The sequence below is a fragment of the Nelumbo nucifera genome, chromosome 4, assembly GCF_055504915.1.
Source record: "Nelumbo nucifera cultivar China Antique chromosome 4, China Antique-T2T, whole genome shotgun sequence".
Classification (NCBI taxonomy): domain Eukaryota; kingdom Viridiplantae; phylum Streptophyta; class Magnoliopsida; order Proteales; family Nelumbonaceae; genus Nelumbo; species Nelumbo nucifera.
In genome coordinates, this window is record NC_142652.1 from 54,312,006 (window position 1) to 54,456,184 (window position 144,179).

The 144,179-nt window shown below is 39.0% G+C and overlaps 1 protein-coding gene and 1 pseudogene across 7 annotated transcripts; one reads left to right on the forward strand and one right to left on the reverse strand.

Annotated features, from left to right (window-relative positions):
- The first annotated feature begins 16,610 nt into the window (after positions 1–16,610).
- LOC104610113 (protein transport protein SEC24 A-like) lies at positions 16,611–80,742 on the forward strand. 6 transcript variants are annotated; one of them, XM_088902550.1, is made up of 15 exons: positions 16,812–16,924; positions 17,177–17,290; positions 21,594–22,576; positions 22,696–22,834; positions 23,443–23,633; positions 34,080–34,187; positions 34,692–34,895; positions 35,039–35,270; positions 35,348–35,497; positions 35,621–35,777; positions 36,171–36,298; positions 49,266–49,588; positions 49,676–49,870; positions 57,491–57,731; positions 74,817–75,257. In XM_088902550.1, exons 3-14 carry the CDS (start codon positions 21,647–21,649, stop codon positions 57,722–57,724), a joined length of 2,991 nt encoding a protein of 996 aa, XP_088758676.1. In that variant the 5' UTR covers positions 16,812–16,924; positions 17,177–17,290; positions 21,594–21,646; the 3' UTR covers positions 57,725–57,731; positions 74,817–75,257. The 6 variants fall into 6 exon arrangements, with proteins under 6 accessions (XP_010274890.1, XP_088758677.1, XP_010274894.1 ...); XM_010276588.3 differs by lacking the exons at positions 16,812–16,924; positions 17,177–17,290 and adding an exon at positions 16,611–16,781; XM_088902551.1 differs by lacking the exons at positions 16,812–16,924; positions 17,177–17,290; positions 74,817–75,257 and adding exons at positions 16,614–16,781; positions 69,386–69,858.
- A 1,678-nt stretch (positions 80,743–82,420) lies between these two features.
- On the reverse strand, positions 82,421–85,548 carry LOC104610114 (disease resistance protein RPM1 pseudogene; annotated as a pseudogene). The gene has a single exon (XR_016085197.1). The product of XR_016085197.1 is annotated as a disease resistance protein RPM1 pseudogene (transcript).
- Between the last annotated feature and the right edge of the window lie 58,631 nt (positions 85,549–144,179).

The following is a 144,179-nucleotide window of genomic DNA, read 5'->3' on the forward strand; positions in this document are numbered from 1 at the left end:
GATAGAGCACGATTTGGATGTGAAGGGGGTGTTGTTCGTAGGTGTAGAGTTCTCTCCATGTTAGAATGTGTATCTTTGTGTGTGAGAAAATTGATATTTATACAGTTTTGGGAGGATTTTGTTTGGGTTATGGTTGAGCTGGATTGGAATTTCATGTGGCGGCTTTCGCGGTCATTGTCTCTCACTAGCCACATCAGCACCACACAACAGATAATCATTACCAAGGAGTGTCTTGCACAGACCGGGAACTTAACTCCACTGGGGAAGACGAGTTATCCTAAAGACCTCGGTGGAGGACCTCATCTTCACAACCTCGGAAGCTTCATCTGACTAAAACACAGACGTCCAACTATAAATAGATAATCTCCACTCAAGGTAAAGGACTTTGGGACTTAGTATTCTTGCACCCACCTCTTTTGATCGGACCAACATTGTTCTCACTTGCTCGGCCCGACCATCTACCTTTCCATTCAACCAACTTGAGCATCGGAGTGCCTACCCAGGGAACAACTCCTCGAGCCTCTAACTTTCCCTCTTGGTTGGAGATCCCAATGCGTGGCTTCGTCCTTCCACCTCGGCTTCATCCAATTGGCAAGATTATCTAACTGCTTCCTCGGTTTGAGACACCTCGGAGCGGACAACATCAGATTCACACCATATGTGGGAAACACACAAAAAGCCATTTCCAAAACCTCTTTCCGCGCACTCAAGACAACCATGCCTAGACACACATCTAAGCGCTCTGAAGCCCGCTCCTCATCTCAGGGTTCACGGTCTCACCGTAGCTCTCCACCTTGAGAGCCCCAATAACAGACCACGGTCAATCGAGTGCAATTCCAAGTGATACAATAGAAGGTCGACCACATTCTTGCAATGATGAAGATGATGGGACAACCAACTCAAGCCCCTCAAACCGTTCACCCTACCGCGTAGGCGCTTACAATGGCTAATCCTTGCACCGAGGACCCCAAAAAGCGCCACCCAAATAAGTAGATGGTCCGATCCAACCATGAAAGTCAGCAATCATCCAGAAGACCAGACTCTTTAGTTGGGTCCCGTACACATGATATGTTAGACAGTTGTATGCCCTTAGCTCCAATCAGAATGATGTACATTATAAATTTATTGTAAATGAATAAAGTACATATTTGATTCATGTTCATGTGGTGTGTTTCTATGTAATACCCTTAAACTGGACACTTATGAGACTCGTGTTACTTTAGAATGTTCACAGCCGTTGGATAAGTCTGGGGAGATTTATCCTGCCAATGCTGGCACTGGTGTGCTGCCAAATGTTGGGGTGGCCTGTCTCAGCCGCCAGGGAGAGACCCAAGGCACATTTAGTGTAGGATTAGTTGAATCTTTGAACCGGACCAGATTTCCAGTATTGCCCTGAACCTTGGAGATTGATGGGCAAAACTATAATGTTACACCTGACCCCTAAACTCGATTATGATACTGCACTAGGTGTCGGATTGGGTTGTCTTTGATATGCCAATCAGTGAGATCCTTAGCGGGGTCAAAACCTGGGTATGTTGGGACAGTCTGAGAATTCATCTGAGTGGGTGATCATAGTGACAGGATCAGACCCTTTGTTGGACAAAGGTAATGATCGGGGATGCACTCTCTCTGATGGAAACCAAGACTGCCGGCAGCCGATTTCAATCGTTGAGATTTGTTTTGCAAAATATATTTTATGCGATATAAAGTATATATATTATGGTTTCCAAACGTTTGCAAAAGGTTTTAATTCCCGGGATCCATATGAGTAGAGAGTGCAACACTGTTCCTTGCAGCCGAGGGAGATGTCATCTCTTGTCGGGCAGTGTTTGATCATTATGGGCTAAAAGGTTAAGTGTAAGACCATTAAGGGTAATACCTGATGGGCTAATCTTGCATCTGCCCACAGTCCCTGGGTGTTACAAAGTGGCTTGCCCCAAAGACCACTTAGGGTAAGTGTTGGGCCCATAGAGCCCATGTGATGGGTTTCAGGGGGTGCCTGTCCCTAACAGTGTATTCAACCAGGCCTTATAACAAACGCTGGGCTGAACCCATGTGGCTGATGTATAGATCAATGTTTGGGTCCCACGCTATACAAGGAAGCCCAACTGGGCAACAGTTTGGAAGGCAAAGTGAGCACATAACCTTATTGGGCCTAAAGCCCATTTCGAACTGGGCTGATTTGATCAGTTAAATAAGGGGCGAATTCTGGGATTGGATTAGCAGATAGGATTGGGTCTTAACCCTATCCACTCAGAGAGTCCAGATCTAAATGTGATTCAGATCTGGAAACCTCCTAAAGAGATTAGGAGATGGCTAATCTAATCTACAGATAAGATAAGGGTTTACCCTTATCACTTAAAGGGAATTCTGATCCAAATATGATTCGGATCAGCAAATCCTAATGGGATTAGGATCTGATCCCTTTAAGGTTATAAAAGGAGGAGGGGGCGGCAGCCTTTATACACACTAGTTCACCACCTGTCTTCAGAGCTGAAATCCCAAAAGAGAAAATTCAACACATCTGCGAAAATTCTCTCTTGCCGCCTCCTTCCTGTTGTCGCCTCACCTGCCAGTTCGATCTCCAGTTCAGTAGGAGAAATCAAGATTGGATCTTCATATCAGTTCCTTGTGAAGGGACTGATAGGAAGCTGTGTTCACGTGTCGTCCTGCTAATTCTTGCAGGATTAGGTTCTTGGGAAGAACAATGTTGATTCTGCTCCATCCTACACTGCGCCATGTTCAGTGGGAGCAGTCTTTGGATCTTTCCTTGGGCGTGAACACCTTCGTTGGGAGATTTTATTTCTCCGTATCAGGTATAACCCTCTCCTACTGCTTTTGTTCAGATCTGGTTCGATTTATGGTTCAAGATTGATCTTTGAAAAATATGATTTTTCTAAAATAGGGAATATGATTCCTAATAAGATGGAGAGAAATTTTTGAAATTCACCCATTCTATTCTGCAAGATTCGGGCATCCATACGATGGATATTCATCCCTTCAGTGGTATCAGAGCCAGGTTCAACTCTTGAACCAAATTGAATCAAATCTGAACCTGCGCAAACGGGCAAAAGTCGTTCTACCCGATTTGCGCAGATATAAAGTTTTTTTCTGGAAAATTTGTATCCAGTTGATGAGCGATTAATCTAAAATTAAATTTTATAAGTCTGATTATTATTTAGAATTGTTCTTTATAATTTTCTTGATTTTTTGGTTGTTCGTAGACATGGAGATCGAAATCTTGATTGGCGCAGGAAACCTGCAATTTTGTAGATTCTTGATTATTTTATTACATTTGGTCTGTAAAATAATTTTTTTTAGACTGAATGTATAGGCATTCGATCTGATGTAATTATAATAGAAATTTGGTTTTCTATTTATTTTATTGTTGGATCGAAGATGGCGGTGCAAGGAAGGAGATTTCGCAGATGGGAGAATCGCTATCTGCGATTTACAGTTTATGAAATTGCAAACTGTGATCTAACCTTTGTTTTGCAGGATGGATAGTGCGAACAGCCCTATCTGACTGATTCTTGAATTTCTTTTATCAGTATTTAATTTCAGATTAATTTCTTGAATTAAATCTTTAATTAAAAATCAAACCCTAGACCCATTCGAACCAAAATGGTCCAAACTGCTTGAACCGAATCTAGGGTTCGATCAAGACTGAATGTCAGCCCTAATTCTCCCTCTAATGGGCATAAGGATTGATAATTAATTGAATATTTAATTCGGCCCAACCTATAAAGGCCCAGTTTTAAGTTGTTAAAACTGCTAAAAACCCACTTTGTTGATAAAGCTATATGGACCAAATTGATCAACCCTAATTTCGGCCCATATACCTAGATAACATTAATGGTTAATATTATGGGCATTAAAATGGGCTTTACAGATATTAATTGATTGGATCAATTCTCCCCTACATGTGATGTATGGATGTGTGATGTGCTTCGTTCATGGGCCATAAGTGCTTGGCCCATGTTGATTCGATAGTGGCTCTTGCGCACACCATGGCTGAATGCACATCATTGCCATGGTATCCCTACTGGTCATTGGATGACCTCCCTCAGTGGTGGGCCCCACACCTCCTGAAGAGGATACGTGGTTGAGCAGTGTTTGATCATTATGGGCTGAGAGGTTAAGTGTAAGATCATTGAGATTAATACCCAATGGGCTAATCTTGCATCTGCCCACAGTCCTTGGGTTTTATAAAGTGGTTGGACCCAATGACCATTTAGTGTAAATGTTGGCCCATTAAGAGCCCATGGTGACGGACTCAGGGGTTCACTATCTCCTATAGTGAATTCAGCCAAGCCTTGTAACAAAGGCTGGGCTGAACCTTATCTGATAGAGGCCAAAGGGAAAGCTCATAAGATGAGTGGATGAGATCCTTCACAAAAGGTGGTGGGGTTTTACAGCTGAAAAAGTTGGCTCCATGCACCCCATGTGATTTCCCACATTTCTAGAGACACAACTGTCTCCGTCACTGAAATTGAGGGAAACTCTGAGATGCCCAAAATTGAAATAGAACATAGATTAAAAGCCTTTTCTATGTGATGACATGAATCAATTAGATAGTGGACTAATAAATCTGCTTTGCCTTTACCAGAAATGGCAAACGAAAACTTCACCAAGTTGTTGGATGATAACACACTCAAGGGCCCTAATTATGCTGATTGGTTCCGAAACCTTATGATAGTTCTGGTGTCCGAGAAATTGGATAAAATTGCTAAAAACCCTGCTCTGAATCATCCAGGTGACAGGGCTTCTGAGGCCTGAAGAAAAGAGTATCAAGAATGGGAAGAGAAAAATTCTCTTGCACGGGGTTATATTATAGCCTCTTTAGACAATCAGATACAACGACAATTTGATAAGATCGAAGTGTCCAACGATATATTGGATACTCTGAGGACTATGTATGAAGAGCAAAACCGTTCTACTCGACAAAAGGTCTTAAAATTGTTTATGACCGCATAGATGACCGAGAACCAAAAGGTACATGACCATTGTCTAAAGACGATGGGTTATATCAATGAACTGGAGGATCTCGGGTTAGGGCTACATCATGACACCAAAATTGATGTTGTCCTCAGTTCCTTGCCTCCATCATTCAATTAGTTTATCATAAATTACAACATGAATAAATAAACGTTAGCCTTCAGGAACTCAACAATATATTGTAGAGAGTTGAAAAACTAATTAAGAACGATAAGCCGATACCCATGCTTGTTGAAGGTGGCAAATCGGGCAAGAAAAAACGGAGGCTAAAAGGAAGGCTTAGAAGAAGGGTAGCAAAACTAAAAAGCAGAAAAAGGATAAGGCATCGGATGCCAATGCCTGTCACTTCTGCAAACAGACCGGCTATTCGAAGAGGAATTGTCCTCAATACCTGGAGACTAAGAAAATAGGTACGTTCGATTCTTTCATCATAGAGACCAATCTGTTAGTCACTTCTGCTTCCTGGTGTATTGACTCTGATGCTTCGACTCATGCGTGTAACTCACTACAGGGGTTCAAGATAAGCAGAAAACTAAGTAATGGAGAAGTGACACTTTACTTGGGGACTTCTGTAACTGTTGCAGATACAACCATAGGAACTGTAGAACTAGTTTTCAAAAAGGAACAATTGTACTGAAAGATTGTCTTTTCGTACCTAATTTAAAAAGATATTTGATTTCTGCCTCAAAATTTTGCGTGGATGGTTATTCTATTTTGTTTAGTAATGTGATTACTATTAAATGGAATAACAAACTCATAGCATATGGGGAACTTAAGAATGGTCTCTATGTTCTCAATCCCTCTCTACAAACCAACAATACCGAAACTATGTCGGAAATAATCCCCAAGAAAAGAATTTGTGATACAGTTAGTTTGCTGAGAATAAAAATTATCATTTCTTTATCCCTTAAGATTCAGTCTTTTATACTTATTTAGTGCCTAATTGGACTCACTATTCTTATATTTTGATTTAGGGCGCGAAAGGAGGTATTAGGTGAAAAACAAGGCCAATCGGGTAATTTTGCATAGTTTCGGCACCACGTGGTAATTTGGGCATAACTCTCCTATCCATACTCCGATTGAGATGATTTAAGATGCATTGGAAAGAAAAGGCAAAGTTCTACAACTTTCATGTTTTGAGTTTTGATAGATTCGGACTGCATCAAGGTCAAAATCGGGCCTGCAGTCTCTGCAAATTCGTAGAGAAGCCCAATTCGCAGAGAGCCCCAGATTGCAGCAAAGCCCAATTCGCAGAGAAACCCCAGTTCACTGGAGAAGACCAGCCCAATTCAGCATTCAATAGTAGGGTCCATTCATCATTCCTAATAGAATTCGGCTAAGAGTCTTAATCAGATCTAATTTTTATTGTAATCTTAAAAAAAGAAAAGAGTTAGAGTCCAACTTAGTTAAGAGTTTCTATTTACAAATAATGATAAGATTAGATCTGAATTAGGAAATAAGACTTTCTATTTTTTTGAGAAAAAGAACTCCTAAGAGGAGCTGAAAACTGCTCCCTCCTAAGCACCCAAGGATCATCAAATCTTGGAAACAAGAATTCAGCAAGAAAGGAGAAAAGAAGCGGAATACGCCCTCCTCATTTGTAAGTTGCGATTTCCCCAAGAAGTGTGTGTAAGCTTTTATTTTTTGGTTCAAGGTTAGGGAAGCTTGATTCTATAAACATTGTGAGATCTAATTGATTTTTATTTCAGTTCATTGTTTATGAGTATTCATATGTTTTCTGTGATTTCCTGTCAGGATTATTTTTATTGATTAAGAAAGAAGGATCCTTTGCTCATTCTATAAGAATAATCTATGGCCGATTGAACCTCCAATTTAGTATATGATTGGTAGGTTTAATCATGGTGATAACTAACATAAATTGATTATAGACAAGTTTTCGATTTATGTTAGGAGGACATATGATCTGGTTTAAACGGTCTGAGCTTGTGAGATCGCTGAACAGAATTGGGTCTCTCCCCACTTAATGCTATTAATAGGTTAAATCCTAAGAGCTTGTTTAGGATTGTCTATTAATAAGAGAAGTAATCAAAGAGCTTGTTTTGGTTGCTAAGAAATACAAGTAGAGCCTGATTGTTAGAGCTTGTTAATGGCTATAACCAATTTATTCATATACATATGAATTTATCCTTGCATCGATGATCAATGATAAGAATCTAAGCTGAACTTGTCCCTTCAACCAAAAGCTATCTCCCATCGATTTAATCCTTGCTTTATTTTATTTTATTTTATTTTCCTTGCTTTTATAACAACCCCTCTATTTTCTTTTCTCTTGGAAGTAAATCCATCCAATCCCTGTGGAGACGACATTGCTCATCACTATCTACAAAAATATTTAATTTGAGCAGGACATTTATCTTTGGTTGGATTCAACACCCACCATAGCCCCACGTGCCTGTGGCATTACCGACTCGGCCACAATATCATAGATTATATCACAGGGTTAGTAAAAGATGGATATTTGGATTTTCTAACCATAGAAGATCTTCTAACCTGTGAACCTTGCCTTCAGGGTAAGATGACGAATCAGCCATTTAACAGTAAGCTTGAAAGATCTACAAGCACACACTTGACCTTATACATACTGATGTGTGTGGTCCCCTAAATGTTAGGGCACGTAATTAACACGTTTACTTTGTAACCTTTGCCAATGATTATTCTCGATATGGTTACGTGTACCTAATGAGACATAAGTCTGAATCATTTGACAAGTTCAAGGAGTTCAGGCAATAGGTCGAGAAATAGTTAGGGAGAGAAATTAAAGCCCTTCGATCAGATCAAGGTGGGATAGTATCACAATTAACGAGGTGGGATAGTCTCTAACGAATTCAAGGACTACTTAAAGGACAATGGGATAGTATCACAATTAACCCCTCCCGCTACACCATAGTTAAACGGTGTGTCAGAGAGGAGGAACCAGACCCTATTGGATATGGTCCGATCACTTCTCATCCACTCAGAATTACCTACATCCTTTTGGGGATACGCATTGGAGACTGCAATTTACATGCTGAACTGAGTTCCAACCAAATCCGTTCCAAAGACTTTGTATGAGCTTTGGACTGGTAAAAACCAAGTGTGAGACAATTGAAGATTTGGAGTTGTCTAACACATGTTAAAAGAACTAGTGCTGACAAATTGGAATCTAAGACCAGTCATTGCCTGTTTGTAGGTTACCCCAAACGCTTTATAGGTTACCTATTGTATGATCCAAAAGAACAAAATGTGTTTTGCAGTCGAAATGCCTGTTTCTTAGAAGAAGATTACATCCTAGAGAATCTTCAACAAGAAGTTGTTCTTGATGAGGAGAGCCCAGGAGTAGTGAGAGATGTCCCACAAGCACCAGATACTCAACCTAGAAGGTCTACCTGAGTATCTAGGCCTCCAGTTCGTTACAGCTATGACCAAGAAAGTTACTTGGTGGAAGCCACGACAAGTTAGGAGGATCCCACGACTTATCCGGAAGCTATGTTGGACATAGATTCCCTGAAATGAGTAGATGCCATGAAAGCCACGATGAACTCGAAGGAGACCAATAAGGTTAAACTCTTGTGGACCCACCCTCTAGGGTGAAAGCAATTGTTTGCAAGTGGATTTACAAGAGGAAGAAGGGCCCAAATGGTAACATTGAGTCCTATAAAGCTCGTCTTGTGGTTAAAGGGTACACTCAGAAAGAGGGTTTTGGTATTCTCCTTGGGTGTGAACACCTTCATTAGGAGTTACTGCTACTTCGTATTATGTATATCCCTCTCCTCTTCTTTTGGTTTTAGATCTGGTTCGGCTTTGGATTCAAGAACGATCCTTGAAAATGCAGTTTTTTAAAATAGGGAATGCGATTCCCAAATGAGAGAGAGATAAATTTTTGATATTTCGCCCAATCTTCCTGCAGGGTTTGGCCATCCATATGATGGATCTCTCATCCCTTCAAGAACATCTGTCGCTTTTGCATCCCTCATATCCTCATTACCGACAATGACTCCTAGTTCATCGATTGGAAGTTTGAGGTCTTTTGTGCATTTCTCAAAATAGATCACCGGACCACAACCATTCACCGACCACTTTGCAACGGACAGACCGAGGTGGCCAACCGAACTCTACTCTATGGCTTGAATACTATGCTTGATAGGGCCAAGGGCAGATGGGTCGAGGAACTGCCAAGCATCCTCTAGGCCTACAAAACCACACAACGGATAGCCATCAGAGATACTCTTTTCAACCTAGCATGTGGAGTCGAGGCAATGATCCCCATGGGAATTGGTTCTCCTACTCTCCAGGCTGAGCTCTACAATGGCAAGATGAACAATGAAGATCCCTGTGTAGAGCTCGACCTAGTAGAGGACTCCCGCGGCCGAGCACACCTCAGGATGGCAGTGTAGCAAAACAAGATGGCCAAGTACTATAGTTCTAAAGTTTGAAGGAGGGAGTTCAAGACAGAGGACCTCATCCTCTCTAAAGTCATAGTACTCGCACCAAGAGAATGGAACATGACTAGCCCAGTCATAGTACTCGCACCAGGTGTACTCTGCACACCTAGCCGACAAACCGTTAGAGCAAAGCCAACCAAGGAACACGACTAGCCCAGTCAGAGCACAAGGCTCCCCCGAGACCACGCACTACCGAGCTCCCCAAAGATATCGAGAGCTTAGAAGCACTCGGCCAATGCAATATCTAGGTCACGGAACTCATGACCTCGGCCAACACAAGACCAAGATCCATAATCAATTGTTTCCAAAGGATAACAATAAAAAAAGGGAAAGACGTTGAAAAGAATGCTCAGCAAAAATTTGAGTCTTTCATTAATTGCAACGTTATTTCTATGGATCAAAGCTTAGCATATCGAGTTGCATACATTATAAAAAAGAGAGAGAGAAGTGGGGCACTTTAGTTGTCATCTGGGGGCTCCTTGGCTCGATCCTAGACATCGGAAATGGCATCTTCCACGTCGGCCTAGGAGGGTCAAATGGGTCTAGCCCTTGAACAACCTCAGCCACCTCCAGGAAGCAGTGCACGACCCTTGTGGACAATGCCGTCTCTCTCCTTGATACCGCGCTTCAACTCACCCAGCTCGGACTTCAGCTCAGGAGCCTCTGCCTTCAGCTGCTTGTACTCGACCACCCACAACTCATAGAGGCATCGTTGTACGCGAAGATGGTCGACAAGACCGACGATCGAGCAAACAAATTACAAAACACCAAGTCATCAGTATGGGGAAACAAAGGCAATAAAACGACAACAAAAGAAGTAAAACTCATTGCAATGGCCTGCTGCATGGTTGCTATTTCCAAGAAGCCGCTAGTATAATTGCCAACCTCCTACCTAATGTCGGGGAGCATCAGACACCGAGCAAGTTGCTCGGACACCCCTTTTGACTCAAGGGTGTCTTGCGGTCGAATAGACCATCGCGACACATATGCTTCGGTTGAACTCTCCACCACGGCATGTTCCGACGGCGAAGAACGATTAAACTAAGTCGCGGCCTACTCAGTTCCATGGCACTCGCCATGTTTGTTCCTGCACAAGTCGTTACAAAGTTAGTACTAAGTAAAGAGTTCAAAAATGAAGGTAAGGAAGACCACATAACCTATCGACTGGGTTGGTAGTGCTCAGTCATGCCGCTCATCATCCTGGCACGGATCAACATCGTGAATGACATGTATTCTTGCATGTCAATCCTCTCTACTCTCATTATCGTCGTTAACTCCTCCCTAGAAAGCTCAGCCTCAGTTGACGCTTTCACCTTGGTCCTCGGAACAAGTAGCTCGACAAGGAAGGGCCAATCTCCCGAGAAGCACACGAAAAAGATGAAGGGATGAGAGATCCATCATATGGATGGCCGAACCCTGCAGGAAGGTTGGGCGAAATTTCAAAAATTTTTCTCTCTCCCATGTAGAAATCGCATTCCCTATTTTAGAAAATTGCATTTTTAAGGATTAATTTTGAAACCAAACCGAACCAGATCTGAAACCAAAAAGGAGTAGAGGGATATACCTGATATGGAGTAATAGTAACTCCCAATGAAGGTATTCACGCCTAAGGAGTTTACTAATCCAAACCTTATATTTGGATCTGGACTCTCTTTAAGAGATAAGGATAATCACTTATCTTATCTTCAGATAAACATCGGCCTTCCTAATCTAATTAAGAGTTTCCTGATCCAAATCTTTATATGGATCTGCACTCTTTGAGTGAATAGGGATAATCCCTTATCCTATCTGCTGATCCAAATCCCAGAACCGCCCCTCATTTAATTAATCTTATTAAGCCAGTTCAAATTGGGCTTTAGGCTCATTAAGTCTATGCGCTCACTAACCCTCTTAATCTACTGCCCAGTTGGCTATCCTTGTATGGCGTGGGACCCAAACATTGATTTACACATCAACCACATGGGTTCATCCCAGCCTCTATTACAAGGCCTGGCCGAATTCGTTGTAGGAGACAGTGAACCCCTGAGTCAATCACCAAGGGCTCTTAATGGGCCCAACATTTACACTAAATGGTCCTTGGGTCAAGCCACCTTATAAAAACCCAATGACTATGGGCAGATGCAAGATTAGCCCATCAGGCATTACCCTCAATGGTTTTGCACTTAACCTCTCAGCCCATAATGATCAAACACTGCCCAACAAGAGAGGACCTCTCCCTCGGCTGCAAGGTACAGTACTACACTCTTTACTCACATGGATCCTGGGAATTAAGACCTTTTGCAAACATTTTGAAACCATAATATATATATATATATATTTTGCAAAACAAATTTCAACGGTTGAAATCGATTGCCGGCAGTTTTGGTTTTCATTAGAGAGAGTGCATCCCCAATCATTCACTTTGTCTGACAAAGGGGCTGATCCTGTCACTATGATCACCCACTCAGATGAATTCTCGGACTGCCCCAACATACCCAGGTTTTGACCCTTTCTAAGGATCTCACTGATTGGCATATCAAACACAGCCTAATCCGACACCTAGTGTAGTATCATAATCGAGTCTATGGATCAGGTGTAATATTCCAGTTTTGCCCATCTATTTCCAATGTTTAGGACAATACTAGAATTTTGGTCCGGTTCAGAGTTTCATGAAAACCCACACTGCATGTACTTCAGGTCTCACCCTAGCAGTTGAGACAAGCCACCCCAACCAACTTGGTGGCACATCAGTGTCAGCCTTGGCAGGATAAATCTCCCCAGATCTGTCCAATGACTGTGAAGATTCTAAACTAACACGAGTCTTATATGTTTCTAGTTTAAGGGTATTACATAGAAACACACCATAATAACATGAATCAAATATATAATTTATTCATTTACATTAAATGTCATAGTGTACATCATTCTGATTGGAGCTAAGGGCATACACTGTCTAACAAAAAAATCTCTCCTTCCAGTGCTTCACCGAGGCGAGAGCCCTGATAAGCACTTTGTTATGTTGCCAAGTAGAGAAATAGTAATAACCCCGTCGGTGCTTCTTCCAGTGCAAGAAATAAGCGAACATCGACAGGGTAATGTCTATGTCGTGGACCGATCAATAGAAAAGAAGGCCGAGGAAGTACCTAAAAGAGTTGGGCATTAGCTGGACCGACTAGATGTGGTACTGCCTCAGCACCATGGTGATAGCCTCGCTCAAAGGAAATCGTAACCCGACTATCAAGCTGTGCTTATAGGCGTAGTGCTCACCAAGTTGAGCCAAGGTAGCACGCTCACCAGCGATTAGGCACCTCAGCTTGTACTCTATAGGAATACAATACAGGGCCTTGATTCGAGCCAAGTCCCCTAGAGTCAAACAACAAGGAGTGGATGCAAAGCAGCTGTTGAGCTGTGCAGGGGTGTTGGGCCCCTCACATGACATAATCTCTACTTTGGCATCATCGACCTCAGTCCTCCAGATCACAGCCTTCTCCATCGCTGCAACCTCACCACCGAGCCTGTCGACCTCGACACCGTGGCCATCGGTCTCATGGACCATGAGCGCGACAACCTCGACATGAGACCCCGGCTCGGACTCACTACTCGACAAACTAGATGAAGAGGAGGAATTGTTAGAACAAGATGACGAAGAAGATGAAGACATCTTATCAGGAAGAATGAAGGGATTACACCGCAGAATTATCAAAGCACCAGCCAAGGACTATTTATCGCCGAACTCCAGAGAGTTGATTCTTTGCAAATGACAAAGTGAAATGGCTCTTCACCCCCTTTTATAAGGCCAACCAATGGCCCAGATCAAGTTAATCCGATGGCGTCGATTCAGCGCCGCACTCCACACATGCGTGACCTTGGGAAGACGAAACGATGCATCTTCCGACCCGCCTTGGAAATGTTATAAGCATTGAACCAGCTGGTCCAACAAATGGATCGACCATGCTCTGAACCACTCAACCCAAGGAGAAATTTTTAAGTTTCTCATCCGAAAATTGCAAAGCTCTTCCACGCCTAGTCGAGGCCGTGCACTATAGTCATCAACTTCAGAACTGGGGGAGTGTTGTTTGGGTTATGGTCGAGCTAGATCAAAATTCCATGTGGTGGCCTCTGTGGCCATCGTCTCTCTCTAGCCATGTCAACGCCATGCACAACAAATAATCATAGCCAATAAAGAGTGTCCTGCACAGATCGGGAACTTAACTCCGTTAGGGAAGAGTTATCCCAAAGACCTCGGTGGAGGACCTCATCTTGACAATCTCGGAAGCCTCATTTGACTAAAACACGAACATCTAGCTATAAATAGGTAATTTTCGCTCAAGGTAAAGGACTTTGGGACTTAGTATTCTTGCACCCACCTCTTTTGCTCAGACCACCACCATTCTCACTTTCTCGCCCGACCATCTACCTTTCCATTCAACTAACTTGAGTGTTGGAGTGCCTACTTGGGGAACAACTCCTCGGGCTTCTGACTTTCCCTCTTGGTTGCATATCCCAGTGCACAACTTTGTCCTTCCACCTCAACCTCGTTCAGATGGCAAGATTATCTTACTGCTTCCTCGATTCAGGACACCTTGGATCAGACAACATCAGATTCTAAAAGGGAATGGAGAGCTAAGGTTTGAGTTTAGGGAGATCAATGGATAATGTTTAATATAGTTTTGGAGGAAGATTAAATGTGAGAAAAAGGCTGACATGACAACTATGTGAGAGATCTTCTCAATTAATCAATACAGCAAGTGGAATGTTTTACAAATTTGCTTAAATTGAAAATTCCAAGTTTAGGTGATTGGCTTGATTGATTGGAGACTCCTTAGCTAGTTAAATTTTCAATTTTAAGATGGTTATAGAGTATAGGAGAAGTATTTGGTCATATGAGTCCCTAGGTTCGAAGTTGTAGTGAAGAAGATTCTAAATGGATGATCTAGATTGAATTTAGTTTCGGCTGTCAAGATGAAGGGGTTAACGGTGTTACAATTTGACGATTTTAGGATCAAAATGACCCTGATCGGACAATCAAAATTGGTTCTGGCTTTGGGTCTTAGGACGGGGAGTATACAATATCGAATTTGGGTGATTTTGGTATCATTGGACTTGGAATTTTTGGGCTCTATGCACCAATGGTATTGGATCTTAGAGGTCCAAACTTTTATAAAATTCCAAAAATGCCTCATATTTGATTGAGAGGTTAGCTGAAGAATGTTTGAAGTTTGAAGTGTTGTAGAAATACTAAAGGGCACAAAAATGAGGTATCTACACTCCTTTTCTTTGAGGAGTGGTGCACATTGCTGGTAGGACGTGAATTGGAGGATTGTTGCCTAATGGGTGATGTGGCCCTCATTGCGATGCAGTGAAGATGGATCTTCCTTAAGCTACTTTCATTCCTGCAACCTTATTGAGAGATCTTACACCATATTCATTAAAGTATCAAATTGCTCATCAGTAACCCCTTTTGGTTGTGATGTGGATGTTGGGAGGGGTGGTTGCCTCCATGGGGAAGAGGCATAATGAGATCTGTATGGAGGGATTTTGGGTTGTTTATAGTTCGACATTCTCATGAAAGAGAGGGAAATTGACATTTCATTCAAACTTTCCTTAAAAGGACGCCAATTGATGATGTTCTAAAGGGTCACCACTAAGAAGGAATATGATTTGGTGCACACATTGGACCTCGTATGCTCTTGTAATCGTAGTCATCTAGTTGGACGGCCGGGGGTAATATTCCAGGGTGAGGACTCCGACAGTCAAGTCAAATGAATTGGAGATGAGATGAGGTGAGCAAGTATGAGGTTGTGTGAGGTGAAAAGTGTGATTGATGCCTTGGCTAAAAGAATAAATGCATACCTATTTATAGGGGAATACTTTCTAGTTGGCTTGCAACTTGAGTCTGAGATCTCTGTACCATGGTTTTCAAAATCAGATGGGATCGGACAGTCGGACCGAAAAACCGGTGACTGGTTCCATTTTACTCCAAAACCGTTAATTTGCCTCAAAACATTAACTTGGTCAGCAAACCATTGACTCAGGCGTTCGAACCGTTTAGAGATTTTGGCTGTTTTTATTTTTTTTAATTTTTTATTTTTTATCAGACCAAGAACCGGACCTTTAACCGGTTCATTGTCCAGTTTGATTTTAAAAACCTTGCTCTAAACACTTATTTTACTGTGCCATAGCGCCAATAGGTGGTTCATTGATCATTGCCATTTGTTTTCTATGGTTCAACTCTGTCACCGAGTTGTACTTAAAAGTGCTAACGTGGTCAGATACGAGGAGATTGTTAAGTTTGAGGTAGACGAGGTGGTTCTTGAGGTGACATGTTAAGTGTATGCATGTCAAGAACCGACGACTCGTGTATTGTCACGATAGGTGCTTAGTTAGCACCAATGTCTTTTTTTACCTTATCCTTATAGTCCCATCTCCTATGTTATATTTTTAATAAAAAAACATTTAATAAGGATGATTGACCATTTAGGGGTTGTTTGGTTATAAACTTTTGTTAATGATTCCTAAGGTGAATTTTCATAAGGTTCGGAATTGAATAGGGATGCAAATGAATTGGATCGGATTTGAATTAAGATATATTTGAATCTGATTCGATACTTTTCATGTTAGATTCGATTTAATCCGAAGATTCAATTAAATATAATAGGACTAGATTTGAATTCGAATCATTGGGTAAGTTAGATCTTTGGACCTAATCCGATTCAATTTGTTATTTTAAATTAATAAATTATTAAAAATAAATAAATATACTAATTTAAATAAAATAAAAAACAAAAAAATATATGTATTTTTAAATTATTTTCATAACATGTTTTATATAAAAAAATAATATAACAAATTTATAAAATATAATATAAAAATGGGGGAATCTGAATTATCTGATCGAATCCTGTTATCCGATCCAAAGAATTGAACAAGGTGATTCAAATTCGATCAAACAGGACTGGATCTCGAATCGGATCATCATCTGATCCATTTGCACTCCGGATTATGGGCCAAATTTCATTCCATCTACCTCTTTTAATCCGGTCAGACCCGATTGTCCCGACCAACAGCTCCGACAGTTCTGGGTCTATCATATGAAACCAATTAAAACCGAGTCGGACTTAACACACCATGTCTCCGACATGACCCGACCCATGAACAACTATATGGATCTCGGGCTTCGGGTACCGATGACAGCCCTACTTCTTCCTTTTTTTTTTTTTCTCTTCTCTCTACCATGCGCAAAAGAGAGCGAACGACTAAAAGAAAGGGAGAGGGAGAGGTGGAGGATCAGCAAAGAGTGCAAAACAAAGCTTGAGCGAGAGGCTCACGATATGCAATTGGGGAGAAGGAAAAAAACTCTGAGTAAGTTTATTCTTAAGCATTGCTCTGTTGGATTTATGGGCGTGAACAAGTTGGATTAAAACTTTAGGTTTTAGTTCTATTTCCTCTCTGGTTGTGGTTGCAATTGGAGTCAAGGAGAATTGGATATTGGTCTCTTGCTTTTGGTAATTCCTTCCCTACTTAACTCCTACTTTTGTTGTTTATTTAGGGTTTAGCAGGAAACTTAGTATGCTTATGTTGGTATTTACTTAGATTTTTCGATAGTTAAAAGTGTATAGCGAAGATCATGAAGGATTTTTGGTTTAGGTTTAGCTTTTTTGGTTGTATTTGTTTTGGTGGTGGTTGTTTTGGCTGTTGTGCGCTTGAAATCAAGGTGTCAACCACTATTCACTGATTGCATTCTGTTCTGGCATCAGATTTTGGTTGTATTTGTTTTTGGTGGTTCCATCTGTTCTGGGTTTCAATTAGTTAAACCTGTTGGCTTACAAGACCTAACCAAGGTGTCAACGGTGATTCATTCATGATGCATGGTAATGCCTACCATCCTTCGAAATATATTTTCAAATTTGATGTGCTGTCATGCTTGCAGAAAACCTTTTAATGTAAAAATATTTATTATTAAAGTGCTATTTTATTTTTTTTGATCAATTAAAGTGCTATTTTATTTTTTTTGATCAATTAAAGTGCTATTTTATTACATTAAATGAAACAGCATAACCACTTAATTAAGCTCTTTAATTATTATGGGTATAAAACAACCCAAAAAAACTTATAATCTTCTTTTTAATATAAGATATATATGAAAACTCAAATATAATTTTGATAAAAAAACTCAAATCTAATTTATATTTTTCATACTTTTAAGTTATAAATTATAAAAATTAATTTTTATTATATTAAAGCATTACAAGATACCCATGGAGAGGCACGGGCTGTTACCTCTCCTATCAAAGTATTACATCAAGCTAAAACAGAAATAAAAATTATAGTGCAGCCCAAAATAAATGTTCCCTTGAGGCTCCTTTCTTAGCCAACCCATCCACTAAGGTATTTGCTGTCCTTCCCACCCAAAGAGAGGTAATAGTCATGCTTCTTGTGAACCAATTAACTCTCCTCAATAAGTCTCTCTATCGCCATATAGCTGAGCCTGGACCTGTCAACCATCCCCCAACAACTTTGGAGTTTCCTTCAATTACCATGTTCTGAACTCCTAATTGGTTTGCAATCTGAATACCTTGTACAACCGCTAATATCTCAGTTCTATTAGAGTCTCCTATTCCCGTGGGGACTGAAAACAAGTCTAAGATGTTACTGTCCTTATCTCTTAGCACCCCTCCTATCCCCATTGGGCCTGGATTTCCTTGGCTGCTACCATCAAAATTCAGCTTTACCCAACCTTCAGACAGAGGCACCCACACTGTAGATATCCTGTGCTTCCTCGTATGACTATTGGCCACAACTATCCAGTTTCTCCAAATTTCATCAAAAGAAAAGGTGTGAAAGGAGTCTAGAGTTTTCAACCAATGAATGGCCCTGGTCAAAATATATTCCTCTACAGCCTGAATGCTTCTTTCCTTTTCTTTGAATAACCTTGCATTTCTTTCTTCCCAAATTGTCCACAAGGCAACTGCTCTAATACATCTCCACATAGTTCTACCTTTTTTTGTGGGCCACACAAAAAAGGAAGGATCAAATAGTTGACACATCTGTTGTCAGATTCCACCTGCACCCAAACAAAGCAAAAATCCAACTCCAAATAGCAATAGAAAAAGAACAAGATAATAGTAAGTGGAAACAATCCTCACCACTAGCCCTGCAAAGTACACACTAGTTAGGGGACAAACACATGAAAGGCCTTTTCTTCTGCAAGCAGTCCAAGGTATTGATCTTTCTATAAAACACCTCCCAGCAGAAAATAATAATTTTAGGTGGAACAGGTCTATACCATATCTCCTCAGTCGAAAAACCCAACTGTACCGGGGAAGAGCAAAGAACCTTAGAAAAGGAAGCACATGTGAAGTAACCTTTTGGATGAGGGGACCACAATCTCACATCCAATCTAAGAGGGTCCAAAAAAACACTGCCAAGAAGAGACAATAGGTCTGAAACGCTAATAAGTTCATCATCCCTCAAGGCCTCAAGCCCCTACGAAAACCAAAGTCCCAGCTTAAGGAGGGTGAGATAGGTGTTGGAAGAAAATGACAGATAGCTTTTTCCTTGTAGAGGGAAAGGGAATAGAGAGAAGGAAACTGATCCTTAAGGGCAAAGCTACCCACCCAAATGTCTTCCCAAAATAAAATAGAGTTAACAGAGTTGACATCATACCTGACAAAATTGAGAAATTGAGGGAGGATACTCTGGATTGCTTTCCAAGGAGTTGCCAACGTAGCTCGATGCGATACACCAGCATCCCATCCATTTTCCAACCTACCATGTATACTAGCTGTCATTTCATGTCACATCCTCTCCCTTTCTATGGGCCACCTCTACAACCATTTTCCTAAGAGAGCTTTATTCTTGAGAACTCTTCCTAATCCCAATCCACCCTCCTCTTTACTCCTACAAACTATTTCCCAGTTAATTAAATGATCTTTCTTTTCCTTCCCTAGCTCCCAAAGAAAATTTCTCGTTGATCTCTCCATTTTCTTAGCCTCCCTAATAGGAATCCTAAAGATAGAGAAATAATAGACCGGTAGGTCTGCTAGGGTTGCTCTCAATAAGGTCACTCTGCCCCTTAGAGAGGTATGGTTCTTTTTCCAGGAAGCTAATCTTTTCTCAAACTTTTTCGAAACTGGGGTCCAAAAACTACTCTCCTTTGGATTGGCTCCTAGAGGGAGACCTAGGTACTGCAAGGGCCAAGAAGAAATGGGACAACCTAAACAATCTGCCACAGACTCAAGATCCCCCTCATTCATATTAACATCCACCACACAACTCTTGTCCATGTTTATCTTCAAATTGGGACAACCTAAACAATCTGCCACAGACTCAAGATCCCTCTCATTCATATTAACATCCACCACACAACTCTTGTCCATGTTTATCTTCAAATTGGAGACATTCTCAAAGTGCTATAACAGAGCTTTGAAATTCCTCACATTTTGCCTATCACCCCCTTCACAGAAAATTATGATTTCATCGACAAACTATAGGTGGGTCACTCGGACATTGTTCCTTCCTACCCTCCAACCTCTCACTTCCTCTTCCCTATCTGCCTTATAAATTAATCTATTGAAGACATCTACAACTAAGGTGAATAGAAAAGGGGAGAGGGGGTCACCTTATTTAAGGCCTCTACGTGCTGGGAAAAAATCCTTGACCACACCCCATTAATCAAAATTAAGTAATGGCAGGAACTAATACAATCCTTTACCCAATTGCACCATCTATCTCCAAACCCACAACATGCAAGGACCTCTAGTAAAAAGCTCCAATCCACAAGATCATAGGCCTTTTCTAAATCCAGCTTACAAACAAAATCTTGATTGCCCGACTTTCTCATGTCCTTCACACACTCATTTGCTATTAGGATCTGATCCGTTATTTGCCTTCCCTGCACGAAGGCACCTTGTACTTGACTAATGATGGAGGGCAACACTACTCAAATCCTCAAAGATAACACTTTAGCTAGGATTTTATAGGTGCTTGTCACCAAGCTAATTGGCCTAGTATCCTTTGGATCCTTTGCATCTATCTTCTTTGGGATTAGGTTTAAGAAGGTAGCATTAACTCCAGGGCTTACCTTATTATTGTTTGCAAATTCATGAAACTCCTCAACAAGGTCTTCTTTAACCACATCCCAACAGTCCTAATAGAAAGTCATGGTGCAGCCATTTGGACCAGGTGCTTTGGATCTATCCATTGAAAACACCGTCTGTCTGATCTCCTCTTCACTAAAATCTATTTCTAACCAATTTACTTGTTCTTCAAACAGCCTGGTCTAATCCATTCCTTCCAATCTTGGCCTATTATTCAACGGTTTTTACTAATACTCTTTTTGTAAACAGCATTGCTAGTTAAGATATACTCTTATATATTCTGAATATACAGTGCCTTAGTGTTTATTGGGTATGTAAGTTTTCGGATAGATAATTTTGAATTCAATACCTAGCATTTTCAAGAAAAGAAAAAAAAAAAATCTCAAATGAAAACCTAGTGCAAAGACTTCCAATACATTACATTGATGTGGGTTCTGTTCTTTTTTTTTTATATTAATAATTGTGGGTTTCATTTTTTTAGATAAAGTGAGTTGTTTAACACCTAGATGGTGGGTCCAAACAAAATAGATAGGCATGGTTGACACATAAATAGTACAGGTCAGTGTTTTAAAAGCACAAGTCGCAAGCCAACACACCTTTAACAGCTAAAATTGTGTGTTTAGACCATAAATATTGGTTGTTTCTCACAACCCATGATCTCTCACCCCCCTTGTGTAACAATCGAAGTGGTGTTTTTTTCTCATGAAAACTTTGGTATTTCTGATTTCTATGCTTTCAAATTTCTCTTACAAGAGAAGTTCTATAACTACAGTTCTGTGGAGTGATTTTGAAAAGTAAAAAGAAGGAACAAAAGAGAAAAATCCGCGAAGCATTTAAGGGCTTGCATCTATTATAAGCACCTTAATGGATGAAGCTAAGTTGGTTGATCATTATACCCTCAGATATTTAATTATTTAATTATTTTATCCACTAAAACACAAAACAATAAAACATACAGTTCAAAAAGTCATTATAAACAGAGTCTTAAGAATTTTATTATGTATATATATTTCTGTTCTTTATGAATTATGATCAAGTGCAGACATTTTATTGAGATGTTTATTTTTGTTGTCAGGTTCCAGATGTGGCCTATAACAAGCAAAAGGACAAGTAAGTGAAATACAACCAATGGCGAGTGAAAGGCCTGGACCATCCACTTACCCAGGAAGACCTGCCATCTCACCGTTTACAGCTGCTCCACAGACAACGATGCCCTTTCTATCCTCTGGGCTTGTGGTGGGATCAGAGGGCTCTGGTTATAGAGCTAACACACCTGCTGGATTTAATGGTCCTTCTATGTCTTCTCCACCATCAGCTTATGCCTCACCAAATTTAGGCACTTATCAACGTTTTCCTGGTCCTGCATCAACTCAACTGATATCCAGCGCAAATGGTCCACCTACTGGGCAGCCTGTTTTACTCCCACCAGTTCTTCCTTCTACAGGGCAGCATGTTCTAGCTCCACCTGGTTCCTTCCACCCACAACCTCAGATTCCATCAGTGCCTATGGGACAACCACCTCAAAGTTTGAATCTTCAACCACCAAGAGGGAGTTTTCCCAGTTCTCCTTTAGAGTCATCATTTATTGCTCCCAGGCCAGCTTCACAGTCATCTTTACATGGATATCCCACTAGACAAGCTAACCTGGTTTCACAAGTTCCACCAGTGCAGTCTCCTCCCTTTCTTGCTCACCAAGGAGGTTATGTATCACCCCCACCCCTGGCAGCTCCTGTGGGTCTAAGTTCAAGGGAACAAATGCAGCATACTGGTGGGGGGCCTCCTGTTGGTGGCATACAAAATTTGGTAGAGGAGTTTCAGTCACTATCAGTTGGGTCGGCTCCAGGATCAATTGATCCTGGACTTGATTTCAAAGCATTGCCTAGGCCTTTGGATGGTGATGTGGCGCCAAGTTCCTTAGCCAATATGTATCCCTTAAATTGTCATTTAAGATATTTACGGCTTACAACAAGTGCAATACCAAACTCCCAATCATTGCTTTCGAGATGGCATTTTCCTCTTGGAGTGGTTATTCATCCTCTTGCCAAAGCACCTGATGGGGTCAGTATTGCTGCTGCTCAGTATGGCTAGTTCTATTGGTTTAGAACTTTAAATGTCCTATAAATTGCTGTTATTTCTACATTGATATACTTGTCAACTGTTTCTTTATCTTTGTGCAGGAGGAAGTACCTATAGTTAATTTTGGACCAACTGGCATTATTCGGTGTAGAAGATGTCGCACTTATGTTAATCCCTATGTTACGTTTACAGATGGAGGAAGAAAATGGCGCTGCAACATCTGTTCTCTGCTTAATGATGGTAATTTTGAACTAATTTTCTATCTTTTATGTGCAAGAAAGATTTAAAATATCAATGATATTTGGACAAGCGAATGGCATAGAAACATAATACATCCATTTCTGAACAAGGTATACCCTATGTTAGTTTATGGCACAATCATCTGGTTATGAAGCTAAAAATAAAAGAAATCTGGTTTGAAGCTGGCATAAAAATACTGCTATGTAGAAATATGAATGGCACCAATAACTCTACATGGTTTAAAGTTAGCCTTTTTCTGGTAGCACCTCATGTCCGCTTATGATCTTGCATTCTTGCTATCCTACATTACACATCGTGTAATGCAAAATAAGTTGGTGATTCCAACAAATAGAACTAGTGACCTGAATTTATTTAAGTCATTTTTTAGTCAATAGAGTTTAATAATGCCTCTCCTTTTTATATCAAAGAAGAAATCCTCCTTTATCTCTCTCTTTTTTTTTTGAAAAAGTAAAGAAGAAATCTTCCTGTCGGAATTTTCTAATGCGATCTAGGTAGGCATTTTTAACCCTAGAGGATCAGATGCCAATTTGTTAGGTTCCCTACTTTTTCCAACATAAAAGCTAATCAATTTTGGCTACCATTTTCAGTTCCTGGTGAATATTTTGCACACTTGGATGCGACTGGTAGACGAATTGATATTGATCAACGACCTGAACTTACAAAGGGTAGTGTGGAATTTGTTGCTCCGACAGAATATATGGTGCGGCCTCCAATGCCGCCACTATATTTTTTTCTCATTGATGTATCAATATCTGCTGTTAGAAGTGGTATGCTTGAGGTAAGCCACTTGAACATGGAAATAATATCTGGATTTGTTTGAAACCTTATTTTTATTGTTATTGCTGACTATGCACTTGTGTAATTTTTGATCAATGTTGTTTTGTTTATGAATGTGTTATTTCGTTAATAAGCAATCTTTGCATTGTTTTGCATGTACTTTATTTGTGTTGGAAGTAATATTGTTATTTATTTATCTTTCTTAGTCCCAAATTTGACCATATTGTTTGGGATTTAGTTGGTCAGAAAAGGGGTATAATTTTCTTCCCATTTTATTTACTTAAGTGGGGTATTATCGTCAATTTTATTTTGTTTCTTAAGTGGGGGCATTATTTCTTTTTGAAAGTGTTGAGATTGCTTGGGCAAGGGTGTTTTTGGTCTTTCCATTGCCCTTTTGTATTTAGGTGCCCAAGTAAGGGCTTTCTTGTAATTTTCTCATCAGGGTATAAATATTAAGTTTGGAGGTGTGAACAATAACACACACCTCTCATTTGAAACTCTCTTCTTCTTCTTCTCAACCTCTCTCTCTATAAACCCTAGATTAACAACTTGGTATTAGAGCCAGGTAGAGGCTCTTGGGAAGCCTTTTTTCTACTGATCTTCTTTTGTAGGATGACCTACTAATGCCAGACCGCCACTGGGTGATGTCAGCTGTCCGTACAGGTGATGGTGGCAGTCTATGAATCCTACCTGGTTTGGTTCCCCTTGATTTTAAAAGATTTTTGGTATGACTTTTGCAACTGTTTGATGCTTTTTTGATATATTATGGAATTGTCAAGAGAAAGTTTCCAGAAATTCTAGATCTGATGTTGAGCCTTGTCTAGCATGTTTAATGGAGTATTCTGCTGCAAAACCTAGAGCATTTGGGTTGGTTTACATTTTGGGAATGACGGGAAGTGGTCCCATACTTTTCTAAGCCCTAAAGAGTTTTTTGGAGATTTTCTTCTCCCTCTATTTTGTCACCAACCAAGTGGTGGGACAGATGGGTTCTTTTGGTTGAGTGTTGCTTGAGTGTTGTGGGTCCTTTTGGTTGGTGGGAAGGTGTTTTCCTAAAGCATGGAATCATCAAATGAGGTGCAGATGGGTTCTAGTATGCTCTTGGGTTTTGCAAATATTTCCAGTGGAATGATAACCATGGTCAAACTTGATGGGACTAACTTTTTGGAGTGGTCCTAATCAGCCAAGTTTACCATCACAGGGAGAGGTAAACTGGGGTTCATTACAAGCAAGAAGGTAGAGCCAAAACCTGAGGACCTGAAATTTGCAAACTAGGAGTAGGATAGCTCACTTGTAATGTCATGGCTGATTTGTTCAATGCAACCTCTTATTGCCTGTAATCATGCTCCTTCCAATCGTTAAAGATATTTAGGATAGGGTTGTTGCACGTACTCCCAGGTTAACAATACTGCTAGAGTTTACCAACTTAGGAGGGAGGCTTGCAGTATGCATCAGGGGGAGAGATCAGTGGCCATATATTTTTCTTCTCTACAGTCTATTTGGGAATAAATGGATCACTTAAAAGCTCTAATTGGAAGGGCCTTGAAGATGGTGAACAGTATTGGAAGTACATTGAAGAGAATAGAGTTTTTGATTTCTTGGCTGGTTTGAATCCGGAGTTTGACTTCACTAGGCAACATATTCTCAGTGCTGACATTGTCACTCTTGCTTTTGCTTTCTCACTTGTACAAGGGGAGGAAGAGTAGAAGGACCGCCATGATGCAACGTCTTGTGATTGATCACACTATCTTTATGTCATCTCGACCCAAAGTACTAGCAAGCATCTTGGTACTGAGAAGACTGAGGATAGGCTGGATATGGCGAGATTACTAGTGGTGGTGAAGGAGGTATCAGGTATCCCAAGCAATGTCGATTTGCAATTTGTGGGTGAGGTCTATGAGCTGAGAATATTAGTGGAAGGGGGGATAATCCATTTCCTAAGTTCAGTGGGAATAGTGCTAACATTGAATCGACAATGGAGCTGGAGAGGAGGAAGAAGAATCGAATGGAATAGGGGAGGGGAGTAGAGGGGGAGACGAACAGTCCGTCGAGAAAAGAAGAAGGTGAGGAGGTGGAGAATGTGGAGGGTAAAAGTGGGAATCCACAAGATGAGGGGATAAAAGATGGACACGTGGCGAGTGAAGAGATGTGGAGGAAGGCAAATGAAGGGTTAGAATGGAAAGAGGAGGAAGTTGAAGAGGAAAGGTTAGGAGGGGGAGAAGGGCGGGTGGAGAAGAATGGGTTTGGGTAGTAACCAAGTTCAAGAAAGGCAGCAAGGTTATGACAGTGGAAAGAAGAGGGAGCAGGGATAAGGGAGATGCCAATGATTCCACCCAGATCATAGAGAAAGGAATAAGGAAGGAGGTGTGACCAAAACAAGGAGGCTGCTTGAAGAGTAGTGAAGAAGGGTGGGATAGTAGTTGGGGAGAAAACATTAGAAAGGGTTAGGGAGAAATGAAAAGAAGGGGAAGTGGCGGGGGAAGGTGAGAGAGGAAGCAATGGCACAATTAAAAAAGGGGAGATAGAACTAAACAAAATGGTGGACTGAGAGGTTGCAGTAGGAAAGGCACTCAGTTTGTTTTTTTGGGGAGGTGAAGGATTCACTAAGATTGCTTCCAACCAATTTGAAAGAAATAAAAGTGAAGAAAGTAAAAAGAAAAGAGCTGGAACGAAGAAGGGGGTGAGGAGGATTGCTTTGCAGAGGAAGAGTGATGGGTGCTGTGCTGAGGCATTGAGGAGACAGGAGGTGGGGGGAGGGGTTTGAGAGAAGGGGGGCTTTGGTGAGTGATTTGATTAGAAAGCATAGTCCTGAAGTGGTCCTATTGTAGGAAACAAAGTTAGAAACTTTTGACATAAGAATGGGGAATGAAATCTGGGGTAGGGTAGGGGAAGTGGAGAATGGTTGGAGTTGAATGAAATTGGGTTGGCAAGGGGCATTTAGGAATGTTGGGAAAATGGTTGGGGTTTATTCGGTGTCAGTATACCTGCAAGAGGTTAATGGGGATTGGACTTGGGGCGTGACGAATGTACACGGGCTAAACGAGGAAGGGGAGAGAGTAGAGTTCTAGTAGGAATTGGGAAGGGTAAGACAGAGAATGAGGAGGCTTGAGGAATTTATCAAAGGCCATGAGCTTATCGACCTTCGCTGAATGGTGGGAGGTTCACTTGGTCAAATGGCCAGTGTCTAGCTATTCTTAGAAGGCTGGATAGGTTTCTGCTCTCTGGGGATTGTATTGAACATGTGGGAGATGAGGAGATCTGGTGCAAGAATCCCTAGCTATGTATATGTCAAACCATAAACCAATTCTACTAAGAAAGTTTGTTGAGGTATTGAGCTTGAAGCCATTTTGGTTTGAAAATGTCAGGCTGCTTCAACCAAACTTTTTGGAGTGGGTTGAGGAAAAATGGAGAGCATTACAAGTGGAGGGTTCAGCTGGGTTTAGGGTGGTGATGAAGCTACAGTTGATCAAAGAATAACTTAAGGAGATTTGGAGACGTTGCGAACAATGAAGGCAGAAAGAAAGAGATTTTGGAGAAGCTTGTTAGACTGAGAGATTGAAGGAAGAACAAGACTTTTCGAGAGAAGCTAAGGTGGAGAAGGAGGCGCTAGAAAGAGAATTAGAAAGGTTGTTAGTGAAAGAGGAGGTGAGATGGAGGCAAAAGTCAAGGGCAATCTGGTTAAAAGAGGGAGATAAAAATATAGCTTTCTTCCACACAATGCAAGTGGGAGGAGAAGGAATTTGATCACAAGAGTTCAGGTAGGGGAGGAAGTGACTGAGAACTGGGAAGAAATTCAATGGTTAGTGGTGGACTTTTAAAAGAAGCTCTTCTCTCCAAGGCTATTGTGTTGGTTATCTTTGGGAGATGTTGAAACAAAAAAATTGAATGAGATTTCAACTGGATGGTAGGAGAGGGAGGTTGAGGTGGACGAAGTTAAGGAGGCCCTAAAGAGGATTAATGGGGATAAAGCTCTGGGGCCTGATGGGTTTAACTTTAATTTTATAAAACAGTATTGACCTTTTTTAGAGGATGATTTTATGCAGGTGATTAAGGAATTTTGTGAAAATAAAGCTTTGGAGAGAAGAGCTAATGCAACATTTATCTCACTAGTACAAAAAAAGATTGGGGCTGTGAATATTAATGATTTTAGGCCAATTAGTCTGATAGGTATCCCTTACAAGATATTGGCTAAGGTCTTATCAATGAGATTGAAGAAGGTGCTACATGAGGTGGTGGGTGAAACCCAAATGGCATTTGTGGAATGAAGACAAATTGTGGATGAGGTGATGGTGTCTTGCAAATGCATAGACTCGAGATTAAGAAATGGGAGACCTGGTATGGTGTGTAAACTAGACACCGGGAAAGCTTATGACCATGTGGAGTGGGGTTTTTTTGGGAGAGGTTCAAAAGGCTGATGGGTTTTGGAGGAATATTTGGGGCTGGATGTTCGGATGTATTTCATCTGTTTCCTTCTCAGTCCTTGGAGTTTTTTCAAATGTCTAGGGAGCTGATAAAAGGGGACCCAATATCCCCTTTGCTGTTTGTTTTGGTCATGGAGGTGCTAAACTTGCTGCTGAATAAGGGGGTTTCAACAGGGCTGGATTGAAGGCTTTTAAGTAGGTCAGAGGGACCATGCATTTATCATTTACAATTTGCTGATGACACTCTTATCTTCCTTGGTGCAGATGTGGATCAGGTGTTAAATCTAAGCTTTGTTGGCCAAAGTTGAGATACTAACAGGTTTGAAAGTGAACTTGGAAAAAAGTGTCTTGATTGCAATTGGAGAGATCAGCAAGGAAGAGATGGTGCAGTTTGCTGCAGCTTTGGAGTGTTAGATAGGGGAGATACCTTTTTCCTATTTAGGCTTCCCAGTTGGGACTAAATCTGTATCAGTTAGCACTTGGGGACCCCTTATAGAGAGGGTGGAGAGGAGGTTCGATCAGTGATTTAAAAGGCATGTCTGAGGTGTGCCTAGACGCACAAGCGAGGCGCATTTTGGGGTATGCGCCTTGCCTAGGTCCTAGGCACACCCCTTTCAAAAGGCGCACACCTGGTGCGCCTGATGCGCCTTGCACCTCAGCCCAGGCATGCACCTTTTTAAAATTTTGTGCTTTTTGCTTTTTTTTTAGTCTAATGGCTAGGCTGGGGGCTCCGCCCCCGAACCCCCGACCACGTCCCTCGAGGCAAGCCCGAACAAGTCTATGTTAGGGTCTGAAATTCTTATTTCTCACATAAAAAATAATGATTTTATAACTTTCATTGCCTTTTAAGAAGATATTTTATTGCAATGAATGAATGAACAACTCCGCTTTGGTTCGCTCACTCATTGAAGCTCCGAGAACCCCCTATTTGCTAATGTTGTTCATACATTCATTGCAATAAAATATCTTCTTAAAAGGCAATGAAAGTTATAAAATCATTATTTTTTATGTGAGAAATAAGAATTTCAGACCCTAACATAGACTTGTTCGGCTTGCCTCGAGGGGCATGGTACAAAGGTGACTCATAGAATCAAGAATGCAATGTGTTTTACATCACATTAGCTACTTGAAGCAATGCAATTAAGGAAAAAAAGAGATTGTGGGTTTTACATGCTTGAAAATGCTGCATATGTTTGCTTTTATTTTTAAATTTTCATTTGAATACACTTTACATGTTATGTTTATGTATTTTAATTTTAGATAATAGGTTTTTTAAAACATTTATTATAAAACTTAAGTTTATATTTTTTATTAAGATTATGTTTAATATTTTTTGAAGTTTTTGCATTTTTTCAAAGTTTTTGGCATTTTTTTTTGAATTCTTAGATTTTTTTTTTGATTTTTAGCTTTTTTTTTTGGTAATTTTGCACCTTGCTTAAAAAGGCGCGTGCCTCGCCTTGCGCCTTGTGCCTCGGGCGCAAATTGGCTCTTGCGCTTTTAAAACACTGGGTTGGAAAGGTGGAAGGCAAGATACCTCTCACTAGGGGGTAGAATTGCTCTCATCAGAAGTGTGCTATTACCTTTCACTGCTGAAGATCTCAACAGAAGTGGCCAACAAGATAGAGAAATTTCAGAGGGACTTCTCTGGGAAGGGGCAAAGGGAAAGTGGGAAAAGGTATGCAGGCCGAAAGAGATGGGGGTGGTTTTGGTTTAGAAGAGTAAAAACCTTTAATAAAGCCTTATTGGGTAAATGGCTATGGAGGTTTGGGTTGGAGAGGGAGAGGGAGTCGTTATGGAGAAGAGTGGTGGTAAGGAAGTATGGGGTTGGAACCGAGAGAGGTATCAAACTCCTAGGGGGTGAGTGTATGGAAAGGTATAATGAAATTTAACCAGGACTTCAGGGGCTTGGTTAGGTTTCTTGTGGGAGCTAGAGCTAGAGTGAGGTTTTGGGAAGACGATTGGAGTGGGGTTGGGAAGCTGTGTGACTTACGCCCAAGACTGTATAGGTTGGCTGAACAACAGGTGTCAATTGGCCACTGTTATGAAGTTAGAGATGATCAGGTGGTATGGAGTCCCAATTTCAGAAGACCATTGCTTGATCAAGAGGTGGACTGCATATTACTACTGCAGGACAAATTAGAGATTTGGAGCAGACCAAAATCTGCATTATCTGAAGATGGTTTGTGTTGGAAGGAGTATAGGAATGGAAAATTCTTGGTGAAATCCTTCTACCTGGCTCTGATCAAAGAAGATATGGCTGCTGATCAAATAAGTGGAGGTTGGGGGAATCCAGTCTCACCAAGAGTCGAAGCATTTGCTTGGTTGGTTGCGTTGGACAGTGTTCTCACAATAGATCATTTGAAGTGTGGAGGTTTCAGCATGGCTAGTTACTGTTGCTTATGCAAGACAGACGAGGAAACTGCTCTTCACTTGTTCTCTTGCAAAGTGGCAAACTTCATTTGGAAGTTATACTATTTCCTCTTTGGGGTTCCTGTATTCCATCCTTTCTCAACAGTAGAGATCTTCTCTTCTTGGCCAAGGTTTAAAGGAAGTAAGAAAGCTAGAATCATCTGGAGCTGCATCCCATTGCAATTTGTAGGACATTATAGTGTGAAAGGAATAGAAGGCTCTTTGAGGATAAGGAAAAGGGCATTGAAATGGTAGTGGCTTTGGTTGGAAAGCTTGTCACAAGCTGGTGGAAACATTTTGGATATTTATGAGATTCAAGCTTGTAATGTGAATCTTTTTCATTTAGACTAAGTGTACTGGTATGTCATCTTGACACCCAATCAGATTGTACTCTCTTTTTAATTTTAATAAAGTTTTATCTTTAGTCTTCAGAAAAAATCTAAAGTCTCACCTACTGTGTTCTAAAATTGGTTTTTCTCCCTCATACATACCCTTAATTAGATTGTACTCTCTTTTTCATTTTGAACCCCTTTCTTTTCCAAGACCCACCATATTATCTCTCTAGGAACTCTATCATATGCCTTTTCTAGATTAATGAACACCATGTGAAAATCTTTCTCCTTCTTTTTGAACATTTCTATCAATTGTCTCAAAAGAAATTTAGCTTCCATGGTTGATCTCCCGGGCATAAAGCCCAATTGGTTCTCTTATACATTTGTTTCAAGTTGTAATCTTTGTTCAATTTTTCTCTCCCAAAGTTTCATAGTGTGGTTCATAAGTTTAATCTCTTGATAATTGTTACAACTTTGTATATCACTTTTGGTTCTTAAATATAGGCACCATACCATTGTTTCTCCAATCATTAGGCATTTTCTTTTCTTTCACTATCTTATTAAATAGCTTGGTAAGCCATAACAAGCCTACCTCTTCCATGCCTTTCCATACTTATATTGGAATTGCATCAATTCCTAATGCATTTCCCTTCATCTTATTTGGTGCCTCTTTTACTTTAGTAGGCCTAACTCTATGAAAGTACGTATCATTTTTAACACTATTAGTATTACTAGTTTCTTCTTCATTAGCACCCTCTCCCTGTTGTTCATTTAATATTTTTTTCAAAATAGTTTTTCTATCCTTGTTTGATTTCCTCATCTTTTAGCAAGACTCTTTATTCATCTTTAATGCACCTAATATGGTTTAAATTTCTATCTTTCCATTCTCTTAGCTTTGCTATTTATATCCTTTTTCTCCATTTTTGATGCCTAATTTATGGTAAAACTCATCATAAACCTTATATTTAACTTCATTCACTTTCTTTTTAACTTTCTTTCTTATGGTTTTATGTTTTTTTCCAATTTTCTACATTTTTAGTTTTTTGCCATTCTTTGTAGTATGCTCGTTTTAATCTAATTATATTTTGAACTTCTTCATTCAACCACCAAGTTTCTTTAGTACCTTGCCACTTGCCTTTATATTCCACTAAGACATCTTTTGCTACTTTTGTTATATTGTTTGCTATTTCAAGCCAAATATCACTAATCTTTTCATCTAAATTCCAATTCCCTTCTATTATCAATCTGTTTCTAAATTGATCTAGCCTTTTCCCTTTCATTTTTCCCACCTAGTTCTTGAACACCTATTTTCTTCCCTATTTCTCTTTCATTTTTCCCATCTCTTTCATTTTCTAAGTTTTTCCTGAAATAACTTTGCAATCTTTACACATCATTTGTTTTGTTCTCCTTGTAAGAAAAAAAATCTATTTGGCTTATGTTTGACTCACTTTTAAATGTTATTAAGTGTTCATTCTTCTGGAAAAAGGTGTTTGAAATTGCCTTATCATAAGCTACTCAAAATCTAATATTGTACCTCCTGATTCATTCCTCTCCCCAAACCCAAATCCTCCATGCATCATATCATATTCTACAGTTCTTTTCCCTACATGCCCATTTAAGTATCATCCTATAAAAATCTTCTCTTCATTTGTAATTTCTTGGATTAGTCCTTCTAAGTTTTCCCAAAATTATGTTTTAATGTTTTCTTCTAGACGTACATGAGGTGCATAAGCACTAATTATGTTAATAATTTCCTCACCTAAAACAAGTCTAGTTAAAATTATTCTATCCCCAAATATTTTGACATTTACAATTTTTTTTTTAAATCCTTTTCTACTATTCTCACTACACCTTTTCTATTATTTACCTCTTAGGTATACCATAATCTGTAGCCATCAATTTCTTTAGCTTTTTTACCATTTCATTTAGTTTCTTGTAGGCATGCAATATTAACCCTTCTCCTCTTCATAGTTTCTACTAATTTCATATTTTTTCCCCTGTTAATGTTTCTACATTCCAAGTGGTTAAATGAAGTTGTGTTTACCCACTCTTGTCTAGAACGATGCTGGAACCCTTGCCTATTTGACACCACAACTAGGTTTTGCTGTGGCGGGTCACTTACGGGGACCATCCTAGCAAACCCTTGTCCACTTAACAGTTAACCTGCACTCGGGTTAGGGTGCAACGTGTTGTTTTTGGAGAACACCCTTGTATGAGCATGGAAAGACAAATTAGGATCCATATCATCAGAGTTTGGCAAGACTTTTAGTGTTGGCTGCCAACTTGGCACAACCTCCTCCATTATCTGGGCTTGGAACCAGCAGTGTAAGACAAGATCACATTGGTGGAGTTAATTGGGTTCAGATGAAACACACACTACAAAATGAGCCCTGCCTTTGAGACTAGGTGCACCCTTTGAAGATACTGTATTTGGGTCTGTCTCCTATAACTTGCTACCTGTCCCATGCATCGTGAATTGGGACCCACCATTGAATGGGTTTCAAGTAAAATAATGTCTATTCTGAAAATCAGCCTAATCAGATGAATTTTGATCATCTGATTTGAGCATTATTTGCAAAGCTGTTTTTTTTTTTTCTTTCTTTCCTTCTTACTTGAGGAGGGTGGGTCTTGGTGCAACGGTTGGGTTGCTCCATTGCAACCTGGGTGACTAGGGTTGGAAACAACCTCTCTGTATGTGCAGGGGTAAGGCTGCGTACATCTGTCTCTCTCCAGACCCTGCATTGGCGGGGGCCTCTTGCACTGGGCTGCCCTTTTTTCTTTCTTTCTTGAATTTGATCCTTGTCCTTTTTATGGGTCTATAATGGAGCTCTCGTCAAGGTGGTTGTAGAACATTCTGTATAGGTCCCAAATCCTGCTTAGGCTATTTCTGCTCCCTGCCAAAAAAATTGTTGTAATCATGATTTTTGGTTCAGCACCTCATGTACAGTGGTGGTATGTTTTTTCTCTTTCATTCCATGCTTGGCTTTTGTTTGGGCACTTCATGCATCTGTATACTTGTTGTATACAGTCTATTTTTCCCTTTAATGAATTTCACACTGCAAGCATGTTTCTCATTCTAACAAGGCCCTGCAGTTGGCCATGATGCTAGTCCAATGTTGTGCGTGGCCTCCTGAGTCAGAAGGCTAACACTTAACCTATCCATTTAGGCTTGCTTTTAGATAATGTCTCGGCATATTTATTGGTAAATAAACAAGTAATTGTCATGATCTCATTACTGTGCCATTGGGTATTGGAAACAATTTTTGACTTTCAACTTTCCTTTTTCAGATTGTGGCAAAAACCATCAAGTCTTCTTTGGATGAACTGCCTGGTTTCCCCAGAACACAGATTGGATTCTTGACTTTTGACAGCATGCTGCATTTTTATAATTTGAAGGCAAGTGATCTTTCTGGAACTGATTACTTTGGATCATTCTTGATCATATACATGCTCAGGTGTATGATTTGGCAGATCATTCAACTACAGAAATGTTTTGGTGGAAGGTGACTCAAATGTAGTGGTGTGATGGTTTAAAAGCAAGGCATTAGGAGCTTGGAAATACAGGTTACCACGAGGGAAGTTAGAAATTGGTTACTGAACTAATGACATTGATTTGAGCACTTAGATCTGCCAAAAACATGACTGATGCACTGGTAGCCAAGGCAGGGGATGAATAGGGAACAACTGTTTTGGTGGATGGCCCCTCCGGGACCTAATTATAGCAAAGACAGTGTATCTTGTGGGGATTGGTATCTAGGGCTAGTCTATCAGAAGGGGTGCTTGAAACAATCATTCTTGTACATAATTCTTTTTAACATATTAATTAATTTCTTGATTGTTACCAATAGAAAAAAAGTCTCAGGTGTAGCCCACATTAATCTTTAATTTTGCTTGCTCCAGTCATCTTTGTCACAGCCTCAAATGATGGTGGTGTCAGATTTGGATGATATATTCGTACCATTGCCAGATGATCTCCTTGTCAATTTATCAGAGTCAAGAAATGTGGTGGATGTATTCCTAGATAGCTTGCCATCAATGTTTCAGGAAAATTTAAATGTGGAATCTGCTTTTGGTCCAGCTCTTAAAGCAGCCTTCATGGTTATGGTACGTTGCCTTGTGAATGCCTGTTAAATGTTTTCTTTTCAATGTTTTATTTTCTCTCTATGACTAGTATCTATCGTGATGCTAGGAGGACATTATGATCATTTAATGACTTAACATCAGTTTGTACTGCACTTGCACAACAGAGTCAACTTGGAGGAAAATTGTTGATATTCCAGAGTACACTGCCATCTCTTGGTATTGGCCGCTTAAAGTTACGTGGTGACGATCCTCGTGCATATGGAACAGATAAAGAATATGCAATAAGAATACCAGAAGATCCGCTTTATAAGCAAATGGCTGCTGACTTTTCCAAGTTCCAGATAGGAGTGAATGTCTATGCTTTCAGTGACAATTACACTGATATAGCTTCCCTAGGTGCATATTATATTGATATTGACTATTAAAGTGCATCTGTATTCATATTTTCAAGATATATATTATTTTGGCGACAGGAACACTAGCAAAATATACTGGTGGCCAGGTGTACTACTACCCAGGTTTCCAATCAAGCATTCATGGTGAGAAGTTGAAATATGAGCTCACAAGGGACCTTACAAGGGAGACTGCCTGGGAAGCTGTAATGCGCATAAGATGTGGGAAAGGTATTCTGCTGCTATTCTGTTTCTTGTGAGCTTGTGATCCTAGCTCTATTGGTTACTTAGCAGATGAATTTGTAGGTTAGTATTTTAAAAATGCAATGCACATTCTTGTTTCTTGTTTGCCAGGGGTGCGGTTTACTACTTATCATGGACACTTCATGCTAAGGTCCACAGATTTATTGGCACTTCCAGCTGTAGACTGTGATAAAGCCTTTGCAATGCAGTTGTCTTTGGAAGATACATTACTGACAACTCAGACTCTGTATTTCCAAGTTGCTCTTCTGTATCCTTCAATTCTTGAATTGTCTGGCTACCACTATATACAGGGATGCATGTATTAGATATAATGTGTTGCCTTTCCACACAACTAAGGTACTTGTATCTTGAAAAAAATAGAATGTAATTTCTGGCCATTTATTTGATCTATTATCTGCATCTCATGTTGTAATTAAATGTTATGCATCTAGAATATTCATGAAGGTGGTACTTGGTTTCTTATTTGGTTATCCACTGTTGGAAATATTTTTCTGGCTGTGAATCTAGCTCTATTTATTCCACTGTTATTCTTGGGTTTGAATATGGTTAGTGATCAAGTCCAAGATGGTACTGTTAGAGATGTGAAAATATGCTATTGACTTTTTATACTAGTGGTTGGAGCTTCCTTAATTTGCAACAGATACACTTCATCTTCTGGTGAAAGGCGTATCAGAGTTCATACAGCAGCAGCACCTGTGGTAACAGATCTTGGAGAGATGTACCGCCAGGCTGATACTGGTGCCATTATTTCCTTGTTTAGTAGGCTTGGTAAGATTAAAATTAGCAATTCTGTTGTTTTTTTCATTTGTTGATTTGCAACATGTCAAAGAAACTGACATGATTAAAAGGACAATAATAACCCTTTGTTAATTGAGTAAAATACCTATCATGTGCTTTCTCTACCCATTTGCATCATAACTGAAGGGGAAGAGAGTTGCCATTGATGGAGAAGACATTGATTCCATAATAGGGAAGTAGGATGATTTCTTGTCCTAAATGCTTCAAGAACTTCCAGAATTCAAGGATTTTTTTTGTAATAAAATAAAATTTATTAAAGGAAAAAGAAAAATACGAGGAAGGTGACCAGAAAGGACCCAAGTATAACAAAGTTCATCAACAACTCCATCCCAGAAACACAAGTATGGCAGAAAAAAAAAACCAAAAGCAATCTTGATTGGATCAACCCCAAATAAACCACCTTTCAATCTAGCAAATACTCTTGAGACCTGAATATTTCTGAGTTTTCTTTGAGTTCTAAGTCGTCTCAGTTCTGAAGGAATCTTCTTGAGATCATTTGGAAATCCAGAATGCTTGTTGATCCTTTCTATCTCCAAAATCACGTTTTTTTTTTATCAGCAAAAGATTTAACTTTTGGCTCATCTAGGTGAAAGTCTATGATATTGGACCATTTTGCTTTGGTAACTGAGGCATGGCGATGAGGAAAAGATGAGGATGGAGGAAAGGATGAGGGGGAGAAGAGAGATTCGGTTTTAAGAGTTGACATTGGGGAATTCATAAAAAAAAGAGTTGACATTGGGAAGGTTGGGAAGATGGAGAAAAGGATGAGGATACTGAACGCTAGTCTGGTAGGAAGATTTGTTGGACTGGATCTGGATGTAGACAAGGTGGAAGCGTGGGTGAGTATTGAATGGGGATGTGACAAGGTTATGGGGGTTTGGAAGTTGGACACAGGACTAAACTCTTCATGTTCCACTGTAGAGATTGGGCTGAGAAGGTGCTGGAAGCAGAACCAAAGATGGAGAGGGACCTCGACCTCAGACAAGGTGGAAGCGTGGGTGAGTATTGAATGGGGATGTGACAAGGTTATGGGGGTTTGGAAGTTGGACACAGGACTAAACTCTTCATGTTCCACTGTAGAGATTGGGCTGAGAAGGTGCTGGAAGCAAAACCAAAGATGGAGAGGGACCTCGACCTCAGACTGGGGTGGTGGTTTCCTGCAGCAGGTGCCTTGAATGAAGGATGAAAGAGTAAGAGAAGGGCTATTCGGATTGCTGTGGTTGGAATACCATTACATGCTTGGAGTATCTTTACATTTGAAGAGATAGGGAAGTACTGCAGGAGGTTTTTGAAATTTGACGATGATAATAGGAGCTGGGATAGATTGGATATATCTGGACTACTAGTAGAAGTAGAGGATGTTGCAGACATTCTGAATAGAATGAAGTTGCTATTTGCAGTGGAAAGCTACGAATTAAGGATAGTTGTGGAAGGAGAAGATTGTACATCTTTGATCTGGGCTTAAAAGAATAGTGGGAAAGGCGAAGTTTCATGTGAGGGGGAGGAAGGTTTTGATAGTAGGGACATAAATCACAGTGCAGACAGTGAGAAGATGAAGAGTTGTTCAGAGGAAGATGGAGATGAGGTGGGGGGAAAGAAGGGCAATTGTGATATTTTGGATAAATTGAGTGAGGGGGACTTAATAAGGAAGGACATGTGGAAGGGAGACGGGGAGTATAGAAAACCAAGGGACACATGAAAATGGTGGAGGTAAAGAAACAACATGGGGGGCTGAGGGTCCTAATGAGATATTAAGGTCGCATGGGGCCCACAGGCTAAGAAGAGATTTTAACAATTTTCGAAGGAGCCATGTCTCAAGAAGGAAAGGGGGAGGATTTGAGAAAATAGGGTGAAGATTGGGTGTGGGTGATAGGGAGGTTTGGGGAGGCGAGAAGAAGTTGGAGGTTTGGCCAGGGAGAGGTATCTTTTCAGCGGAAGGAAAGTTAAAACATCACAAGGAAGGAGACCTACAAGGAAAGAAAATGCCAAGGAAGGTTGTTGCTACTCAGGGAGGATGCTGCAGCCACTCATAGGTAGTGTTTAGTGGGTTCTACACCACTATTGTCCAGCTCTTCTCTTCTGGCAGAGGGAGTACTGGTGTTCTTGGTAAAAACACAGTCAATAGATGAAGGCATATAATCAGTGAATGATGAAGAAGATGTGATGAGCACGAAAAGGCCTGATGATGAAACAGCCTGAGAAAGAGTTAACTGCTCCTAAACACTCTTAGGCTCTCGGCCAAGGTGGTGGTGGAGGAGAGACATTCGGTGGAGCACCATTGGAATGAGTCTAGAGAAGAAGGGGATGTTGGTAGGAAGAGGGAGACCACGGAAGAAGTTGGAAGGGGGGACTAGAAGGTAATAATGTTTAATAGGAGAAGAAAAGTTGGGAGCCTGATGCAGGATCGGAAGGAGAGAAGGGAGGAGAGGAAGAGGTTAGGAAAGGGTGCCCAGCGAAAAAAGAGGGGGGAGAAAGAAGAAACAGTGAAGGGGAAAGAAGGGCCTTGGAAGGGCTCCCTAAAGGTAGTTTGGAAATTAGTACTTTAGTTTATTTATCAAAAAAAAAAAAATAATACTTTAGTTGAGGAGGTAACAATGGGAAATATCTTTGGATTTGTTTTTCTGGGGAGGGGAAGACTTTTCAAGGAGGGCTTTCGAACAGTTCAAGAAAGCCGAGGAGGACGAGAAGAATAAGAGAGGAAAGCCTGGTAAAGAACAAAGGCTGGGACGAAGGAGGAGAGGGGGAGGAATTAGGAGAGGAGGATATGTAAGGAGGCAGAGCTCAATTGCGTCAGGGGTCAGGTAGGTGGTTAAGGATGAGGGTGTATGAGTTGGAAACTTGGAATACTAGGGGTTGGAGGGAGAAAGAGGGAGAAAAAAGAATAGTGGTTAGGAATGGAATCAGGCAAGAACCAGAGGCAGCTCTGTTTTAGGAAACACATTTGGATTCCTTCAATATGAATCTGAAGTAGGAGATTTGGGGGAGGGACAGTGGGGATTGGCTGGAATTGGATGCTGAGGGGGAGTGGCCATATTTTGGGAACCAGGGGTAGGGGTCTACAGGAAGATAGGTGAAAGGCTGGCGGGTTTTTGGTTTCAGTATGTTTGTCGGAAGCGAAAGGAGACCGGTGTTGGGTTTTAACAAATGTCTGGAGTTGTATCTCCTTGTTGTGTGCTGGTTTAAATGGAATGAGAGGAACAGGAGATAGATGGAGGATAAGCCCAAAAGTATCGAATTGCTGGCGGCTTAGTTTGGGCATCTTGACTCGGTTGGATTTTGATGATCCCTGAATTTGAACAAGATGAACAGTTCAGATTTGGGGGAGAACTTTTGGAATGTTCCAGATATTCTGAATTGTAGCTGTGATCAGTTTGCATTTTTGGTTATTAGATGTTTTGTTTTGGTGAGGTGCCCTCTTGTCACTTCTTAACCTGTAACCTTTTTTCTTTTTAATAAAATTTATTTTTCTTACCCTTCAAAAAAAAAAAAGAGATCATTGAGATTCATTAGATTAAGATATGAACCGAGTTTGGTACAACGTTGGAACACTCCAACCAACCCAGATATACAGCTTTACACTTTTTCCCAAAACGAAGTATGTCTGTTAAGCCCCTGCTCTGCTAATACATCTGCCATCCCATTTGCATTTCTTCTAATCCAGCTAATGTTGGTGTTCAGTTCTCTTGATTGGTTATCTTCCTGAATACATGCCTGTAACTCCAAGTTGCTGAAATTGATTGACTTGTCCAAGATATGACCAGTTGTGAGTCCCCTTCCACTTCCAAATCTTTGACAAGGTGTTTTGCTTGCCTTAGTCCTTGTAGAAATGCCAAAGTTTCAGTTCTAACCGAATCACCAAAACCAATTCATCCTGAATAAATGGCCACCACCATATGATTTCTAAAACTCCTACGCCTGCCCTTACCGGGTTTCCTATGGAACTACAATCAAAATTCAGTTTCAACTTCTTTTCAGCCAGGGCTACTTCTGACCAAGATCATACCATGTCGTTCACTGAGAAACAATGAAATAGTTGCAAAGTTTTTACCCAATGTGCAACTCTTACTTTTATACCTTCTATAAGCTCCTCAGACCTGTTCTTGTCGTTTGTCAATTCTTTGGTTTCTTTCTTCCCAGAAGGTCCACACTAAAATCACATTCTTCTCAAAAGTCTGATATGCTTATGATTTTTTGTCTTCTCTGGCTACATCCTTTGCACTTCTAACAGGCCTCAATCTTTCTTGAACATCTTCTTTGATAAGATTATTATTTTCTTCAGATCCTACTCCATTCTTAATCCCAGGCTTCCAATTTCTCTTTCAGTTCCTTTAACATTTTCTTATCAAATTCCTCCCCACCCAAGAAGATCAAACCCAAAGATTTGTTTACCTCTACCTCTGTTTTCACCGGTCTCCAAATCAATTGAACTTTCAATTACATGAATTTCAATGGTAAGAACATCTTCCTCGTTACATTTTCTTCGGCATCTTCATCATCTTCACTTTCAATGTCAACTTTGTCCTGTAGCGCTTTAATTCTGTACTCTCTCTTTCTTGGATAAGTTTTTGAGCAAGATGCTATGCCATTATCTTCTTAATGGTCCATTTGCATCTTAGTTGAAGAAGAGAGCTGCCATGAATGGATAAGAGATTGATTTCATAATAGAGTAGTAGTATGATACTATGATTTCCTGTCTTAAATGCTTAAAGAACTACCAAAATTCAAAGAATGTGACATCCATATGAACAAATCTTGTCCTAGTAGAAAGACCAAGGCATTACACTTTCTAAGCATATCCCAAAAAGACACACTAAATTCAAGATCAAACTTAGTTCTATGGGAATGAAAAATTTGGACAAAACAAGTCATCCAAGCAGTTGTAAGCAATGTTTTGAAAATCATAATCGTATCGTAAATCGTAGAGAAAATTGAATCAAATCGAATCGAATCGAATCGTGAATCGTAAGATTATTTTTTTTTACAAACTTGTCAAAAAATTAAAATAATAGAAGTTACCACTTATACAATAGAAGCCTAAGATGATTTAATCAAGTTTGACTTGAAAATCAAACAAATCTACATACAATGGCCCTTTAACTTACATCTCTAATATATATATATATATTTCAGGCTACAACCCCCACCATTCAGACACATGGCTTTTTATGGCATTTTCTGAGAAGTTGCTGTTAAAGCCTACAGCCCACTACCACCATTCAGACAAGTGGCCTTCTCATTTTCTAGAAATCTAGACATGTGGCAATTTTTGAGAAATTCCTGTTAAAACCCACAACCCACTACCAGGCTACAACTCCTTACCATTCAGACACATGGCCTTCTCATTTTTCTGGAAAGCTAGACATGTGGCATTTTCTGAGAAGTTGCTGCTAAAACCTACAACCCACTACCACCATTTTCAATCCATTCCTAAAAAATTGCAGAAAATGCAAAGGTGGTTATCCACAATCACTTCTGCCTATATTCTATCAATTTCACTTGATCATTAACCCTCTACGTATTATAACAAAAGAAAATTATCCGTATTCTAATAATTATTGAAAAGCTATTTTTTGAAATTTTAATAATTATTTAAAATATTAATAAATATAAATTTAACAGTATTGATTCCATAATGTAAATTTAACATTATTGATTCCCCGTACTTAATACGGGGTCATTCACTAGTAGTAAAACTTAAAAAATAAACTCAATTTCTAGTCTTGAATAATGTACATAAGTCATTTTCTAGTCAGAGCTTTAAAAAAAGTCTCCCATGGCAAAACTAAACATAACAAAAAAAAAAAAAAGTAGAGATCTAATTCTTAATTGAATTTATTTGAATCATAAAAATCGTAAGATTTATGAATCAAATCATAGGATTCAAACAAAAATCATAAGATTTATGAATCAAATCATAGGATTCAAACAAAAATCATAAGATTTATGAATCAAATCATAGGATTCAAACAAAAATCATAAGATTTTTGCAGAAAAAAGGATTCAGACATAAGATTCGAATTGAAAGCTTTGGGATTCATGATTCAAACTGTGAATCATATTGTAAATTGTAAGATTTTGACAACATTGGTTGTAAGTGGACTGGAAGAGACATCATCACTAGAATAAAGTAGACTGGAAAGTGTTTTGAAACCAAGGACTTGGGTAGAATACTGTCGCACCATTTTCAAACTTTCTCTGTGAATGTTATAGTAAGAACTTGGGTAGAAGTGGCACAGTCTGCTAACGAGAAGGATAGGGTAACTGTGGAATTGAAACCTCCATCAATTGACTTTGTAAAATTGAATTTTGAAGGGAGTGCTTTGGGCATTCAAGGGATGGCTGGTATAAGGGGAGTTTTCTGAGACTCATATGGAAAAGTTTTGGATTTGTTTCAGGTCCTATAGGAGGAGGTGAGTCATATGGAAAAGTGCTGGCCTTGTTTTGGGCTCTATATGATGGCATTGCTATCTCCACTATGACCATCAGGAGACCTTACCAACCAGATGGTTGGCACCTTGCTGCAAGGACACTGATTGGTAAAGCAATCTGGTTTTTCAGCAATTAGAAGTGGAGGGGGACTTGAAAGTGGTCATTTCTTGGACAAGATGCAATTGTCAAGTTCCTTGGATCTACAAGCATGCTTTTAGAGAAATTGTAAGCCTATCAAGGGAATTAAATGTAGCTTTTAAGTGGCTGAGAAGAACTGCAAATGGGATGGTGGATGCTCTAGAAAAACAAGGGGTTAATGGGCAGCAAATGTTTTGGCAAAAGTGTAATTCATTTTGTATTTTGAGATGGCTGATGCCTTCCAATCTATTGTACTCATTTGTATTTTTTGTAAATTTCTCTTTGCTGATCAAACAAGGAAAAATCGTTTTATGAAATCAATGAACCAAGTGAGAAACCTCATCTCTGGAGCACATCAAATATATCCATGAAAATGAGAAAAACCATCTACAAATAATAAGAATTATGATATCTACCTGTACAAGCAACATGTTATGGTCTCCACACATCTGTAAGAACAAGATCAAAAGTACTAGAGCATCTTTTATTATTTGAAAAATAAGACTGTCTTCAGTGCTTTGAAATTTGACAACTTTCACATTGGAGACTGGAAGGAAACAAAAGATACCAAAGAAATGTAGGACAAATGCGAGCCAAGATGAAGAAAAGGCTTAAAGCAATCTGTTCCTTTTCTTAATTTTATTTTTTATTTATCTCCAAAAAAATGATGAAGAAAAGGACTCCTGGTCATAGCAAATGTGGTCCCAACATCTAGAATGTAGACACCATCTACTTCATGGCCACTCCTAATCATCCTTCTTGAAGTAATTTCCTTAGAGATACAACAACTATAAAAAACTAACTGAATGGTGTAAAGGTTTAGTAATGCTGCTAACACAAAGTAGATTATCACTTATGAACATGTAAAATTGTGGAGAAATTCAAAGCACTAGAAATCCTAACATGACCCTACCTGGAAATAGGTGCAAGTGACCCATTAGCATTAGACACATTATCCCTACCTGAGGTCAGACAATAAGAATGAAACAAAGATGAAATGCTGGTCATATGGTCGGATGCACTGGAATCTATAATCTATGGGATGGACTTATGGTATAGCAACATGAGCAGTAACATGTATGATTGTATCCTCGAATTAGCACATGCAGTGGGACTAGTGGAAGCGGATGTAGAAGCAGGGATAGAATTGGTGAAAGCATTCTCCAACTGTAGTAAATATCTGTTGTACCTCTTAGTATATGCTCCATCTGCATCTAATGACTCCATAGAAGAGAAAGGAGGGGGGACAGTAGGACCAGTAGCCACTAAGTCTGACTTTGTAGTAGATGAAGCCACATTGGCACTACTCTTCTTGCTATTAGTCTTCTTGAAACTAGATGCAAAGAATTGTTGGTGAAGCTCCTAGCATGTCTCACATGTATGTTTTGGCTTAATTACATACACCATCCTCCTTCGCATTAGAACCACTACCCTTACTCTGAGGAGCCTTAACTCTATATATAGCTAGAGCAGAATGTTTAGGAGTAGGTGCTTTGATCATGACTTCTATGCTCCTCACTATGAACTAGAGAGTAGTTTGGGAAAGAGACAAATCACCATGCCTGAGAATATGCTGCCTAGTAATATTGTACTCTTGATTCAAGTTGGCCAGGGATTGAAAAGTCATGTTCCTTTCCACCAACTTCCTGTGTGTTTGCATCTTCCTTACATTTCCATTGTGGCTAATCAATTTGTAGAAGAATGGTTTAGATTAATGTCTCATACATTTAGTAATGGGGTTGTTTCTATCATTGTATCTCTCAATACACAGACACACACATACACTAGTAAAGTAGCACTTGTATTACACCAGGGAAATATTTCATTTCGTTTCATTCTTTATTTCATTTTGTTTAAGTTGTCATGACAATGTTTTCATTTGTTGTTTGATCATTAGACGTGATTATGAGAAGCTTTGCACTTCTCTTCCTATAATGTTGAGTTTGATTATGGATCTGTGGGTGGGTGAAACTCCATCCTTTTCTACTATTCATTGGAACTGGGGCTTTTGAAGGAATTTGAGAGTTTTAGAGGTGAGATTTGTGTCACAATTGTTATAATTGCTGGACGGGGTTTATATTGATAACAGTAAAGTGGATAGCCAATTATGGACTGGTCATCCTTCTGGGGCTTTCTCTATTGTTCCTTTTTTAATGTGTTGGTTTCTTCTTCTCAGTCTCCTTGCATTTCTCAGTCAGAGAAGTTTGGTGTTGTCCAATCCCCCCTAGGGTGAGTGCTTTTTGTTGGGAGATTTTCCCATGGTGCAATTAACACATGTGACTTATTACAGAGAAAGAGATCTGGCTGGTGTCTATCCCCAAATTGGTGTTCTGTGTGAATCACCTTTGATTTAAAAAGGAAATTAGGGAGTGGTGGGAAGAAAGCAGTCAAAGGGTTAATTGGGAGGACATGAAGTTCCATTAAAAGCTAAAGGGTTTGAATGGTAAAATAGCAGATTGGAATATTCGACAATTTGGGAGATTAGAGGAGAGAAAGCAAGAGGTGATCAATCAAATCGAGGTTTGGATGCTAAAGAAGCTGAGGGCACTTTTGGAGAAAGTGATAAGGAGAAGAGATGGACCTCATGGAAACAATTGGAGGATATTTTATTGAAAGAAGAAATAAGTGGAGCCAAAATTCTAGACACAAGTGGGTAAAGGAAGGGGGTAGAAACACAAAATTCTTCCAAGCTCTAGTGAATAGTAGGAGGAAAAATTTCATCTCAAAGCTAGAATTGGATGGAATAATAGTTACCCAATAAAGTGAAATTGCTGAGCTTTTGTGGACCATTTTGAATCCATTTTTAGAAGACACCTGAATGAGAGATTAAGATTAGAAGGATTAGATTGTCCAAGGTTGTTGGCAGATCACAAGGATTGGTTGGAAAGAAGGTTCTATATGGAAGAAATAAAGGAAGTTGTGTTTTCAATGGATAGAGCTAAAGCATCGGGGCTGGATGGGTTTACAATGGCTTTTTATCAAGATTGTTGGGACATTTTAAAAGATATGATGTACTGAGTTTTTTAATGAGTTTTTTTTGGAAGAGGGATATTAAATCCTGGACTGAATTCCACTTTCAATGCTTTGGTCCCAAAGAGACTGGATGCAAATCAACCAAGACAGTTTAGACCCATCAACTTGGTTAATAGCTTCTATAAAATTGTTGCAAAGGTGCTTCCTTGAGGATTAGATCTGTGCTTTCCTTATATGGTCTACTCAAATCAAGGGGTGTTTGTTAAAGATACACAGATTATTAATCAGATCTTAGTTGCTAAGGAGAGTGTTGAGGAGCTTAAAAGAATTGGAAAAATGGGCATAGTCTGTAAGCTTGATCTTGAAAAGTCCTATGATTTGGTGGACTAGTCCTTTGTATTAGAAGTGATGAGAAATTATGGATTTGGAGTTAAGTGGTGCAAATGGGTTCAAGGATGTATTAGAACTTGCCACTATTCAGTTTTGGTGAATGGGACTATAGTGGATCACTTTCCAGCTAGTAGAGGAATTAGACAGAGAGACCCTCTTCTCTTTTTCTATTTACCTTGGTTGCTGATGTCTTAGAGAGATTAATATATAGAGCACACTTGAGAGAGTTGGTGACAGGGTAGAGAGTGGGAAGGAATGGAGTGTCTATCATCCTTTTGCAGTTTGCTGATGATATAGTATATATTCTGTGAGGGAGATGATCTCAAATTGGTAAGAAACATGAAATTGGTGGTTCAACTATTTGAGCAAATGTCAAATTTGAAAATCAATTTTAATGTGAGTTGTGTAGTGGGAATTAATATGGATGAAAGGGAGATGTCAAAATGTTCAACTATTTTGGGAAGTGAAGTTTCACATTGGCCTATGAATTTCTTAGGCCTTCCATTGGGAGATAATCTGAGAAATGGAAGCTTTTGGAACCTTGTGGTGGATAGATTTACAAAGAGATTAGCCTCCTGGAAAAGGAATTATTTATCTTTGGGAGAAAGAATTACTTTGATCAAGTCGACTTTGGCCAATCTGCTTGTCTGTTTTTTATTGGTTTCCAAAATTCTAGTAGGGGTTTCCAGAAGGTTGTAGCATGAATTTAACATGGTCTCGTGGGTGGTATATCTACATTTTTTTTTATGAATGAATAAGATTTTATTAAAGAATTATTTATCAAAAAAAGTTTTTATTAAAGAATGATCAAGAGGTTAAGTCATTACAGGCTACCCATGGAGGGGGGCACAAGCTGCTACCTCTCCTAAAAAACAAGAATGGAGTATTACTTCAGACTAAAACAAAAAGTTACAGAGCTGCCCAAAAAAATTGTTCCCTTGAGGCCCCTTGCTTAGCTAACCCATCCGCTAAGGTATTTGCTGTTCTGCCCACCCATTGTGAGGTAATAGTCATGCTCCTTGAAAACCAATTAACTTTCCTCAAAAGGTCCCTGTAGCACCATATAACTGAGCCTGGATTTGTCAGCCATCCCACAACAACTTTGGAGTCTCCTTCAATTACCAGGTTATGTTGGTATATCTACCATAATGCCATAGATTATCCCACATTTGTTGCAAGCTGATATGTAGAGGGGAACTATATAGATATATAGATCATGGTGAAAACATGGTTGCTTAGAATCATACCAGTGAGACCAGTGGGAGGTACTCAGCTGCAAGTGCATGTAGTTCTGGGTTTAAGAGTTCTCCCAATTAAGCTTTTCCTTTGTTATGTATGCATCTATATTTGGTCAGTAAAAATAATTAGAATGATGAACTTGTTGTAAAAGTGATTGTAATGTAAGGGTTAAGGTGTCCACTGAGATTGGTCCAACAAAGATATTATAACAATTACTGATAAACACATTTAGCTGTGTGTTTTAATAGACCCATATTACCTTTTGCCAACACTTTGCCTGCTATGATACAACAGATGCAGAACATCAAAATGAAGGTTCCTATCATCTCCATTAAAACTTGTGAACCCATAAGCTCCATTTAACACAGGGATAGAGAGGTATGTGCTAGGAACAAAAATAGTCTTTGTACATTTAATCTTGTTTTACAATGCAAATGGAACTTAGAGTGATTTGACATGAGAAGCAATGACCAGTTGTGCTCTCTGTAGTTACATCTCAATTACTACTTATGATAGTATGGGCTCCTTTACTCATCCCATATTAGCTTCTACACTGGAAACTCAGTGTTCTACACAATGGCAACCACCAGACTTGTTCTAAATATTAACTTTATTAATAACTTAGAATAAAACATGAAAACACATTACTTTTGGGCTCAAATATTCACATATAAACATTAGAAATGAAGGTTACTAAATTCTGTGCAAAATTTGCGTGTAAAATATACCACAATAAGTAATTGATCAAAAAAAAAAAACCACAATAAGTAGGACAAAAATTAAACCAACAATTAAACATTGCTCTTATGATGTAAAAGGAAATGGGAACCATAACAAAAGCAGGCAGAAGAACAAAAAAATATCACAACAAATAAATAAAAAATTGAACCAACAATTAAACATAAGTCTTATAAAAGATTAATTTGTAAGAAAGGTGTTCATGGAGCTAGAGGAAAGAGACTGAAATAGAGATGTTGAAATATCATAGTTAAATTGAGCAAGAATGGAGGGAGAACTTCTATTAAATTTGGGGAAGTTGATGTTATAGCTGCTAATACCAAGTAGGCATGATCTTGGTTAAGGAGTTGGTGAGTAGATAATCCTGAGCATAGAAAGGTAGAGTCTGATTAGGGTGCTGCTGCTGTTGGAATACAAATGATTTCAGTTCTGTCCTATTAATTTTGTGAGGGTTTTGTTGAAATCATAGGGGTTACAATCTTTTGTTGAGAAGTCATTGTTTCCATGTTTCTTCTATCTCTATTGGTGATATTTTATTCACCTATCATTGTACCTTACTATTTTAGTAATTGTTTTTTTTTTTCTTTTGCTATAATAAAAAGGAGTAATACTGTGTTATTGCCCCAGCCACCTAAAGTGCTGTGCAAGTCATCCTAGAGTGTACTCTCTGGGGTAGTAACTGTTTATAGGTCAACCTTGTTAATCCCTTCTTCCACCAGGGAAATTTCTAGCTCATTAACTGACATGGAGAAGCTAAAGTGCAATCCTTTTGGAAGCTTCGACAGCTCATCTCGTGTTAAGTTCCTATTTCCTATTGGTCCAGAATTGGTCATTAAGATTTCTCCAGATTGATTTTAAAGATCTCCTATCCCCTATCTCCCCGATCTCCCATCTATGTTACCTGGATACCTGTAGAATGGTGCTGTATTGTGTTGGGTGCTTCAATTATGTTGTTTCCCCCCTCTTGGTAATTATACTACTTGATCTTGAGTTGGTTTCAGCTTCTAATATGAACCAATCGAATCTACAGCAATTGAGAAAACTTTGTCTTATAAGCTGGAAGATGCACGCAACTTTATTCAGCAGAGGATTGTGAAAGCCCTTAGAGAATATCGAAATCTCTATGCTGTGCAGCATCGCTTGGGTGGCAGGATGATATACCCGGAGTCATTGCAATTCTTGCTTTTGTATGGATTAGCACTATACAAATCCGTACCACTCCGTGGGGGATATGCTGATGCTCAGCTTGATGAACGCTGTGCAGCTGGTTACACTATGATGACTCTACCTGTTGCAGCACTATTGAAGCTTCTCTATCCTAGGTTGATTCGGATTGATGAATACCTTCAAAATGTAAGGAAGTAAGACTTGTTTTATTTTCTCTTACAATTATTTTAAATGCTAAATTCTGTGGACTATAACTATGTTTCTTATTTGCAGGCGTCCATGAAGATTGATGATTTTGGAAAATTTTCAAAATCATTACCATTAGCCATGCAAAGCTTAGATTCCAGGGGTCTATATATTTATGATGATGGGTTTCGCTTCATTTTGTGGTTTGGGAAAATGCTTTCTTCTGATATTGCTGTTAATTTACTTGGAATGGACTTGTCTACTTTTCCTGACCCATCCAAGGTTTGATTTTTGATTTCTGAGTTTTAGTGCTTCAAGATTATTGATTTCATATAAGGTCATTGGTTTACTTATATTGTTTTTAAGTTCTTATTCATTATCTATGCTGAATGTTGAGAATGAATTTTGTGGTCCCCCAGCATGCTAGACTTTCCCCTAATTGGATTTGAACAAGAAATAATTGAATTTTTTGATTACTTTTGGAAGGTGTTGATTTGCACATACCCCATGTAAACCAGAACATCTTTAAATTGATTGCTAATAAATTATTCTTTTAAGAAATAAAGCATCACTGTTTTTAACCTATATCACTATTAATAGGGGTATCTTTTTGTTTTCACCTAGAATTTGCCCAATTTATGGAAAATAAGGTTTTCCTGCTGCTAATGCTTCTGCTAGAACTTTGATTGCTTGGCCAATGGCATCTGCCTAGTCCTAATCTAATTAAATTAAATTTGGATGGCTGCAGTTTGGGAAACCAAGTTCCTTGTCCATCATTTTAGCTTTGTACTCAGGACCTATAGGTCATGAAAGCTCATTAAGGGTTGAACTGCTTGTGGTGGTTCAAGGGCTGTAATTGGTGAGATCTCCCAACATTTGCTCTTTGATGGTGAAAGGGGACTTGAGTAATAGTGGGTTGGCTAAAGGAAAATAGTAGAGGTCCATGTTGATGCAAATATCAAAGCAAGGAAAGAATCCATGGAGAAACAAATCAGTTTTTCCATTCCCATACCAATTTTAGAATTGTTGGTTTATGGATATTGATATCGTTTCAGTTTTTTCTTTTCCTAGTCACGTGCCTTGAGAAGATGATATTGAGTTTTCCTGAAATTTACTATTATTTTGAAATTACTGTGGCGACTTTTTAACTTACTTTTTATAGTAAATCTCTGTCTTTGCTTTAAGCTAGTCTTAGTAGGATTAGTAATGAAATTTACTATTATTTTGAAATTACTGTGGTGACTTTTTAACTTACTTTTTATAGTAAATCTCTGCCTTTGCTTTAAGCTAGTCTTAGTAGGATTAGTAATGAGATATTAAAGTTGTTTTAGGGATTAGAGTTCTTATTGGAGTGTCCCCATCATTACCTTTGGATTTGTCTTAGTTTTAAAACAATTATAAGTTGTTTTGGGTCAATTTCTGATGTGACACCTGTTTTTTTTTTTGATAAATGAGTGAAGTTTTATTAAACCCGCAAATAAGAGTTACATGCAACCCGTGGAAAGGCACGAGATGTGACCTTTCCTTTAAAGCTAATTACAGAATTATAAGTACAAAAGAAATTACACTGAAGCCCAAAATAAAGTATCCCGGGAAACCCCTTGTTTTGCAAGTGAATCAGCCAATGAGTTTGCTGATCTGCCTACCCACTGAACTCTGATTGTCATATTCCTTGTTAACCATTTAACCTTTTTGAGAAAATCTCTAAAACCCCAAATAATTAGATGCTCTATGCCTAGCTGATTTGCAAGCTGGATTCCTTGTACATCAGCCAGTAATTTGGCCCTTAAAGAGTCTCCCACACCCGCTGGACCTGAGTACAAAGATATCACGATCTTTGTTTCTCAGCACTCCTATGCCTGAAGGTCCTGGATTTCCTCGGCTACTTCCATCAAAGTTCAGCTTGATAAACTCCTCCCTTGGTGGCATCCATTCAACCCCATGTCTTTCCTTCCTGGTAGAAGTATTAGCCACTGCTAACCAGCTTCTCCACAGGTCATCAATAGAGTATGCATCGAAGATCTTTAGAGTTTTCAGCCATTGAATTGCCCTTGTCAAAATACATTCTTTAACTTCCAAGAAGCTCCTTTCTTTTTCACAAAAGATTCTGGTGTTCCTTTCTTCCCAAACTGTTCACAACAAAGCTGCTCTTATGCACTTCCACATAATTCTCCCTCTCTTTGTGTGCCATTCAAAAATAGACGGACTAAACAACAAACTAGTATTAGATGGCAGGTTCCACCTACACTCAAACAACGTAAGAATCCAATTTCATAAAGCTGTAGCAAAGGAGCAAGAGATCAGTAAGTGGTGACAGTCCTAATTTTGAGATTTACAAGCCTTTCGGGTTAGGGGGTCCAAATAGACTCAAGTGAAGACAATAAATCTGAAACACAAGCACTTTCATCATCACATAACCCTCTACGGAAACCAAAATCCCAGTTGAGGGCCACAGAAGAATCTGAGTAGGAAATAAAACTGGAAACCGGCTCTTCCTTATAAAGGGGAAGAGAGTAAAGAGAGGGAAAAAGGTCTTTAAGAGGTTGGTTTCCCACCCAAATGTCTTCCCAAAAAAGAACATTGTGTCCAGAATTAACATCATACCTGACCAGATTGAGAAAATGGGGTAGAATTCCGTGAATGGCCTACTAGGGTGTTGCAAGAGTCACCTGTCGAGATACCCTGGCATCCCAACCGTCCTGCAAACAGCCATGAATACTATTCACCACCTTGTGCTACAACCTATCCCTCTAACGGCCATCTCCAAAGCCACTTCCCTAGTAAAGCTTCATTCTTAAGAACTAAATTTCCCAATCCTAATCCCCCTTCTTCCTTACTCCTACTGACTATCTCCCACCTAATCAATTGATCCATCTTTTCTTTCCCTGGCTCTCACAAGAAATCCCTCATCACCTTTTCTAGCTTCTTGGCATCCCTTGAGAGTATCTTGAATACAAAAAGAAAATAAACCGGAAGACTAGCAAGTGTCGCCCTAATCAAGGTCACTCTACCCCCTTTCTGATGCGGAACCTGTTAGAAGAAGAGAAAGAGAGACAGGAGAGAATTGTGTCTTTCCTCCCATGGCTGTTTATTGGTTGTGAACAAAAGTTGATTTTACAGACTTATCTATTGATGACATGATCTGTTTTTGGTCCAATGTTTATAGTCATCCCATCTACACTGAGACAGTTTAGAAACCAGAATTGTGTCCTTCCTCCCATGGTTTGCAATTTTGATATCCATGGACATTTCACCTTGTAGAGATGGAGAAATTTCAGAAATATTTCACTAAGATATTTGGAAAATCTAAAAAATTTGAAAGGAATTCTAGAAACATGGAATTTGTTAATAAACCTTTGAGGAATTATTAGAATGAATATGATTGCACATTTAATGCTCAAATGACCATAGCAAAGAACTATATAAGTCAAAGAGGAGAATTTGATAGACTTTTAATAAATATCTTCCACTTTGTTTCCCTTTTAGTCTTTTAGCTATCTTCCCTTCATTAAATATGTCAATTAATTGCCATTTTGACTTTTTTCTTTTTTGTTACTATATGTTTGATTAATTTGAAAATACTCTTTTGTAGTTGTATGCATTTTACTTTTTTTAATTGAATTCTAGTGGTGTAATAATTGAATAATATCCAATCACCAATTTTCCATGGGTTTCTAGGAAAATATTTTTTTTAAAATTATAATGATGTTAGGAAAATATCAAAAAGTTTTTAATAATATTCTAAAATTTTAATATTGATAAAAAAATTCTAAAATTTTAAACCTTAAATATATAGTCCATTAGAGTAATCTGGAATATCACTAATTCATCATGGTTCTTTTAGGAAAATATATTTAAAAATTATAAAAATTGTAATGAAATATTGAAAAAATTTGTAATAATATTCCAAGATTTTAAACCTTACATGGTCGAAACAATAACATTGAGGGTGGAACATTTTTTTTTTTTTTTGATAAATGAATGAGATTTATTAATCAGTAGAGGAGAATAGTACAATGTCCCAAGGAGAGGCACGAGATGCAACCTCTCTTGGTTAGTTAAGTACAACTTTCACTATATTATAACAACTTACAATGTAGCACAAAAAAGGACCTCCCTGGATAACCCCTGTTTAGCTAGAGAATCAACCATAGTATTAGATGACCTACTTACCCATTTTACCTCAAACCTCATGTTCCTAGTTAACCACTTTATTTTTTTTTGAGGGTGGCACATTGGGCAAAAAGCTTGAAGTTATTTTCAGTTTTTAAGGTCGAAGACTTTTTTAGGGTTTGGGGACTTATTGCTGCCTCTTCATCTACAAGACAACAGTTTTTTGAGGCATGGTCTCCTCCAATAGATGGCTTGAAGAAGCTAAACTTTGACAACGGAAGTCGTGTGGGTAAATTCAGGCCCCTCAGGCATTGGGGGGGGGGGACATTAGAGATGAAGATGAAGGGATGAGAGATCCATCATATGGATGGCCGTACCTTGCAGGTAGGTTGGGCAAAATTTCAAAAATTTCTCTCTCCCATGTGGGAATCACATTCCCTATTTTAGAAAACTGCATTTTTAAGAATCAATCTTGAATCTAAACCAAACCAGATCTGAAACCAAAAGGGAGTGGAGGGATATACCTAATACGAAGTAGTAATAACCTCCAATGAAGGTGTTCACGTCCAGGGAAAGATCCAAAGACTGCATCCACCTAAGATGACACGGTGCAGGATGAAGCAGAATCAGCAGGATGGTTCTTCAGCAAGAACAAAATTCTTTAGCAAGAATCTGATGGAGGGCTAGTGAGCACGACTTCAAATTACCTCTTCTGCCAAAAGGTAATATCAAGAACTCTTCTTGATCGCTCCCACAGGTGGAGATTGAATTGGTATGGCGGCAAGAGCAGGAGAGAAGGAGACAGTGCAGTCAAACTGTGTTGTCTCTCTCTGGAAATCAGCAGTCACTTAGATGATTTCTGTTGTGTTCTGAGGGTTCGCCCTGCTCTCCTATTTATAGCCTTAAAGAGAGGTTCTCCTAATCCCATTAGGAGTTTCCTAATCCAAATCTTGTATTTGGATCTGAACTCTCTTTAAATGATAAGGATAATCCCTTATCTTATCTGCAAATAAAGATCATCCCTTCTAATCTAATTAGAAGTTTCCTGATCCAAATCTTTATTTGGATCTGGACTCTCTGAGTGGATAGGGATAACCTCTTATCCTATCTGTTGATCCAAATCCCAGAACCACCCCCTTTTAAATAATCTCATTAAGCCAGTTCAAATTGGGCTTTAGGCCCATTAAGTCTATCGGCTCACTTATCCTCCAAACTGTTGCCCAGTTGGATATCCTTGTATGGCGTGGGACCCAAACATTGATCTACACATCAGCCACATGGGTTCAACCCAGCCTCTGTTACAAGGCCTGGCAGAATTCACTGTAGGAGACAGTGAACCCTTGAGTCCATCACCATGGGCTCTTAATGGGCTCAACATTTACACTAAATGGTACTTGGGTCAAGCCACCTTATAAAAACCCTAGGACTGTGGGCAGATGCAAGATTAGCCCATCAGGTATTACCCTCAATGGTCTTACACTTAACCTCTCAGCCCATAATGATCAAATACTGCCCGAAAAGAGATGACCTCTCCCTCGGCTGCAAGGTACAGTGCTGCACTCTCTACTCACATGGATCCCGGGAATTAAAACCTTTTGCAAACAATTTGTGAAACCATAATATATAACTTTATATAAATATATTTTGCAAAACAAATTTCAAACACTTTTGAAATCCACCGCCGGTAGTTTAGGTTTCCACCAGAGAGTGCATTCCCCGATCATTCACTTTGTCCGACAAAGGGGCTGATCCTGTCACTATGATCACCCACTCAGGTGAATTATTGGACTGTCTCAACATACCCAGGTTTTTACCCCCTCTAAGGATCTCACTGATTGGCATATCAAAGACAACCCAATCCGATACCTAGTGCAGTACCATAATCGAGTTTATGGGTCAGGTGTAACATTCCAGTTTTGCCCATCTATCTCCAAGGTCCAGGGCAATATTGGAATTTGGTCCAGTTTAGGGTTTCAAGAAAAACCCACACTACATGTACCTCAGGTCTCACCCTGGCAGCTAAGACAAGCCACCCCAACCAACTTGGCGGCACATCAGTGTCAGCTTTGGCAGGATAAATCTCCCCAGATCTATCCAACAGTTGTGAAGATTCTAAACTAACACGAGTCTCATATGTGTCCAGTTTAAGGGTATTACACAGAAACACACCATAATAACATGAATCAAATATGTACTTTATTCATTTACATTAAATGTCATAATGTACATCATTCTGATTGGAGCTAAGGGCATACACTGTCTAACAGAAGATAGAAACATTATTGCTCTTTACTCCGGTTCGTGGAGTAGGGTGATGTGGCAAGGGCCGAGTTTCTCTTTGCAACATATGGGGTTGAGAAGACTAAAGAGTTGGGTATTAATAGACTGATCATCGAGGGAGACTCAAAAACTGTTATAAAATGGTTGCAGAAAGGGGAAGGGATGACATGGCAGCTGAAGAATGAATTCAAAAGATTTAAATGGTTGTCAAAGGACATGTCAATCCAGGTGGGATGGGTGAGGAGATCTGCCCACAGTTTAGCAGATAGCTTAGACAAGCAAGGGGTTCAAAGAACACATGTTTTGGGCACATTTATAATTCTGTTTTGGGTCAGCTTACTATAGCTGGTATCCTTTTCAACTTCTTGTATTCTTAATTTTTCTAATTAATGAAATCATTTCAGAGTTATTGATCAAAAAAAATTTTAAACCTTATATAGTGTACCAATGAAATCTGAATTATCGCTTACATATTGGAAAAATATTGGAGATTTTGGAAAAAAAGATTGCTAGAAAACTTCCTATTGCAACCTAGCAAAATGGAGATATTTCGGGGATAGTTTGCCAATATCACAAATATTGTGAACCATGCTTTCACCTCAATGAAAAAGAAATATCAAGTTTGATAGTTGTTTCATTAAGAAGTCAAGGACCATAAGGAATAGAAGTTTTTAGGGATCCAACAAGTGATGTTTTGCTAGTTTTCTAGGGCTCCATTGGTTTTGGAAGATTTCCTTAGAGCAGATGTTGAAAGCCTATTACAACGATTGCAATTTATTATGAGCATGGGTGGGTTTTCAGCATATGGAGATTGAGGGAGACTCCTGGATAGTGATTGTGTGGTTCAGTGCTTAACATATTGAGTCTTGGATTTTTGGGCATCATGTTAAAGAGTCTGCATATTTGTAATTTAGGGTGAACTGTAAATCAAATCAGTGTTGAGATACTCTAGTTCTCTAGTAGAAAGCTTAGCTGGAGGAGGGTTGGGGAGAGCAGGTTTGCTTTGGGGGTTTTCTGCACCAGAATAATGTCATTATGACAGGCTATGTGGCACCCTTGATATTATCTTAAATCAAAATTTATGTTATTGTATCCTTTCCTATGAGAGATTTGGTTCTTGCTCCTTGTTGCATGTGGAGCCAGAGGATTATATCTTTTCATCTTTTTGCATTAATATAGTTGTTTGGTCAGGTTACTGATGGAATAGTTTCAGAATTATTTTTCTTGTAAATATCTTCATGAGCTATTTTGATCTTTGTTGACTCATGTCTCTTGATATAAGTGGCTTATTTTGTTGGTCCATGCCTCTTAAATATGTCTTAAAGGATTTTAGCTTTATCTATATATTTGATGTTGTCAGTGAGTAGGGATATCTCTCAGAAATTGTAACTGGATCATCCAATGATAATCATGAACTAAATTAAAATTCACACTTCTTTCGTCTTTATTCCCTTTTGGCTTGTGTTTTGGCTTGTTGACCTTCCTAACCTTTTTGATCTCGCAATTCAGGTTAGCCTTTCTGAGAGAGATAATGAGATGTCAAAGAAGCTAATAGGGATACTGAAGAGATTCAGGGAAAGCAACCCTTACTACTATCAGCTGCCCCAGCTCTTAAGACAAGGGGAGCAACCAAGAGAAGCTTTCTTGCTGTTTGCAAACCTTTTGGAGGACCAGAGTTGTGGAACCAGTGGGTATGTCGACTGGATGCTGCAATTACACCGGCAAATTCAACAAAGTGCATAATATGGAGGTATACTGAATTTTAAATTAGTTTATTTCTTTCTTTTCTCCTAAGTAGGTCTTGCTTGATACATAGATTAGTTGAAGAAAATTGTAGAAATGTTTTATATTAGTTGACTTAATTCAGATCTGAAGGCAGAAATGAAAAATTATAAGAGAAAAATAATAAAAAGAGTTGTAATTTTGGGGAGAAAAACTGAATGGGATGTGCACCAATTCTATTCATTATATGAGAGTGATTACAATGAAGAGTAGGACAAATATGCCCATAGTGGGCGACTGCATAATAAAGTAGCAGAAATAAAATAAAACTAACAAAGCACATTAAGGGCCCAGCTCATATAACAACAACATAATAAAAACAGCAGTAGAAAGTAGAAACAAGGAAAAAAATAAGAGAAGAAAGTAGCAGAAAGTTCTTGGAGAAGGAAGAAGAAGAAAAGATAGGAGAAGGGGTGCCAAAAAGTGTTCTGGCTGTGACTGTCATTAGTATTTTTTTATATTAAAAAATATAAATTTGTGTACAAGGACAATAATACCCTTACTGAGGTGGCTATAACTAGAACTGCTATAAGTAAAGATAATGGGTTGCTGCCTATGCCCTCTGATCATTGAGGGAGACTCGAAAACTGTGGTAAAATGGCTGCAGAAAGGGGAGGGGGTGACATGGCATTTGAGGAATGAATTCAGGAGATTTAAATGGCTACCAAGAAGAGGATCTCCTTGGAGAGCTTTAGGAAGTCAAAGAAGAAGGGAGTGGTTTGCAAATTGGATTTAGAGAAGGCTTATGACTTGGTTGATTGGTCTTTCTTGATAGAGGTGTTGAGGAGTTTTGGTTTTGGAGACAGGTGGTGTAAGTGGATCTGGGGCTGTGTTAGGATTTGTCATTATTCTATCCTGGTGAACGGGACTGTGGTTGACTTCTTTCCTGCGTTGAGAGGTCTAAGACAAGGAGATCCTCTTGCCCCATTTCTTTTCACCCTGATTGTTGATGTGCTTGGGAGATTGATCCATAGAGTAGACTTGAGGAATTTGATAAGAGGGTGGAGAGTAGGAAGGGAGGAGGTTCCCTTAACACTTCTACAGTTTGCAAACGATACTATCCTTTTCTGTGAAGGAGGGAACTTCAATTGGATCCGGAACCTAAAGTTGACAATACAACTCTTTGAGCAGGTATCTAACCTCAAGGTAAACTTTGATAAGAGTTGTGTGCCGGGACTGAATGTGAACGAAAGGGACCTAAGGGAATTTGTAGGTGTGCTAGGTTGTGCAACTTCGGATTGGCCCCTGACATATTTGGGCCTCCCTTAGATAATCCTAAGAGTGTTAGCTTTTGGGCTCCGATAGTGGAGAGGTTTGAGAAGAGGCTGGCGGTCTGGAAGAGAAATTATCTTTCTTTAGGTGGGAGAGTCACTCTCATTAGGTCTACCCTAGCTAACCTACCTGTCTACTATCTGTCAGTGTTTAAGATCCCCTCAAAGGTTTCAAATCTTTTGGAAAAATTAATAAGGAACTTTCTCTGGGAGCCTAGAGAGGAGAAGAGAGATCATAGGGTGAGTTGGGAGGTGGTCACTAGGTGTAAAAAATTAGGTCTTGGGATTGGTAATTTCAAGAAAAGGAATATGGCTCTTCTAGGGAAGTGGTTGTGGAGGTTTTCTTTGGAAAGGGATAAATTGTGGACTAAGATTGTGGTTAGCATTCTTGGGCTGGAAGACAATGGTTGGGATTCTGGAATTGTGGCAAGGGCTTCAACTGCTTCTCCTTGGAAATCCATTCACAATCTGCTTCTAGTTTTCTCCCCTTGGATCAGGTATGGTCTAAACTTTGGTAACCGAATAAAATTCTAGGAACAACTTTGGGTCGGGGATTCTCCTCTGAAGGACCAGTTTCCTTCCTTGTATGCTCTATCAGACTTGAAAAATGAACCCATATCTTCTTTCTTGGTCCCTTCAGCCTCCACTTCTGGCTTTAGATGGAACCTTGGCCTGCGTAGGGCAATTAGGGATACAAACATGGATAGCTTGGTAACTTTGCTAGCCTCCCTTGAGATTGTCTTCCTAAACCCTGCTAAGGAAGATGCCAGATTTTGGACCCTTTCTAGCTCTGGTACCTTTTCTTGTGCTTCTTTCTTTGAAACCTTAACTCAACCTCCTATCCCCTTTGGGTTGTCCTTTCCAGTTAAGGAAATTTGGAGCAGGCCTATTCCTCCTCGGGTTGTTTTTTTGTTTGTTGGGAAATTTTCCTGGAAAGAATCAACACTTTAGACTTACTTCAGAGAAAGAGACCCAACTATTGTCTACTTCCTAAGAGATGTGCTCTTTGTAAAGCTGATGGGGAATCTGGGTACCACCTCATGGTCTCTTGTAAGGCAGCTAAAACTGTTTGGGAGTGGGTTTTCTCCTGTTTTGGGTGTTCTTGGTATCCTCTGGAGACTATCCAACGTTTGTTTTCTCCTTTTTTCAGTTGGCCTAGGAAGCGAGGGAAGACTATGTGGAGGTGTATTAGGGCAGCGGTATGCTGGTCATTGTGGGAAGAAAGAAACTCACGCATTTTTTCCGACAAGGAAAGAACATTGGAAGAATTGTTAGATCGAATCCTTTTAAGGGCTGTCCACTGGCTAATCTATGCAGTTGTTTTCAGATTTTCCTGTGGATGACTTGCTAAGAAACTGGAAAGAGATTGCTTCCATTGCTAGATGTAAGAGGACTCTTTGTCCGTTTTGGTCCCCTCCCCCCTCGGGCTTTATAAAGCTGAATTTTGATGACAGCAGTGTAAGGAATCTAGGGCCCTCTGGGATTGGAGGAGTCTTTAGGAATGAGGAAGGGATTGTTATTGCTTTATTCTTTGGCCCTATTGGAGAAGGTGACTCTCTTAGGGCTGAGATCCTTGCAGCGTGTAGAAGTTCGGCCTGCCCTAGAAGTCTGTTTTGTTTGTTAGCTGAAAAGTAAAGTAAAGTAAACAGCAAGAAGGAAGAGAGGAAAGAAGAAGGAAGAAAGAGGAAGAAGAAGAGAAAAGGTCTGGTTCGAATTAGGAAAAAAGTTAACCCTAGTTTTGGCCAGACCTATTCTTATATTATTATATAATTGGAAAAGACATAAGTGCCCTTATTTAAGTAAGAGGCACTCGAACTAACATAATAGTACACATCAGCATTCTCAACAGGTACAATGACCGAAATACCCCTTCACTAACACTCCCCTTCAAGCTGGTGAGTATATATCATATAATCCCAGCTTGTTACATATGTAGTCCACTCTCCCCTGACTCAAACCTTTTGTAAACAAGTTTGTCCACTGGTTTCCCGTATTAACATATGCAGTCTCTATCACTCCATTCAACACCTCTCTCTCACAAAATGATAGTCAATTTCGATGTGCTTGGTTCTTTCATGGAACACCGGATCGGAAGAGATATGAACCGCTGCCTGATTGTCACAATAGAGCTTCATTGGAGTATTGATGTCATATCCTATCTCCTGTAGAAGGTTCCTTAGCCACACTAATTCACAAGCAGTATGTGCCATGGCCCTATAATCTGCTTCTGCACTGCTTCTTGCCACAACTGTTTGCTTCTTACTTTTCCACGTTACCAGGTTACCCCCCAGAAAGGTGCAATAGCCTGTGGTAGACCGTCTATCAGACATAGAATCTGCCCAATCAGCATTGGTGTATCCTTCTACTTCTAGTTTTCTGCGACTTTTGTACAACAAACCACGGCCATGAGCTCCTTTCAAGTACCTCACAATCCTTAGCACTACATTCCAATATGGGACCAAAGGTTTCTGCATGAACTGACTCACCACACTAACCGCAAATGAAATATCTGGCCGAGTAATGGTTAGGTAGTTTAGTTTGCCTACAAGTTGTCGGTATCTGCCAGGGTCTTCAAATACTTCACCTATATCACTGCTCAACCTCGTATTTGTTTCCATAGGTGTCTCAATCGGTTTAGTACCCAACAAACTTGTTTCTTCCAGTAAATCAAGCACATATTTCCTCTGACACAAATTAATGCCATGCTTAGATCTTGCTACCTCTATGCCCAAAAAGTATTTCAATTTGCCAAGGTCCTTTGTCTGAAAGTGTTCCTGTAGGAATGCCTTCAATCTGTCAATGCCCATTTTATCATTCCCAGTCACAACGATATCATCTACATACACCACCAGTAGTATTTTTCCTGTTGGAGAGTCATGACTGAAGATAGAATGATCAACTTGGCACTGTTTCATACCAAACTTCTTGACCACCTCACTGAACCTACCAAACCATGCTCGAGGGGACTGTTTAAGTCCATATATAGCCTTCTTAAGTCTGCATACCTTACCATCCTCCCCCTGAGCAACAAACCTTGGTGGTTGCTCCATGTAGACCTCCTCGAGCAAATCACCATGCAAAAAGGCATTTTTGATATCTAGCTGATATAGAGGCCAATCATACATAGCTGCAAGGGAGATGACAACACGAACTGACCCTATCTTAGCAACCGGGGAGAATGTCTCTGTGTAATCAATGCCATAGGTTTGGGAGTACCCTTTTGCAATCAGCCGCGCCTTCAGGCGCTCAACACGACCATCTAGCAAGTACTTAACGGTATACACCCACTTACAACCGACAGCCTGCTTCCCAGGAGGAAGAGCAGTGAGATCCCAAGTGTGATTATGATGGAGGGCAGAGAGCTCTTCTTCCATAGCACGACACCACTCTGGAGAGGTAAGGGCTTCCTGGACATCCTTAGGAACAGCCACTGAGGATAACAATGAGATGAACTGGCGATGGGAGGTAGAGAGGTGAGTAAGGGAAACAAAATTGGAAATAGGGTGAAGGGTGCAGGTGTGTTTACCTTCCGTAAGGCAGTAGGAAGATCAAAGTCGGAGGCTTGTGTCGGATCTGAAGCTGGATCTGTCGACGGTGATGAAGCCGGAGGAGTCGCAGCCGATACACGTGGGCGATGTGTATACACGTGACGGATACACAAGGTATGTAGACTTAAGAAGGCTATATATGGACTTAAACAGTCCCCTCGAGCATGGTTTGGTAGGTTTAGTGAGGTGATCAAGAAGTTTGGTATGAAACAGTGCCAAGTTGATCACTTTGTCTTTAGTGATGACTCTCTGGCAGGCAAAATACTACTGGTGGTGTATGTAGATGATATTGTTGTGACTGGGATTGATAAAATGGGCATTGACAGATTGAAGGCATTCCTACAGGAACATTTCAGACAAAGGACCTTGGCATCAGAAGTGAGAGGATGATAGACATTTAACTCATTACGAATATTTCTCATACTGGCATAGTACTCCTCAAGACTCTGATTTTCCTGTTGCAGATTGAAGTATTCCTGATATAGTTGATACACCCTAGTAGTATTATCCTAACTAGAATACAATTTCTTAGCATGATCCCACACCTCTTTGGCTGTGTCAAGAAACATGAAGTTCACACTGATTCTGGGTTCCATACTGTTCTACAACCATGTGATGATCTGTGCATCTTCCTGTTCCCAGTCTTCGTACTCCTGAGAATTAGTGGGGGGTTTCTCCTCTCTTATGTGCTTTACCTTCTTCGCCTTCAGAAAAACCTCTACAGACTTGGCCCAAGGGACATAATTCTCTCCATTCAATTTAATGGAGGTCATTTGGACATTTAGGTAGTCAGTAGATATCATCACAGTAGGTTTATTATCACTGTTATCTGCCATTGCCGAATTCCCTTATCACTGAATCCTGAGCACTACACACTGCACACTGCACACTGCACATTGCACACAGACACTTCACCGAAATCTGCACACTGATTTCAGCAATAATAAAGGCTGAAAGCCGTACTTGTAACACCACAAACCCTACTCTACAGCTACCGGAAGTTTCACCATTAAGTAAACACTACTTCCCTTCGAATCACACACAAACCAGCATAAACCCTCGCATACTGCAATCTGAAAACCCATCATACGATCTGTACCACACCTCTCATGTGTTCCATAACAGAAATTATGCATAAAAAAAAACTCCTTACCTCATCGCCTGAAGGCCAACCACACGAATGAATGAAACACCACTGCACCACACGCACCAGCCCTACATTAATTAGGGGAGGGCTTGGAAACCACATCAACCAATCACCAATGACACCACCGGAGGTATAGAAACCTCGAAGGGAAGAGGGCGATCACTCCTTTTCAGCCCTTTTCCTAGTCTCCAACCAACGGCTGAGAAATCCAAGAGAAGCCCTAGTTCGAATGCACAGAAAATAGAATTCTAGCAAGTCTGATTTGTTTAATGTGGCTCTGATACCATGTTGAAGTTCGGCCTGCCCTAGAAGTCTGTTTTGTTTGTTAGCTGAAAAGTAAAGTAAACAGCAAGAAGGAAGAGAGGAAAGAAGAAGGAAGAAAGAGGAAGAAGAAGAGAAAAGGTCTGGTTCGAATTAGGAAAAAAGTTAACCCTAGTTTTGTCCAGACCTGTTATTATATTATTAATATAATTGGAAAAGACATAAGTGCCCTTATTTAAGTAAGAGGCACTTGAACCAACATAATAGTACACATCAGCATTCTCAACAGGTACAAAGACCGAAATACCCCTTCACTAACACAGCGCTTGAAGGAATTCGAAGAGCAAAGGAATTAAATATCAGCCGTTTGATCCTGGAAGGTGATTCGAAGGTGGTGGCTAGTTGGTTGAAGATAGAGGACAGTGGTTTGTGGAACTTTAACAATGAAAAAAAACAGTTCTTATTGGCTGGGTTAGGGACATTGAGATTCAGTACAGCTGGGTGAAGAGGAGTGCCAACTCATTTGCGGATGGGTTGGCCAAGCAAGGAGTGAATAGGGAGTCTGTTTTTTGGGCTAGTTTTTAATCTTTCTTCTTTGCATTCCCTTTGTTTTCTGTTTTTGGGGAGCTAAGTTATTTTATCTCCCCTTTTGTATCCATATTCCTCTTTTCTTTTAATTTAATGAAGATGGTGTTATTGATAAAAAAAAAAAAAGGCTACCAAAGGACATGTCAATCCGAGCGAGATGGGTGAGGAGAACTGCCAATAGTTTGGCAGATAGCTTAGCCAAGCAAGGGTTACAAAGAACACATCTGTTTTTGGGCTCAAATGTAATCTTGGATTGGGTCAGCTTTCTAAAGCTGGTTTTTTCTTTTCACAACTTCTTGTTGTATCCTGATTTTTCTAATAATAATTTTTCTTTTCTGTGTTGCTGATAATCCTGATTTTTCTTTTCTGTGTTGCTGAGAATAATAATAATAAGAATAACAACAACAACAACAACAACAACAACAACAACAGCAACAACAGCAACAAGTTCGCCTCGCCTAATCGCCAAGCAGTTTTGTATAGCGGGTTTTTGAGGTTATAGTTTTAACATAGACATTTTTAAACTAAAACATTCATTTTGTGTGTTTATACACTAATTTCTTTTTATTATTTTCTTATTTTTTAGGGTTTAATACTTTAATCAACACAAATATTGCTAAATGCTGTATTGAACCCTGAAAGACTTCAAAACCTGAACCAATATGTAAGGAAGAACTTAAATGTTGTTTAATCAACACATTTAATTTCTTTTTCTTTACTAATTTTGTGTGTCTATATACCAATTTTCTTCTACCACTTTTTCTTTTCTTCTTTTCCTATAGCAGAAATAGGGGTTCAGCCCCTATATTTTTTAAATTTCTTTTCTTTATTCTTTTTTTTTTCTCATGAATATGTTGGAATATGTTGATTTTCTATACTTCAACATGAAGTTTATACTTTTCTTATGAAAATTATGGATAATTATTAAAGAAATATGATTATCGGTTGTTCTACTACTATAATGCCAAGTTCCTCCGGTGGGGATTGAAGCCACAATAATTGAGACACCTTGAGCCATGGACTTGTATTTGGCTTCTGCACGTGATCTGGGCACTACAGACTCTTTCTCACTTTTCCAAGAAACCATATTATCCCCAACAAAGGTGCGAAAGCCTGAAGTAGACATAATCCAAACATTTTGCCCAATCAGCAATTGTATAGGCCTCTAGTTTAATATGCCCAAGATTTTGGAAATTATGTACCTCGTCCATGATGCTTTTTTTGGTTAAGCAAGAATCCTATCAGTGGCTGCCCACTGTGTTGTTCGAGGAGCATGCATCTATTACCTCACCACACTAGTTGCATTGGAGATATCTTCCTACATCCTTAACTAGCCCACCATTTGATGCATTAGTTCTATGATTCTGATCTGCTGGTTTATGTATAGGTTTAGTTCCAAGCTTCTTTATCTTTAGTAACAAATATAACACACACTTCCACTGTGGAAAAAGATCCCATGCTTGGACTATACCACTTCTATGGCCAGAAAATACTAAAGTTCCTACAAGTTCTTGTTTTCTTCAGAATATCTATCTCTTCTAGATCATCACTAGTGACCACAATATCATACACATATACTATTAACACTGTCAAGAGTGACTAGGTGGCAAGGGGATGCCTTGGTGACAAGGCACCCTTGGAGGCTCGCCTTGCCTAATCACCAAGCAATTTTGTATATTGTGTTATAAAATACTGTTATATTCATTCTCTTTTGAGATTATTGATAAAAAAATGCTCTTTTGAGATTATAATTATAAAATAGATGTATTAAACTAAAATATTCATTTTGTGTGCTTATATACTAATTTCTTTGTATTATTTTCTTATTTTTTAGGGTTTAATCAACACAGACATTGCTAAATGATGTACTGAACTCTCAAAGACATCAAAACCTGAACCAATAAGGAAGAATTTAAAATTTTGTTTAATCAACACCTTTTCTTTTCGACTTCCTAAACCAAAAATAGGGGTTCAGCCCCTGTATATATATATTTTTGAATTTTCTTTTCTTCTTCTCATGAATATATTGATTTTCCATACTTTAACATGAAGTCTATATTTTTCTTTTAAAAATTGTGGATAATTATTAAAGAAATTGGTTATGGAACCTAGGGAGTGTTTTGATACTGAACTAGAGCTCCCTCGAACCTATCAAACCAAGCTTTAGGTGATTTCTTTAAACCATACAATGATTTCTTTAGCTTGCACACCTTTCCTCCATCAACATCACTAGAAACCTACTGGCAGCCTCATATACACTACGTCCTACAAATCTCCATTGTAAAAGTCATTCTTAACATCAAGCTTGAAGAGAGGCCAGGAATAATTTGCAACTAGAGAGAGAACCCAAACCGAACTCATCTTTGTCACAAGAGCAAAAGTCTCCAAGTAATCCACTCCATAAGTCTATATGTACTCCTTCGCAACCAATCTTGCCTTGTATCTTTCTGTACTACCATTAGCCTTATATTTCTTTGTAAAAACTCACCTGCACTCTAAGTTTGATTTTTAATTAAAGCTTCCATTTCCTCCTACATGGCTGCCTTTCACTCAGTTTTAGAGAGAGCTTCATTAACATTCCTAGGCATAAACACTGAATCAAGGGAAGACAGGAAGGCATGTGTCGGCAAATTAAGAAAGAAAAGATTTGCGGCAAATTAAGAAAGATATGATTTGAGATTTGAACAAATTTAGGAAAGATTAGATTTGAATAAATTTAGGAAAGTCAGATCCTAGGATTAAGGGAAAGATTTAGTCAATCCCTGATTGAGAAAAATTCTAGGGGTTTGTCTCTCCTATCTTTTCTTATTTAAGGTGTATGCTCAATATGTTTTGAATCATCAATAAAGAAAATCTTCTTTTCTCCCTCTGTATTTCGCAACATGGTATTAGAGCCATAGGGTTCGATCATGAATTTTAAGGCCGCCATGGTTGGCTCAGGTTCAGCATCTTTGGATGCTACCAGTGGTGTGACGTCTTCGGAGAGAGGTATTCAGCCTGCGGCTATTTCTCTGTTTAAGAATTCCCTTCAAATTACCATTCACAAATTGAATGGAAAAAATTATCTTGAGTGGTCTCAGTCCGTGCGGTTGGTGATTGACGACAAAGGGAAACTCGGCTACTTGAATGGTGAAGTGAAACCACTAGCCACTGATGATCCAAAGTACAGGTAGTGGCGTTCTGAAAAACTCTATGGTTACCGCCTGGTTGATCAACTCTATGGATCCGGTGGTTGGAAAACCATTCATGTTTCTGCCGACGGCTCGCGATGTGTGGGAAGCTGTTAGGGAAACCTATTCAGATTTGGACAATCATTCACAACTGTTCGAACTGAATACCCGAATGTGGAAGATGCAGCAAGGTGAACGTGAAGTAACAACCTATTATAATGAGATGATGTCTGTTTGGCAGGAGTTGGATTTATTTGAAGAAGAAGAATGGGAAAGTCCCAGTGACAGTGCTCGGTTCAAAAAGAAGATAGAAAGAGGTCAGGTGTTTGTCTTATTGGTAGGTTTGAACAAAGAACTTGATGAGGTTCGGGGATGGCGGCAAGTGATGTTAAAGAATGTTAGTGAAACAAAAACAGAGAATGAAGGGTCCGCTCTTGTGGCCCGAGGTGCAGACTTAGACGTAGATAAACGAGGAGGAAAGAAGAGGCCTTGGTGTGATCATTGTAGAAAGCCATGGCATACTCAGGAAAACTACTGGAAGCTGCACGGGAAACCGGCGGGTTGGAAGAAAAAATCAGGCAGTGACAACAAGTCAGGGGGAGATGTCTGTGCACTTCAAGTAAGCAACTCGGATCCAGGGCAGCAGTCATCCCCAGAGTCTCTTCCTTTCACAAAGGAACAAATAGAGCACTTGTATAAAATGTTTCAATCTCAATCGTTAAGAAACTCTAACCCATCTTGTTCTCTAGCTCAGTCAGGTAATTTCTTCACTGCAGCCATTGCTTGTACCAAATCTAATGGCTCCTGGATACTAGATTCAGGTGCCACTGATCATATGACCGACACTTCGCAATTCTTTTCTTCATATACACCCTGTGTAGGGAATCAAAAGGTTAAGATTGCAGATGGTTCCTTTGCTACTGTTGCTGGGAAAGGAACTGTACCTATTTCTCCTTCTCTAAACCTCAAAGATGTTCTGCATGTTCCTAACCTATCATACAATCTCTTATCAGTCAGCAAACTTACCCTTGATCATAATTGTCAAGTTAATTTTTAGTCTTCTTGTTGTGAATTTCAGGATTTAACCTCGGGGAAGATGGTTGGGGGTGCTAAACAGGATGGTGGTCTCTATCTCTTTAATAAAGGATCTACCTTTGGAAGGCAAGATCGACAGGATTTGCGGCAAATTAAGAAAGATATGATTTGAGATTTGAACAAATTTAGGAAAGATTAGATTTGAATAAATTTAGGAAAGTCAGATCCTAGGATTAAGGGAAAGATTTAGTCAATCCCTGATTGAGAAAAATTCTAGGGGTTTGTCTCTCCTATCTTTTCTTATTTAAGGTGTATGCTCAATATGTTTTGAATCATCAATAAAGAAAATCTTCTTCTTTTCTCCCCCTGTATTTCGCAACAGCATGATATATAGATAAAGCACTTTATGGGAGATGATGTGAATTACAATGAGTTGTAAAATTGATACTCTCTCTTCCCCTTGTAGATTGTAGTGGAAGATCACCAATGGTACTAGGGGCAAGAGGTTTGTCACTAGCATTGGAGATATCTTCCTACATCCTTAACTAGCTCACCATTTGATTCATTAATTCTATGATTCTGATCTATTGGTTTTTCTATAGGTTTAGTTCCAAGCTTCTCTATCTTCTGTGATAACCAAGCAGCCATCAACATTGCTCATAAGCCTGTTCAACATGACAAAACAAAGCATATTAGGGTGGATAGACATTTCATATTGGAAAGGGAAAATTTAGTTGCCATTTATTACTTCTGAAGAACAATTAGCTGATGTCTTGACCAAGCGAGTTCCAAAAGGGAAGCTACTACATTATGTAAGCAAGCAGAGCATAGTTGACATCTGTGCTCAACTTGAGGGGGAGTGTAGAAAGACTGGACTGAATGTTCCCTAGTGCTCTTTTATTTCTTGTCTTTTATTAGTTATGTTTATGTTAATGGGCCTCGTCCATATAGGCTTGTTAACTCTTTTTTATGTTATGTTTAAGAGCTTGCCACCCCATTAAGGGCATCTTTGTAATTCTGTTCATTATGATTGAATTAGTAAATAGTAAATAGGAGAAAGAATAGAGAACTGATTGAATTCCCCTTTCCTTCCTTCTTGTCTCACCATCTTCTTCTTATGTTTTTTGCTATTTCTCTCTTTTTACATTTATTTTTCTTGGGTTGATTTTCTTCTTATGTATTACTGTTTTGATATATAAATTAATGCTTTTTGTTGCTCCTTGTTCCTTGCTCCTTAGGCACTAGAACGTAGGGGGTGCAAATTGGGCTAGTCCGAGTTAGCATTTTACACTGCTTTGGGCATGGACCTTCAGGTCGAGCCCATTAAAATTTTAACAAAGCCTAAGCCAAGTTTGTGCAGGTTGCACCCTAGTAGAATATCCTTGCACTTTTAAAACATTGTTCCAAGTTTATTTTTCCACTACAAAATAGATGTATGAAACCCTCGTATAATTGGGACAATGCTTAGTTAAGCATTAAAAGTGGTTGCCTAGTTTTCATTCAGAAGTAACTGGTTGGTTTGCTTTAGTCTAGGTCTAACTCAATTTTCCTGCTATCCTATAAATAAATACTTGTAACTTGACCATACTTTGTACATTATGGATGGAAAGGTTACTAGAATTGGTATGCAATGCAACGGTTCTGTCTTCAAGAGTGAATCAAGATAGAGAGTGAAGGGATGAGAGATCCATCATATGGATGGCCGAACCCTGCAGGAAGGTAGGGCGAAATTTCAAAAATTTCCTCACTCCCATCTGGGAATCACACCCTGTTTTAGAAAAACTGCATTTTTCAAGGATCAATCTTGAACCAAGAACCGAACCAGATCTGAACCAAAACAGTAGGAGAGGGATATACTTGATGCGAAGATGCAATATCTCCCAACGAAGGTGTTCACGCCCAAAGAAAGATTCCAAATACTGCTCCCACTGAAGATGACACAGTGAATGGTGGAGCAGAATCAACAGGGTCCGTCCAACGAACCGAATTCTTCAACAAGAATTCGATGGAGGCAGTGAGCACGACTTTTGATCAGCCTTTCTCCAAAGACTAATATCAAGACACCTCTTGATCGCTCCTACAAAGGAAGGAGATCGAACTGGCAGTATGGCGGCAACTGGAGGAAACGCGGGGAGAAGATGGTGTAATCACATTGTTGTTGTCTTCTCTCTGGGTGCTCTGAGATCTGATCTCTGAGAAGCTTGGGATGCTGAGGATGATCTGAATGGTTTGCCCCCTCCTTTTATAGTCTTAAAGAGCTCCTAATCTCATTAGGAGTTTCCTAATCCAAATCTGTATTTGGATAAGGAGTTCTCTTTAAGAGATAAGGATAAGCCCTTATCTTATCTGCAAATTACATCAGTTCTCTCCTAATCTCATTAGGAGGTTTCCAGATCTGAATTCAGATCTGGACTCTCTGAGTGGATAGGGTAAGACCCTATCCTATCTGCTTATTTAATCCTATATCCACCCGTTTTATTTAACTAGTCAAACTAGGCCAGTTCGAAATGGGCTTTAGGCCCAATAAGTCTAAGTGCTCAAACTACTTCCAACCTGCTGCCCAGTTGGGCTTCTTTGTATGGAGTGGGACCCAAACATTGATCTACACATCAGCCACATGGGTTTGGCCCAGCCTCTGTTACAAGGTCTAGCTGAATTCACTGAAAAGACAGTGAACCCTCTGAAGCCCATCACATGGACTCTTAATGGGCCCAACACTTACACTAAGTGGTCCCTGGGCCAAGCCACCTTATAAAAACCCAGGGACTGTGGGCAGATGCAAGATTAGCCAATCAGGTATTACCCTCGATGGTTTTACACTTAACCTCTCAGCCCATAATGATCAAACACTGCTCGACAAGAGAGGACCTCTCCCTCGACTGCAAGGAACAGTGCTGCACTCTCTGTTGACATGTATCCCGGGAATTAAAACCTTTTGCAAACAATTTGAAACCATAATATATATATTTATATCCGTATATAAAATATATTTTGCAAAACAAATTTCAACGATTGAAATCGGATGCCGACAGTCTTGGTTTCCATCAGAGAGAGTGCATCCCCGATCATTACCTTTGTCTGACAAAGGGGTTGATCCTGTCACTATGGTCACCCACTCAGATGAATTCTCGGACTATCCCAACATACCCAGGTTTTGACCCCCTCTAAGGATCTCACTGATTGGCATATCAAAGACAGCTCAATCCGACACTTAGTGCAGTATCATAATCGAGTCTAGGGGTCAGGTGTAATATTCCAGTTTTGCCCACTAATCACCAAGGTCCAGGGCAACACTGGAATTCTGGTCCGCTTCAGGGTCTCAAGTAAACCTACATTGCATGTACCTCGGGTCTCACCCTGGCAGCTGAGACAGGCCACCCCAACACTTGGTGGCACATCAGTGTCAGCCTTAACAGGATAAATCTCCCCAAACTTATCCAACGGTTGTGAACATTCTAAACTAACACGAGTATCAAAAGTGTCCAGTTTATGGGTATTACACAGAAACACACCACTATAACATGAATCAAATATGTACTTTATTCATTTACAATAAATGTCATAATGTACATCAATCTGATTAGAGCTAAGGGCATATATTGTCTAACAGCTCCCACTTGCACTTGGGTCCAATCTGATATAAGTCGGAGTCCCATACTTTCCATGTGTTTCTCAAACACTTTCTGTGTTAGTGGCTTAGTCAATGGGTCTGCCACATTCTCTGCTGATGCTACCTTTTAACATCAATCTCCCATGGATTCAGTGTTGCCACACAACAGTGAAATGGGTGATGTGCGGAATTCCAAATTCTGGAATGAACACCTTTATTCATTAGGCAGCCTCACTTATGGCAATGTGATCGGCTTGGGTTGTGGACTTGTTATTCTTGCTACTTAGGACCCCCTGTTTGCTGATTTTCAGCAAACAACAGACGATCCTATCGTGAAAACGTACCCAGATGTAGACTTTCTATCATCTGGATCCGACTGGAAATCGGCATCAGTATACCCCTGGATCTGTAGTGAACTACCATCGAATACCAGACAAAACTCTTTTGTCCTTCGAAGGTACTTAAGTATATTTTTCACAGCGGTCCAGTGCTCCTGCCCTGGGTTGGCCTGGAATCTGTTTACCACACTCACTGCTTAAGCAATGTCAGGACGAGTGCACAACATGGCATACATGATGCTCCCTATGGCTGGGGCATAGGGAACGCCCTTCATGCCCTCAATCTCCTCACAAGTCTTGGGAGACATCTTCTTGGAGAGAGTGATTCCGTGCCTGAAAGGAACATTTCCCTTTTTGGAGTTCTCCATGCTGTATCTCTTGACTATTTTGTCAATGTAAGCAAATTGGGATAATCCTATTATTTGTTTTGATCTATCTCTATAGAGTCGAAGACCTAGTATATAGGAGGCTTCTCCAAGATCTTTCATGGAGAATTGTTGTGAAAGCCTTACTTTCACCGTAGTCAACATTCCTACATCATTCCCAATGAGTAGAATGTTGTCTACATACAGAACCATAAACGTAACATTATCCCCACTGGACTTCCTGTAAACACAGGGCTCATCTGGATTCTGCTCAAAGTCAAACTTTTTGACAGTAGAGTCAAACCGGATGTTCCAACTCCTAGAAGCTTGCTTAAGTCCATGTATGGATCTATTTAATTTACATACCATGTGTTCCTGACCTGCAGCTATGAAACCTTGCGGTTGCTGCATATAGATATTTTCAGTAAGATCTCCATTCAGGAACGCAGTTTTGACATCCATTTGCCAAATCTCGTAGTCATGGTATGCTGCTACAGTTAGCAGGATCCTAATGGATTAAAGCATGGCCACGGGCGAAGATTTTAGGATTAATGAGAGGACATTTTCCTGATTGACTAATGAGAAGATTTTAGGATACCCGAGTACTTAATATGCTCTACTGATTGACTAATGAGCAGATTTAGCTGTTTGAACAATTTGATTGTTCAACTGTCACGGTTGATGGTTCTTTGACCAAGAGAAGGGGTAAAATTGTGTGGAGATGTATTAGGGCTGCATTTATTTGGTTGGTGTGGGAGGAAAGGAATGGCAGTGTTCAATGATAAAAAAAGAAATAAGGAAGCAGTTCTGGATTGCATTTTATATAAAGCTTTAATGTGGGCCAAGTCCCTAAAGTTATTTTCTGAATTCTCCTTTGATGATATGCGGAGAAATTTGGAAGTTGTAGCTAGAAGTTATGCTACAAGGGTTAAACCTGTTGTGGGCTGGAAGTTCTCCTTTGAAGGTCATGTTGTTTCTGTGTTTTCAGGTCCAGTTGGAGTAGGGGACTCAGTTTTTGCATTGTTGCAAGCTGTCTTGCAGGGAGTACGGATTGCTAAAGAGTAAAGTTAAATTATGATAGACTGTTAATTGAAGGGGACTCTAAACTGGTAATAGGGTGGTCGAAGGAACCTGAAACTGTAATTTTGGAAATACAAAGAATATATGAAAAGATTCAAGTAGCTAGTCAGAGATATGACAGTTTCAGTCCAATGGGAAGGCGGCCAGCTAATGGGATAGCTATTTTTTTGCAAAACAGGGGGTACATAAGTCTGAACTATTCTGGGCTAAGTTGTAATATCAATTTATATGGATGGGGCTGCATCTCGTGCCTCCGCTGGATGTACATTGTAATCATGTGATACTTAATTATGCTCTAATAAAATTTTTATCATTTATCAAAAAAAAAATGTAGGGTTTAAAATCCAACTGAACCGCCTCAAGCTCACAAATTGAATGGTCTTTCTGTATCTTTGACAGGCTGAAAACATTATTCTGTATTGAACATCATTATTTGTTCTTAGAATGAAACATACGTTGAGTAAATGCAATGTTACCTCTCTGATTTACTTCCTAACCAACATCCACCAGTCACAATGTCTCACATGTGGACCATTTTGGGCCTAACAAACACATCAATGAAGTGATTATTTTATGTAGTGTTTTCTTCTCTTAATAATCTTTTGTTTTTGCTCTTAAATCGTGTATTTATTCTGTGTAGGTTGTTTCTTAATTGCCTTCTGACAGCTGGATCCACAAAATCCATGTGTTATCGCCCTGAATTGTGGGGGAGCAAACTTCTTAATTCCATGCCACCCAAGGAAAGTTTTCAGAGGTTGTATTCGATGGGGACCTGGGGGGTGATATGGGGAATAACTAATCTAAGCTTGTCATTCTCCTGAGCATTGTGAGGAATGAACATTTTGATGTAGAAAACAATACAGGAGTTTTCAGTGTGCAACATACAGTTTGGTCTCTATTTCTGAGTAATAATTGGACGAGGACAGACCAAGCAATATAATTTTGTTCTAGTGTCTTAATAAGATAAAAGAAACAAATATCTTATGCATAGTTGTTTTATTTGGTGTTTTCAAGTTTTGTTGGTTATTTGTTAAAAATTTTAAACATTTGCAAGTGAATTCATAAGTGTCTTATTTTTCCATGGTCTTTTTGGTTTGTCGCCTTTCATTTGGGGTAAATTTTCCATATTCTTGGTTTTATTTTTAGTGCTACAGCCATCTTTGAGTTACTTAAGAGAAGAAACCCTATCCAGGCGGTAGCACTAAATTTTTCCATATTCTTCTCTTACCAGAGTTTCTTCTGTGTACGTCTCATCGAAATAGATATCGTTAGAAGAACGGTCTTCGTTGAAGACCTATCGTGATCCGCTCGTTGAATATTTGCGTCATGGGACCCTACCAACAGATCACAATGCAACTTGGAGGGTAGAGCGGCAGTCAGCTCGTTATGTCATCATTGGCGAGCAATTGTACTGTAGGTCTTTTATGCTCCCCTACCTGTGCTGCATGAGTTCTATAGAGGCGAGCCAGGTGTTACACGAGATCCACGAGGGTCTCTGTGGAGGACAGTTGGGGGAAGGGTGCTTGCCCAAAAAGCGCTAAGGCAAGACTACTACTGACTATTTCATAAAGTGGCGATTGACTTGCGACCAGGTAGAGAAAATTCTTGGTTGTGGCGATTGACTATTTCATAAAGTGAGTAGAAGCCGAGCCACTGGTGTCAATCACAACCTGAAATGTACAAGACTTCTTATAGAGGAATACTTCCCAAAGTGTTGATATTGAACAACGGGATGCAGTTTGAGGACATAAAGTTCTAGAATTGGTGTGTCGAGATGGAGATCCAAAAGAATTTCACTTCAGTAGCTTATCCCCAAGCAAATGGTGAGGTCGAGGTAATGAATATGGCAATCCTCCGCGGAATTAAATCTCGGCTTTCCTGAACTAAGGGTTTGTGAGTAGATGAGATGCCCATCATTCTTTGGGCCTACCGAATTACAATCAAAATGACAATTGGAGAAACCCTCTTTAATCTAATATATGGAACAGAGGATGTCATCCCTGCCGAGATCGAGGTGCCCACCTTACGATTTGAGGCGTACGACAAGGATGCCAATGACGACGAGTTGCGAACCAATCTCGACTAGGTGGAAGAAGTCTGAGACTTAGCCTATATCTGGACCACGACCAACCAGAAACGAGTAGCTCGGTACTATAATGCTCGAGTCAAGGGATGCCACTTTCAAGTTGGCGACCTAGTACTTTGGAAAGTTATGGTACCTGAGCCCGGTGTAGGTAAGCTAGGACTGAACTAGGAAGGTCCCTGCAAAGTACTAAGGATAATCAGTGAAGGAACATACGAGCTCAAGACATTGGAGGGTACGTAGGCACCCCGTGCTTGGAACATGGATAATTTGAGGAGGTACTACATCTGAGCTCAGGAGTTTAGCGTCCACAACTTAAAAAATTTCACTAAGTATAGAAAGAGATCACCTGCCTTGGCGACTTGGTCGAGCTAACCTGCATTATGGAACACGTTAGCTAAATTACATCTCAAAGGGGACATCAAGTCGCTCTTAGCCTAAAGGCCCCCTATGCCGACCTAGCAATGATGTTGGCAGTTCAATATGCCTAGTCGCTTCGGCACATTGGCATTTCGAGTTATATCCCATACTATGCCTAGTCGCTTCGACACCTAGGCACCTCGGGTTAGTTTATTTTCATGAAGTTTCAGGTGTAAAGAAGAAAAAACACGAGGTGTGCAAAAAAGGAAATTTCATTGAATATAAGTGAGAGATTACATCATCATCAAAAAAAAAAAAAGAACAGAAGTAGAAAGTTTTATCAAATCGAGTTTGGAGGCTCGACACATTAGATATGTACAGGGGGGGTCCAAGAAAAGAGGCAAAGGATTCAGACACCTTGGGGCTCCTCGTCCCCATCACTAGCTATGTCGGTAGCATCCACCTTGGCAATATCCTCATTGGTTCTGACCTCATCTCTCTAACCAACCCCGTCTTCCTCGTCCTTGGAACTCGACTCCAGATTGACCTAATCTATCATCTTGTTGGTACAGGCTGAGGACTTGATGGGTGTAAGGTCGAGCTCAGGGTACACCGACCTCATTAGCATACGACAGAGTTTGAAGCCTTAATGGAAAGCACAGGTGCCGAACTCCTCCCTCTTCTACAAGTAGCCTGGCGAGACTTGGAACTCTTCAACAGCTCGGACTTTTGAAGCTTGGACCTCAACGAGGAATTAGGCCTCGCATTCAGTGAGGTGAGCATCCTTCTCCCGCATCTCCTTCTTGGGCTTCTCAACATGAAGCTCTAGCTTGCCAACCTAATTATGCTTAGACCGGTCCGTTCAACTCTAGACTGGTACTCGCCTATTGCCGCTTTGGCAATTTTATCCCTCACCAAATGCTGCTCGGGTTGTTTGATAAGGGAGTGGGTCATGGTGTTCACCTACAAAGGAAGGCAGCAGCTAAGTATAAAAACATAGTTTGCGAATAGAACAATGAGGAAGTTGGAAGCTTACCATTACGAGGAAGTGCATAACTTTGCCACTAAGCTCGCTAGACCGCGTCTTAGAAAGGTCAGAAACCTCCTCAGGGAAGATGGCCTCCTTGCTCTTGATTAAGGTGGTCCTGAAGTCCATGATGGTCTGCCTCTCCTCAAGAGTGTCCTCAGATGTTGGGGCCCTAGGTTACCAAGGGTGCGCTCGAACGTTTGGGCCACCTCGATCTCTAGTGAGGGCCTCTCCACTTGATCTTCCCCCACCAGGTCGACAACTGGGACTGCCTCGGCAGCAATCGATGCAACGAGCTTAGGAGATGATGCCCAAGGAGCATCCTTGTGTGACACCTTTCTCTTCTTCCTCTTCCTCATGCTTTGAAGAAACCTTGAAGTCAGAATGCTTGACATGTCTCCTACACAAGAAGCCCAAGAGTTAGTCAAATTAAAATGAAGTAAAGAAAGCAAACACTTGAACCTGTAATGACGACCTACCCGGAGGATTCAGCCCGACTTGGATTATCTTCTCCTCAGCCAAGAAGTCGCTTAGCATCAGTTGGCAGTCCACCAAGTTCCGCACTCTGGCCTGCACTTGCTCGTTTAGTTCCTCCTTGATGTATTTCACTCCTTCTCTCCAGTGTGTTGGGAAGGGCCACCCACTAGACAACGTGAGGAAGAAGTACTTAGTGTTCTAGGCAAGGACTTTAGAGGGAAAGCCATGAAGAAGCTTGTACTAGGGCCAGTAAGACTAGTAATAACTAACCTTGACCGGGGTGCTAGTAGGGTTTTGCTTTATTTGGCAGAGGCTTGCATAGGTTTTAATGTCTAAGGGAAAGTCGATATGGAACCAAAGAGAAATTGTACCGACCAAGGTACAGATGGAGTTCAGATGCAACTGATTGAGGCTGATGTTATAGTAATTCAGGACCTTGGGAATAAAAGGGTGGAGTGGAAACCAGAGACCTACCTTCAGAGCCTCCTCAAAGATGGTGACCTCATTCTCTTCATGCTTCCAAGGGAAATCTCTAATAGGAAAGGAGTAATCGAGGTGGTCAAGGAACCTATACCGAGCCGCGAGGCCGTGGATCTTTTCGGCAGACAGTTCAGTAGGACCGAAGTGGTCTGGCACTCTAGCCCTAGGTGGTCGATGGGAAGACGAAGCCCCTTTATGGGAACCTCGTCAGTCTTGGATTGAGGACCCCTCCTCGGCCTGACCGAATTGTACTCCCTCCTCACCAGACTCACCACTCGGCATAATTGAAAAGAACAAGGAATGAAAGCAAAGGCAGACGACTCACCTAAGGGAAGAAATGACTAATCTCACTGACCTGATAGAAGACACCGATGACAATGTGCTCTACGACCTCAAAATGCACCAGAGGAAAAAAAGGGATGAAGGAAATGGGTCCCCAAGGGCCCTATTTAAAGCCGCCTTAGCAAAGCACGGACGGTCCAGATCGAACAGATCCAACGACTCCTAGGGGTGTGCTTGTTCGAATTTCGAGGCAAAAATAGTTGAGTGCATTTTTGACATCTGTAGAGATTAATGTTCGCGTGACATCCGTGCGTGCCCGAGACGTGACCTCGCCCCTAAGGTCTAGTGAGTCGATCAGGTTTGAACCATTGGTTGAACCACAACTGAACTGAAGACTGGGCCAAATCCATTCATCTCAATAATACTCCCGCCTCGAGTTGACTATGTCGGGTTTGGGAGTGGGGGGCAATTGGTGAAGGATAATTTGGCCTGTCTAATGATGAGATGACACGTGGAGCGACATAATAACGTGGTGACACTTCAGCGGCTTCAAACACCTCATCAATCCAGTCACATCGGGACACCTCGGGTCATCCAGTTAGACCAAGGTCTGAGTAGCTCAACTACATCCACCGACCTGCCGAGGTGCCACATAGCCTCCTAGAAGCAAGCTAGTTGTCTTCGATCTCCTTGAGAACACGACATACGTCAACAACTTTTATCTTCTCGCTGCCCGAATTGGACAAACCTGGATAAGCCTTATCAGCTTACTCAAGTCCATCTTCGAGTGTGAAACCAACTCCAAACTAGATGGGTCAATGATCTCGGACATGTAACATGAGGCCCACGGCAACTTGCTTGTATAAATGCCTCACCTCCAACCTCACAAGGTATGCGCAATTTAGCTCTCGCATTCTCTTACTTTCAAACTATCAGCTTTCTCAAAATCTCCATCGCTAACTTAAGCATCAGAGTGCCCACACCAGGTAAAGCACTCCAAATACTCTAACTACCTTGTTTTGTAGCTCAACCCGATCACATAATTGGTCCGATGCCCGAACTATCCTCCAGCAGGGAGCAACCAAATCGCACATCATCAATAGGCAAGGTGAGAGAATTCAATTCTCCCCATATCCAAGGCCAAACTTTGTGTTCTCACTTGGGATCTTTGGTTCATGTTTTGATGATGTTTCTCAATCAATGGTAAAGGTCCTATTCGAGTACAATTGTAGTCCTCTTTTGTGAATTCGTGATACTATTAAAAATGGTAAGACTCTTTAAGATGAATTCACCCACATTATGATCAATTGCATTAATTCCACATAAAGGAAATGGTGCTGCTCATACGAATCCAGATCTGCTGTGGTCTCAAAGTAGTGGACTCTGCTGTACACCAATAACTAATACCACTTGTTCTTTACACAGGTGGCCGGAGTGAAATCTAGGAGGATGGTGTTCATAAGGAGATCAAGACTGCCGAGTCCTTCCTCAATATTTGTACGTGCTTGGCACACAATCTTGTATATATGTTCAGTCTCATTGGAGATACATAAGAGGACTATCGAATTTGTTCGTAGTATGAAAAGACATCGAATCTGTTATTGGTATGAAAAGCTTGGAGGACAAACTGACGATACATCAGAAGTATCGCATGGCTTTTAACACCATTTTAGTTTCTCAAAGCAGGGGGCTGACTAGGCCCTGTTTGGATAGACTTCTATAAAGTATTTTCGTACCGTTGAAAGTATAAATGTACGATATAGTGTTTGTATTGTGTTTTTGTTTTTATACTTTTTAAAAATATAAAAACTCTCAAAAGCATGAAGTCGACTTTTATATTTCGTGTTTTTGGCAAAATAGTACTTTCATTTTCATGCGAATGAAAACATGACCACTCTCCAATACAACTCTCAGCTTTACCTCCGTTCGCCGCTATAGAGTTACACCACCGTCACTGGTCTCAGCTACTAAACCACCGGAAACCATCACCAGAAGCATAGACAAACGTGCTTTTATCAAACAGGAAATGGTTCTTTTGTTCCTGAATGCGTACTTTATAAATTTTTTTTACCCAAACGGTTTTCAAAACAAAAACATGAAAGTAAAAACATTTTTTGTACTTTATACTTTAATACTGTTAAAAGTACAAAAGTAGAAGTCTACCCAAATAGCGCCTTATACTTTCAGATTACATCTATAGCTGAAATCAGATCGGGGGTAAAAGAGAACAAGGAACTGCATATAAGCTCTCAAAAGTCTTGTAATAAAACATGTAGATGAGGGTTTGGGGAAGAAAGAAAGGTTAAGAAAGAGAGAGGGAGGAATGTGAAGTTTGATAAATAATGAAAGAAATATTTTCTATATTCTGTTAATTGTCACACATAGGAAGAACACCACGTGTAAAGAATGAGGGCATTTAGTTATTGGATCTACAGCAGAGTTCACTGCTTTAAGACTGCAAGTCTGCAGCGGATCCAGACTTTGCTCATACCTTTTCCTAACAAGTATGTCGAACTATGTTCTATCTCAAAAAGGAAAAGTGGTGCATTAACTTGATTATTGTTGAATGGAATTTTCCTTTCCTTAGCTTTCAATAATTAATAAAATAAAAATAGTTTCTTGATAAATTATTCAACCCTGCTAGTGATGACAAACAGAGCAGGTTAGGGAGTGTTTTATAAATTCTAGATCTTACCAACCTCCCTAAACCTTTCTACCCTCACCCGCTCCAAAATCCATAGCAGGTTGGATTTTGAAAATCCAAACCTTTTCCGCATATAAAAACGTAACACCCTCCTTGACTCTACCCTCCCTGCATTCAAGGGTAGAGTGGGTTGGATTTAGAACCTGCTTCTAATTTCCTATTATTTTAATTTTGTTATTATATATAAGCAATAATTATGTAAAACAACATGAGCAAACAACAAAATTTCCAATTATTTGATTAAGACATGTAAAAAACACATAAACTATCAATTATTCTTCACATAAAATTCAAAATATTATTAAATTCAAATCCTAATACATAAAATTCATATGCTTTCCAATAATATACGTGTCTGGAGGGTTGGGTTTAGCCTAATATCATACCCTACCAATACCCGTACAGGTTCTAGAATCCCAAAATCCATTCCCGCCACAAAATCTGTCCTTCAAGAAAAAAAAAAAAGTGAGGTTGTTTCAAGCAAATTTATACAAACCACCAAGTCCTACAAGTCAGGGCATATCCAAATTTTGGTTGGATGAATTTGAGTTTTTTGCTTTTGAAGGAGTTCTGCTTGTATCTTGCTCTTATCTCCCTAGTTGATTCCTTACAGTGGTTAATTCCTATTATATCTTGGATCTTGCTCTACTCCAATTGTCTCCTGCATTATTCATTCATTTTCTCCTCAACCTCATTGTGAGTTTTCTGCAATCACTTATTTATACAGTACTAAAAATATTTATGTACTCAAGATGGCTTATTTCTCAATAGAAAATTAGAAACTCTGCCATAGAAAGATTTTACCAAAGTGAACAAGGTTGATTCTGGATATAAAGTTAAACTCAATAGAAATTAGAACAATCTTTCATTGCATTCACATATACATGATTGATGAGTGGGGCTAAAACACACAAGGAAAAAAGAAAGAAGGGTAAAATCTATACAAGTAAACAAATCTTAATCAGAGATATAGCATTGAATAGTCAAAGCCACTGAAATCAAAATCTGAGATTTTACATTAATTTGCTTTAGAGTAACCATCCTTGAAGTATCATGATAGATTTTCAGAGTTCAACAATCCAGATTTTGTTGTATGATAGTAAATGATCTCTGGAACATGTTGAACACTGGGACGATCCATGCTATTGTCATCATACAAACTTTCTACAATTTTCTTGTGTACATCCATCAGGGTTAATATTTTCAGGTTGATAAGGTGTTCAATACCTTGGGGAAGCCTCTCCAGCTTCTTCAGAATCCGTAGATCCAGCTCCTGGATACTGGGCATTGCTCCTTTCTCTATCTTTATAAGACGCAGTTGCGATAAATTCCATAAGCGTAGTGTCTTCAACTTGAGGAACCCTCCAGCATGAAAGAACAGCCTGTGCCCATTAAATGCATTAGCAAGTGTGAGACACCCCAAATTGGGTAAGGTATGGATGTAAGGGAGATTATCTTCTCTTAGTTGTGACCAGTGAAGATACAAGCTTGTAAGGTTATCCAGGGAACGAAACCAGTGTGGCATATTATTCAGTTTTCCAACCAGAATGAGCACTCGGAGAAGGGGAGGAGGAGTCCATAGGGAATCCAGTTCAAGCGATTCATCCTCGTTTTCTGCCATTAAAAACAAGTAGTAAAGAAGTTGCAGACTCTGTAGTGAGGAGCAGAGATCTCTTCCATCATCCTCAGCCAACTTTGTTAGCCCAATCCTTGTAAGCTGCGTCATGTTCCCAAGTTGCTTGATCATGTCACCTTCTGCTTCAACGCATTCCAGGACTCGCAGCTCTTTCATCTTCCATATGTCTGATGGAACTCGCATGCCATCTACATATCGAAAAGCTGCCCAACTGAGCGTGCGACGATAAGTAATCAAATGGCGCAAGCTCTGTGACTGTACTAACTCATTTGGAAGCTCTGTCACCTTGGTATCTCTAATATCCAGAGTTTGTAGGTTCTGAAGTCTTCCCAATGATCTGGGTATCTCTGCAACCATAGTTTCCCTCAAGCTCAAGTATCTCAAGTTAAATAAATCAACGACTGCATCTGGTATTCTCTCGATTGGGATTCCCTGCAGATCAAGAACCCTTAATAGTCTAAACCCAAATTGCAAACCACTCAGACGAGATGCAGAGGACCTCTTAGCAGGAAACAGAAAGAAAGAGCGAAGATTGGACATGGCAGTTGTGGTGCATGATTCAATTTGCCTATCAATCTTGTGCAAGGACAAGCGACGAGCACTACCCACTTCCCTTGCTTCTATTCCATCATAGATGACACAGAAATTCTCCCTTTCTGCTATGGAAAGGAGCACATCGCGCAGAATATTATGCAACCTACATTCCTTCACCATACCAAATGAATTCCTGGAAGCAACTTGAAGCAAGTTCCTGGAAATGAGCTCTGTAAGGTAAGCTTCTGCTACCTCCTCCATAGCCTTTCCTCCTGTTTCTTTTACAAACCCCTCTGCTATCCACAGCCTGATAATCCTCTTCCTTCGAATTAAATAATCCTCCGGAAAAAGACAGCAATACAACAAACAGAGCTTCAGGCCATAGGGTAAGCTACTGAAGCAGTAAAACAGTATACTGTCAATTCCAAGCAAACCATTGTTGTTAATCCCCCAACCCAAGCTGTCATGGACTTTCAGCCATTCTGGTTCTGTGGAACCCTTGAAGGACATGAGGCCAGCCATAGATGTGATTGCAAGTGGTAGGCCTCCACACTTTCCCACAAGTACTGGGGCCACGGGCTCAAGATGTGGGGGACAAAATCTGTGGGGATAGCATGAGAATGCAATTTTACAGAAGAGAGCCCATGAATCTTTGTCATCTAGAGGCTGAAGAGGAAGAACATGACTTCTAACTCCATATGAGGATGAAGCTATGTCCATTTTCCGAGTTGTTATCACGATTCTACTTCCATGTTTTCTACTTGGGAAAGCATCAAATATTTCCTTCCAAAGATTAAGAGTCCAAACATCATCTAGGACAATGAAGTACCTTTTCTGCTCCAGAAAGTCGATCAGAAAGTCCACTAGCCGTCTGTAATCCATTGAGCTCAAGTATGCAGGAAACAGTTCCTTCTTTCCCTTAAAAAGATCTTTTACTATTCTCCTGAGTATATCATCGATCACATAAATCTTGGAGACAGTCACCCAAGCGATGCAGTCGAAATGTCTTCTGGCTGTTGGGCTGCTGAAAACCTTGGCGACCAAAGTAGTCTTCCCCAAACCCCCCATTCCAACTACCACAATCACTTTACGATCTAGTTCTCTGTCCTTAAGCCATGACAGTATCAGATTTTTGTTTTTCTCAATTCCCACCACATCGTCATCTTTCACAGAGCGAGATGAGTCTCCATGGTGCTGCAGCTTCACGTGGGCATCATAAAGGCATGTCCCTTCTATGCTTCTGATACAGTAGCGCTCGCTTCTCTCTGAAATCTCACTCATTTTGGTGATCACTGCATGTAATTTTGCTGCAGTCTGACGCTTTGCTATAATAATTTTGGAGAGATCCATGGGTTTAAAGACTAGACGCTTGAATCTTCCACCATTAGATTGGCTGTGCATGCAATACATGAATTCGTCAATTATGTCTTCCACTTCATGAACTGCTTCCCTGACCTGAGCCACCCAACTTCTCACTCCTTCCTCAAGCCCACTCCTTTGATCTGCATCCCGTGCTAAGGTTCTCAGAGTCTCTAATTCAAACTTGATTGCGTTGAACTCATCCTGGACTCCTGATAACAAGGCAGCCTCTTTATGGATGATTGAAGTTACCTTATTAATCAAGAACTCCACTGAAATCTCCGCCATGATTAATTTTCTCAGTACTCAGATCACTCTTTGGATAAGCTTCCCCTCACTTGTTTTGGGCTAGGCACACCATTATTAATTCCTTCACATCGATCTCGATCTTTTATATTACAGAAATTTCATGGAAAAGTTCCACGACATGACACCATAAGAAAGAACCAAGGAAGGATTCCATCTGCTTAGAGGAGGGTTCCTCAACCACCAAGAAAAGCAGCACCACCTAATTTCTAGATTATTATGAGAAAACGACATTAAAATTGATCTTTCAGAACCAGTCCACAATAAAATTTTTATTGTGTTGATTGTTGTTAAAATGAGGCCTTCCTCACTGTAGGGTCAAGCATGCCTCAAATCTCTTTCAGTGTCTAATAAAAAACTATTCAGTTGCAGTCATTTGGTGAGATTGGATTTCTAGTTTAATTGCTTGAACATGACCCACGCAATAATCTTCTATATGGATCTTAGCTAGCTGCGGAGAAGGACCTCTAAGGACAGCTTCCTTGAAGTTGCAAAACTTCCAATTTCTAATTAAATATAAGAAATGTTCAAAAAGGTTGACTGCACATAACATTATTATTTTACTACCAACATGAATAATTGGATTATTTAATATCGTTTAGTCATTAATCTTTTGCTCTTGCATTGAAATGTTTGAAACAAATTAAAGGATGGGCACAACCACTTGATAGGAAATTACCTGGAGGATGGAGTAGAAATCAAAATGACCAGATCACTCTTAACCATCTAATATTTAATTAATAGGGAAAATTTCAGATTAGTAATTTGTAATTTGGGTCTAGTGCCACATAACGCTATAATTTAGTACCCAAACTTTTAAAAAGTGTATTTGCCATTAATCAGCTGTTAAGTGTCATTTGAAAAGACATAAATACCCTTCAAGTGTCATCTAATTCTTTTTTATCAATCATTCAAATGTTAATAAAAAATGAACGGTCCCAAATCCTTGTCTCTTCTGAGACATAACCCCAGAATGCCCACTAAGACAACCCCAACTTTCTTGAATAGAAGAGACAAGGATTTGAGACTGTTTATTTTTTGTCAATGTTTAGATGATTGATAAAGAGAATTAGATGACAATTAAAGGGCATTTGTGTCTTTTCAAATGACACTTAATGGCTGATTAACGGACTGATTAATGGCAGGTACTAGATTAACACTTTTTGAAAGCTTGAATACTAAATTGTGGAGTTTTAAAGTTCGGAAACCAAAATGACACTAAACCCAAAGTATAGGATACTAATATGAAATTTTCACTTAGTAGTATTTTATAAAATCTGACCATCTAAATAATAAAATTTAAAATAAATAGTACAGGTCATTAGATTATTCCATATTTGGAACCCATCTATTAGTTCCAATGTTATTAATGAATTGTAAAATGATGATCAACTCATGGCGCAGGCCAGTTAAAGAAATAGGGATGGGCTATCCCCGTTTTGTGCCCCACGAAGCCTAAAAAATGATACATAGGAGACTCTTGTCTCCTAGTCCACGTGTTTCAAGACAATTTTGCTGATGAAGATAATAAAGATAGCGACTTGACACCTAATACTAAAATTTGAATGTAGTATACTCATAAAAAACTAAAAAACTGAACCCAACTGGTCCATTTAATTTTGGTTCGAATATTTTGAAAAACCAAGATACTAGTTCAGTTTCGATTATTTAATACGAAATCAAAACAATAAACTCAAAAACCTCCAATATGCAAAACCCAAAAGGAAAGGCATAGTTTTGGAAAAACTTATCCCCCATCTTTCTAAGCCAATCAGGCAGAGACCGGCCACCAAAAGAACCCCTTACCCTATGCAATCCTCACACCCTTCCTTCCAATCCTTAGGAATCAAGACCTCTTTTTTCTTCTTAGTTTTTCATGTCTTCTTTAACCTTTTATTTATGCCAACCTCAAATAAGTCTCCCATCAATCTAGTAAATACCTATGAAACTATTCTGAGCTCTCTCATTGGCCAAAACATACATACCCTGGATTCCCATGATCTAAGCCTACCTGTGCCCATCAAACACTGCCATTGGACCCTAGACACCCTAAAATGCCTATCCACCAAATTCCAACTTAACATTCCATTGTCAATCCATTCACCTAACAAAGATTCTATTTCAAAGCTTATTATTGACTGAACCATTCCCATCCAGATCTACCTAATCTAAGTATAGTTGGGCCAGTCTAACTCCACCAATTGATCCAAAATACCCAAAACCCTATCTATTAATTTTTTACCCAAAAATACAATGATTTACCCCTTCAACTAAAATGGTTTTGTTTCTGTCAATCCTATTGCCCCGTGCACATGTGACCAACCTATATCCTCAAGCCCATCTCTACCATTCCCTCATTGGTCCAAAAAAATCCTGGCCATTTGACTAGAATTTCAGTTTGACCCTTTTTCTCCCCCAAAATTACAAAATACGGTTAAACTTCTTTATTCAAGCTAATCTACTGTTTGGCACTGTTCATCATTTACTTCGGTGAGAAAAGAGCATCCGAAAGGGTAACAACTAACCTGGCTTCTTCCCCAATTTCTTGTCGAACTCCCATTATTTGGCAATATCCCCATCCTCCTCTTCTCCCTCTTATTCCAACTAGGGGTGTCAATGGTATTTGAAAATCCGATTTTGAATCCGAGATTCAGTATAATCAAATTGAATTCGGATAATTCAAATATTCAATCGATCGGATCGGATATGACCTGATTCAATTCGATAAATATCCAAATTTGATCGATTATTTAATTCTTATATATAATATATAAATTTTTTAAATGTTTTATATAATTTATACATATAATAATTAAATTATATAAATAATTTATATATTTTTATACTTTATATAAATAAAATATTTATTTTATATATTTATTAATTATCTAAAATAATTAATTAGTCAAATTCGAATAGAATCGAATATTCGAATATTAGCTTTCAATATTCATCAGATATTGAATCGAATTTGGATATCAAATTTTTTAATCGGATTCGAATTTGGATATCGTCTGATCCGATTCGAATTCGATCCCTTTACACCCCTAATTCCAACCACACCATCATCTTTTCATCTCTTGTTCATTGCCGAACTAAACCAATTCGGTAGATTCATCACTCACCCATCCAAACCAGAAAATCTTCCCTCCTTAGCAATCATCCTTCTCTTCCTGTCCTCCTTCCTTTTTTTCTTTTATTTATTTTTTTCTTCTCCTCAGCTCATCGTAACATTATAGTCATGAATACACACCTAGGACTGTTAATTTGATTGGATTTGGTCCAATCCAATCCAACATAGGTAATCCAGTCCAAATCTATGCAAACCAAATCCAATCTAGTCTAATTGAAATGCAAATGGATCAAATTGGGCCCAATTCAGTCCAAAGTGAATTAAACTTCAAAAATTACATGAAAACCCATAACATATATATAAAATTGCAAAAATATATTATTAAAAATTTCAATAAATATAAAAAATTATAGAAATAAAGCCTTAGCTATCCATCATCCAAACCTTAATCGATTAATTAGGCCTTATCACCATGATTAGAGACCCAAAAATCCCTCTACCTAAAGTTTCATGACATAATTCCTTCATTTGATGTTAAATAAGCAATATTCCATTTCAAGAATTCTCATTGATTGATAAGCCATAAACTAAAACTTTTATTTGAATTAAATCTTTCAATCTACACCTCTGATCAATAAGCCATAAGCCAAAATTTCCTTATTTGATTTACTATGAAGCCAAGATTCTATTTCAGCAAAGCTCATAGATTAGAGACTATCAACTATAGATCTCCATGTAGGGGTAATCATTCTTGGCCCAGCCCAGAAACTTGACCTAGCCTAGTTCAAAAATTTTCGGGGTTGGGCCTAGATCTTTGTATATAGCCCAGCTTGAGCATGGGCCGAGCCTGTATCAAGCCCAAAAAATTTAGGGCTGAGATTGGGCCTAATACTTCAAGCCCAACCCGCAAATATAAAAGTTTTAACTTTCATTTTAATATATAAATAAATATTTATGAATTGAAATGTGTCAATGCATGTCTCAACACTTGAGTAAACTCAAGTATGGAATTGTCTTCCTAACCAAGGCCTTATATAGGTGAAGGCAAAGCCTTCATTCTCATTTCTTAAGCAATATGGAACTTAGGAAAACACTCAATAGTTGCACTAGCTATTTAGTGTTATTCCAAGTCCCACGCTCAAGAATGGGAATGAAGGCCTTGCCTTCATCTATAAAAGCTAAATCAGGTTTAACAATTAAATGAGGCTCATGTCTTATTTTTTGTACCATAGGCCTAAAGCCCAACCAAGGCCAATTTAACTTTGGTTTGTGTTGTCTTTTTGTATGTATTATATTTATAAATTATTTAATTTAAAAAAAAAATAAATTAATTAAGTTTAATTATTTGATGTCATGGGCCTATCTCGTTAGGACCGGAAAGCCAATAAACCTGGCTTGGGCCCATGTAGGGCTAGGCTTGGGCTTGCAAACTAGGCCCGAGATGCGGATCGGATCGGGTCCGAGACTAGCTTAAAGCCCTTGTCATTAGTGCTAAGCCCAACCCGACCCATGATCACCCCCTATCTCAATCATCCAAACCTCATTTAACCAATCACACCTCACCACCCTGATTAGAGACACAAAAAACTCTCATACCTTAAGTTTTATGACCTAATTCTACTATTTGACCTTTAAACAGTTTTAACCCTTCTAATTAAATGATGAACCATAAACTAAAACCTTGATCTGAAACACATCTCTTGATGCACATATCGGATCAATTATCCATCTCTTCCATCAGATTCAGGACATTTAAAATACCTACCCACCCAATTTCACCCAAAATTCTTTCATTTAACCCATCATCAAGAAAAGATTTTATTTTAGCAAACCTCATTGATTAGAACTTATCATTTGTAAACCTCCATCATCCAAGTCTTATTGAAAAATTGGATTTCACCACTATGATTAGAGACTAAAAAAACCCTAATATGTCAATCTTTACAATTTAATTCACATGTTTAACTGTTAAACTAGAAAGATTCTATTTCAACACACCAGATTAAGTAACCCCTTCATCACTTAGGAATCAAAACCTCTTTTTTCTTCTTCTTAGTTTTACTTGTCTTCTTTAACCTTTTATTTATACCAGCCTCAAATAAGTCTCCCCTCAATCAAGTAAATACCTATGAAACTATACTGAGCTCTATCTTTGGCCTAAGCATACATACTTGAGCCCATCAAACACTGCCATTAGACCCTAGACACCCTGAAATGCCAACCCACCAAATTCCAACTTAACATTCCGTTGCCTATCCATTCATCTAAAAAAGATTCCATTTCAAGGTTTTTCATTGACTGAACCATTCCCCTCCAAATCTACCTAATCTAAGTATAGTTGGGCCAATCTAACCCCATCAATTGATCCAAAATACCCAAAAAACCTATCTATCAATTTTTACCCAAAAATACACTGGTTTACCCCTTCAACTAAAATGATTTTGTTTCGGCCAATCCTATTGGCTCGTACACATGCGGCCACCCTATACCCTTAAGCCCATCTCTACCATTCCTTCATTGGTCCAAAAAATCCTGGCCATTTGACTATAATTTCAGTTTGACCCCTTTTCTCCCCCAAAATTACAAAATACCCCTCAAAACCTACTTAAATTATTAAGCAACCAAGGGTGTCCTAATATAAAAGAGGGTTAAACTTCTTTATTCAGGCTAATCTACTTTTCGGCACTGTTCACCATTTCCTTTGGCGAGGACAGAGCATTCTAAGGGTGACAATTAACCTGGTTTCTTCCCCAATTTCTTGTCGAACTCCCGTTATTTGGCAATATCTTCTCCATCCCCCATCATATCCCCCTCTTCTCCTTCTTATTCCAGCCACACCATCATCTTTTCATCCCCTGTTCACTGCCAAACTAAACCAATGTGGCGGATTCATCACTCACCCCTCTAGACCGAAAAATCTTCCCTCCTCCTTAGCAATCCACCTCTTCCTGTCCTCCTTCCTTTATTTCTTTTATTTATTTTCTTCTCTTCACCACATTGTAAAATTATAGTCATGAATACACACCTAGGATTGTTAATTAGATCCGATTTGGTCCAAATCCAATCTAGTCCAATTGAAATGCAAATGGATCAGATTGGGCCCAATCTAGTCCAAAGTGAATTAAACTTCAAACATTACATGAAAACCCATAGAATATATAAAATTGCAAAAATATATTATTAAAAATTTCAATAAATATAAAAAATTGTAGAAATAAAGCCTTAGATATCCATCATCCAAATCTTATTTGACTAATTAGACCTAACGACCATGATTAGAGACCCAAAAAACCCCGTACTTAGAGTTTCATGACCTAATTCCTGAAGGGATGGGAGATCCATCATATGGATGGCTAAACCCTACAGGAAGGTTGGGCGAAGTTTCAAAAATTTCTTTCTCTCACTTTCTGGAATCGTATTCTCTAATTTAGAAAACTGCATTTTCAATGTGTTGACACCCAAGGAGAAGACCAAAACCCGCCTCCACTGAAGATGACAGTCTATGGTGAAGTAGGATCAGTAGGATGGTTATTCACTAAGAACCTGAATTCTTCAGTAAGAATCGAACAAGGGCAGGTGAACACGACTTCAGATTGTTTTTTCTAGCAAGAAACAATATCAAGAACCTTTCTTGATCAGCTCCACAGGTGGAAATCAAACTGGGTAGGGGCGACAAGAATTGGGGAGAATTCTGCAAGTTACTGAGTGTGTTGAAACTGAAGAATTCACCCCCTATTTATAGCCTTCTTTGGATCAGCCTTCTAATCTAATTAGGAGAGAATTTCTTGATCCAAATCTAATATTTGGATCTGGACTCTTAAATGGATAGGACTTATTTTATACTTTAGCTAATCCTAATCAGATTATAAATCAGATTTCACCCCCTTTAAATTAACTGACTTAAGCCTAGTTCAAAATGGGCTTTAGGCCCATTAAGTCACATAGCTCACTTACCCTTTAATTTGTTGGGTAACTTGAATCTCTTTGTATGGCATGGGACTCTAACATCGATCTATACATCAGCCACATGGGTTCAGCTCAGCCTCTGTTACAAGGCCTGGCTGAATTAAATGTAGGACATAGTGAACCCTTGAGTCCATCACCATGGGCTCTTAATGGGCTCAACATTTACACTAAATGGTCATTGGGTTCAGCCACCTTATGAAAACCCAAGGACTGTGGGCAGATGCAAGATTAGCCCATCAGGTATTACCCTCAATGGTCTTACACTTAACCTCTCAGCCCTTAATGATCAAACATTGCCCGACAAGAGATGACCTCTCCCTCGGCTGCAAGGTACAGTGTTGCACTCTCTACTCACATGGATCCTGGGAATTAAAACCTTTTGCAAACAATTTGTGAAACCATAATATATAAGTATAACTTTATATAAATATATTTTGCAATCCACTATAGTTTGCAAACAATTTCAAACACTTTTGAAATCCACTATAGACATTTTAGGTTTCCATCAGAGAGAGTGCATTCCCCGATCATTCACTTTGTCCGACAAAGGGGTTGATCCTGTCACTATGATCACCCACTCAGGTGAATTCTCGGACTGTCCCAACATACCCAGGTTTTGAGCCCCTCTAAGGATTTCACTGATTGGCATATCAAAGACAGCCCAATCCGATACCTAGTGCAGTACCATAATCGAGTTTAGGGGTTAGTGTAACATTCCAGTTTTGCCCATCTATCTCCATGGTCGAGAGCAATATTGGAATTTGGTCCGGTTCAGGGTTTCTAAAAAAACCCACACTGCATGTACCTCAGGTCTTACCCTGGTAGCTAAGAAAAGCCTTTCCAACCAACTTGACAGCACATCAGTGTCAGCCTTGGTAGGATAAATCTCCCCAGATCTATCCAACGGTTGTGAAGATTTTAAACTAACACGAGTCTCATAAGTGTCCAGTTTAAGGGTATTACATAGAAACACACTATAACATAAATCAATTATGCACTTTATTCAGTTACAATAAATGACAATAAGTACATTAATCTGATTGGAACTAAGGGCATACGCTGTCTAATAGCTCCCACTTGCACTTAGGTCCAATCGGGTACAAGCCAGAGTCCCAGACTGTCCATGTGTTTCTCAAACACTTTTTGTGTCAGTGGCTTAGTCAATGGGTCTACCACATTCTCCGCTGATGCTACATTTTAACATCAATCTCCCGTAGATCCAGTATTGTCACACAACAATGGAATGGGTGATGTGCTGAATTTCAAATTCTAGAATGAACACCTTCATTCATTAGGCAGCCTCACTTACGGCAATGTGCTCGGCTTGGGTTGTGGAATATGCCATTCTTACTATAGAGGACCCCATTGTGAAGTTGTAACAAGATGTAGACATTCTATCATCTGAGTCTGAAGTCGGTATCAGTATACCCAACAATCTGTAGTAAACTACCATTGAATACCATACAAAACTCCTTTTGTCCTTCGAAGGTATTTTGGTATGTGTTTCACAGCTATCCAGTGCTCCTGCCCTGGGTTAGATTAGTATATACTTACCACACTCACTGCCTAAGCAATGTTAGGACGATTTCACAGCATGGCATACATGATGCTCCCTACGGCTGAGGCATAGGGAATCTCTTTCATGCTCTCAATCTCTTTGGGAGTTTTGGGAGACATACCCTTGGAGAGAATGACTCTGTGCTTGAAAGGAACATTTCCTTTCTTGGAGTTCTCCATACTATATCTTTTGACAATTTTGTCAATGTAAGTAGACTGGGCCTAGATTTTTGTATATACCCAACTCGGGCTTGCATCAAGCTCGAAAAATTCAAGACATGGATTGGGCTTAATAATTTAAGCCCATCCCACAAATATAAAATTTTTAACTTTCATTTTAATATATAAATAAATATTTATGAATTAAAATATGTCAACACATGTCTCAACATTTAAGAGTCAACTCAAGTATGGGAATTGTCTTCCTAAGCAAGGCCTTATATAGGTGAAGGCACAACCTTCATTCTCATTGCACTTGCTATTTAGTATTATTCCAAGTCCCACATTGCTCAAGATGGGAATGAAGGCCTTGCCTTCATCTATAAAAGGATGGGTAACCTGAGGTAAATCAAGTTTAACAATTAAATGAGGCTCATGTCTTATTTTTTATGTCATAGGTCTAAAGCCCAGCCAAGGCCAATTTAACTTTGGTTTGTGTTATCTTTTTGTAAGCATTATATTTATATATTATTTAATTTAAAAATATTAAATTTAATTATTTGATGTCATGGGCCCATACTCGTTAGTCCTAGAAAGCCCATAAACCCGGCTAAGGCCCATGTAGGGCTAGGCTTGGGCTTGCAAATTAGGCTTGAGATGTGGACCAGGCCAGACCCAAGCCTAGCATAAAGCCCTTATCATTGGTGCTAAGCCCAACCTGGCCCATGATCACCCCTATCTCAACCATCCAAATCTCATTTAACCAATCACACCTCACCACCCTAATCAAAGACACAAAAAAACTCTCGTACCTTAAGTTTTGTGACTTAATTCCTCTATTTGACCTTTAAACTATTATAACTCTTCTCATTAAATGATGAAACATAAAGTAAAACTTTGATCTAAAACAAATCTCTTAATCCACGTATTGGATCAATTATCCATCCCTTACATTATATTCAGGATATTTAAAATGCCTATCCATCAAGTTTCATTCCAAAATTCTCTTGTTTAATCCATCATTGAGCAAAGATTTTATTTTAGCAACCTTCACCTCATTGATTAGAACTTATCATTTGTAAATCTCCGTCATCCAAGCCTTATAGGACAAATTGGACCTCACCACCATATCAGAGACCCAAAAAACTTTAGTATGTTAATTTTTACAACCTAATTCACACGTTTAATTGTTAAAGTAAAAAGATTCTATTTTGACACACTAGATTAAATAACCCCTTCATCTATCCCAACCTAAGATCTATCTCAAGAGAGTGGGGACTGATGTTAGCCCTCCACTTAAATCCTACTAGCCTATTACACCAATTAGGACAAGCAAAAATAGACTAAAAGAACCCAAAGACCCATTTTACAATTCTGCAACTAAGATGCCAGATTTGAACCTGACATAAACATGCTAAAAAATAACCCCATTAGGCATGAGAAACCCTTGGAATAATCATTAAAATCTTAATTTGATTGATTAAAGCCTCAGATGATCCTCTAGAAAAGCATGATAGATTGAGATTTTTTAGTTTTCATGTATGTGTAAGCTTTTCTAAAACCTTAGACACGTGGTTGACAAGTTTCATACCTGCCCCAGCCTTCCCTCTCTATAAAAAGGGCAAAAATCAAGCTTTAAGGGCAATCTTGGGGAGAATAAATGAAAGAGAGAAACCTCCATTTGAATCCCTAATCATTTTCAACAATATCTTGAGAAAACTCCAAATTTGGGGTTGAAGCTCGCCAAAACCGCCTCATTTCCCTTTATATTCATGTTTTAACCTTCAAGAAAAGCAAAACCCCTCTCAATATCCACTCTCTTGCATCAAGGAACAATTAGAAGTCATTCTCTTAGTTTGAAACCTCAGAAAACTTTATTCCCAGGCTCTAGAACAACTTCTCTCAAGCTCAATCAAGGCTAAATCAAAGAGGTAAGTTTCTTAATATGTTTTGTTAGTTTTTTTTTTTGTTCTTTTTAGTTAATTCTCATGTAATTGGCTTTTTATCACGTATTTTGGTAGTTCAAATTTGGGTTCATTGACGTTCTAAATCTATGAAAGTTCCTCTTCAAGCTTCTTGTAATTTCAAAAATAGAGGGAGGGAGGTGAGGATATTGGAAGGGTTTTTTCGCAAGATTTTAAAGTTTCATCTTTTTTTTTGTTTAAATTAAAACTTGCAAAGTTGAGAACATAAATAACTCCCATATTGGGTTGTCGTTACAACTTGGAGAGAGGAGTGCCTAACATGCACCTTCCCTCGCCCAATCCAATTGAATTTAAAACCTTTTGGTTGAGTGTATTTTCCCATAGAAAAATGGGGTCACTATCTAAAAAATAAAATCACTTTTTAAAACTAAAATAAGAACCCATTTCCTCTAAAAAAAGGTGATGGTTCCTTATTTTGAATTCCCCATAAGCTTTTCAGAGCTCAAAGGAGTCACTATAAATTGAAATAATTTTTATAAATTCCCAAGGTCCCATCACGTCTTGTGTTGCTTTTTGACAAATAAATGTGATTCACTTGTCTTTAAATCTCTTTTATTTCTCTCTCTCTCTTTGAATAACAATTTTCTTGCATAAATTGAATATTTGTATAGATTAATTGTAAAGGTTGCAGCCTCAAGCATCTAATTAAAAATGTTGTATTTACCTCGCAAATCCATTTTAAGTTATAATGTATACTTTTATGGTAGACTACATGCCCCGTCTCCTTATTTGTTGAAGTTTTCTTAGCTTGTTTCATTGAATATGCTCAATCAGGATGACGATAGACCTTACGTAGTTATGGTTCACAAATAAATAACTTTTTTCTGGTCTATATACTCGATACTTCACTATCACTAATAAAAGACATTCTCACTAATTTTGCTGCGACATCTGGCCAGTGCCCAAAATTTTCAAAATTTACACTTTATTTCTCAAAAAACACGCCAATGAGATTCTAAAAAATCATAGCAAAAATTCTGAAGATCCCAATCCAAGCAAAGTCTGATACTTATTTGGGAGCCCCCAAAATAAATGGTATAGTTTCAAAGAGCACATTCTTGAATCTTAAGGAAAGGGTTAATAACAAACTAGCAAGCTGGAAAAGAAAAAACACTTTATCCTTGGTAGGTAGAATGGCCCTTCTGAATGCTTCAATGAATACAATGCCGCAATTTCTCATGAGTTCTTTCAAGCTTCCCCAAAATATCATTGATGAAATTGATAAAAGCCAAAGGAACTTCTTATGGTTAAATTCTAGTGAAAAAAAAAATCGATTCATTTAATTGGTTGGAACAAGGTGTATCCCAAAATGTTGGGGGTGGTTTGGGGATAAAAAATCTCCATTGGGTTAATGAAGCCAACTTAGCAAAGTTGGGCTGGAAAATATTGGTTAACAGTGATAACCTTTGGATTAAAATTATTAAAACAAAGTACCTTCAGAAGGACTTTTGGAATGTGAAGGAAAAGAAAATTTTATCATGGGCTTGGAGAGGTATCCTTAAGGGGAGATATCTCCTTAGAAAATGGTTAGGTTGGGAAATAAACAATGGAAAATCTATCAAGTTTTGGAAAGATAAATGGGTTGGCAATACCTCTTTGGACCAAATTATTCCTCCTGATAGGATTGAAAATGATAATATCCTTAGCGAGGTTATTGATCAGAATAGGAGTGTATGGATTGAAAATAAAATTTGTAGTTTGGTTCCTTTGTATATATGGGGGAAAATAAAATCTATCTTTATCCCCTCAAATAAAAAAGAAGATAAATTAGTGTGGAGACTTAGCTGTGATGGAAAATTCTTAATTAAGTCTGCTTATACATTAAAATGTAATTTGTCTATTCATGAAGAGTTGAACCCAAAGTGGAATTCGACCGTTTGGAAGGTTAGTTATCAACCAAAATTGAAAACTTTTATCTATCTCCTGCTTAATAAAAGACTCCCAACAAAATTGCTTTTGCAAAATAGAGGTTTAAGTGTGGATGAAAAATGTAGTTTTTGTGGAGATAATGAGGATGTGGAGCATATTTTTAAAAATTGTACAGTTGTTAAGCAAATTTGGGATGCAATAAATCCCATTTTGGAGGGTTCTTCAGGATTTAATCTTTCATTGGTAGATTGGTGGCTTAAAATTGGTAAGAAAAATTCAAATGGAGGAAACAATGAAAGAGCAAAGTGTGCATTCTTATTATGGTACATCTGGAAAAATAGAAATAAAAAATCCTTTAATAATGCGTTAACCCCTATTCAAGTGGTGATTGAAAGAGCTCTATCGGCCTTTTCGGAATACTATGAAACCAATTTGAAGACTAATGGGGTGGATTCTCATAAGTCGTGCAAATATGTTGTATGGCAAACTCCAAAAATTGGTACTATCAAAATTAACTTCGATGCGTCCCAGCTAAACAATGGGTTGTGCTCAGTCGCAGCCATAGCTAGGAACTTCATGGGTGAGGTGGTAGATTACAAGGCTTACCACTTAGGTTCTACGACAATCAACTTGGCGGAAGCTTGGGCCGTGTGGGAGGCCCACAACTTGGCAATGAATTTTCCAAACCATTCCATCATCATTGAAGGCGACTCCTTGATCGTGATTTATTGTCTGAAACGACTCATCAACCCCCCCTGGAACCTTCGGAACATCATTGAAGAGTGTTTGGATTTGAAGAATCGAGCAAACGAAGACTTGGCTTACAATCATGTCTATCGGGAAGCTAATCAAGCGGCAGACTGGCTCGCCAATCAAGCCTTTTCGTCCCTGTAGGGTACAGTAAGTCTCAGTCTTAGTGATCTTCCTTGGAATTTAACTTGTATTTGTAAGTCTGATTTATGAGGAGGCGCTAACCCCCGTCTTGTGTAGCCCCCCTTGGTTTCTATAAAAAAAAACAATCACCCCACAAACCAAGGAGTTCAGCATTCATCGAGGCAAAACTCATTAGAGCAGTCTTTACAACCTTACATTAATAATATCTCCATACTTCATGGAGAAATATTTCCAATACAAGGTTACAAATAGCGTTGGAACAATGTGTGCACGGACTTGCCCTGAGCTCCAAACAAAGAGGCTGAAATATTAAATAATGATAATTTTTTCAATTGCATGTGTCTATCTAACCTACCAAGATGATGAAATGGGGCCCAATTTCAAGCCTTCAACAAATTTGCAATGAAACTCTAGTTATTGCCTTATTGGCCCATTGATTTAGTCTGTGATTGAGCAACGCTGGAGTCCTGGCCAACTGTATCACCTCTGAGCGGTCTGGAGGATTAGAAACTGACAAATCTCTTCACTGTCCGTCAGCCCATTAGTACATATCTTGACAAGTATCAAGCTTGATACTTAAGGCTCAGTTTGGAAAGAGTACAAATGCAAATATATATTGCATAAATTACATGTAAAATAATACAAAATATAAGGTTTTACACGCTACATATTTACATTTATAATCCTTCCAAATTCAGCCTAAGTAATAGTGTCACACTTAAGTGTATCATGCACCTCTGGCCAACTATGACACTTAAGTGTCACACTTAGAAGTAATAGTTATCTGATTGAATTGTTTATCATGGTTTTTAAAACTGGAACAGATCGGATGGTCGGACTGAAAAAACAGAAATTGGTCAGGTGATCAATTCCGTTTTACCTAGAATTATTGTTTTGCCAAAAATTGTTGATTTGGTCAGTAAACTGCTGATTCAGGCGGTCGAACCATTCAAATCATCAAATGGTTTGGCCTTTTTTTTCTATTTTTTTTTTTTTATGTTTTTGTCAAAATAGGCCATCTGTTCGATTCAAACGATTGGACCGTTCAACCTAGGCTAAACTGATTTTGAATCCGGTGGTCTTGTCTAAACTAGTAATCAATTCAGCCAATCAAACTAAAACCATCCCAATCATATCCAACCTTTTTATATGGCTAACTACATCAGTTTTTAACACTTTTTCTAATGTAGATAGATGAAATACTGAACCATCCACTCTGGTTCAACCTAAAATAAGAAGATAGAAGAGCTAGCTAGCTAACCCGAGAAGGAAATTGGGGTGAATTAAATAGATGTTTTTGAGTATGCTCAGCCAGACCATTACCCAACATGAAGGGTTTATATATGGTGGATGTATATAGCGTGTGTACTCGAATGAATACGTGATCTTTTTTAAGTGATGGGTTATTCTTCTTCTTCTTCATCTTATTATTATTATTATTATTTAAAGATACAGATGTTAGTGATAATTTAATTATTTTACATTTTTTTTCTTTTTAGTTTATATAGTACTAACAAGACAAATATCATACAAGATAACAAAAGCTAAAATTTAATGTAGTAAAATAGGAAAGACTTACTTTTTTTTAACCCCATACTCCAGGCAGGCTAGCTCGATAGGTGATACTCAATTTTCAATCTTTAACGTATTAAATAGCCCTAACTCTTGGTATAGGGTTTTCCACCTTTTCCTTCATTTTCCTATCTTTTCCTTCAAACCAAAGATAATGTTAGAGAAAACCCTATGGATATGTTTCCTCCTGTAGCCTCCAAGTGGCAGTTTCACTTTGAAGATCCTGTGTAGGAATGGTAATGGAGTGGGTTCGGGGCAGGGATCGTATTTCCAGTTCCTGACTCCGATTATAAAAATAACCCTCGTCTCCATCCCTGATCCTCACCGGGGATAAAATTTATCCTCCATCCCTGATCCCGAACGGGGATGGGTTCCTTGTGGGGACCCGAATCCCCGAAATTCTTTTAGATAACAGTATTTTTTTTGAAAAATAAATTTATTTAAAATAAATAAAAATTTTAAATTATAAATAATTTTTTAAATATGTTTTGATATATATATATAATATAAATAACATAATAATATATATTTAATATATATATTATAAATAATATAATATACATACATAATCAGAGCCAAGGCAGGGCGGGGACCTCAATCCCCATCCCCAACCCCAACCCCGATCGGAGATTCCTACTAATCCCCGTCCCCGTCTCCACCCAACCAAATCAATCCCCATCTCCACCCCTATCGGGTTGGAGAAGTCGGATCCCCACCAAGGATGGGAAAAATTGCCATCCCTGATGTGGTACCTAACGGCATTTACTGAAGGTTAGATGTTATAAACAATAATAAAGAATTATACATCATAAGTCATTCTATACACTTTATTCTTTTAACTTTTATTGCTCAACACTTTATAAATGATTTGGCCTGACAAAGACCACCCGACTACTCACCTCTTTTATGTTAGATGCTATTAGCAATTAATCACACATGAATTTTTTTTTTGTAAACTTTTGATTTTTTCTTTGTTTTTGTAAGCATGACAGTTAAGTTTTGTTGAAATCTCAATTTGTCCTCATTTGATTTAAATATGGATGGAATGGACCAAAATGCCCATTTTAATTTAACAAATTAATCATATTCACTAAACTGTGTCTGGTTTGGAAGAAAAAAGGTAAGGAAACCTGTATCACAAATATCCCTACCTTTTTCTTCCTTTTCCTTTCTTTTCTTTCAAACCAAAAACAGTCTAAAGATTGCCTTCTTTCCAATTCAAAAGAAAATGAGTGTCCAACATGGCCATGAGATAGGGGTGATCATGGACCAGGTCAGGGCAGGCCTTGGGTTGGGCTTTGCATGTGTTATAGCCTAGGCTTGGACCCCATACAACTTGGGTTACAGGATAAAATATTATAAATAATATGTATTATAGTTGTCATATTATAATATTTTTATATAAAATATAAACAAGGAAGCTTCTATTTTTTCTTCTTCTTTCCAATTTTTTATTTTTTTTATTCCATGTCATTTTTTAAAGGGCAAATTTCTTAAACTATCCATATTATTTAGCTAATTGACTAACTGTACTCTTACTGTTTAACTATTGTCTTGCACCACCTCTACTGCTTATGACAATTGACTAACTCTACCCCTGCCATTAATATTTGTTAATGTTCTATCGAAATCCATACACACGTGACACCACATGATGTATAAATTTTCTTTAAAACACAATTTTGCCATTCGTCCCTCTCTCTTCTTCTTCACCATTCCTCTCCTTGGCGGTAGCTACAATGAACCACTCCCTGACGACTATAGGTGGTTTGTTCAATCATTGTTTAGGTCTCAGGTAAGGGGTTTCTTCTACTTTCTCCCCACCCTTAGACACCCTTCACATTCGCCAGAAAGTAAAGTAATCAACCGTTTGTTCCCAAATCCTATATCCTTGTAGGTTTTTTGTTTCCCACACTAGTAGCTTGATGAGACCAAAAAGAAGCCTATTTTTATCCCCTAATATTCACTCTTTTACATTAATTTGGCACTTAGATGGACTCACTACTCTTGTATTTCGATTCAGGGCAAAAAAGAAGGTAATTGGAAGAAAACAGGGCAAATCGGGTGATTTTGCACAGTTTCGGTGATAGTCAGTAATCTGGGCATACCTCTCAATTCCGGACTCCGAATTGGAAAATTCAAGAAGCATTAGAAAGAGGAAAGGAAGGCCCACAACTTTTATGTTTTGATTTTTGACAGATTCGGCCCGCATCGAGTACGAAAACGAGCCCGAAGTCAGAGAAAGTTCGCAGCCAGGCCCATTTCACAACTGAAGCCCAACTCGTAGAAGTACCTTGAAACAGCCCAAGTTATCAAAGCAGCCCAACTCGAAATCAAGAGTCAAGAGTCCCAATTTCGAATGTAATCTCCAAGGAGAGAGTTTTATCAAGTTTTGAATATAATCCTAGAGAGATAAGAAGATTGAGATTAGATCATTAGATAGGAGATAGGATATGATTAGTTCAAAGAAGATCAAAACTCCCTGAAGATAGGATGATCTCCTAGAAGGAGTAGGAAAACATCCCTCTCCTTTGGCAATATAAAGAGGGGGGCGGACCAGCTCTAGCATCACTTACTCCAAGATCCAAGAGATCATCAAAAAAATCAAGAAACTCAAGAAAGCAGTTTGGCCATGGAGAAGTAGAGCATGGAGATTGCGCAGATCATGAGCAGCTAGGCTTCTTTTTCTAGTTCAAGGGGGGAGGTTCGATTGTGTCATTGTGAGGTTCTGTAGTTAATTTATTTTCTTGCTTTCTAATTCAAGTATTCATTGATTCTTGTGTATATTTCTATTGGATGTTGATGTTAATTAGTTTGACAAACTGAATTAATGTTGATTTTCCTACTGCTATCCATGATTTCAGTGATTCGTAATTGTCACGAATAGTGGTACAAGTAGCAATTAGGTTAATATCTTTTTGGGTCAATTGTTCGAGACAGCCTTTGACCAATGTATTGACATGGTTTAACCTAAAAGGAATCGATGGAACAAGATTCAATAATTGCAGCTATCTCAATTATTGTTGTTTTTGGTTTAATTGTTTTCACAAATCTTAACGCTATCACTGGTTAATATGGAACGCTATCGTACCCAGTTGAGTAGTGATAAGTGTTGATCGAATGCTAGGTTTGATCAGCTGAATTAGGAAAACACAAGGTTTATTATGGCTATCCTAATAAATCTAAGGCTAAATGCTCGAATTACAAGAATGCTGAAATTTACCTAGGATCGATGGCCAATCGATTCAACCCGAACCCTTGAACCAGAATTCGGTAAGACTGATTTTTTCTTGTTTGTTTAGTTTGTTATTGCTTTCTTATTCTTTTAATTTTAGTTATTAAATCTTCCCACTCAATTATCCCTTCGGCTAAGAGATTATTGTTTAGCACCCTGTGGGATTCGACCTAGTACCACTTTTACTACAAATATTTTATTGTGGGACTAGTACTAATTTTGAGGGCTTCGATAACCCGTCATAGCTTCAGGGGTCCACCCTTAGACACCTCTCTTCTAGGTATGTTTTCACGATAGGATCGTGTGCTGTTTGCTGGAAAAACAGCAAATAGGGGTCCACGACAGACTCCACGAGCGAAGCCGAGTACATTGCCGCAAGTGAAGCTGCCAAGGAAGCTGTGTGGATGAAAAAGTTCATTTACGAATTAGGAGTGGTTCCGTCTAGCACATCACCCATCCCGTTGTTGTATGACAACAATAGATCAATCGCCCAGACAAATGAGCCTCGAGACCACTCGAAGTCGAAGCACATCGAGAGGAAGTACCATGTACTGCAGGAGATTATTGGTAGAGGGGACGTCCTAATTCAGAGGGCAGCATCAGCGAATAATGTGGCAGACCCATTGACTAAGCCACTCATACAGAAAGTGTTTGAGAAACATGGGGAAAGCATGGGACTCTGGCTTGTACTAGATTGGACCTAAGTGCAAGTGAGAGTTGTTAGACAGTTTTGTATGCCCTTAGCTCTAATAAGTTTTGATGTACTTTTGACATTTAGTGTAAATGAATAAAGTGCATGTTTGATTCATGTTGTGTGGTGTGTTTTCGTGTAAGACCCTTAAATTGGACACTTAATGAGACTCGTGCTAGTTTAGAATGTTCACAGCTGTTGGATAAGCCTTGAGAGATTTATCCTGCCAACGCTGACACTGATGTGCTGCCAAATGTTGGGGTGGCCTGTCTCAGCCGCCAGGGTGAGACCCAAGGCACATGCAGTGTAGGATTACTTGAATCTTTGAACCGGACCATATTTCTAGTATTGCACTGGACCTTGGAGATTGATGGGCAAAACTGGAAAGTTACACCTGACCCCTAGACTCGATTATGGTACTACACAAGGTGGTGGATTGGGCTGTCTTTGATATGCCATTCAGTGAGATCCTCAGAGGGGGTCAAACCCTGGGTATGTTGGGATGGTTCATGAACCCATCTGAGTGGGTGATCATAGTGACGGGATCAACCCTTTTGTCGGACAAAGGTAATGATCGGGAATGCACTCTCTCTGATGGAAACCAAACTGCCGGTAGTTGATTTCAATCGTTGGAATTTTGTTTTTGCAAAATTTATATATAAGATATATAGATATATATGGTTTCTAAAATGTTTGCAAATCGTTTTAATTCCCATGATCCATGTGAATAGAGAGTGCAGCACTGTTCCTTGCAACCGAGGGAGAGGTTATCTCTTGTCGGGTAGTGATTGATCATTATGGGCTAAGAGGTTGAGTGTAAGGCCATTTAGGGTTATACCCGATGGGCTAATCTTGCATCTGCCCATAGTCCCTGAATTTTTATAAGATGGCTTGGCCCAGGGACCATTTAGTGTAAGTGTTGGGCCCATAGAGTCCATGTGATGGGCTCAAGGGGTTCACTGGGCTTTCCAGTGAATTCGGCTAGGCCTTGTAACAGAGGCTGGGCCGAACCCATGTGGCTGATGTGTAGATCAATGCTTGGGTCCCACGCCATACAAAGAAGCCCAATTGGGCAGCAGTTTGGAAGCCTATTGAGCACTTAACACATATTGGGCCTAAAGCCCATTTCGAACTAGGCTGATTTGATCAGCCACTTAAAGGGGCGGATCTGAGATTAAGTCAAGCCAAAAGGATTGGGTCTTAACCCTATCCACTCATGGAGACCAAATTCAAATTATGATTTGAATATGGTAACCTCTTGATAAGATCAGGAGTGGGCTTATCTAATCTGCATATTGGATTAAGAAGACTCCTTATCCAAATACGAATTTGGATTTAGGATAACTCCTAATGGGATTAGGAGGTTTCTTAATCACTAAGAAAAAAAGGAGGAGACACTCTAATTCGAATTACAAGAATTCAAACCCTTAGGATTTCGCAGAACACTCAGCAACTTTGAGATAGGATCTCAAAAACCCTAGAGAAGAAAAAGCAGTTCGCCATCTTCTTCTCTAGCCTTCTCCCCCAGCAACCGCCGCCATCTACTGCCAGTTCGAGTTCTCTGTGAGGGAAGATCAAGAGAAGTTCTTGATTGTGTGTGGTGCTCACTGCTTCCATCGAGTTCTTCAGAAGAACCTGGTTCATGGGACGAACACTACTGGTTTTGTTCCATCATCGCTGTGTCATCTTCAGTGGGAGTAGTTTTTGGGATTTTTTTTGGGCATGAACACCAACGTTGGGAGATACTACTTATTCGGATTAGGTATATCCCTTCCCTTTTCTTTTGGTTCAGAATTGGTTCGGTTTTGATTCAAGATAAATCCTGGAAAATTCAGGGAATATGATTACCAGTTGGAAGAATGGCAAGAAATTCTTAAAATTTGCCCACCCATTCTGCAACCTTTTTGGTGTCCATATGATGGATCTTACCATTCTTTCAGTGGTATCAGAGCCACAGGTTTGAATTTTGAATTAAATAAAATCAGATCTGAATCAGCGCAAATGTGCAGAAGGTGTTATACCCGGATTTGCGCAGATTGTTTTTGTTTCTTGAAATTTGTTTCTGGATATGGGGCGATTGATCTGAAAATAATTTTATAAATCTGAAATTAATTTTGAATTGTTCTTTATTTATTTCTTGATTTATTGGGTTGTTCGTACCTGGAGATCGAGTTGCAGATTTGGCGTAGATTGTCTACGCATTCTTTTTGCAGTTACTATTCATTCGGTCTGTAAATAATTTTTTTTTCTAGACTGAATGTATAGGATTCAATCAAGTTGTAATTAATTAATAGAAATTAGGTTTTTTGTTTTTTTATTTCTTTATTGAAGATGTCGGCGGCGATGGAGATTCGTAGATATGACTATCGCAATCTGCGTTTTGTAGTTTATGAAACTGCAACCCTACGTTCTAACCTCTGTTTTGCAGGTGGATTTGGTACGAATAGTCCCTTGTCTGATTTGTGATTGTCTATAATCATAATTATTAGTTTCAGATCTTTCTTGAATTGATTCTTGAATTGAAAATTAGTTTTCAGACCATTTTGGACCAGATTGGACCAAAACTGTTTGGATCGAATCTAGGGTTCGAAGGAGACTATTTCCAGTCCTGTTTTCTCCCACTTTCAGGTCTGAAACTAATGTTTAATTGCAAGAATTAATTCGGCCCAACCTATAAAGCCCAGTTTTAAAGAGTTAAAACTACAAAAGCCCACTTTTGTGTGAAAGCTATATGGGCCGAACTGCTAACTGCCATTCAGCCCATATACCTAGATAATGTTAATTGTTAACATTATGGACTTTAAATGGGCTTGTTAATGGGCTTTACAGCGATTGATTGATTGGATCAATTCTTCCATTTCATGTGATGTATGGATGTGTGATGTGTTGCGACCATGGGCCATAAGCACTTGGCCCCTGATGATACGATAGTGGCTCTTGCGCACACCATGGCTGAATGCACATCATTGCCATGGTGTCCCTTGCGGTCATTGGATGACCCCTCCCTTCATGGTGGGCCCCACAACCCTGAAAGGGGTCGCGTGCGGAACCCTAGCCGAATTGGGCCACCAGAAATCTGACTTTATGAAAGTCAGTGGGAGCTACTTTGGTCTGACCTAAATTAACTAGGGCGTAAATTTTGTTCCCTCCAACAATATGAGTACATGTGATGAACTCTCTAAAGGCCTTCCGTCATTAGCACGATGATGGGTTCTTCAGTAATGAGGAAATGCACCATAAAATTGGGCTATCCATTTGCTGTTGGATTTGTCAGAGTGTTTCATAAGATGATAGGGGCGTCATAGACCGATGTGGGAGGGGCTTCACCAGAAAATGGGAACTCTCTCACGGTACCTTGGCATAACCTGAATATGATGGGTGAGCAGTCACTAGACAAAAAGGTTTACCCTAAAATGGCTATGAACCTTGTCTGACAGAGGCCAAAGTGAAAACTCATATGATGAGTGGATGTGATACTTTATAGAAAGGTGGTGGGGTTATGCAGCTGAAACAGTTGGGTCCATGCACCCTATGTGATTTCCCACATTTCCAGAGACATTTCGCCGTCTCCGTCACTGAGATAGGAGGGAAATCTCATAGATGAATAAATGGAAATGGAACTTAGGTTAAAAGCCATATCTATGTAGGTAACATGAATCAAACTAAGGTTGTGGACTAATGTTTTGCTGTTTTACCAGAAAATGGCAAACGGTCAATTTGCAAAGCTTCTCGACGATAATAAGCTTAAGGGCCCAAACTATGTCGACTGGTACAGAAACCTTATGCTGGTCCTGACTTCAGAAAAGTTAGATAAAGTGGCAAACTCCCTAGCCCGCTGCAATATCATAGCCTCTTTAGATAATCTGATACAGAGGCAGTTCGATTAGATCAAACTTGCCAAAGACATATTGGATAGTCTAAAAACTATGTATGAAGAGCAGAACCGTTCTATTCGCCAAAAGGTCCTGAAGCAGTTCATGACCGCGTAGATGACCAAGGGGCAACAAGTTCATGACCATTGTCTCCGGATGATGGGGTACATAAACGAGTTGGAGGCCCTTGGCTCCGGGCTAGATCTGGTCACACAGATAGACGCCATTCTTAACTCCTTGCCTCCGTCCTTCAATTTGTTCATTATGAACTATAATATGAACAAGCTGAATGTCAGCGTTCAAGAGCTCAGCAATATGTTGCAACGAGCCGAAGAACTGATTAGGAAGGATGAGCCGATAGCCATGCTTGTTGAAACTGGCAAATCAGGCAAGAAGAGGAGGGCAAAGAGAAAGTCCCAAAGCTGGCAATTTAGGCAAGAAGACGAGTGCGGACAAGTTGGAATCCAAGACCAGTCGTTGCTTTTTTGTAGGCTACCCAAGGGACTCGGTGGGATATTTTTTCTATGAACCAAGTGAGCAGAAAGTGTTCTATAGTCGAAATGCCCAGTTCTTAGAGATCGATTACATCCTAGACACCCATCGTCAGGAAATAGTTCTTGATGAGGAGAGCTTAGGAGTAGTGGGAGGTGTCCCACAAGTTCCAGGTAGTGACCAACCTAGAAGATCCACCCGGGTATCCAGGTCACCAGTCCGTTATGGTTATGACCAGAATAGTTTCCTGGTGGAAGCCTTGACTAGTGAGGAGGATCCCGTGACTTACTCGGAAGCTATGTTGGACATAGATTCCCAGAAGTGGGTGGAGGCCATGAGAGCTGAGATGAACTCAATGGAGGCCAGTGGAGTCTGGACTCTAGTAGATCCGCCCTCTGGGGTAAAAGCAATTGGTTGCAAATGGATCTATAAGAGGAAGAAGGGCCCCGATGGCAAGATTAAGACCTACAAAGCTCATTTGGTGGCGAAAAGGTATACTCAGAAAGAAGGCATCGAATATGAGGAAACCTTTTCGCCCGTGGCCATGCTTAAATCCATTAGGATCCTGCTAGCTGTAGCAGCATACCATGACTGCGAGATTTGGCAGATGGATGTCAAAACCACGTTCCTAAATGGAGATCTTAGTGAAGATATCTACATGCAGCAGCCGCAAGGCTTTATTGCTGCTGGTCAGGAACACATGATATGTAAACTTCACAGATCCATATATGGACTTGAGCAAACTTCTAGGAGTTGGAATATCCGTTTTGACTCTGTAGTCAAATCATTTGACTTTGAGCAGAATCCGGATGAGCCCTGTGTTTACAGGAAGTCCAGTGGGGATAAGGTCACCCTTTTGGTATTGTATGTGGACGATATCCTACTCTTTGGTAATGATGTAGGAATGTTGACTTCGGTCAAGGTGTGGCTTTCGCAGCAATTATCCATGAAAGATCTTGGAGAAGCCTCCTATATACTGGGTCTTCGACTCTATAGAGATAGATCGAAGCGGATAATAGGATTATCCCAAGCTGCTTACATTGAAAAAATTGTCAAAAAGAACAACATGGAGAACTCCAAGAAAGGAAACGTTCCTTTTAGGCACTAAGTCACTCTCTCCAAGAAAATTTCTCCCAAGATTTCTGAGGAGATTGAGAGCATGAAAGACGTTCCCTATGCCTTAGCCGTAGGGTGCATCATGTATGTCATGCTATGCACTCGCCCTGACATCGCTCAAGCGGTGAGTGTGGTAAGCAGGTTCCAGGCCAACCCAGGGCTGGAGCATTGGATTGTTGTGAAGAACATACTCAAATACCTTCGAAGGACAAAAGAGTTTTGTCTGGTATTCGATGGTATTTCACTACAAATTTTGGGGTATACTGATGTCGATTTCCAATCGGATCTAGATGACAGAAAGTCTACATCTGGGTATGTTTTCACGATAGGATCGTGTGCTGTTTGCTGGAAAAGCAGCAAACAGGGGTCCATGACAGACTCCACAACTGAAGCTGAGTACATTGCCGCAAGTGAAGCTGCCATGGAAGCCGTGTGGATGAAAAAGTTCATTCACAAATTAGGAGTGGTTCTGTCCAGCACATCACCCATCCCGTTGTTGTGTGACAACAATGGAGCGATCGCCCAGGCTAAGGAGCCTCGAGCCCACTCGAAGTCGAAGCACATCGAGAGGAAGTACCCTGTACTGCGGGAGATTGTTGGTAGAGGGGACGTCCTGATTCAGAGGGTAGCATCAGCGGATAATGTGGCAGACCCATTGACTAAGCCACTGACATAGAAAGTGTTTGAGAAACATGTGGAAAGAATGAGACTCCGGCTTGTACCAGATTGGACCTAAGTGCAAGTGGGAGCTGTTAGACAGTTTTGTATGCCCTTAGCTCCAATCAGTTTTGATGTACTTTTGACATTTAGTGTAAATGAATAAAGTGCATGTTTGATTCATGTTGTGTGGTATGTTTCTGTGTAAGACCCTTAAACTGGACACTTAATGAGGCTCGTGTTAGTTTAGAATGTTCACAGCCGTTGGATAAGTCTGGGGAGATTTATCCTGCCAAGGCTGACACTGATGTGCTGCCAAATGTTGGGTCGGCCTGTCTCAACCGCTAGGGTGAGACCCAAGGCACATGCAGTGTAAGATTACTTGAATCTTTGAATCGGACTAGATTTCCAGTATTGCCCTGGACCTTGGAGATTGATGGGCAAAACTGGAAAGTTACACCTGACCCTTAGACTCGATTATGATACTACACAAGGTGGTGAATTTGGCTGTCTTTGATATGCCATTCGGTGAGATCCTCAGAGGGGGTCAAAACCTGGGTATGTTGAGATGGTTCATGAACCCTTCTGAGTGGGTGATCATAGTGACGGGATCAGCCCCTTTGTCGGACAAAGGTAATGATCAGGGATGCACTCTCTCTGATGGAAACCAAACTACCGGCAGTTGATTTCAATCGTTGGAATTTTGTTTCTGCAAAATTTATATATAAAATATATAGATATATTCGGTTTCAAAATGTTTGCAAATCGTTTTAATTCCCGGGATCCATGGGAGTAGAGAGTGCAACACTGTTCCTTGCAGCCAAATGAGAGGTCCTCTCTTGTCGGGCAGTGATTGATCATTATGGGCTGAGAGGTTGAGTGTAAGGCCATTTAGGGTTATACCTGATGGGCTAATCTTTCATCTGCCCACAATCACTAGGTTTTTATAAGATGGTTTGGCCCAGGGACCACTTACTGTAAGTGTTGGGCCCATAGAGTCCATGTGATGGGCTCAAGGGGTTCATTGGGTTTTCTAGTGAATTCGGCTAAGCCTTGTAACAGAGGGTGGGCCAAACCCATGTGGCTGATATGTAGATCAATGCTTGGGTCCCACGCCATACAAAAAAGCCCAACTGGGTAGCAGTTTGGAAGCCTATTAAGCACTTGAAACATATTAGACCTAAAGCCCATTTCGAACTGGGCTGATTTGATCAGTCACTTAAAGGGGCGGATCTGAGATTAGGTCAAGCCAAAAGGATTGGGTCTTGACCCTATCCACTCATGGAGACCAAATTCAAATTAGGATTTGAATCTGGTAACCTCTTGATAAGATCAGGAGTGAGCTGATCTAATTTGCAGATAGGATTAAGAAGACTCCTTATCCAAATACAGATTTGGATTAGGATAACTCCTAATGGGATTAGGAGGTTTCTTAATCACTAAGAATAAAGAGGAGAAACCCTAATTCGAATTACAAGAATTCGAATCCTAAGGATTTTGCAGAACACTCTGCAATTTTTGAGATAGGATCTCAGAAACCCTAGAGAACAAAAAGCAGTTCGCCATCTTCTCTAGGCTTCTCCTCCAGCAGCCGCCGCCATCTACTGCCAGTTCGAGTTCTCTGTGAGGGAATCTGTGAGGGAAGATCAAGAAAAATTCTTGATTGTGTGTGGTGCTCACTGCTTTCATCGAGTTCTTCGAAAGAACATGGTTCGTGGGAGGAACACTACTGGTTCTGTTCCATCATCAATGTGTCATGTTCAGTGGGAGCAGTTCTTGGGATTTTCTTTGGGCATGAACACCAACGTTGGGAGATACTGCTTCTCCGCATCAGGTATATCCCTTCCCTTCTCTTTTGGTTCAGAATTGGTTCGGTTTTGATTCAAGATAAATCTTGGAAGATTCAGGGAATATGATTACCAGTTGGAAGAATGGCAAGAAATTTTTGAAATTCGTCCGCCCATTCCGCAACCTTTTTGGCGTCCATATGATGGATCTTACCATTCTTTCAGGTTTTCTTTGATTTTTTTTCAAATGCCATTTTGTTATGATAATTCGAACGACCGTTTGTCTTTGAGAAGCACATAAGAAAGCACAACGATTGTAGATGCAGATCTTCACAGTTGCCCATGGTTAATGACGACTAAGTGACTATTACCGTTAACATTTACAGATGTATTGAAGTCAAACGGCTGCTGGTTTGAAGTGGGATTGCTGCCAGAATCTCGCTCAGCAAAATCTCTAATGAAGTGGGATTGCTGATTTTTATCTAACGAAGTGGGCGGCCATCGAAAACGCCATGACGGAGATTGACGAACATGGGATCCCCTCCTTTCAAAGAGAGAAGACTGGCTTGATGGATTTGATGAAGTCCAGTCTAGGATGTTGCTCAGAAGTTCCAGCGGCCACCGTCACCTACGACGATGATGGTGCTTGGTCTCTACTTATTAAAACAAGGGATAAAAATGTAAATTTAGCTTTAGTATTAAGATTGAATTAAAGGGTAAAATGGACATTTCAACCTTTCCGTCCATATTTTACCGCGCTCCTAAGACTTAGTCAATTGTCGGAAATAGTAAGGATAGTGTTAGACAATTTTCATAAGGGTACACTTAGTCAATTCGCTAAACCACAAGAGTAGTTTAAGAAATTTAACATTTTTTAAATTACCAATGAGGTGCGACTTTTGTAAATAAATCACCCAAAACTAGAGAAAGAGAGAGTCATTAACTCACCATTAACACTCTCTTCTCTTTTTCATTATCTCTTTCAATTATCTCTCCTCATTAATCATGCCATTAATACTCTCTTCTCCAATAACTCACGCCACTAATTCTCTCTCCTCTCAATTACTCTAAAATTCATTAGTTCTCTCTCTCTCTCTCTCTATATATATATAAATATATATATATATATATACATTTCCATTTAATTATAATTTTATATCCGTTAGGTATATTTATATTTATTTTAATTACTATCAAAAAATTAAATTCAATTGAAAACATAATTCAATTAATTTAACTTTTATTTCATTATTATATGCTCAATAATCAACTTCCATTGCAAAAGATAGTTAACTTTTCAATTAATTAATCATGTAAGTTGCATTTCAAAATAAATATTATTTACTTCACTCGAGAATAAAACTTTTAATATTTGAAATGGAAAATTACATTTAATTATAATTGTAACCACATTTCACATTTATATCTCACTAATATTTTGGCCATCCATGTTTATTAACTTTTTACCCCATAATCAATGTTTATTAGCGCTTGGCCCTAAGAAAAATTGTGGTTCAATCTGCCCCCTGTATTTTAACAATTGGGACCTGCTCCTTAAAAAAACACCTCACACCGACTTCATAGGCACATCTCACCATGCATTTTTGAAATAATCAATGAGATGCACTTTCCCAATAACCTAAACAATCTCTTCTCCTAAAATTTCCCCTAAACTACCTCCCCCACTATCCCCCACTTTCTCCAAAATTATCTCCAATTCCTATTTCTCCTCTCCCCTTCTTTTCATCTATATCTATGATCTATCTAAAGAAAGTTTGGATTAAAAAATTTAAGAATTATTTAAATATTCTAACAAAATTATATAATAACTTTAAAATATTTATTGAAAACAAAAAAATAATTTGGTTTTTTTACAAAATATATCACAAAATTATGTACTAACAATTTAAATTGTGTTTTTCCAAATTATTAATTTAAATTTTTTTCAAATATTTAATTATATGTAATAGAAATAAATAAATAAAATTCAAATAACAAAAAAATTTAAATATTTAAATAACTAAATATTTATCATAACTAGATGTTAAATAGTTAAAATAACGAAATTAGGTAATAAATTTAAAAAATTCTAAAAATTAGAAAAATAAGTATAACATAATATTGAAATTAATAATAGATTAATATTTTTACATAATATTTTAAATGAATAATTTCACTTATATTGAATAATAATTCAAGAAAATAACTTTCAAAACATTAATATTTATTAATAATAATTTAAACTCTTAATATGTATTTATTATATAATTATATATACTAAAACTAATATCTATTGTATTCAGTAATTATTTATTGTCTTTTGTGTTAAACGTATTTTCAATGATTCCGTATAAATTTACTTTGTTTCGTTATTTGACAAAAAACTTTTAATAATTATTGGAGATTAAACTACTATTATTGAAGTTTGTAAATTTAATTTATTGTACTTATTGTATTTATTTTATTTTTGTTATAACTTATTGATTGATATTTATTAGAGATTAAACTATTATTTGAGATTATACTATTTATTGGCTAAGTTAATATATTTTTAGTACATATTGTATTTTTGTAATTATTGTATTTTTTCATTATAAAAAATTTTCATTAATTGTGTATTTTCGTTATAAATTTTCAATAATTATTGGAGATTAAACTAATATTATTTATCAGAGATGAGACTATTAATTTTTTTTTTTTGAAATTATGAGTGTTCATGAGTTGGCTTGGTCAGGTTGGGGCGTTGGTAAACTAAAAACGACTGACCTTTTGTGAAAACTGACCCACTAAAGTTGTATCGGCTGGGATCGACGTTTTGGTTTGATTAGTCGGTTCCAAAGATTTAACTTCAAAAAATAAATTTAATTTTAAAATTATAGTGCAATTATTAAAGAGTAAATTTAAAAATTAGATTTATGATATAAAACGTAATAGAGTAAGAAATATGGGAAATTTCCCACTTTTCCATATTAAAATTATATTTAAAATATAAAATATTAATATATATCCATGGTTAGGTCGTTCGATTTTGGTTGGTTTACAAATGGCCAAAGTGAAACTGATCCAACTTGGTTGAATTGAGAAATTTTTGAACCAAAGCCGACCTAAAATACTAGAAAACCAACCAACTCAGGTCGAGTTGATTGGGTTGGTCGGTTTCATCAATTTGATGAATAAGCCTAATTAAAATTAATTAATTATTGTTATTTTTGTGTTATAAAAAGTTTATTAAAAGTAGTATATAAAATAGGAATAATTATTAACTATTTAAAAAGTTGAAAATATAAAACAATTGCATGCTTTTATGTGTTCCTATTAGGGTCATTTACTAGAACATACCTTATAGTTTTACAAATTTACTTAAACCTACCTTATAATTTTCATTTTACTAAAACATCCCATATATTTTACAACTTACTTAATCAACCTTTCATTATGGAGTGCTTGTTTTGTCATTAGGCCCCTTATTTTTTATTCCAAAATACCCTTAACACTTTTTTGTACATAAAACAAAATTGACCAAATATAGCCAATAGAGTGGTTGCTCGTGTTTATATTAAGGGCAAAAATGGTATTTTTATTTTCTTTTGATTAAATTTATTTAAATGAACATTAGGGTCAACACTGCCATTTTTCGCTGTCATCTAATGGAAGATTGATTAAATCCATGCATATTATAAGTGGTGTTTTAGTAAAATGCTAACTATAGAATAGATTTTAGTAGATCCCTGAAACTATAAGGGGTATTTTAGTAAATAACCCTTTCTATTACTTAGCTTTCGCTTAATAAATCCCGTGCATCGCACAAGTCCCCGCTAGTAATAATGTATAAGTATGGGTGATGTTCCTAATGCATGGTGAAGTGTGCCTGTGAGGTTGGTGTGAGGCGCTGTGTGAGGAGCAGCGATCTCGTATTTTAATAAACACAATGCTTGGTAAACGCCAATCATTAGGGTGTTTGGATAGTTGGAAGGATGCTTATGTCCTTCATGGGAGACGGGATCTGCTCCTCACAAATGGGCGCCTCACAGGCACATCCATCGTGCATTGGGAACATTTCCCATGAATAATAATTAATAAGTACAGGAAATGTTCCCAATACATGATAGGATGTGCATGTCAGGCGCTTGTGAGGTGCTAGGTGTGAGGAGCAGATCCGGTCTCCCTTCATTGGAGGCAAAGATTTTTTTTCCTTGAACGGATCTTTTAGCCAAGTGTCACCTAAAAATTTTTGTCCACTAAAATTTTAATTTTGAAAAATAGACATCTAATATATATATATATATATATATATTAAAGTAATGATTTCAGGCCAAAGCCCCCTACAGTCAGACATGTGGCTCATTTACATTTAGACACCTATCATTTCAAAGATTTAAACAAAATGGACATGTGTCAAATTCTGATTAGTGGTACTTTAATAATAGAACCCACTAGACATATGTCAAATTCTGCTTAGTGGTAGTTCAAGAAAAGAGTCCACTAACATAGAGAGTGGAGCCTACCACCACGTAGAGTTGTGAGAAGTAGAAAGCTCCCACTTTCAATCCCTTCTTAAAAAAAAGGAAATTGTGTTATTAATTAATGTTAGCTACTAAACTAATTAATTAATTCTAGCTATTGATTACTAATAATAATTACTGTTAACTACTTCTAATTAATTAATTACAACTATTAATCTATAATAATAATTATTGCTAATTACTAATTAATTACTGTTAACTACTTCTAATTAATTAATTATAGTTATTAATTACTACTAATAATTACTCACTCATAATAATTAATTACTGAAAATTATTTCTTATAATAATTATTGCTAATACTTAATTACTGATAATTTATTACTCACAATATTACTCATTATTAATTCGAAATGATGATTAACTAATGATAATTAATAAATATTTTCATAATGGTAATTAATAATTCAGAAATAATCATTTCACATTTATGTTAACTCATATTAAATTTTCTGAAAATAAATATTTGATGTTAATTATTTATATTATAATTATTATCAGAAATTAAAATTCATACATTAATATGAAATAATTAATTATATTATTATTATCAGTAATTATAACTAATACTTATATTACTTAATATAATTATATATTTATATTATTATTATCAATAATTATAATTAATTATTACTAATACTAATGATGATAATTATTACTTTGGAATGTTAATTAATTAATTAATGATAATTAATAAGTATTTTAATAATGTTAATTATTAATTGGGATGTAATCATTTTATATTAAAATTAATTCGTATTAGTTATTTTATAAATATATAATTAGTGTTACTAATTTACATTATTATTATTATTATTATTATTACAAGTAATTATAATTAATACTATTATTATAATTAATTCTATTATTATTCTCCAATAAATACTTCATTTAGTGAAAGTTAAATTATAAAACTTTCTATTATTCAATATTGCTAAACTTAAAGAATTATAAAAGCAAATATTATTTTATGAGTTAACAAAAAATCGTATTTATAACAAACTAATTACTTAATAAAAAAATAATAATAGTAGTAACAATAATAATACTTTAATATTACTAATTTCAAAATCAATACACACATAATAAGAATATATTATTAGTTAACAATAATAATAAACTTATAATTATTACTGAATTCATAATTATTAATCTATTAATAATACAGATTGTTATCAAGAAAATGTTAATAGAAAAATTTAATTACTTAAAATTATTTGCTGAAATTACCCATTTTAAATCGGATAGATAATTAATTAATAATTTTAATTTCTTAAAATTATTATTTACTGGATAATTTTAAGTACTCTTTGACTAACAACCTTATTTTTGAATAATTGGTTTTTTTATGTTCAATAATGTTTTTTTTTTTTTGCAAAAATCTAAATGATTTTTCATTTGCAATGCTAACCATTTTATTTTTCTCTTATTCAGTTTTTCAAAAGATAAAAAATAGATTAATGTTATTTACCTATTTTTATCAAATTATGTATTTACCAAGTTGTTGTCATTGATGATGACGATGATGATGAGTCAACTTTTTAAAAGAGAGGAGTACTAATAATAATTAACGACTTCTAATTAATTAATTTCAGCTATTAATTACTAATAATAATAACCCATTGATAATAATTAATTACTGATAATAATTTCTTATAATAATTATAGCTAATACTTAATTACGGATATTAAATAATTTCTGATAATATTTCTCATTATTAACTCGGAATGATAATTAATAACGATTTTCATAATGGTAATTAATAATTAAAAAATAATCATTTTATATTTATATTAAATCATATTAATTATTTTGAAAATAAATATTTAATGTTAATTATTTATGTTAGAATTATTATAAGAAATTTTAATTCATACGTTTATATGAAATAATTAATTATATTATTATTATCAGTAATTATAACTAATACTTATATTGCTTAATATAATTATATATTTATATTATTATTATGAATAATTATAATTAATTATTACTAATAACAATGATTCCTGATAAAATTTAATTACTGATTATAATTACTTACTTATAATTATTCCTTAATTATAACAATGATAATTATTATTTCGGAATGTTAATTAATTAATGATAATTAATAAGTATTTTAATAATGTTAATTATTAATCGGGATAAAATCATTTTATATTTATATTAATTCATATTAATTATTTTATAAATATATAATTAGTGCTACTTATTTACATTATTATTATAAGTAATTATAATTAATACAATTATTATGTGGACCCGTAGACTTATGAATGTCTTAAAAAACAATAGTTTATAAATAGTAATAAAAATGGTAATAAAAATCATTAATGTTTATTCATATATATATATATATTAACTTCACCTTAATATGGCGTCATTCACTAGTTGAAAATTAATTTGAAATTGTATTACATGCTTGCCGTACTATTTATAAACATTAATGATTTTTATTAATGTATGAGGAGTTGGCCTTGACCTCGACCAAGTCAATGATATGGAGCACCATCACACGTCGTAAGTCATAACCAACATTTGTGATGCACCACGGAAACCTCACCTCAGACCAAGAGGGGGCACGTGGCAAATGATGAAGGCCATCTTACCATATGCCACACATCCAAAAAGTGAGGAGCGGCGAGCGCACAACAACACAGAATTGGGATCTGCTCTTCACATAGGGTGCCTTACAGGCACATTCCATCGTGCATTGGGAATATCTCTCATAAATAATAATACATAAGTACGAAAAATGTTTTCAATGTACGATGAGATGTGCTCATGAGGTTGGTGTGAGGTGCTGTGTGAGGAGCAAATCCGGTCCCAACAACACCCCTGGCCAGTATTTATGGAGTACGGATCTCCTGCCCACAAAAATTCTATCCACATCTAGCCACACATGGAGAACATCTTATCCTCCTACATAATATTATACAGGGGAGATGATGATCCCAATTCACTAGGGGTAATGTATTGTGGGTAGGCGTGGATAGAGTTCAGCGCAGTTCTCGATTAAGACAAGCTCTTTTTAAACAACTCGGCTTATCTAACCTCCTCGCTGCCCTCACCAACTTGAGTATCTGAAGAGCATCAGCTTGTCCAATTGACCAGGACAATTTTATGCTGTCCATCCACCTCAGCACGGATAGCATCAGGTGCTAATCTTTGATTGACACCAAATTATAGCATCAGGTGCTGAGGATGAATCTGAATGGTTTTGATTTTCCATGAAGCCATTAATTAGGCTGCATCAGAAGTAGGTAACTAACTAGGGCATTTTTGCTTTTATATTCAAATATGTAAACCATGAGAATAAAATTGAGAGAAGGGCATTTTGAATAAAAGCCAATTACAAGTCAATTTTATTATTCTTATATATCAATTACCATCTTTCGTGTATTCCCTTCTTACTCTAAGAGTGTGGGCCCGAGTAGACTCGAGCATGGACTGGCCGAGTCAAATATGAACCATTCTAGCATTTATATATGCTTTTACTTTATAAGTAATTAAGTATGACCTCCCTCGCTACTCCGCTACTCTCTTCTACTCCCTCTCTGTATTCTCTATCCTTACATCACATTTCTGTATCTGATGGATCGCGGAGGGATGACAAGAGAAAACCCTTGGAAGAAGAGAGTGATAAAATCAGTCTCTGAAATAATCGTCGCGCCGTTGCTGGCGGTAGTCTTCGATGTCGTAACTGACATAGTTGGCGCCGTTGTCAACAGTGCTTTGTTGAAGGAGACAGTGGTAGCAAGGCCAGTTATTCCAACTATTGGCAGTCTTGATGCTTGGGACAGAGATCGTTTCTGGATTGATGTGTTGAGGACCAGCGAATCTTATCAGAAGAATGTCCAAGAATGCATCGAAGCAGTGCGTCGTGTGGAAAAAAAAGCCAAAGTGGTATATGAAATTAACAATAATGGCGACCTGGAATCGGGTCGGATGTATTACAGATGGGACGAGAACACGCTGAGGAAGTTGGCCGAACAGGGTTGTTTCATGCTAGTTACAGCGTTGTCCTACTTGAAGGTTTTGGAAGCATGGCCTCTGCATCATGGTCATAGGGCCGCCATTAATGGTGGATCATCCCATCAGCGGACCAACGACGAGCAGATCAGAAAATTGTACGTCTTGTCCATGTTTGACCTCAACAACCAGTTCCCCATTGTAATCCTCAAGCAGCTGATGAAAACTGATTTCTTCAGGAAGGAATTGAATCTGAACCTCAAGTCAGTAAAAATTAAGCGGCCAACTGAGCTAATGGGGATGGTCTTGTTTGACGTGCTAGTGCAGAAAAACAGCTGGGTTTCAAAACTACAACCGCCCACCCTCCTCTACGCTCTTTACGTAATGGTCATCGGGAAAGTTCCCCCCCGTGACTACGGCAATGATAATGAAGAATGGTGGCCGATGGCGAGCGCGACGGACCTCATGAACAAGGAAATTACATTCAGATCTAACAAAGGAAAGGGAATAAGAGGAATAAGATTCTCGGCCTGGATGAAATACTACGTCTGTCTCTATCTCCCATCTTTCTCATGGGATCATAACACAATGAATTTATTCAGGACTTTGATCGCTTACGAAGAGAAGCTCTACGGAGACAGACGCTACAGTGAAGTGCTGGCATACCTCAAGTTTATGTCGGAGCTTATTCGCACTCCGGCCGATGCCAGAACCCTGGCGTTAAGTGGAATTGTTGTTGCAGAAGCCGGAGTAATGGATAACGAATTGCCAGATGCATTAAGTAAATTAATCGAAGGCAGAGAGGTACACAAGCACAATCTCCACGATGTTCAGAACCAGATTCGCAGTTACGTGAAGCCAAGCAAGTGGAAAAACATTATGATTCTCGTTTTCATTCAACTGTCTCTGTCTTTGGTGCAAACGATTATAAATATTCTTAGCTACCAGAAGCGCTGAGTGGAATTAGTGGTGTCTCGATCGCTGTTTCTTCACTCTGTGAAGATGACTCCAGGTAGGTGTGTGCATGCATTTCTATGGGCGAGATCGAAGAGTATCAATAAATCTCAATAAGGATTCGATCGGCGTAATCAACAGTTCCAGGATCTTCTGTAACTAGTTTAGTTTCTCTTCATCCGTCAAGAAAGAAATTAAAAAAAAAAGGAAACTTGTTAATTTGCTTCTGTGTTTGGTTGATTGTATATGAATTTGGGTTTTGTTTATGATGACCTCAAAAAAATAGTGTAAATTAAATGTGGTACTATGAACTAGGCCTACTACTGGATAATGTTGAAATTAATTAAGCATCAAATAATTAATATATTTTTTCAAGTGTGACATCCAACTACCATCCTCCTAACATATTTGACATTAGACACTGGGCCATACACCATTTTTTTTTTTGTTTTTGGTGAAAGGCCATAAACCAATACACAATATGTACCGAACTCTCTCTATTAATTAGACCATTGATTCAGTGTTTCTAGACATTTGATGAGTTTGGGCTTCGAGTTTTGATCAAGATTGAAGTCTTTTGAGCCTAAAAAAAGGGAGTCTTTGAAACTTCCCCAATAAGATTAGGTCTGTAAATGGACTCCAACACCTGATAGGGCATTCCACCTAATTATTTCACATTCAAATTATCAAGGAATGGTTGATTTTTTCTCACTTTCTTTACTTTTTCTGAAGGTCATGAAAGATAGAATTTGGATTTTAGGACCTGTATCCGTTTAATACTCATCAGATTGGATGCCGATTAAGATGGTTAAATTTTATTTTATTAATATAAATTTACCATATAAATTAAATTTTAATAAATTTAATATTTCATACACAATAACTCTCTCATAACTATAATGACTTGATCCCTTGATATCTAGATGTATTTTTATTTTGTATGTCATTTAGTGTAGTTATTGAGCTCTAACATTACTAATCCTACTAACTGCACTAAGGCCATGTTTGGGAGTGCTTATGTGAAAAATAAATGCTTATTGTATAAGTGCTTACTCCAATAAGCACTTATTTGCATTTGGCACCCAACTTTTTCAAGAGCTTACTTTAAAAAATAAGAACTTATTTCATATTGTAAATTTGGTAATCTTTTTCTTCAATAAGCTTTTGTGACTATTTTGTCCTTCATTTTCTTTCAAATTTTCAAAATATATCCTTATGAAAGTACTTTTGTTAAATTACTTTTACAAAAACACTTATTAAAATACTTTTATAAAAGTACTTTTATGACAACACTTTTATGAAAGCACTTTAGTAAAAGCACTCTTATGAAAGAACGTTTCTAAAAGCACTTGTATGGAAGCACTTTTATGAAAGTACTTTTAGGAAAGCACTTTTATAAAAGAACTTAAAAGTATTTTTACGAATACACTTTTATGAAAGTACTTTTAGGAAAGCACTTTTATAAAGGAACTTAAAAGTACTTTTATGAAAGCACTTTAATAAAAGCACATTTATGAAAGTACACTTATAAAACCACTTTTGCAGAAGTACTTTTATAAAATTCAACTAGGGATAATTTTGGAAGAAAAAAAATGAATAAGTGCTTATTGTATAAGCACTTAAAAAAATCTAAAAATTTGGGCTTAAAAAATAAGCCCTTATTTTTAAAATAAGCACTTATTTCATGTTTATTTCCCAAACATCAATAAGTTCTTAATGATGTGGTCCCAGGCCAAATAAGCACTTATTTTTAAGCACTCCCAAACATGACCAAACTCTAAATAAATAGATTACATTTGTTGTTACCGTTGTTTGTATTTATTTTTCATTTATTATTCAACAATATTTACATTTTTGTAATTAGAAATGTCCTTGAATTCTAGTAGCAGTTGATCACTACTTGAATCTCAAGTTGATTATAGTTAGATAGTTGGTCCTTTTGTCAACTATCATCTATTAGGTTCATTTCTCTACTACTGTTTATGGTTGGTCCTCTCTCTCTAGTAGACCTGGAAAAAAGTTGACCCAACCCGTGAACCTGACCCAACCCAACCCCAAAAAACAAGGTTAGGGTTTCATATCTAGCTACCTGAAGTTGAGAATAACCCAACCCGACCCAACTCGAAAAAAATTGGTTGGGTTGGGTCATCGGTCAACCCGTTGACCCAAGTGCCAAGTCTAATTGGGACTATTTATGTATTGTTAGAAGTTTTCACTTTCTAATCTTTTCAACTTAGTCTTTACCCTTTATTGATAACTCTTTGAATTGTTGAAAGTTCAAGTTTTTTTATTTTATGTTTGGAATTTTTTAAGGTTAACTCCTTTAATTTCAACATTTTTTTTATGTAATTTTTCTTTATTTTTTAAAATTTCAGTTATTTTTAGGGATGACCCGAATTGACTCGTGTGTCAACCCTAGCCCGAACATTTAGGGTTAGGGTCTAGAATTTGCTAACCCAACCCGGAATGCAACCCTACCCGAAATCAACATGAAGTGCCTTGACCCAACCCACCCAACCCAATTGCCTGGTCTAGAATTCAAGACCAAAATATATAAACAAAAGAGTGGTTGAAATAAACAAACAAACATAAGCTTAGAAGGGAAATTGGTGGTTAGTAGTGTTTAACACATGATGAATGACAGATACCATAGCCGCTGCAAGTCTATGATACAACATTTGGCAATCTTTCTCTGGTCCTACTCTTAGCCTCTCTTACGATCTCACAATCTATGATGTTGTGGGTTGCATCTGGTTGGGGAGCAATACGAGGAATCTGACATGGACTATATATATATATTAGATTTTGGAAGAGAGAGATTTTAGTAACACTTCTAGGAGGGGGATATCCAAGATAGAGGAAAGAGGGCTATTAACTTGGCATTGAGGTCTGGAAAGGTCAAAAGGAGGAAGCAAAGAGGGTTAAGAACAAAGCAAAAAAAGAGGAAAGAGAGGAAGGAGAGAGGGTTAAGGAGAATGCAAGAAAGGAGGAAGGAAAGAAGAAGAGGATGAATGATGATGATGCATATTCTACAAAGCATTAGAAAAAGGAAAGAACTTTCCAAATAATCTTGATCAATCAAGAGTCAACACCCAAGGTACTTAACCCCTGAGAGAAGCAGTCTCTTCTTAAACATTATTAGATTAAACTTCCTTCCAAAGAAAAAACGTTTCAAATTCCACGGTCACTGATGAGGAAAGAAAGAACAGATGTAGACTTACCTGACGTACCTGCACCGCCGAAATTTACTTCCATTATTTTTATCATCCTGTTTTCAGCTAAATTTCAGTAATTTGCTTGATCTTGAAGAAAACCAAATCTTCGTGAAGTTTTGTCCGAATTACAATTTCATCTTGAATTTGGACTGATAGTCCTCTCCCTATTAGTAGACTCCAGAAAGGAGTTCTTCCTTTTCCAACAAGTTAGATTGTATGGATAGAATAACTGGCCCAAACAACCCATGAAGAGTGGGCTGTGAAGGGATGAGAGATCCATCCTATGGACGCCTAAAGATTGCGGAATAAGGGGCGAATTTCAAAAAATTTATCTCTCCCTTCAACTGGGAATCGTATTCCCTATTTAGAAAATCATATTTTCAAGGATCAATCTTGAACCATAAACTGAATCAGATCTGAACCAAAAGGAGTGGGAGAGGATTATACCTGATACGGAGAAATACTATCTCCCAATGGAGGTGTTCACGCCCAAGGAAGGATCCAAAATCTGCTCCCACTGAAGATGGCGTAGTGAAGGATGGAGCAGAATCAACAATGTTCTTCAAAAGAACTTGACCCTTCGCAAGAATCAACTGGACGGCTTGTGAGTACAGCTCCAACCAATCTTTTCCCAAAAGATTGAGATCAAGATCAAATCTTGATTGCTCCCAAGAACTGGAGATCGAACTGAAGGAATGGCAATGGCAGGAAGGTGGCGGCAGGAGAGAATTCGCAGTATGCAGGAAATCTCTCAATCTCTCTTTCTTCAAAGAGAAGAATGTTGTTGATCATGTAAAAGGCTGCCGCCCCCTTCCCCTTTTATAATCTCAAAGGGATCAGCTCCTAATCAGATTAGGAGTTGCTAATCCAAATCATATTTGGGTTAGAAGTCCCTTAGTGATAAGGGATAATCCTTATCTTATCTGCAGATCAAATTAGCTATCTCCTAATATAATTAGGAGGTTTCCAGATCTAAATCTCATTTAGATCTTGGACTCTCTGAGTGGATAGGGTCTAAGCCCAATCCTTTTAGCTGACCCACTTTAGAATTCGCCCCCTTTAAATGACTGATCAAATCAGCCCAGTTCGAAATGGGCTTAAGGCCCATTTAAGGTTATGTACTCAAAAAGCCTTCCAAATTGCTGCCCAGTTGGGCTTCCTTGTATGGCGTGGGACCCAAGCATTGATCTACACATCAGCCACATGGGTTCAGCCCAGCCTTTGTTACAAGGCCTGGCCGAATGCATTGCTGAAGACAGTGTACCCCCTGAAACCCATCAAATGGGCTCTATGGGCCCAACACTTACACTAAGTGGTCCCTGGGCCAAGCCACCTTGTAACACCCAGGGACTGTGGGCAGATGCAAGGTTAGCCCATCAGGTGTTATCCTCAATGGTCTTACACTTAACCTCTCAGCCCATAATGATCATACACTGCCCGACAAGAGAGGACCTCTCCCTCGGCTGCAAGGAACAATGTTGCACTCTCCACTCATATGGATCCCGTGAATTAAAACCTTCTTGCAAACATTTTAGAAACCATAATATATATACTTTTATATCTTATATAAAATATATTTTGCAAAACAAATCTCAACGGTTGAAATCGGCTGCCGGCAGTCTTGGTTTCCATCAGTGAGAGTGCATCCCCGATCATTACCTTTGTTCGACAAAGGGGCTGATCCTATCACTATGATCACCCACTCAGATGAATTCTCGGACTGTCCCAACATACCCAGGTTTTGACCCCCGCTAAGGATCTCACTGATTGGTACATCAAAGATAGCCCAATCCGACACCTAGTGCAGTATCATAATCGAGTCTAGGGGTCGGGTGTAACTTTCCAGTTTTGCCCATCAATCTCCAAGGTCCAGGGCAATACTGGAAATCTAGTCCAGTTCAAAGATTCAATTAATCCTACACTGTATGTGTCTAGGGTCTCACCCTGGCAGCTGAGACTGGCCACCCCAACCGACTTGGTGGCACCACAGTGTCAGCCTTGTCAGGATAGGTCTCCCCAGACCGACCCACTGGTTGTGAACATTCTAAACTAACACGAGTCTCATTAAGTGTCCAGTTTAAGGGTATTACACAGAAACATACCAAGGGAACATGAATCAAATATGTATCTTTATTCATTTACAATAAACTCATAAAGTACATCATTCTGATTGAAGCTAAGGGCATACAAAACTGTCTAACAGGCTGAGGATAAGATCATTCGGACTTTGAATTTTGGTTTAGGATTTCTGTTATTTGGAGTGGGTTGTATTTGAAAATTTGTTGAGCAGTGCTGCAGTGACATTCGGGATTTGATGGGCAATATTTGGAAGCTTCCTGTTCCACTTCCGCCCCGTTTTATGCTCTTTATCTGGAGAGTTATAAAGGGTTTGATTAGTTGTAGGTGAATTTTGGTTAGGAAAGGTTTGGTTACTGTCTTACTGAAACGTCTTGTCCTGTCTGTGAGCAGGCAAGAAGAACCGAAGAAAAATCTCTAATGCATTTGTTCTGTCACTCTAATATCTAAAATGGCTTAGAGCTGGCCTAGAGCTATCTTACATGTGAGAAGTAAGGAATGACAAAATTTCAATAATGGAGATAAGTCTGTTTTGAGTAGTCATGTAAATGAAATTGTTAAGTCTGCCTTTATATTATCGATCTGATACATCTTTAATTTGCTTCAGCTGATCAATCTAAGATATCTCATTCAAATGCTTCTTATGTTTCTTGTATATTTGTATTAGGTGTGTGTGATGGTGGGGGTTGTGTGATAGGCAAGTGTGATTAGACAAGTATTTGTACTTCCAACTCGCTAATGGATATTTTTTTTTTAATACCCATTAAAAGAAATCCCAATCTACATCTGTGATCTGGCTAACCAACACAACAATAACAGAATAAAAAAGAACCAAATAAAAACCATCTACAACCTAACAGACCCTATATTATTGATCCTAATATTCCACTCTATCAACTCTTAGCTCAAACCAGATAATATATAGGAAAAGATTGACTAGTGCCTACTCCAACTCGGCTACTCATCTTCAACCACGACGCTGATGTCGCCTTTCTCAAGCAGGTCATAGAATTCCTTGGTTTTCAAGTGCCATATCTTGCTACTTAAACTACTTAGCAAGTTGTGCCTCCAACTGTTTAGCAAGTGTTTTTCAACTTAAACAATCAATGGGGTGAAAAGAAGCTCCAGTAACCACCAAAACCTCTACTGAATCAAAAGCTAGACATTCGACTGCACTTGTGTGACTAGACAGGCCTGTGGGACAGTTTTTTGTATGCCCTTAGCTTCAATCAGTTTTGATGTACTTTTAATATTTAATGTAAATAAATGAAGTATATGTTTGATTCATGTTGTGTGGTATACTTCTGTGTGTAAGACCCTAAAACTAGACACTTAATGAGACTTGTGTTGGTTTTAAATGTTCACAGCCATTGGATAAGTCTGGGGAGATTTATCCTGCCAAGGCTGACACTGGTGTGCTGCCAACTGTTGGGGTGGCTTGTCTCAGTCACCAGGGTGAGACCCAAGGCACATGCAGTGTAGGATTACTTGAACCCTTGAACCGGACCAGATTTCCAGTATTGTCCTGGACCTTGGAGACTAATGGCAAAACTGAAAAGTTACACCTGACCCCTAGACCCGATTATGGTATTGCGCTAGGTGTCGGATTGGGCTGTCTTTGATATGCCAATCAGTGAGATCCTTAGCGGGGGTCAAAACCTGGGTATGTTGGAACAGTCTGAGAATTCATTTGAGTGGGTGATCATAGTGACGAGATCAGCCCCTTTGTCGGACAAAGGTAATGATCGGGGATGCACTCTCTCTGATGGAAACCAAACTGCCGGCAGTTGATTTCAGTCATTGGAATTTTTGTTTTGCAAAATTTATATATATGATATATATTTAAGTATGGTTTCAAATTGTTTGCAAATGGTTTTAATTCCCGGGATCCATGTAAGTTGAGAGTGTAACATTGTTCCTTACAGCCGAGGGAAAGGTCCTCTCTTGTCGGGCAGTGCTTGATCATTATGGGCTGAGAGGTTAAGTGTAAGGCCATTTGGGATGACACCTGATGGGTTAATCTTGCACCTGCCCGCAGTCCCTGGGTTTTTATAAGATGGCTTGGCCCAATGACCACTTAGTGTAAGTGTTGGGCCCATAGGGTCCATATGATGGGCTCAAGGGGTTCACTGGGCTTACCAGTGAATTCGGCTAGACCTTGTAACAGAGGCTGGGCCAAACCCATGTGGCTAGTGTCTAGATCAATGCTTGGGTCCCACGCCATACAAAGAAGCCCAACTGGGCAGCAGTTTGGAAGACATTTGAGCACATAACCTTATTGGGCGTAAAGCCCATTTCAAACTGGGCTGATTTGATCAGTCAATTTTAGGGGGCGGATTTGAGATTTGGATGAGCCCAAAAGCTTATCTAATCTGCAGATAGGATTAAGGAGAGTCCTAATTCAAATACAGATTTGGATAAGGGCAACTCCTGATATGATCAGGAAATCTTTTCTTAATCATAAAGCGGAGGAAACCCTATTCGAATAACAAGAATTCGAACACTAGGGAGACAGAACACACACCCTGCAGTTTTGTGAGATAGGATCTCAGAAACCCTAGAGAAAAGAAAAGCAATTCACCATCTTTTTCTCTAGTTCCCTCCTGTTGCAGCCGCCACCATCTGTCACAGTTCGTTTTTTCTGTTAGAGAAAGATCAAGAAAAGTTCTTGATATTAGTCTTTGTTGAAAGGCTGATTCGGTTTGGTGCTCATTGTCATCCAAAGGATTCTTCTGAAGGATTCAGTGTATAGGATGCACCCTGCTGGTTCTGTTCCATAGTTGGTGTGTCATCTTCAGCAGAAGCAGATCTTGGTGCCTTCTTTGGGCGTGAACACCAACTTTGGGAGATATTATTTCTCTGGATCAGGTATAATTGCTCCCTTCTCTTTTGGTTTAGAATTGGTTCGGTTCTGGTTCAAGTAGGATCCTTGAATCTTGATTCTAAAATCAGGGAATGCGATTCCCAGTTGAAAGGTAGGTAGAAAATTTTTGAAATTCGCCCACCCATTCCGCAACTGTTTTGGCGTCCATTTGATGGATTCTACCATCACTTTCAGTGGTATCAGAGCCACAGGTTCGAATCTTGAACCAAGAATTCAGATCTGAACCTGCGCAATTCGGTAGAAGCTGTTCTATCCGGGTATTGCGCAATTTGTTGTTTTATTTCAAGAAACTGTTTCTTGTTAAGGGCGATTGATCTGAAATTGATTTTGTTTAAATCTGAAATTTATTTAGAATGGTTCTTGATTTATTTCTTGATTTAATGGACTGTTCGTACTTGGAGATCGAAGTGCAGATTTGGCACAGATTGTTTGCACATTCTCTTTTGTAATTTCTATTCGATTTGGTCTGTAAAATAATTATTTTTATTTTTCTAGACTGAATGTATAGGATTCAATCAAGGATGTAATTAATTAATAGAAATAGGATTTCTATTTTATTTTATTTTCTTGATTGATGAAGATGGCGGCGCTGGAGATCTGCAAATGGGGGGATTGCGTTCTGCATTTTGTAGTTTATGAAACTGCAACCCTAGTGACTAACATCTGTTTTGCAGGTGGTGCAAACAATCCATATCGGATTTATGACTGTCTAAAAATCAGAAATATTAATTTCAGATATTTCCTTAATTAATTCTTGAATTGAAAATTAGTTTCGGACCAGATTGGACCAAATCTGTTTGGACCGAATCTGGGGTTCGAAAAGGGACTGATTTCAGTCCAATTTTCTCACTCTATCAGGCCCAAATCTGATGTTCAATTACAGGGATTAATTCGGCCCAACCTGTAAAGCCCAGTTTTAAAGAGTTAAAACTGCAAAAGCCCACTTATGTGAGAAAAGCTATATGGGCCAAACTGCTAACTGCCATTTAGCCCATATACCTAGATGATATTAATTGTTAATATTGTGTTTTTGTTGGGCTATTTAATGGGCTTTACAGCTAGTGATTGATTGGATCAATTCTTCCATATCATGTGATGTGTGGATGTTTGATGTGCTGCGACCATGGGCCATAAGCACTTGGCCCATGATGACTCGTTAGTGGCTCTTGCGCACACCATGGCTGAATGCACATCATTGCCATGGTGTACCATAAGGTCATTGGATGACCCCTCTTTACTTGGTGGGCCCCATAACCCTGAAAAGGGAAGTGTGCGGAAACCCTAACCGATTTAGGCCCACAAAAAATCTGACTTTATGAAAGTCAGTGGGAGCCACTTTGGTTTGACCTAAATTAGAACTAGGGCGTAATTATTGTTCCCTCCGGTAGTATGAATGCATATGATAGGGAGATCCATATGATGGACTCTCTAAAGGCCTTCCATCATTAGCACGATGATGGGTCCTTCAGTAATGAGGAAACACGCCATAAAATTGGTCTATCCATTTGCTGTTGGGTTTGTCAGAGTGTTTCATAAGATGATAGGGGCATCATAGACCAATGTGGGAGGGGCTTCACTAGAAAATGGGAACTCTCTCACGGTACCTTGGCATAACCTGAATATGATGGGTGAGCACTCACTGGACAGAAAGGTTTACCTGAAAACAGCTCTGAACCTTGTCTGACAGAGGCCAAAGGAAAACTCATACGATGAGTGGATGTGATCCATCGCAGAAAGGTGGTGGGGTTATGCAGCTGAAACAGTTGGCTTCATGCACCCTATGTGATTTCCCACATTTCCAGAGACATCTCACCGTCTCCGTCACTAAGATAGGAGGGAAATCTTAGAGATGAACAAATGGAAATGGAACATAGATTAAAAGCCATATCTATGTAGGTAACATGAATCAAACTAAAGGTTGTGGACTAATGTTTTGCTGTTTTACCAGAAAATGGCAAACGAACAATTTGCTAAGTTGCTTGACGACAACAAGCTTAAGGGACCCAATTATGCCGACTGGTACAAAAACCTTATGCTGGTCCTGGCTTCAGAAAAACTGGATAAGGTGGCTAAAAATCCTGCTCCGGATCATCTGGGGGATAGGGCTTCTGAGGCCCGAACGAGAGAATACTAAGAATGGGAGGATAACAACTCCCTGGCCTGCTGCTACATCATAGCCTCTTTGGAGAATCCGATACAGAGGCAGTTTGATCAGATCGAACTCGCCAAAGACATATTGGATAGTCTGAAGACTATATACAAAGAGCAGAATCATTCTACTTGACAAAAGGTCCTGAAATAGTTCATGACCGTGCAGATGACTAAGGGGTAGCAAGTGCATGACCATTGTCTTCGGATGATGGGCTACATAAACGAGCTGGAGGCCCTTGGTTCCGAGCTAGATCTGGTTACACAGATCGATGCTATTCTCAACTCTCTACCTCCGTCCTTCAACCCGTTCATTATGAATTATAATATGAACAAGCTGAATGTCAGCATCCAAGAGCTCAGCAATATGTTGCAAAGAGCTGAGGAATTAATAAGGAAGGATGAGCTGATAGCCATGCTTATTGAAGCTGGCAAATCTGGCAAGAAGAGGAAGGCAAAGAGAAAGCCTCAGAAGAAAACCACCAAATCTAAGAAACAAAAGAAAGACAAGGCATTCGATGCCTGTCACTTCTGCAAGCAGGCCGGCCACTGGAAGAGGAATTGTCCCGCCTACCTGGAATCTAAGAAAGGTACTTTCGAAACTTGTGTCATGGAAACTAATTTATTAGTAACTTCTGTATCCTAGTGTGTTGACTCCGAGGCTTCAACTCATGTGTGTAATTCACTACAGGGGTTCAAAGTAAGCAGAAGGCTGAGTGAAGGAGAGGTGACACTTTACTTGGGGACTTCTGCAAGTGTTGCAGCTACGGCGATAGGAACCGTAGAATTGAATTTTAGAGAAGGGATTCTTGTACTGGAAGATTGTCTTTATGTACAAAATCTAAGAAGAAATTTGATTTCTGTTTCTAAACTGTGTGGATGGATATACTGTTTCTTTTAGTAATATGATTACTATCAAAAGGAACAACAAATTTATCGCATGTGGGGAACTGGAGAATGGTCTCTATGTTCTACATCCTTCTCTAGAAACTAATCTAACTGAAACATCGGTCGAAATCCCCAAGAAAAGGACTCGTGACATGGTTAGTCCCATGTGCCTGTGGCATTACCGACTTGGCCATATCGGTATTGACCGAATCACAAGATTGGTAAAGGATGGTCCTTTGGGTTTTCTAACCGTAGAAAACCTTCCCACTTGTGAGGCTTGCCTTAGAGGCAAGATGACAAAGCGACCATTTAATGGTAAGCCTGAAAGATGTACAAGCACACTTGACCTTATACATAGTGATGTATGTGGTCCCCTGAGTGTTAGGACACGCAATCAACATGTGTATTTCATCACCTTTACCGATGATTTCTCACGATATGGTTACGTGAACCTAATGAGACGTAAATCTGAATCCTTTGAAAAGTTCAAGGAGTTCAGACAAGAGGTCAAGAAATAGTTATGGAGAGAAATTAAGGCCCTTCGATCAGATCGAGGTGGCGAGTATCTCTCTGACAAATTCAGGGACTACTTGAAGGCCAATGGGATTATCTCACGGTTGGCTCCTCCTGCAACACCCCAGCTTAACGGTGTTTCAGAGAGGAGGAATAGGACATTGCTAGACATGGTCCGGTCACTTCTCACACGCTTAGAATTGCCTACGTCATTTTGGGGATATGCATTAGAGACCGCAATTTACATGCTGAATCGGGTTCCAACCAAATCGGTTCTGAAAACTCCATACGAACTATGGACCAGAAAGAAACCAAGTGTCAGACACTTGAAGATTTGGGGTTGTCCTCTGCACGTTAAAAGAACGAGTGCGAACAAGTTGGAATCCAAGACCAGCCGTTGCCTGTTTGTAGGCTACCCAAAGGATTCAGTGGGTTATCTTTTCTATGACCCAAGTGAGCAGAAAGTGTTCTGTAGTCGAAATGCCATGTTCTTAGAGATGGATTATATCTTGGACACTCATCGTCAGGAAATGGTTCTTGATGAGGAGAGCTCAGGATCAGTGGGAGATGCCCCGCAGGTTCCAGGTAGTGACCAACCTAGAAGATCCACCCGGGTATCTAGGCCACTAGTCCGTTATGGTTATGACCAGTATAGTTACCTGGTGGAAGCCTTGACTAGTGAGGAGGATCCCGTGACTTACGCGGAAGCTATGTTGGACATAGATTCCCAAAAGTGGGTGGAGGCCATGAGAGATGAGATGGATTCGATGGAGGCCAATGGAGTCTGGACTCTAGTAGATCCACCCTCCGGGGTAAAAGCAATTGATTGCAAATGGATCTACAAGAGGAAGAAGGGCTCCGATGGCAGAATTGAGACCTACAAAGCTCGTTTGGTGGCGAATGGGTATACTCAGAAAGAAGGTATCGACTATGAGGAAACCTTTTCGCCCGTGGCCATGTTAAATCCATTAGGATCCTGCTAGCTGTAGCAGCATACCATGACTACGAGATTTGGCAAATGGATGTCAAAACCACATTCCTGAATGGAGATCTTAGTGAAGATATCTACATGCAGTAGCTGCAAGGCTTCATTGCTGCTGGTCAGGAACACATGGTATATAAACTTAATAGATCCATATATGGACTTAAGCAGGCTTCTAGGAGTTGGAACATCTGTTTTGACTCTACCATCAAATCGTTTGACTTTGAGCAGAATCCGAATGAGCCCTGTGTTTATAGGAAATCCAGTGGGTATAAGGTCAAATTTTTGGTGTTATATGTGGACGATATCCTAATCATTGGGAATGATGTAGGAATGTTGAGGGCATGAAAGACGTTCCCTATGCCTCAGCCATAGGGAGCATCATGTATGCCATGCTGTGCACTCGCCCTGACATTGCTTAGGCGGTGAGTGTTGTAAACAGGTTCTAGGCCAACCCAAGGCAGGAGCATTGGACAACTGTGAAGAACGTACTTAAATACATTCGAAGGACAAAAGAGTTTTGTCTTGTATTCGATGGTAGTTCACTGCAAATTCTGGGGTATACTGATGCCGATTTCCAGTCGGATCCAAATGATAGAAAGTCTAGATTTGGGTATGTTTTCACGATAGGATCGTGTGCTATTTGCTGGAAAAGCAGCAAACAGGGGTCCACAGCATACTCCACAACCGAAACCGAGTACATTGCCGCAAGTGAAGCTGCCAAGGAAGCTGTGTGGATGAAGAAGTTCGTTCATGAATTAGGAGTGGTTCCATCCAGCACATCACCCATCCCGTTGTTGTGTGACAACAATGGAACCATCGCCCAGGCTAAGGATCCTCGGGCCCACTCGAAGTCAAAGCACATCGAGAAGAAGTACCATGTACTGTGGGAGATCGTTGGTAGAGGGGACGTCCAGATTCAGAAGTTAGCATCAGCGGATAATGTGGTAGACCCATTAACTAAGCCATTCACACAGAAGGTGTTTGAGAAACACGTGGAAAGTATGGGACTCTGGCTAGTACCAGATTGGACCTAGGTGCAAGTGGGAGCTGTTGGACAATTTTTTGTATGCCCTTAGCTTCAATCAATTTTGATGTACTTTTGATATTTAATGTAAATAAATGAAGTACATGTTTGATTCATGTTGTGTGGTATACTTCTATGTGTAAGACCCTAAAACTGGACACTTAATGAGACTTGTGTTGGTTTTAATTGTTCACAGCCATTCGATAAGTCTGGGGAGATTTATCCTGCCAAGGCTAACACTGGTGTGCTGCCAACTGCTGGGGTGGCTTGTCTCAGCTGCTAGGGTGAGACCCTAGGCACATGCAGTGTAGGAATACTTGAACCCTTGAACCGGACCAGATTTCCAGTACTGTCCTGGACCTTGGAGATTGATGGGCAAAACTGGAAAGTTACACCTGACCCCTAGACCCGATTATGGTACTGCGCTAGGTGTCGGATTAGGCTGTCTTTGATATGCCAATCGTGAGATCCTTAGCGGGGGTCAAAACCTGGGTATGTTGGAACAGTTTGAGAATTCATCTGAGTGGGTGATCATAGTGATGAGATCAGCCCCTTTGTCGGACAAAGGTAATGATCGGGGATGCACTCTCTCTGATGGAAACCAAACTGTCTGCAGTTGATTTCAATCGTTGGAATTTTTGTTTTGCAAAATTTATATATATGATATATATTTAAGTTTGGTTTCAAATTGTTTGCAAATGGTTTTAATTCACGGGATCCATGTAAGTAGAGAGTGTAACATTGTTCCTTGCAGCCGAGGGAGAGGTCCTCTCCTGTCGGGCAGTGCTTGATCATTATGGGCTGAGAGGTTAAGTGTAAAACCATTTGGGATGACACCTGATGGGCTAATCTTGCACCTGCCCACAGTCCCTGGATTTTTATAAGATGGCTTGGCCCAAGGACCACTTAGTGTAAGTGTTGGGCCCATAGGGTCCATATGATGGGCTCAAGGGGTTCACTGGGCTTACCAGTTAATTCGGCTAGGCTTTGTAACAAAGGCTGGGCCGAACCCATGTGGCTAGTGTGTAGATTAATGCTTGGGTCCCATGCCATACAAAGAAGCCCAACTGGGCAGCAGTTTAGAAGACATTTGAACACATAACCTTATTGGGCGTAAAGCCCATTTCGAACTGGGCTGATTTGATCAGTCAATTTTAGGGGGTGGATCTGAGATTAGGATGAGCCCAAAAGCTTATTTAATCTGCAGATAGGATTAAGGAGAGTCCTAATGCAAATACAGATTTGGATAAGGACAACTCCTGATATGATCAGGAAATAATTTCTTAATCATAAAGCAACTGGAGGAAACCCTATTCGAATAACAAAAATTTGAACCCTAGGGAGACAGAACACACACCCTGCAGTTTTGTGAGATAGGATCTCAGAAACCCTAGAGAAAAGAAAAGCAGTTCACCATCTTTTTCTCTAGTTCCCTTCTGTTGCAACCGCCACCATCTGTCACAGTTCGTTTTTCTGTCAGAGAAAGATCAAGAAAAGTTCTTGATATCAGTCTTTGTTGAAAGGCTGATTCGGTTTGGTGCTCGTTGTCATCCAAAGGATTCTTCTGAAGGATTCAGTGTGTAGGACGCACCCTGCTGGTTCTGTTCCACAGTTAGTGTGTCATCTTCAACAGGAGCAGATCTTGGTGCCTTCTTTGGACGTGAACACCAACTTTGGGAGATATTATTTCTCTGGATCAGGTATAATTGCTCCCTTCTCTTTTGGTTCAGATCTGGTTCGGTTCTGGTTCAAGTAGGATCCTTGAATCTTGATTCTAAAATTAGGGAATGCGATTCCCATTTGAAAGGTAGGTAGAAAATTTTTGAAATTCGCCCACCCATTCCGCAACTATTTTGGCGTCCATTCGATCGATTCTACCATCACTTTCAAGGCCCTACATATTTACACAAAAAAAGATGAGTGATATCCTGTCACAGCTGGTAATGAAGTACCTAAAATGTCAGATCTCCTTGCAGAAATGAGAAGTTATAAGATTAACATTAACATGCAATTAAAAAGAAAAAATAAGTGGAGCTGATAATAAAAGGAAAAATAAGTGGCCGGTTTAAGTCCATGAAAGAATTATCCTTTGGTTAACTAAATCGTGTCTATGTCAATTCGGTTCGAGTTATTAGTTTTGTTAAGATAATGATGAAGAGTCCTTGACGTGTCGGAGTTTAGGAACCTATCCTGTTATCTCATCAGTTAGTTTCCTTGTTGTACTTTGTATTTATCAAATAGAAGTTGATTGTAATCCCAACTCCTATTCAATATATATAAATAGACACCAGGGCCAAAAGATCTCGCCATTTATATTTCGTGTGGCTTGGGCTCAGAATTCGAGTTCGTAGTCACTGCCGTCACCAATAGATCTGATATGGAGCAACTGGACGTCGATGATGTGCTCGGGTGAGGCGATACTCGAACAATGTAGCAGCACTGACAACGATCACACTTCACCTGCAGGCAACGTTGCGAACTTCAAAGGCAAAAACCAAGGTTCTCAACAGAACCACAACACTGCTAACTATCCCAATTCTTGAAATACTCGAGATCGTGGAAGAGGATGAGGTTCATGTCAGTTTTTTAACAATGGAGGCCATTGAAAAGGTACATCCAACATAGTCTGCCAGTTGTGCAACAAACTTGGATACGTGGTTGCTAAGTGCAGGTGCAGGTTCGATATCTCCTACAATAATGATGAATACGATCTTGCTACATTTTAGAGTGGGATGTCGTCTACCTACGGCTCAACGTGGTTCTCGGAGACCGATGCAACTCACCACATGACCCCAGATGCCAATAATATTCAGAGCCAGTCAAAATACAGTGGCAATGATCAAGTCTGAGTCGGTAATGGGTCAGGTTTGCAAATAGCTAATATCGGCACATCTACACTTTCTACCTCTAATGCTCACTTTCATTTAACCGATATGCTTCATGTTCCTACCATTACCAAAAATTTGTTGTCTGTAAGCAAGTTCACTAGAGATAATGACTTGTTCTTTGAATTTCACTGGGGTTATTATCTCTTGAAGGACTACAAGGGGAGAACAATTCTACGAGGGCCTAGTAGAGACAGTTTATATTTCTTCCCAGATTCTTCATCAAATAAATCTCCTTCAGCGTTAGTTGGTGAAAAAGTCTCAGTTGATGATTGGCATCGATGACTTGGACATCCAACTCTTTGGGTTGTGAGGCAAGTTTTGTCTAATTATGGTTTGCCTTACATTGGTCAGCTTAGACGTCAAGCAATATGTACTAGTCTTGTCAATTAGGAAAAAGTCACAGGTTGTCATAAGCATCTTCTAGTTCTAAGTCCAAAAGACCTCTGGAGTTGGTTTTCTCAGATGTTTGGGGACCAGCTCTAGTTGAGTCTCAACAGGGTTTCAAATATTATGTAATGTTTGTTGATGATTTTAGTAGATTCTCCTAGATTTTTCCCATGCGTAATAAATCAGAAGTTTATGATATTTTTGTCAATTTCAAGAGACATGTTGAAGTCATGTTTAATGTAAAAATCAAGAATTTACAGTCAGATTGGGGAGGAGAATACAGAAGACTCTCTAAACTACTTGACGAATGTGGAATTAATCACAGACTTGCTTGTCCTCACACCCATGAACAAAATTGCACTGTCAAAAGGAAGCATCGACATATTATAGAATCAACACTATCTCTACTGGCCACCTCGTCTCTTCCCATTATTTTTTGGGCTGATGCAGCTGTCACGACTACTTTTCTAATTAACAAACTCCCAAGTCTAGTGATTGGCGGTAAGTCACATTATGAGAAACTCTTTGAAAGGACTCTAGATTACAAAATATTGACGATCTTCGGTTGTGCATGCTACCCGTTTCTTTGACCATACAACACAAATAAGTTCAACTACCGATCCATGAAGTGCATCTTCTTGGGTTACAGTGACGGACACAAAGGCTACAGGTGCTACCACTCTCCCATAGGTCGAGAATACATTTGCAGACATGTCATATTTGATGAGGCAACCTTTCTAGGCATTACAAATCATACCAAGCCAGATAACATCTCCTCGGTGAAACATAATGGCATTTTTGTTCAGGGACCTGTGCACATCTCTCGGCCCACCACTACAGCTGTCCCAAATCTGCAACACCATACCACTGAAGTTGCTTCAGATTTGCACCATACCACTAAAGTTTCTTCAAATCTGCACACGTTGCACTCTCTTGATGAACCGTCTAGCACCAACAATCTAGGTACGCATGACGATAGGCCCATTGTTTGGCCCATGGGAGAAACTTGCATCTCTCCTTCTCCTAGCTCCCATGTTGAGTCATCTACACCACCTCGGTGTATACGGCATGTATAGGATTTACTGGATGCGACTGAACCAATTCCACAACCTAGCCGCAACCACCGCATGGTTACAAGGTCAATGGATGGCTCACTTCCAAGGTAGACCAGCACTGTAATCAGGTATCCATTACCAAATGCCTTAGTTGCACAATTAAATTCTGGTTCCATAGAGCCCACTACCTTTCTTGAAGCCTCTAAACACTCTCATTGGCGTGATGCAATGAGAAAGGAGTATACGGCTATAGTGAGAAAATAATACATGGAGATTGGTGCCTAGAAAACCCAACATGAACATTATTGGTACAAAATGGGTCTTCAAAATAAAACACAACCCAGACGGGTCAGTAGAGAGATACAAAGCCCGTTTAGTTGCCTAAGGTTTTTCTGAAGTTCCAGGAGTGGATTTTTGTGATACTTTCAGCCCAGTAGCAAAACAAGTAACCATTCGCACACTACTTGCCCTTGTCATTTCTCAACAGTGGTGCATTCACCAACTGGATTTTGATAACGCCTTTTTAAACGGTTTCATTGAAGAAGAGATTTATGTTCAACAGCCCAAGGGGTTTAAACAGTCCCAATACCCTTCACATGTATGCAAGCTTAATAAGGCTCTTTATGGGCTTCGCCAAGCATTGCAGGCCTGGTATGCCCGCCTTACATCCCACTTACTTGTCATTGGCTTTTAGTGCTCAAAATCAGACCCCTCATTGTTTGTGTACTCTAAAGATGGGGTTCGGATCTACGTGCTCATATATGTAGACGATATACTCATTACGAGCAATATGTCTTAAGCCATTGACAGTGTAGTTTCCAAACTTGCTACAGTCTTCTCATTAAAGCACTTGAGACTTGCCCGTTATTTCTTAGGCATGGAACTTATTCCATACAAATCTGGTCTGCTTCTCTCACAAAGAAGTTATATTTTTAATCTGCTACAAAGGTCTCATATGGTCCATGCCAAACCTATCTCCTCCCTAATGGAAGCTAACAACAAACTTTCCAAAGTTAGTGGAACATCCTTGAAGGATCCTACTGAATACAAGAGTGTTGTCGGGGCTCTACAGTATGTTACTATTACTAGGCCTGATATAGCCTTCGCAGTAAATAGGGTGTGCTAGTTTCTTCACACACGGACAACTAATCATTGGGCTACCGTAAAGCGTATATTGCGTTACTCAAAAGGCACCATTGACCATGGACTTTTCTTTGATTCCAACCCAAGCCCACTATCCATTCAGGCATTTTTAGACGCCAATTGGGTGGGGTGTCCGGATGGCAGGAAATCCACAAGGGGATATGCAATATTCCTAGGCCGGAACCTCATAGCTAGGAGCTCCAAGAAACAAGAAACTGTGGCACGGTCTAGTACTGAATTAGAGTTCCGAGCATGTGCCAACACAACCACTGAGATCTTATGGCTGAAAGCACTTCTTGATGATCTAGGGATTCAACTATCCCAAGCACCAACGATCTGGTGTGATAATATTGGAGAAACCTTTCTAGCATCCAGTCCTATTTTTCATGCTAGGACATGGCACATAGAAGTAAACTTCCATTTCTTGCAGGACTTGGTACTAAACAAAAGGATTCAAGTGCAGTTTGTATCCTCAGGAGATCAGGTGGTAGACGTGTTCACCAAACCACTTAGTGGGACGAGTTTCCAGTGGTCTAAATTCAAGCTTCATGTTCTAGTAGACTGTTTGCTTGAAGGGGGCGTGTTAAGATAATGATGAAGAGTCCTTGACGTGTTGGAGTTCAAGAACCTATCCTGTTATCTCATCAGTAAGTTTCCTTGTTGTACTTTGTATTTATCACATAGAAGTTTATTGTAATCCCAACTCCTATTCAATATATACAAATAGACACCAGGGCCAAACCATGACTATAGGTTCTTCCCATTCTATTAGTTTTCTTCCTTTGTTTCCCATTCTAGTTTATATTTACCACAAGATGTAGAAACAAAAGCACCTATTAAAATCTGAGTTTAAAAATTATGACTAATTCAGAGAAGCATGGATGTGTAGTCGAAGAGAATTTCAGAATTTGATCTGACTAGTAATGAGTTCGGTTTCCCAATCGCCCACAAATTGACCCTATCATCTTCTTCTCCAGTCACAAGAAGTCTACACGATTTCTTTCCAATACTTAAATAGTTGAAACTCGATGCATGGGCAACGAATTCCTCTAAAGTAACTTGGTCAAGCAAAACAAACAATCCAATGGAGCAAAATGAATCCACCGATCAAAGAAGTTAATGAATCGGATTATACAAAGTCTAAAACATTCCCCCTAACCCATTTTTGGGGCAGCATAACCAAAACTACAAAGCCATAGATATAAAAAAAATGAAAGCCATCCTACTAAACCAAGTAATAGTCTCTTTGAGCTAAAATCTTAGCTAAGTAACACAAACCCTGAGTTTAGACAAAGAAATCTTAATGCAAAGCTTATTCAAAACCAAACACTTATTAGATAACGTAACATCCAACTTACGTATCTACCCAATGCAAGATAACTTCCAACTCTTGCTTACCCTCATCTACTCAACATTGAAGTGTTTGATAGAACTCAATCACTTGTACCTATATATGTAACTCAATCACTTTGATAAAGTTGTCCATTATCTTTTCTCTTATATTATCTTTTATGGTATCAGAGCTAGGTTACCATGGCCAGTAACACCAGCTCTACTTCGACCTCCTCTGGTTCAACCTTCAAACGCAAACCAGACAACTCTAGATTGGAAGCATGTTCACCACAAACCTTGGTCAGCTCGTCATTATGATGCTAGATCGACATAACTGCATGCTTTGAAGATCACAAGTCCTTCCGGCATTAGATGGTTCAGATGTGATCGGATTTGCTGATGGATCCTTACCATGGCCAACTCAAGTCATTGAAGAAGATGGGCAAAGGATCTCAAACCCAGAATACACCCAGTTTTAGAAACAAGACCAACTACTACTTAGTTGGATGTTGTTCACACTCATAGAGAGTGTCCTCGGCCAAGTCATCGGCTGCACCACAACCAGAGTCGTTTGGAGCACTCTAGAAAGATTATTTGCCTCCTGGTCCAGGGTCAGAGTCATGCAACTTCATGTAGAACTGATGCACTTGAGAAAAGGCACCATGCCAATGACTAAATATCTACAAAAGGCCAAGAATATTTTGGATAGCCTTTCCATGGCTAGACAACCCATCACTGATCAAGACTTGGTGATTAAAACCTTAACTGGTGTCAGATCAGATTATGAAGCCTTCGTGACATCTATGAGTACACTAATTGATTCACTTACTTTTGATGATATTCAAAGCATGCTTTACAATCATGAACTCAGACTGGAAGCTGTGAGGGCAAGCACAGATCATACTATACCAAGTGTCCATGTTGCTCAATGTGGACATTAGCATAAGATGGATTTCAGATCCACCCCCTGCATTTTCATGGGCTACAACCCAGAACATCATGGCTATAGATGTCTTCATCTGGCAATTGGACGATGGTACATATCTCGCCATGTATTGTTTAATGAAATACACTTTCCTTTCAAGGACCTGCCCTCTTCCACCCCAATTATTTTACCCAAACCCGGTTTCACCATTAATACACCATCAGCTATCTCCGATAGCTCTTTCACTTCAACCAATAATGAAACCTCTCCTCCCCCTTTCCTTCCTTCATCTCCTACTATTGACCATGCTCCATCATCTTCTCCACCTCACTTACCTTCATTACCTATATCAACACCTCTATCATTCATCAACCTCCACCACTCTCTAGCACACACCCCATGACCACTGGAGCTAAGAGTGGTGTTTTCAAACCCAAGACATTCATTACAACTAAGTGCCCTCCTCTCTCACCTGAATCTGAACCATCCTCTATAACCTAGTGTTAGACAGTGTATGCCCTTAGCTCCAATCAACATGATGTACATTATGATATTTATTGTAAATGAATAAAGTACATATTTGAATCATGTTATTGTGGTGTGTTTCTGTGTAATACCCTTAAATTGGACGCATATGAGACTTGTGTTAGTTTAGAATCTACACAATCGTTGGATAGATCTGGGGAGATTTATCCTGTCAAGGCTGACATTGATGTGCCGCCAAGTTGGTTGGGGTGGCTTGTCTCCGCTACCAAGGTGAGACCTGAGGTGCATGAAGTGTGAATTTTCTTGAAACCCTGAACCAGACCAAAATTCTAGTATTGCCCTGGACCTTGGAGATAGATGGACAAAACCGGAATGTTATACTTGATCCCTAGACTCGATTATGATACTGCACTAGGTTTCAGATTGGG

What these genes read in the sequence shown, in the direction of transcription:
- LOC104610113 (XM_010276588.3), top strand. Translation starts at nt 21,647, where the DNA reads ATGGCGAGTGAAAGGCCTGGACCATCCACTTACCCAGGAAGACCTGCC. An exon ending in AAGCAGCCTTCATGGTTATG is followed by an intron (nt 34,896 to 35,038) that starts GTACGTTGCCTT and finishes CTTGCACAACAG; the next exon opens with AGTCAACTTGGAGGAAAATT. An exon ending in CTTTTCCTGACCCATCCAAG is followed by an intron (nt 49,871 to 57,490) that starts GTTTGATTTTTG and finishes CTCGCAATTCAG; the next exon opens with GTTAGCCTTTCTGAGAGAGA.